The following is a 118,028-nucleotide window of genomic DNA, read 5'->3' on the forward strand; positions in this document are numbered from 1 at the left end:
TCCTCTTGCTCAGTTGTGCATTGGGGCCTCCCCACTCCTCTTTCTACTCTGGTTAGAGCCAGTTTGCGCTGTTCTGTGAAGGGAGTAGTACACAGCGCTGTATGAGATCTTCAGTTTCTTGCCAATTTCTTGCATGGAATAGCCTTCATTTCTCAGAACAAGAACAGACTGACGAGTTTCAGAAGAAAGGACTTTGTTTCTGCCCATTTTGAGCCTGTAATCGAACCCACAAATGCTAATGCTCCGGATACTCAACTAGTCTAAAGGCCAGTTTAATTGCTTCTTTAATCAGCACAACAGTTTTCAGCTGTGCTAACATAATTGCAAAAGGGTTTTCTAATGATCAATTAGCCTTTTAAAATTATAAACTTGGATTAGCTAACACAACATGCCATTGGAACACAAGAGTGATGTTTGCTGATAATGGGCCTCTGTACGCCTACATAGATATTCCATTAAAAATCAGCCGTTTCCAGCTACAATAGTCATTTACAACATTAACAATGTCTACACTGTATTCTGATCAATTTGATGTTACTTCAATGGATAAAACATGTGCTTTTCTTTCAAAAACAAGGACATTTCTAAGTGACCCCAAAGTTTTGTATATTTTCTTACTTCCATTCATTTACTTAGACTTGTGTGTATTGTGTATATGTTGTGAAATTGTTAGATATTACTTGTTAGATATTACTGCACTGTTAGAGCTAGAAACACAAGCATTCCGCTACACTTGCAATAACATCTGCTAAACACGTATGTGACCAATAAAATATTATTTGATTTGGTGAAGTCTCAAACTCCCCTATGGCAGATAGACAAGGATGTACATGTAAACAAATGAATAGCTGAGGGGAGCCTTTCTGAAATAAACAGGCCACATCTGATTTACAAAGTAACTAATATTTCAAGCAACAATATTACACTAACCTCTATCACGATAAGTGCTGGGTTGAGGTTCCACTCCCCTCATCAACAGTGATTGGTTGATCATCTCTCCATGTATTGTGTCCCACTGGCTTTACAAAGCTCCTGTGGCCTCCAGTGAGATGTCCTTCACCTGAGAGAGTTATTGGGCGAAAAGCGGTGGTTAGGTTAACTACTGTCAATGCTCAACGGTATGTTGTACACTATTGACACTGTCTGTAATTGGCAAGGATGTAAGGTAACACTTCTCATAACTTCTTGGTATACTATTTATTGATTGATGTATTGTGTTCCATGTATCACATTGTTTTCAATGAGTAAATAATAGGAAATGCAGTAAATCAAGAATCTGGTTAGAATATGATATTGTGTCTTTGCGCAAGATAACGAAGTAATCAGGTGAATTATTGCATACTATCCAAAAACTGTCCAAGACCCATATGTGGTTAACACATGTAAGTTAACATGCACAGATGGGAACGGGGCAAAATGCACCTCTTGCCATTCCTGTCTTCTGCTAAATGCACCTCTTGCCATTCCTGTCTTCTGCTAAATGTACCTCTTACCATTCCTCTGTATCGGTCGAGGGTCTTAGAATAAAAAACATGAGCTGGCACACACCCAGAAAAATTATTTTGTGTGGAAGTGCTAACTAACGGCGAATAAACTATCAAAATAAAGAGTCGCACACTCCATATATAAACTCTCAGTAATTTATTGGGTAAATCACCAACGTTTCGGCATCACTGTGCCTTCTTCAGGGTCTGACACTCTTTATTTTGATAGTTTATCGGTGGACGATCTTGACAGTATTTGGACAACTGGCGAGGACACGCTATCATGCCCCCTTCAGTTCCAGTACCTGTAGTTTCCGCCGCAATGCCCTGTTTTCATTCTAGCTTTGAGTTACAGTGCCTTCCGAAAGTATTCAGACCCCTTGACTTTTTCCACATTTTGTTACATTACAGCCTTATTCTAAATAAAAAAAAAAATAATGTTATCCCTTCATCAATCTACACACAATACCCGATAATAACAAAGCAAAAACAGGTTTTTAGAAATTATTGCTAATTTATTACAAATATAAAACTGAAATATCACATTTACACAAGTATTCAGACCCTTTACTCAGTACTTTGTTAAAGCACCTTTGGCAGCGATTTCAGCCCTGAGTCTTCTTGGGTATAATGCTACAAGCTTGGCACACTTGTATTTGGGAAATTTCTCCCATTCCTCTCTGCAGATCCTCTCAAGCTCTGTCGGGTTGGATGGGGAGCGTAGCTGCACAGTTATTTTCAGGTCTCTCCAGAAATGGTTGATCGGTTTCAAGTCCAGGCTCTGGCTGGGTCACTCAAGGACATTCAGAGACTTGTCCTGAAGCCACTCCTGCATTGTCTTGGCTGTGTGCTTAGGGTCGTTGTCCTGTTGGAAGATGAATCTTCACCCCAGCTTGAGGTCCTGAGTGCTCTGGAGCAGGTTTTCATCAAGGATCTCTGTACTTTGCTCCATTATCTTTGCCTCGATCCTCACTAGTCTCACAGTCCCTGGCGCTGAAAGACATCCCCACAGCATGATGCTGCTACCGTCATGCTTCACCGTAGGGATGGTGCCAGGTTTCCTCCAGACGCGCTGCTTAGCATTCAGGCCAAAGAGTTCAATCTTGGTTTCATCAGACCAGAGAATATTGAACTATACTTGTTCTAGCCTACGTTTACTATCTCTCTAAAAAACAGTTATTAACACAAGCCTGTTAAGTAATTCAAAGTTAAAGGGGTTAATAAGGGGTATGCGGTTAATTACCCTCTTATCCCAAGACACTAAACATTATAACTATAATGTGTCAGATAAAGAATGATTCCCAGATATCCCCTGTGTACATCTCAAGACACACTGCTACGATTTCTCCCCATTGTGGACACTCCTATGTCTGATAAGGCTACTCAGGAAGGAGAAGCTCTTGTGACACAATTTGCAATTGAAGCTGTCCTTGGTGTGAACAGTCTGGTGCTGCTTCACATACCTTGCCTCAGCAAAGCACTTCCCACACGTGGGGCAGGCATACGGCTTGTCGGCGTCCGTCCTAATGCTCGGCCTCCCACATTGTGAGCCAATGACACCGGAGGCAGTAGAAGCAGGAGCCACCACCCTCAGGTGGTTAGTCTTTGAGCTCCCTCCTTGACCTCTAGCCATTGTTTGGGTGTTGTTGGGATTGTGTGTTGTGTTATAGGCTAGGTACCTCTTATGGTGAACACCCATCCTGACCCTGTCTGTATTGGTGGGGTAAACCTGAGGTAAGTGAGGAAGGCTAGACCCAGGCCTTCTATGAACCAAGTCACCAGGCATTGGACGAGGCCCTGAAGGAGAAGACAGACTTGCTGATAGACTACCACCAGGGGGGGCTACCATCACTCTCTGTGAAGACTGAAGCCCAGGGTGACCTGCTCTGTTCATCATGGATACTGTGGTGTTTGTATAATAGGAACAGGAGGGTCCATCTCTATCAGCCCTAGACTGCAGACTGGATCCCTGACTGGAGCCTTTGTCTCTCTGATGACCACCAGGACTGAGGTGGTTCAGTCCTCCTGTCCACTGGTTGTGTTCTGTGTAGTGGTTGTGGTGGTGTCTCTGTCCCTCACGGTTGGGTCCTAGTTCCGACTCGGGAAGGAAGAGTGATGGCTCCAGATCCAGGGTTATGATCCGGGGCCAGGGTTTGTGACCAGCCGCCTCAGATGTCCAGTCTCTTCCGTCAGCAACACCAGACATCAGCAGGTCCTCATGGACTGCAGACTGTAAACAGAAAAGCATAAAGGTTTATATAAGAAACTCTTTGCTGTACACACAGAAGCATGACATGATATTATAAAATGTTAACCACAGTCAAGTACCTAACAATATGAGCCATTGGAGTTTACTATGAAACAAGGTCCATATGTGTTGATTCAAGAATGAAATATGTTTTGGTTCGACTGAGATGAGGGAAACTCAGTCTCTGTAATAATACAAAAATAACCAAGTCAGTCAGCACAGCTACCTGTTCTCTCCCCCCGCATACAGACACCTCCCTGTCCCCACAGACCAAATCTACACCTCACCCTGATCTCAGCCAGTCTGTTGTCATGGAGACTAAGTTTGGTTGTTGTTTTGTGTTCGACTGTCTTTTTCTGGTTAACACTGTTGTTCCCCAGCCCAGAGTTGAGGATGCTGTCCCATCCACTGACCTCCACTATGTCACCTCTGGTCCTGGCCTCCTCGGTAATGTCGTCCCCTGGGCCCTTGGCTGCACCCGTCTGGGTCTGGGAATCCAAGACGGCCGACCAGTCTCCTCTGTTAGCCTCCAGCCAACCACCTGCAGGAAGAGGTTACAAAATAGACTTTACAAACATGGCAGTGTCATGACGTTGGCCTCTTTGAGTACAGGGAGGACAGTTGACCCCCTCCCCCTTGCACCATCCCCCAACCTACCTTCCCCCACCCAGGCCCTGTGTGAAAGGGTTGTAAAAACTCTAAGAGGAGAATCTCTTGCCACATGGCCCATAGAGAGACACAGGAAATTCTTCCAACTCACAGAATTGGGGAGCCAAGCGACCTTTGTGTTCTGGAGAAGGTATGGAAGATTGGTGAAGAATCCAGCTACGAACTGGTCCGCTTGGTACAATTTTGTGATACTCAGAAGAGACAATATAGCCATATTACCATAAAACGGTTTATATAATAGCCTCAGCCTTGAGACTTGCATCCACATGGTTGTATAAAATGTATTAATAAGGATAAAGCTATTTGTAATACATTGAGATGCTATGGACTGATGTTAATGTGATAGAATTGTATTTCTGTACCAAGCTTAACTCAGTCATCGGCACGCCCCCAGGGACACAGACAGGACCAGGCGTCATGTGACATGTTCACTATAAAACTATACCCTGATCTACTTCCTTCAGACCCGGCCTCCACTCCATTGCGAGTTGGCCAATAGGTTTGACTATCCAAGTACTCTACTGAAAGTGAACTATACCACGTGGTTAACTTTTAGACTATTGATACCGACAGAATAAGAACAAGTCTTTGATATTAATTATTAGTCTGCAGCTAAGTAAATTATATCATTGAACGCGAAGACCAACGAAACATCCATTCTATGACGACATTAATGAATGTCGCTTTGAAAGATCCATTCTAACCGAGAGAGAGAGAGAGAGAGAGAGAGAGAGAGAGAGAGAGAGAGAGAGAGAGAGAGGGAGAACTCTCCAACAGAACGACGCTCCAACAAGGATCCCGACGACACACTGAGCGTAAATATATATTGATTGCAATTGTTCTCAAATGAGTGAGCGTTCATGTGCAAAGGATTAGCATGTCAATTGTTAATATTAATGAACTCTTTGTACCTCCTCAGCTGAACATTTTATGACCCATTGTTCTACAAGACACCAGCCATGCCTGTTAGCCACTAGGGCACATTACTCTACCAATTCTTTGTGATGATAATTACTGTTTGTATACTTTATGTGAATTACTTAGTTTAGTAAATAAATGATTTTAAGACAATTGATGTATGGATGACTCTTAGTAAAGACTGGGTTCATGCAGATACAACAATTTACGACGTTTGGAATGAGACTGGACGCGAGGTAAAATACACCATTTAAACCAGAAGATAATCGGCCTATACTATAATAGAATATAATATATGTTATAATATAGGAAAGTTATATTAGGAAAATTATAACTTTGTAATCTGAATCATTTCCTTGGTGCCCCGATCTCCTAGTTAATTACAATTAAACGATGAACCAGTTTGATCGCGTGATAATAATTACAGGGAGTTAATTGATAAACATGTCTTCAGTTTAATGGTACCCCCAAAGACACGACAGCAGAGAACTCTACATATGGAGTTTTTCTTTATCAATTACCTGGTCAAGTTAAGATGTGTGTTTTTGTATGCAAACATAAGTTGCTCTATGCTATAATTATTTCTCCCTTACCTTGCTCCCCCATCTTTAGTCCACTCAGCAGATCAATGCTCTCTGGTTCATCTTCTATTGTCTCCTCTTTGACCAGCAACAGATCAGGCTTCCCATCCTCCATGTCTACTGACTGTAAGAGATACAGAGTGAGAGGATGTTGGATCAAGAAATCTGATATGAGCACCCTGCTATGGAGCATCTTCTGATTGGGCAAAGAGGGATTGCTTTGAGTACTATGCAAACATGTTAGTTGATTTGATTACTTGACACTCTTTCATGGTTTGATAATTCAAACATAAGGTCCCACACTTAAGACAACATTCATCTAGACCTGGGCCCGTACCTAGAAAGAGTCTCAAAGTAGAAGTGCTGATCAAGGATCAGGTCCTTATCTATCTACATAGTCTAATTCATTAGGATCTAAAAGGCAAAACCATTCAGACAGTAGTTCACAGTGGGCTCACCTCAGTGAGACTGTGTGTGGTCCTGTGCTGCTCAGCTGGTTCCTCTGTGGGTTCAGGAGGAGGTGTAGTCTGGTTGTCCTCCGTCACCATGGTCTCCTCAGGGTTCCCCAGACCCTCCTCACAACCATCCTCCTTCACCAGCAGCACCTCTGGACCCTCATCCTCCTGGAAGAGACAGGTGATGCAGATTACACAGACATACACTCCCTCAGGTACGTACACACAGATAATAAACACACTTTCAACATGGAGTGTTTATCCATCCCCACTACATGAGTCCTATACTGTAGTTATAGAATGACTTCACTGTTGTTAAACCCATCATGGTGGACATAAATATGATGGGTGGGTAAATATGAGTCAGCTATGATAAGTAAAAAGTAATCATCAGACAAACTTGACTAAACTATATAGAATTGTACAGTAAGTGTTATTGTGTAAGTATATTTAAGTGTATATTGGTTATAAAGCACTGTCAGGTGTATGCAGAATAGGGTGAGATCAGATGTGATGTATACTGACAAATCAATGAAAGTCTTGGAATTAAAAGTCCCATTTTGTGTTTATTAAACATAAACAAGTTTTAAATACACTATATATGAATACCACATATACACATATCAACAAAAAATGTATAACTTGCATACATTTTCTCATGAAAAATGTATTGGAAAAACATTTTGTAGTTTAATAGAAGTAATGAAATAGACATTTGTGAACATCATATAGCCTACACAGTACAAACACAATATGTATCAGACTTTAGGATTATATATCACACAATGTCTGGATGCAATATTCTACCCAGGAATATTCAACAATGAAATCTGTTAATCCAAATGTATCTGTGGACCTTTTCTGCTGACAACCGTGAAAATGTAAATTTGTCTTTAATGCAGTGTTTGATGTAAATGTCAGAAGCTATAGAGTGGAATGGTTTTTCTGCTGGTGTATCCTGAGGTAGCTCCTCTCTGAGAACCTCTTCCTGCAGTGAGTACAGGCAAACGGCCTCTCTCGCGTGTGGACCATATGGTGCCTCTTCAGCTGGTCCTGGCGGGAGAACCGCTTCTCACACTGGGGGCAGCTGTAGGGTTTCTCCCCTGAGTGGACCCTCTGGTGCCTCTTCAGGTCACCAGCCTGGGCAAAGCACATGTGACACTGGGTACAGCTGAAGGGTTTCTCCCCAGTGTGGACCCTCTTGTGGATCTCCACCTTCTGGGGGCAGCTGAAGCCTTTGTTACAGAACATGCAGAGGAACCGTTTCTCTTTACTATTGCCTGATGTGGCTCCCCCTCCCTGAGCTCTAGACCTGTCGTTTGAGTTCAATACCTGATCGAAAAGGATGTGGCTGTGTGAATCAGAAGGCCCCATCGACGTGGACACTGGGTCGCGATCCCTGAACGCGTGTAAAAGGGAGTGGGTGGCGACATTTTGATTTGTCTCTAAGCTTTCCCTGTAGTCTAAGAAATCTCTGCCCTGCGAGTGTCCGTCTCCTAAGTGACCATTCCATGTGGGAGGTACATTGCCCTCCAATTTTACAGTCACCTCATCTACGACTAAACCCTCACTTTTCTTATCTAGACACCCTTCAGAGTATACACTACTACTGTACCGGTTCCATTCCCCTCTAGACAGATCAGTCTGTGTCTCTAAACCCAAGGGCATGTTACCAGGGTCCATCTCTGTAGCGTAAGAACAAGACAGATCATCAACGCCAGTGTCTAATGCGTCACCATCTCCATCTCCACGGGAATGATCCATCCTCTGGCTCTGGTGAAATACCGGTAGGTACTCTGAGCCGGAAGCAGGAGGACAGCCCAGTCTCCCAAGTCTCTCTGGGTCTGATCTGTGGTCAGATCCTGTGTGTAAGAGCCTGTGTGTTACAGTTAAAGTCTCGGTGTCTGTCTTTGACTTGAGGACGGCGTTCGGCGTTCCACTGACCTCCAAGATGCTGCGTCTGGTCCTGGCCTGGGGCACGGCAGCGGTGTGTAGGTCCTCCGTGGCTACAGGGGGCATCACCCCAGCCGCTGTTTCAGTCTGGATGTCTCTGCTGTGCCGTGGGTCCTTCTCTCCTTCAGTCCTCTCCTGCTTGACCCCAGGACCTGCAGCCTCTGCAGACTGACAAGAAGAGAGGAGGTTATTATCGGTACATGAGTTGAATTGGATAACAATGTGGTAGTGAAGTCTCAAAGTCTCCTATGGCAAATAGATGAATAGCTGACTAAAAACGGGCCACATTTGATGTACTGTCACTGTTAATGTTACATTATGACACTAACCTCTATCACGATAACATGCTGGGTTGAGGTTCCACTCCCCTCATCAACAGTGATTGGTTGGTCATCTCTCCATGTATTGTGTCCTGCTGGCTTCACAAAGCTCCTGTGGCCTCCAGTGAGATGTCCTTCACCTGAGAGAGTGATTGGGGGAAACGGGTGGTTAAGTTAGGTACTGTCAATGCTATATTGTGCACTTGACACTGTCTACAAGTGTCCCTTCTCATAAATTCTTGACATACTATTTATTGATTGATTGATTATGTTCCATGCATTACATATTTTAATTGAGTATGACAATAGGAAATTCAGTAAATCAAGAATCTGGTTAGAATATGATAATATGAATTGAGTTAGAATATAATATTGTGTCTCTGTGTTAGAATAATTCATTCTTAATTGACCTGCCTGGTAAATACATTTTTTTGCAAGATAGCTAAGTAATCAGGGGAAGTACTACATCAGTTCCGGCCCCAGGCACAAGTGACATAAGCGGTCACTTAGGGGCCCCATCCACTAGTGCCCCCCCCAAAAAGTATATATGGAGTGCCTTGAGAAAGTATTGACACCCCTTGACTTTTTCCACATTTTGTTGTGTTACAGCCTGAATTTAAAATTAACTAAACTTGGATTTTTTGGGGGGGTCACTGGTCTACAAACAATACCCCATAATGTCAAAGTGGAATTATGTTTTGGGGATTTTTTTAAAACAAATTAAATTAAGAGAGTAAAGTAATAAGTATTCAAGCATAAATAAGTTCAGGATAAACATTTTCTTAACAGGTCACATAATAAGTTGTATGGACTCACTTTGTGTGCAATAATAGTGTTTAACATTCTTTTTTTTAATGAATAACTCATCTCTGTACCCCACACATAGAATTATCTGTAAGGTCTCAGTCGAAGAAGTGAATTGAAAACACAGATTCAACCACAAAGACCAGGGAGGTTTTCGAAATACCTTGCAAAGAAGGGCACTTATTGGTAGATGGATAAAAAAAAACTAAACATGCATTGAATATCCCTTTGAACATGGTGAAGTTATGAATTACACTTTGAATGGTGTATCAATACACCCAGTCACTACAAAGATACAGGTGCCCTTACTAACTCAGTTGCCAAAGAGGAAGAAAACCGCTTATGGTTTAATGACTGTGATAGGAAAAACTGAGGATGGATCAACAACATCAGTCTGCTTTCCAACAGACACAGGGAGATTAATTTACCTTTCAGCAGGACAATAACCTTAAACACAAGGACAAATCTACACTGGAGTTGCTTACCAAGAAGACAGTGAATGTTCCTGAGTGGCTGTGTTTAATTTTCTTAAATCTATGGCAAGAAGAACTGAAAACTACAACAACTTATTTGAACAACAACCTATTTGACAGAGCTTGAACCATTTTTAATAATTAGCAAATGTTGCACAATCCAGGTGTGGAATGCTTTTAGAGACTTACCCAGAAAGACTCACAGCTGTCATCGCTGCCAAAGGTAAGTCTACAAAGTATTGACTCAGGGGTGTGAATACTTGTGTAAATTAGATATTTCTGTATTTCATTTTCAATACATTTGCTAAGATTTTCAAAAACATGTTTTCAGTTTGTTATTATGGTGTAGTGTGTAGATTGGTGAGAAGCAATTATAATTAAATCCATTTTGAATTCATGCTGTAACACAACAAAATGTGGAATAAGCCAAGTGGTATGAATACTTGAACGGCCAGTTTATTAGGTATAGCGCCTCATTCACGAAAATGTGACAACGGAAGGCAGGCTTCATAAGTGCCGCACACACCACTTGGAGGCAGTATGCATTTTGAAAACATTTTCTGTACCCCATGGCAACACGTGTAGAATTGCAGGAAATTAACTCTAAAACATTCTCTGCCCTCCAACTTTTGCGTATGGCCCCCAAAAGGTTAGGGCCAGCCCCAGTGCTGCCAGAAAACGTGTGGCGAGACAGTATTTGTCCCAGTACTTTTCAATTTCAAAGCAGCAGCAGCAACAAATGCGTTTACCAGACATATTCATTAGTTAATGTCATAGAAAAAATGTTTTGCAACGGAAAAGAAAGCAGACGTTTCTTTTTGGACAAGTTTTCATAGTACCTCCCCCAATTTCAGCCTGTTTTCCTCCGTTTTGTCTAGTGACGCGGTAGCCCCATGCTTGTTGTGACAGGTGGATTCACAGTGGTCTCCTAGCTACAGCCTCCAAAGCCTCATCAACCACTCCTCTCAACAACTAGTTTGGTTGCACCAGCACCTCGTCAAAGACGGTACAGTATGAAGATAGGCAGAAACGGCTTATCCAATAGAAATCCCTGATCACGCATGTAGGCGACGTCATTGCAACGTTGGCTAGCTTTACTCATGCGCAGAAATATGTAGTCGAGGTAATATGTACATGTAGGTAGAGTTAAAGTGACTATGCATAGATAATAAACAGAGTAGCAGCAGCATAACAGAGAGGAGGGGGGAAGGGGGGGACAATGGAAATAGTCTGGGTAGCCATTTGATTAGCTGTTCAGGAGTCTTATGGCTTAGGGGTAGAAGCTGTTAAGAAAACTTTTGGACCTAGACTTGGTGCTCCGGTACCACTTGCTGTGCGGTAGCAGAGAGAACAGTCGATGACTAGGGTGACCATTTTTAGGGCCTTCCTCTGACACCGCCTGGCATAGTGGTCCTGGAAGGCAGGAAGCTTGGCCCCAGTGATGTACTGGGCCGTTAGCACTACCCTCTGTAGTGCCTTGCGGTCGGAGGCCGAGCAGTTGCCATAGCAGGCAGTGATGCAACCAGTCAGGATGCTCTCGATGGTGCAGCTGTAGAACTTTTTGAGGATCCATGCCAAATCTTTTCAGTCTCCTTAGGGGGAATAGGCTTTGTTCCAGAAACAGCCTACCCGACCACTCGGAGGCGTCCGCATGGTCCTAAAGCACACCGTTGCCTCGTTTTGTATCACATTCCAATGATAAAACTGGGGGGGACAAAAATGCAATTTCAGAATGTGGAGGGGACGTGTGTCCCCAGTGATAGTTGCATCCCCTGATTTAGACTCAGAGAATAAATGTGTTTGGCACAGGATAAAGATTAAACGATCTGCTGCTGCTACCCAAGATCAAGGGATACTGAAGTTCCTGAAAAGGTTAGTCAGCCAGTTTATTAGTCCAGTAATGTTTGTTTGCATAATATTTTATTTCCACTGCTGGTGATTATTCAAATGTTTCTGGAGCAAATTTCCCTGCCTTAAAAGTAAAAAACCTACAAATTCCACCACAGCGCAGTCTACACAGACAATGTGAACACATTTGTCCAACCATAACAGATGCATAGCTAATGCAGAAAGAGAGAATTGCTGGATTCTAGCACCACCATAACCTTCGCAAATACAGAGATAGGCAGCCATCAGGGCGTCAGTCTTGATTACCAAAGTAATTTTCCAATTGTTTCGTTCTGAACAGAACCATCCTTTTTTTGGTTCCGTTCCACTGTTCCGACCAGCAAAATACATTTGTGAACCGGTTCGGACCAAAGAAAAATACCGGATTATATACTTCCTTTTTAAACCTATGAAATATAATTTTGTTATTTTCCGGTTTTCTGTTCTGTTCCCTGAACTGGTAATGCAGGTTTGGTTAGAAGAGTGCAATAGAATGAGTGATATTCAATAAAATATACTGAAAAGGGGGATATTATTTTCAATTAAACTTTAGAAAGTAGTTGATTTAATGATTGAATATATGGATTTTACAGGCAATCAGTTCCTACAGTGAGCACCAGGAAACCAATCTCTGGTGGGACAGATTGAGCCCAGGACAACAACACAAGGTTAGTGGTTTTATGACTTACACATAAAAAACTGTTACAAAGTATACTGTGAGTGTTAAATGTAACCCTGCCTTACATAAAGATTACAGAATGAATAATTGCAGAAGAGCACTGTAATTAGATGAACAAATAGGTTTCGTGACATTAAATTAAGACTTTCAAACCTGTCTGCTTAACATTGTGTATAGAGTGAAATGAATATTTAAAGACATTGTAACCATTCTTTGCATAACGCTCAGCCCTGCTATAGTAGTTCACTAAACTACAGAGCATGGTGTCCATTAAAGTTGTCTTCTCTGGCTCTTTTGATATCTGATTTAGAATGAATAACAACAAGGTTTGCGGTAGTTTGAAAGGGTTTGATCCACCTTAGGCCAGGAGTGTTTCCAATTCACATGACCCCAAAAAGTCCAAGCCCTATAGTCATAACACAGATGAAAAGGGAAGCTATCTATAACAATATTTTGTCATAGCCTAGGAATAGGACCCAGAGTTTTACCTGACCAGGAAAAACTCAAAACAATCAACCCGTCTATTGCATACTATCCAAAAACGGACCAAGTCACAATTCTGGGTAACATCTGAACACATGCGCAGAGGGGAGCTGGACAATTTATGCAAAATGTACCTCTTGCCATTCCTCTGTATCGGTCGAGGATCTTGACACTACTGGGACGACTGGTAAGGACGCGCTCCCGTGCCACCTTCAGTTCCAATATCTGTAGTTTCCGCCGCAATCCCCTGTTTTCTTTCTGGCTTTGAGACATTTCCAAACGAAACACTGCATAGTCGTCGTCTACGAGTTTACAGATCTCTGCCACGGCTGCATTCGCTAGCACCTCTATGATGGAGGCTATTTGAGTGTGAAAACCCATACAATTAACGTTAGCCATTGTTGTTAGCGGCTACCTAGCTAAATAACATCTATCAACCAAGTCCTGTCTCCAACGCGAATTAATAACTACCTGAGGTAAGTATGTAATGCTGTGCATTTAAATTAGTCATATTTTGAGTTCCATTGTGTTAATAAACTTCTAAATAACAATAAAACCGCTAACGTGGAAATGGTTATTGGTCACTGTTTACTTCTGTTTACTACTACTACTACTTCTTCTTTGATGAAGTTTAACGGCAGTTGGCATCCAATAAATGTTGCCTTACCGCCACCTACTAGACTGGAGTATAACTCCCTTATACTTTGCTTTAAACAATTGTTTAATAAGAATAATACAACAAATACCCTACCATCTAACACTACACTCACACAAAAATTAAATAATAATAATAAAAACATACTCCACTATTTAAAATCTATTTAGTCCTACTCCAGGCCAACAGCCTGAAAGGATGGGACACCACCACTTAACACACCCTGTAACTCTTCTGATGTCAAGTCTCACACACCCAAATACCTCTCTGCAGCTGCCACCACAAAAATCCAATATTACTGAAACATATCACTTGTTGGTTTATCCCTCTGTACTGGTACAGAGCTACAACTCACACCACTCCTCTCAGGATCACCCCCCTTGACCCATCTTCCTCTACTTTCTTCACTGCCTTAGCATAAAACAACTCTGACCCTGGAAACCTCAACCTGCCTCTCTCACACTGGACATTTCTGATCCCCAGCCCCATGGGCACCCCTACAATTAACACATAGCACTACTTTTCCCAATGCTACACATTCCTTTGTCTCATGCCCTTCCGCACACTTCTCACACCTAGGAACCTCCCTACACACTGCTGTCACATGCCCATTAGCTTGACACCTGTATTAACATAATGTATTCAGCACAAAAGCTCATACAGGATAACTTATATCCTAACATCACTTTGTTGGGCAAAGACTCAACATCAAAACTCAGAAGAACAGAAAATGACTTCTGTTTCTTCACTCATGCCACCCTGTCTGCGTCCCACCAAGCAACGAGCATCACAAACACCGGAATTTTTATTTTTTTATTTAACCAGGTAACCAGGTTGAGAACAAGTTCTCATTTACAACTGCGACCTGGCCAAGATAAAACAAAGCAGTGCGACAAAAACAACAACACAGAGTTATACATGGGATAAACAAATGTGCAGTCAATAACACAACAGAAGAAGAAAAAAATAGAAAAATCTATGTACAACGTGTGCAAATATAGAAGAGTAGGGTGGTAGGTAATAAATACGCCATAGAGGCAAAATAATTACAATTTAGCATTAACATTGGAGTGATTCATGTGCATATGATGATGTGCAAGTAGAGATACTGGGGTGCAAGATGGTAAGTAATAATATGGGGATGAGGTAGTTGGGTTTGCTATTTACAGATTGGCTGTGTACAGGTACAGTGATCGGTAAGCTGCTCTAGCAGCTGATGCTTAAAGTTAGAGAGGGAGATAAGACTCCAGCTTCAGTGATTTTTGCAATTCATTACAGTCATTGGCAGCAGAGAACTGGAAGGAAAGGCGGCCAAAGGAAGTGTTGGCTTTGGGGATGACCGGTGAAATATACCTGCTGGAGCGCGTGCTACGGGTGGGTGTTTCTATGGTGACCAGTGAGCTGAGATAAGGCGAGGCATCCTCGATTCCTCGATTCGCAGACCGTGCCACCCAGTATTGCGCTCTCACTTTGACCCACATTCAAGTGTCTAATTCAGTTTACACTGAACATAAATGACCTTATTTGTTGGCGTCAAAGCTCAAGGGGTGTGGTTAAATTAAAAAGGCAGGCGCGCTGTTGTTCGAATTACGGTAGTGCTATTACGGGTGTGTTCGTAAATTCACTCTAGCTATCTACTCCGATTTCAGAGAACTATCGTCTGAGTGTGCCAGAGCGCAGAATAACTGATGAATTTACTAACGCGCAACACCTGTTGAATATGACCAATGTCATTAAACATCGGCAAAAAAAGTAATTCAATTGTTGCCAGCAGCACAGTTACAGTCGCCAACGCTCTAGATCAGGGGCGGAAATCCCGGGGGGGACGGGGGTGACACGACCCCCCCATCCTGGGAAAAATATGATTTGTCCCCCCCAATATATCACTGAAACATAACTATGTAATTTAAATAATATTAATAATATGCAATGAAAGCAATTGTGCTGATTATAGACACTTAATAGCGCGTTTTTAAGTTTCAAAAGATTGCGACGCCCCCCCACCCTTTGCCTCACAATGGTTTGATCCACTGCCAGTTCCTTATTTGGCAAGGTAACAGAGGGGTGGTATCCACTGTCTGAAAGGCACTCAATGAACGTAACTGACGTGAGGTTAATCCAGTCAATCGCGCACACACACTAGCTGAATATGCAGAGCTAGCGAGCAAATATGAACTATTAAGCTAGCTAGTACCTATTCCATTTATGTGGCCTCGTCAAAGATGGAATCTTTGCTATCGTCAATTTATTCCAAGATCAGCATGCAGATGATGTAAGTTAGTGCTTCAAAGTCCCTGTGATAAGGTTAGCGATAAACTGAAGTCCAAACTGAACAGAACTACACTCTCTTCTACCATTGTCTTAAATATATTTAATGGTCTCGTTGCAAAAGCTAAATTGTCGCAAGGGAACTTTTATTTATTTATTTATTTTATTTCACCTTTATTTAACCCGGGTAGCAAAGATTATAGCAAACACCACTGAAACGGAATTGGTGCTCGCTAGCTTTGCAAATTCAGCTATTGTTGGAAGCCAGCCAATATGAAACAAACTATTAAAATTCCTAAAGGTTGCAGCATATGTTGTGTAAATGGTGAACTCATACAGCTGTCAACTCTTGTCATTTTAATCCGTTTCACATTTGTTAGCTACCTTTTAGATCGAATCCCAAATAGAATGATAAAAGATATGATAGAAGCCCATCTCCTACTGTAAATAACCTACATACTGTGTGTGTGTGTAGCCAGCCAGCCAGGTAGAAAAATGGCAGAAAAATAAAAGACGGACATCAGAGTATTTTTCAGTACACCAAAACGCAAAGTAAGAACTCTAGTAGCCTAATATCTCAAAGACTAGTTGATAAAATGTTCATAAGAAAGAAATGAAATTCTAATGGAAATGTTTCGCAATGATGTCATTAGGCAGAGCAGGCAACAGATGGCACACAGACAGCAGAGTTGGGGACAGATATGCAGGGACAGACTGGCAGAGACAGGGAGTATCAGGTAAGTTTGTTGAGTCTTTGTTTGGCAACATTATGAAAGGTTCTCAATTTTTTTGACTTGTAAAATAGGAACATAATTGGAAAATGCCATGGATACCCCCACTCTCAACTTAAACTGGTGACTGAACTAAGATTTGTTAAAGGCAATGGTATTGCTGTTGTGATTAGTTGTGTAGTTTTGGGTACAGGTAGTTAGGAGTACGGCAAACACCTTATTTCTTTGGTTCCTCAATATACATTTACCATATTACAATGTAGGCTATGTGTTACAGCACTACTTTTGGTGTCCCCCTCAGGAATTGCTCTTGAGAAAATTTCATGTAATTGTCCCCTCCAAAGTTGATATCAGATTTTCGCCCCTGCTCTAGATAACATGAAAACAGCCTAACTAGCTTGGGTGAGAAAATGGTCAGAGTGAGGTGTTCTCTCATTTATGTCTGGAAGTAGCTAGCTAACTTTATTTAGCCAGTTAGCTTGGGTGCGGTTGTGAGGTCAGAACGCTTGGTTCAATTCTACTCCTCGGCCAGAGCGTCCAGTGTACGGACTAAGGTTCTATTTGCATTTTTCGTCAAAATTAAGTTATTGACATAGCCTTGTTCTGTTCAGTGTTCTCTACCTAAGATAGTACTCTAAATACCCAAATAAATTTTATTAAGTTCAAAAGAATACAATATAAAAATTGCTGGCACCATTCAAAACAATGAGGATTCGGGAACTTTAAAGACAATTATCTCAGAATCATCGTTTTGCAGATAGAACCTTATACTCCTAAGTTCTTACATCAAATCTCTACCTTTCAATGCCAGAGCAAACTGGTTTAGAAAGAACAGTGTGTTGGCAAGAATAGTGCAGAAAATTATATTATTTTATTCCATCTACTCAGTAAGGTAAATATTAAAGTGTCCTTGTTCTAGCCTAGGTTTACTGTCTCTAAACACAAATATTTACACAAGCCTGTTTCAAATGACAAGTTAACAGAGGGTTAATAAGGGGTATGTGGTTAATTACCCTCCTAAACAGAAGTTAAAGGCCCATTGCAGTCAAAAACGTGATTTACCTGTGTTTTATATACATTTCCACACTGAAGTTGTAATAATACTGTGTAGTTACATACAGACTTGAAATCATTGGCCACTCTAACAAATGGATCACTAGTCACTTTATTAATGCCACTTTAATAATGATGTTTACATATCTTGCATTACTCATCTCAAATGTATATACTGTATTTTGTACCATCTATTGCATCTTACCTATGCCACTCGGCCATTGATCATCCATATATTTATATGTACATATTCTTATTCCATCCCTTTACTTAGATTTGTGTGTATTAGGTAGTTGTTGTGGAATTGTTAGATTACTTGTTGACATTGCTGCACTGTCGGAACTAGAAGCACAAGCATTTCGCTACACTCGCAATAACATTTGCTAACCATGGGCGTGTGACCAATAAAATTTGATTTGATAATTGTGAAAATTATGATAATGCCCTTTGTGTAAGAGCTGTTTGAAAATACATTTCTGTCTGTTTTGGTGGGATGGAGTTTTGGCCTTCCATGGTGACATCACCATGCTGTAAATTAGTTAATAGATCATTTTCAATTAAACGTCACAATACGGGGCCTCCCGAGTGGCACAGCGGTCTAAGGCTGCATCGCAGTGCTAGAGGTGTTACTACAGACCCGGGTTCATTCCCGGGCTAGCTAAGCAAACACAATTTATCTTGCTTCATCAGAGATTAGGCTTTTGGAAAGGGCTTGACATCAGCACTATAGATGGCATGCAAATCAAACAATATTTGGATATAGCCATCTAGTTTATCCCCTGGAAGTTAGCTTGTTAACCAGCCATATTGACGTGATCTCTTATTAGCTTGCTAGCCAATTTGATGTGGTCCATCATACAATGTAGCCTATATCATGTCTGTCAGCAGCAATCGTGATTAAACACTCTTATAAACAATGTTGAAAAGGGGATCATGTTAGCTAACTTCCCTAGGTAGGCCTACATTGCTTGGGTCTACTTACCACTCACTATATGTTTAGCCAACTGTACAAAGTTTTACATGGAATAATCAGAAATGTGTAGGTCTGACGATTCTCTTCAAGAGGTGATGCAATAATGACAATAGTTAACATTTATTTAACAAGCCATTAAACGGCACGCAGTTGTCAATGGTTTTAGCGGAGCTGTGGGTCTCCTTGCCCCCCAGCAGGCAAATTTGAAAGCTCTACACCTTAAAAAAATTATTAAAACAACCTATAGACCAAGAAAGAGAGTTCCAAACCTCTCTGCCAATAACAGCTCATTTTCTGTTTTCCTCTACCCACTCAGACCACACTAACAGTCCTTGCAAATTTCTTGAGAAATTGTTCTTTGCTAAGAAGTTGTTTATTTTTGACAGTTTTAATGTAAAACAATCACAGTAAGGTACCTAATTATTACCCAGAAATGATTTGATATTGAGATAAAAATGGCAGCATTGGATCTTTAAAAGAATGTACACTCCCCAGTTTGTAGAGACAAGTCAGTCTAGCATATCAAGTACAGGTGCAAATGTGTTCATGTTTAATATTTCAAACAGCTTGTGGTCAAGGACTAGATAAGCTTGTGAGCTCTGTTTTTTTAAATAAACAATTAAGAGGGACTTGACTTGAGCATGTTTTGGTCGTTGTTGCAGGTAGCCTAGCGGTTAAGAGCATTGGACCAGTAACCGAAAGGAATCCCAGAGCAGACTAGTTGAAAATAATATGTTGATGTGCCCTTGAGCAAGGCACTTAACCTTAATTGCTTCAGTAAGTCGCTCTTGATAAGAGCGCCTGCTAAATCAGTGGTTCCCAAACTACGGGGTTCACTCAGTCCGGCTTTCAACTTACATTTGAAAGTTGTAATAGTAGAATGCACAAGGTGAAATTTCGAAATTGGGTAGTGCATCATCAGTATTCCTCTTGTCATGTTAGTCATTGCATACCTTAGGGAGCTATTTAGAACTTGTCAGAAATGTCCAGATCAACTAGGTCATGTCAGCTAACATTTTTTAGTCCATAGATTTTGTAGTAATGTTCGAGTCACTCAAATATCACATAAATACACATTAGACATGGCAAAATGTATAGAATTGCTTTAAAATTTGCTTTGAAATGTCAAAATGTTCTCGTACCCATAGAAATAGGCCGCAGGATGATCCCCAATGCTGGAAGGGGTGGGGGGGGGGGGGGGGGGTGGTCTGGGAACACAAAGCGCTTCCCACACGTGGGGCAGGTTTACGTCATAACGCTTTTTTAAATGTTTTTTTTATTTTTATTAACAAATATCAACAAACAAAAGAGGAATAGTCACATGCAAACAAGCATACATACAAACTATTTACATTGCCAGGAATCCTAAACAAACAAATCATATTCATTAATAATACAACAAGTTTTAATTGCCTTTTTGTTTTTCATTTTAGTTAAAGTAGTACCATATTGTTAAAATTCATTTATAAAGTGAAAAAAGTTTGGTTTTGAATTAGACCATTTGCATTTGTGAATATGAAATGTACCTAGTATTATTAGCAGTTGAATTAAATATACTACATCTTTATCTATGTGAGAATTTCTGAAATAAATAATTATATCAAAACATTAAATAGTTCAACCTGTCCTATATTTTTGTAACAAAATTCTGTATGTCAATCCCAAAGATTATAATATAAATACAGGCAAAAAACAAATGCAAAATGGTCTCCTCCATTCCACAGAAATCACAGTTAGTCAATAGTCAATAGTCAATATTTAGCTTGAATCTTTCCAAAACATGTTTCACAGGATAAATTCTATGTAACATTTTAAATGAAACTTCCTTTACTTTGTTACTGATACAATATTTGTTAGCAATTTTCCATGCTTTCCCCCACTGTATATCACCATAGATATTTGACCAAAAGAATCTTGCTGAGGAAATTGTAGTATCACAAACAATATCCCTAATCTGTTTATTACTACATTTATCTTTGATGTTAATATTGCCAACGAATATATTTTCATGTAAATCTATGTTACCTACATCAACCACAGAGGAATTTAAAAGAGATACAACCCCCCTTGGAATCGCATCAAAAACAATTGCATATTCTTTTGGGGTTATTGGAATTTTAAACTTATCAAGAAATTCCCCATATGAGAGTAGATATCCATCCTCATTCAGTAACTGACCAACCAAAATAACTTTATTCTCAAACCAGTTGCGAAAAAAAAGAGACTTATTTTTAAATTGTATATCTTTGTTGTTCCATATAAAGTATATGTGAGGGGAAAACGTGTTTATACGCTAACATCCAAGCTAAAATTGCCTGCTTATGGAATTTGGCCAACTTTACTGGGATTTTATCAACATCAAAATTACATCGAAGCAAAAATTCTAAACCACCAACAGAGTCAAATAAATACTCAGGGAAGACATTCCAAATACTGTTCTGGTTGTTAACATACTTCAGAATTCAATTTATTTTAAAAGTATTATTTAGAGTATTGAAATCTAAAACCTCAAGACCTTGTTCTTGGGTATTAGTGAGAATATCTTTTCGTAGATAGTGAGGCTTGTTCCTCTAAATAAAATTATAAAGAATCTTATCTAAGTCCTTTACAATTTTAGGGGGTAAGTCAAGTGATAACGAGATATAAACCGATGTGGATAACCCTTCAGCTTTGGACAGTAAAACCCGACCGTATAATGAAATATCTCTCACCAACCAGAGGTTCAGTTTCTTCTTTGTTTTCTCAATAATGGGGTTAAAGTTTAATTCACTCCTTTGTTTTTCATCCTTACATATAACAATTCCAAGATAAGTAACCTGATCTTTAACTGGGATACCATATACTTGAGTGGAAATAAGACTGACTTATTGATATTTATTTTGAAACCCGAAACTAAGGAAAATTCTTCAATACAGGAAACTGCTTTAGAAACCTCATTCCTGTCTCTCAAAAATATGGTGGTATCATCAGCCAGTTGACATAGTTTAAATTCATTGCCAAGTGCTGATACACCTTGAAAATTCCCTTTCTTGATATGAAGAGCCATAATTTGAGTAACCAATAAAAATAAAAATGGACTAATTGGGCAGCCCTGCCTAATGCCACGGCCAATATCAAATCTGTGGGATGTCCCGTGAGCTAATTTTACAGAGCTAGTACAACCACTATATAAAGTTTGGACTGCTTTCAAAAAAAAGTCACCAAACCCCAAAAAACATATTCCTTTGAAAATAAACTCATGTTCTACAGTGTCAAAAGCTTTATAAAATCAACAAACATAAGAAAACTATCATCAAGGATGAGGTCATTATAGTCAATCATATCTAAGGTCAACCTGATGTTATTACTAATGTGTCGACCATGCATAAAACCAGATTGTTCTTCATCAATTATATGATGCAAGCCTTGTTTCAACCTCTTAGCAAATACAAGGGCAAATAATTTCCCATCATTATTCAACAGGCTAATGGGTCTCCAGTTGTCTATATAAAGAGTATCCTTATTAGGTTTGGGAATCAAAGTAATTAAACCTTGCTTTAAGGAAGCCGGTAACTCCCCTTTTTCTATTGATTCTTGAAACATAGCAAGAATGAAAGGAATCAATTTATCATTGAATGCTTTATAAAACTCGCTTATTAAACCATCATTTCCAGGGGACCTATTGTCCTTAAGGCTTTTAATACAGTCTTTTATCTCAATTTCAGATAACTCATCATCACAAAAATCCCTGAAATCATTATCTATCTATCTTAGCAATGTTTGCAACATTGTCTAAGAAAAGATCTATATTGGAAGTTGACTGGGCTGATGTATACAGATTCTGATAAAACTGGGCAACATGCTGAGAGATTTCTTTTGAATTTTCATTGGGAGTATTATTAATCATTAATTTACATATGGAAGTCTTTTCTCCTGCCCTTTTTTCTAAATGAAAGAAATATTTTGTATTTCTCTCTCCCTCTTCCATCCATTTTCGTCTTGATCTTACAAACGCTCCCCGGGCCTTTTCCTCATAGATACAGTCTAACTGCATTTGCAATGATGATAGCTCCAGTAATTCCTGATTAGTTAGTTCAGTTTTTTAGTATAATCCATTATTCCCTTTATGATGTCATATTCTTTCTCTCTCTTGGCACGAGCAATTTCTTTCCCCATTGAAATAGCCAAAAGCCTTATATCAAATTTCATTAGCTCCCAGTAACTTCCAAACGTATTCATAACACAGGCACAATTCCAGTATTTATCAATAATTCCTGCTACTTCCTTCTTAAATACTTAATTCTCTAGTAGTCTTGTTCATTTTCCAGTAACCTTTACCAACTTTTTTTGTTGACAAACCATGCATATTTATCTTTATCTTTATACTGTTAAAATCGCTGGTTCAATTGAGACTGTATCAACCTTGTCAGTCATATCTTCAGATATCAGCCAGAAATCAATACGGGATTGTATAGATAAATCTTTGGTACTCCATGTAAACATAATCTTATCTGGGTTCTTATGTCTCTAAATATCTAGAACACCTAACCTTAGACATATATTCCTTATCTCCCAAACAGAATGGCTATCCTTAGAAGGCCGTCTATCTAGATTATCATGTAATACTGTATTAAAATCTCCACCCTATATTACTTTGGCCAATGGAAATTTAGACATAATTTTACTTATTTTCCTCTCAATGTCTCTAAATAAAATACAGTTACTTGACTTGTTATTGGAAGCATAAGTATTTACAACAATGAATTGAACGTGGTTGACATCTACCAATAGTATAATCAATCTCCCTGTATTATCTGCTTCATGACTCAATATATGACCCTTAAAGTCGCATTTTAAAATAGCGGCACCTGCTGACCGATTAGTACCAAATGAAAACCAAATATCATTCCCCCATTGACACTTCCAAAATGCAGTATCTGTGGAACAGGCATGAGTTTCTTGAATTAAATAAAAGTCGACACTCTTACAATACAAAAATAAAGATTTCCCTTTCAAAATATTACGGATTCCCCTGGCATTAATAGAAAAAACAGAAATTGACATTTACTATCACAGTGACTATATGAAGAATATTAAACTTGTATACGTTCACATGAATCGGGTTCTCACAAAAAAGAAAAGTTCTTATTAGTTGCAAATAAGAAGTCCTTTGCACCACGCAAGTGGTTGACCTAATTTATATATATATACATTGAGGTGTACTTCATAACGCTCAGCCTCCCACGTTGTGACCCAATGACACTAGACGAGGTAGAAGTAGGAACCACCATCCTAGTCTTTGAGCTCCCTCCTCAAGCCATTGTTTGGGTGTTGTTGGGATTATGTTATTTTATAGGCCAGGTTCTCCTGGTGAATATCAACCCTGACCCTGTCTGTATTTGTGGGATTACCTCTCGTGGACAGATTCACGTGTAAACGGCTAGAATCTGTCAATGCTTGTGTCGAATTATATGATTACGAGCAGCAGTAGTTCCTGGTTTGGGGTATTCATAGACTGTTTTTTTTAATTCAACATTAGAAATTTTAGAAAAATTGATGCTGCTGTAACCATACGGTTTTGAACCTAGAAGATGACGAGAGACGGGAGTGGCAAGAAGAATGTCATGTTGTCCTGAAAAGTATGGTAAACTAAAGTTACTGAGTGAGTGTCAAGCTAGCTAAAATACAGACAGTAACTAGCTAACTAGTTGCGTTTTACAGCTGTCGGTTTTACATGTAGCTAGATAGATAATGAACTAAACTGCAATTATCTAGCTACCTACGGTAGCTACACTACCGTTCAAAAGTTTGGGGTCACTTAGAAATGTCCTTGTTTTTGAAAGAAAAGCACATTTTGTCCATTGAAATACAGTGTAGACATTTAATGTTGCGAATTACTATTGTAGCTGGAAACGGCTGATTTAAAAAAAAATAAATAAATGGAATATCTACATAGGCGTACAGAGGCCCATTATCAGCAACCATCACTCCTGTGTTCCAATGGCACGTTGTGTTAGCTAATCCTAGACAAAAAATGTGCTTTTCTTTAAAAAATAAGGACATTTCTAAGTGACCCCAACCTTTTGAACGATAGTGTAAATCTGTCAGATGTAAAGCAAGGAGGACGGTGGCATGTGTCAGAAGCAATACATGTTGACCTCACGTTAGCTAGATCCCATTAGGTAGCTAGCTATAGGTAGCTAGCTATAGCCTACAGATGCAACTCTGAGGTGTAGCCTACTTAATTAAAAGTTGAGCTAACAGCCGTTTTGCACTGTTTCGCTATGGCTTTAGTCATCAATCTAGCAAGAGGGCAATATTTTATTAATGTAGGGTTTCCCCCTCCTAGAAAGCTTTGGCTTTCCCCTGGAATTGTTTATTTATGTCTGAGAAAAAAAAAACACTAACTCACGTGATCTAGTACACAATAAGTATAATAAAACGTATACAAATATGATTTGAAAAAATAATAAATTGTGAATGAATAAGCCTTTTCATACTTTATAATATGTCCATATATAGTTATAATCTGTTTAAGGAACATCTACCCAAAATATTTCACCTTTATTACTTTACCAAACTATCATGAGTGATAGTCAAAATCTGTTAAATTTGAACTTCTAAATCAATATTTGGGCCTTTAAACTGCTTGCGTTCCTCCTATAGACAGGGGCCTATGTAAAAGGATCAATTTTGTCATTCTGTGGATATGCAATGTTTCTATCTCCGACATAAAACAAATGTTTGACTTCCACACAATTACTTATTTACTTATTTTAGGTTTAAAGAAGTGTGTAGGTCGCATTCTTTATTGTAGAGCTATGAAAGTTTGTTTTAGATCTGCCTGCTCTAGACAAATTCAGTGATTGCTTTGCCATGTCTGTGCAGTGAATCAGGGACCACCATTTTGATTTAACGTTGCAGTAAAGTGATATAAATGTATGTAATGATGCAGCCGACCACCAGAGGGAGGCAAATACAAGTTTATTCGACAGAGGACCTTTACATAGTCCTAGGAAGGTCTGGATGGCTGTCTTCTGACTTATTAAACCGCAGGAAATCAATAAAATAAGTAATGTAAACATACATATTTATTTTTAAGTAATTCTAGTGCCCAATTTCGGGGACTGTCAGCTTAAGAGATTTGCAATAGAGTCAATACTTCTAGAATTAATAGGGTTTTCGCTTAGCTAGCTACCCAGGCAAATTGTTTCTGACATCACCATCTGTGAGGCAGTTTGGCTGCAAAATTAGGTCTCAACAATCACAGGCATCGAAGTTAAAGATGCACTGTACAGAAATCGCTCAGCGATTTCCTTGTTGCTAAAATTCTAATAGTTTGCCTAATTTCAGTTTATGTAACAAAACAAACAAGCAAGTCTAGTGTACATAATCATTGTACCATCTAAACCGCTGTAACATCTCTTTTCAAGAACCACAAATATTGTATTTTCAGCTGTTTGAAGCTGGTGTACAAAATCGAAAGTAAAAGGCCCAAAAACTTAAGAATGGGAAGCATAGAAATAGCACACAAGGAACAGATCTACCACTTCATAGACTTGCTTTCAATGAGAGTGACAGATCTATGTCACACATTTCTTTGTGAATTTGGTCAGGTCGCCCAAAAAGTTACATATTGCAGCTTTAACAGCTAGGTAACTACAGTAAAATAGGGAGGAGCATGATGTTATGATGGAAAAGTCAAGGTAGAATATGTTAGTGAGATCAGACGTGGTGCCATAATATATACTGTTAGGTTCTAAATTAACCAAGTAAAAACTCAGACGATTATTAAAGCTCAAACCAAGTTTATTCACCCAATGGGTTTGACAGCTGAACCAGCAAAGAAATGTTCCCACCAGCACAAATATATATAGCCCAATTTAGGTGACGTCTCCTCCTTCCCTCTAGACATAACTTCCTGCCTAATAATACATATGTAATGTGATGTGGGTAATAAACTGTTCCTTCTCCCTTAATGTGACCTGACCTCGGCCCCCCATTCCTCACTAATCCACAGCTCTCCACCCTTATCAGTGACCGCAACCATGTGATTGCCTTTCTCTTACCCAATAACATTCCAAGCCCTGGCTCATATCCAACCTTAATTGACTCCACCATATACATTCCTCCTACAGAAAACCATTAACTTCTACTGTAACAACCAGACTGTGGCCATTTTCCTTTGAATAGGATACCTGATGATTAACAATATTTCAAGTTTAGAAGTCAGAACCCATCAATACTGAACAAAAATATAAAACGCATCATTCAACAATTTCAAAGATTTTACTGAGTTACAGTTCATATAAGGGAATCAGTCAATTGAAATAAATTGATTAGGCCCTAATCTATGGATTTCACATGACTGGGAATACAGATATGCATCTGTTGGTCACAGATACCTTAAAAAAAGGTAAGGGCATGTATCAGAAAAGCAGTCAGTATCTGGTGTGACCACCATTTGCCCCATGCAGCTCAACATCTCCTTCGCATAGAGTTGATCAGGCTGTTGATTGTGGCCTGTGGAATGTTGTCCCACTCCTCGTCAATGGCTGTGCGAAGTTGCTGGATCTTGGTGGGAACTGGAACACTCTGTCGTACACGTCGATCCAGAGCATCCCAAACATGCTCAATGGGTGACATGTAGAGTGAGTATGCAGGCCATGGAATAACTTGGACATTTTCAGCTTCCAGACATTGTGTCCAGATCCTTGCGATGAATGGCACGGCAATGGGCCTCAGGATCTCGTCACGGTATCTCTGTGCATTCAAATTGCCATTGATAAAATGCAATTGTATTCGTTGTCTGTAGCTTACGCCTGCCTATACCATAACCCCACCGCCACCATGTGGCACTCTGTTCACAACGTTGACATCAGCAAACCGATCACCCGCACACGCCATCTGCCTGGTTGAAACCGGGATTCCTCCGTGAAGACCACACATCTCCAGCATGCCAGTGGCCATTGAAGGTGAGCATTTGCACGCTGAAGTCAGTTACTATGCCGAACTGCAGTCAGGTCAAGACCCTGGTGAGGATGACAAGCACGCAGATGAGCTTCCCTGAGATGGTTTCTGACAGTTTGTGTAGAATAAATTCTTCAGTTGTGTAAACCCACAGTTTCATCAGCTGGTGCTCTTTTTATCTGTAATTTATTTTCATATGACAATGATTGAAAAGGATTTGCCAGTAGATTGTCAAAGTGATTCATGATGATGACTGCTAAGATTTTGAAAGTATGATGATGTTGACATGATCAGTCCAATCAAAGCCACAGGAGATAGTGATTTGATTTTATCTGTGGCCAATGACCTTGAGCCTTCTTGGACAGGCACTTCTACTCTAAATCTATCTAAATCACCCCAGGGGTGCTAACATAGATTTGTGTCCCCATGAGTGACAACCCTGAGCCAATCACGGCGGAACCAGAGAAGATTAAAAACACCTACGCTCTCTGCTTTTGCAGGCTGCCCCACCACCACCACATAAAGCACTGAGCTAGGCTTAAACGGCTGCCTTTTATCTACTTTTTATTTAACCTTTATTTAACTAGGCAAGTCAGTTAAGAACAAATTCTTATTTACAATGACGGCCTACCAAAAGGCCTCCTGCAGAGACCGGGGCCTGGGATTAAAAATACAAAATAAATACAGGCCAAAACACATATCACAACAAGAGAGACAACACTACATAAAAAGAGACCTAAGACGACAACATAGCAAGGCAGCAACACATGACAACACAGCATGGTAGCAACACAACATGGTAGCTGCACAAAACATGGTACAAACATTATTGGGCACAGACAACAGCGCAAAGGGCAAGAAGGTAGAGACAACAATACATCACACAAAGCAGCCACAACTGTCAGTAAGAGTGTCCAGTATTGAGTCTTTGAATGAAGAGATTGAGATAAAACTGTCCAGTTTGAGTGTTTGTTGCAGCTCGTTTTCAGTCGCTAGCTGCAGCGAACTGAAAGGAGGAGCGACCCAGGGATGTGTGTGCTTTGGGGACCTTTAACAGAATGTGACTGGCAGAACGGGTGTTGTATGTGGAGAATGAGGGCTGCAGTAGATATCTCAGATAGGGGGGAGTGAGGCCTAAGAGGGTTTTATAAATAATCATCAACCAGTGGGTCTTGCGACAGGTATACAGAGATGACCAGTTTAGAGGAGTATAGAGTGTAGCGATACGTCCTATAAGGAGCATTGGTGGCAAATCTGACGGCCGAATGGTAAAGAACATCTAGCCGCTCGAGAGCACCCTTATCTGCCAATCTATAAATTATGTCTCCGTAATCTAGCATGGGTAGGATGGTCATCTGAATCAGGGTTAGTTTGGCAGCTGGGGTGAAAGAGGAAACCAAGTCGAGATGTAACTTTAGCCTGCAGCTTTGATATGTGCTGAGAGAAGGATAGTGCACCATCTAGCTATACTCCCAAGTACTTGTATGAGGTGACTACCTCAAGCTCTAAACCCTCAGAGGTAGTAATAACTTTGTTTTGGAGGTGTTCAGAACAAGGTTAAGGGTAGAGAAAGCTTGTTGGACACTAAGAAAGCTTTGTTGTAGAGCATTTAACACAAAATCCGGGGAGGGGCCAGCTGAGCATAAGACTATCTGTATATAAATGGATGAGTGTTTCCTACTGCCTGAGCTATGTTGTTAATGTAAATTGAGAAGAACGTGGGGCCTAGGATCAAGCCTTGGGGTACTCCCTTGGTGACAGGCAGTGGCTGAGGCAGCAGATGTTCTGACTTTATACACTGCACTCTTTGAGGTAGTTAGCAAACCAGGCCAAAGACCCCTCAGAGACACCAATATTCCTTAGCCGGCCCACAAGAATGGAATGGTCTACCGTATCAAAAGCTTTGGCCAAGTCAATAAAAATAGCAGCACAATATTGCTTAGAATCAAGGGCAATGGTGACATCATTGAGAACCTTTAAGGCTGCAGTGACACATCCATAACCTGAGCGGAAACCAGATTGCACACCCGAGAGAATACTATAGACATCAAGAAAGCCAGTCAGTTGCTAAGTTTTTCCAACACTTCTGATAAACAGGGCAAAACAGAAATAGGCCTATAATAGTTTGGATCAGCTTGATCTCCCCCTTTAACTTCTTATGGCTGGGTGGCAGTATTGAGCAGCTTGGATGGATAAGGTGCCCAGAGTAAACTGCCTGCAAATCAGGCCCAGAAGCTAAGATATGCATATTATTAGTAGATGTGGATAGAAAACACTCTGAAGTTTCTAAAACTGTTTGAATGATGTCTGTGAGTATAACAGAACTCATATGTCAGGCAAAAACCTGAGAATATATCCAACCAGGAAGTGGGAAATCTGAGGTTTGTAGTTTTTCAAGTCTTGGCCTATCCAATATACAGTGTCTGTGGGGTCATATTGCACTTCCTAAGGCTTCCACTAGATGTCAACAGTCTTCAGAACCTTGTTTGAGGCTTCTACTGTGAAGTGGAGGAGAATAAGAGCTGATTGTATCAGGTGTCTGCTAGAAGGGCATGAGCTTCAGTCATGAGCGCACCCGTGAGAGGTTGCTGAGTTCCATTGCATTTCTGAAGACAAAGGAATTCTCCGGTTGAAACATTATTAAAGATTTATGATAAAAACATCCTAAAGATTGATTCTATACATCGTTTGACATGTTTCTACGAACTGTATTGGAATTTTTTGAGTTTGTCTGGCCTGCGCGTCGTGAATTTGGATTTGTGAACTGAAGGCGTGAACAAAAAGGAGGTATTTGGACATAAAGGATGGACTTTATCGAACAAAACAAACATTTATTGTGGACCTGAGATTCCTGGGAGTGCATTCTAATTAAGATCATCAAAGGTAAGTGAATATTCATAATGCTATTTCTGACTTCTGTTGACTCCAACATGGCGGATATATGTATGGCTTGTTTTTGTGTCTGAGCGCCGTACTCAGATTATTGCATGGTGTGCTTTTTCGGTAAAGCTTTTTTGAAATCTGAAACAGCGGTTGCATTAAGTTTATCTAAAGTTCCATGCATAACACTTGTATTTTCATCAACATTTATGATGAGTATTTCTGTAAATTGATGTGGCTCTCTGTAAAATCACCAGATGTTTTGGAAGCAAAACATTACTTAATGTAACGCCCCAATGTAAACAGATTTTTAGATATAAATATGAACTTTATCGAACAAAACATACATGTATTGTTTAACATGAAGTCCTATGAATGTCATCTGATGATCATCAAAGATTAGTGATTCATTTTATCTCCATTTCTGCTTTTTGTGACTCCTCTTTGGCTGGAAAAATGGCTGTGTTTTTCTGACTAGTTGCTGACCTAACAATCGTTTGGTGTGCTTTCGTAGTAAAGCCGTTTTGAAATCGGACATTGTGGTGGGATTAACAACAAGTTTATCTTTAAAATGGTGTAAAATACTTGTATGTTTGAGGAATTTTAATTATGAGATTTCTGTTGTTTGAATTTGGCGCTCTGCACTTTCACTGGCTGTTGTCATATCGATCCCGTTAATGGGATTCCAGCCATAAGAAGTTAACCTCTCTTGGGTAGGGGGCAGTATTTTCACGTCCGGATGAAAAGCGTGCCCAAAGTAAACTGCCTGTTACTCAGGCCCAGAAGCTAGGATATGCATATAATTAGTAGATTTGGATAGAAAACACTCTGAAGTTTCTAAAACTGTTAGAATAATGCAGGCGAAACCTCGAGCACAATCCATCCAGGGAAATTGAGGTCATTGTGTTTTCCAATGCTTTTCTATGGGAATCCTGATTTATTAGGGCCCAGATTGCAGTTCCTATGGCTTCTACTAGATGTCAAGTCTTTAGAAATTGGTCGATGTTTTTCTTTTGAGAAATGAAGAACTAGTGCTGTTCTTTGTACGTGTCACTCTGAAGGTGTTATTTTTCTTCTGTATTGGAAACTGTTTATCCCGTCTTAAATTGTAATCGATTATTTACATTTTAGGATATCTGAGGTTGGATTAGGAACGTTGTTTGAAATGTTTGGACCAAGTTTACAGGTAACTTATTAGATACTTTGTAGTCATGTTGGAACCGGTGTATTTCTGAATCAAATGCGCCAAATAAATTGACATTTAAGGGATATAAAGAAGGATTTTATCTAACAAAACGACCATTCATTGTGTCACAGACATTTGGGATTGCAAAAAGAAGCTCTTCAAAGGTAAGGCATTTATAATGTTATTTCTGATTTTTGTTGTTTGCCTGGTTGAAAAATGATTTTCATGTGTTTGTATGCGGGGCTCTGTCCTCAGATAATTGCATGGTGTGCTTTCGCCGTAAAGCCATTTTGAAATCTGACACAACGGCTGGATTAACAAGAAGTTAATCTTTATTTTGATGTATTACACTTGTGATTTTATGAAAGTTGAATATTGATATTTCTGTAATTTGAATTTCGAGCTATGAAATTTCACCGGATGTTGGCCAGGTGGGACGCTACCGTCCCACCTGCCCATGAGAAGTTAAATAAAGGACAAACTGTGGCTGCCTTCCAAGCAATGGGAACCTCCCCAGAAAGGAGAGAGGCTTGGCGATGATAGGGGCAGCAACCTTAAAGAAGAAAGTGTCTAAACCATCTGACCCAGATGTCCTTTAGCACCTCGGACTCCGTGACTGCCTGCAGGGAGAAACTTTGTAGCGGGCAGGGGAAAAAGAGGGAGAAGCATGAGGAAATGTTGGACGGACACCTTTTGGAGTTACCTTACTCAAGAAAGATACCGAGTTTGTTGTATGCTGTGATATGAATGAATCCCAGAATTACATGCAAAACAGCCCCCCACCAAAAATACAGTAATGAGGTGGGGCTCAAAACAGCTCTGCCTCACCTGCCCTGAATGACAGGTCACCACTGTGTAGTTACTTTTTTTACATAATTTTTACATTATGCAAAGCTGCAAAAATGATTTTCGTATCATGCACATTACATTTTACTGTAGATGTATATTTCGTAGGCAAAAATCAACAACAAAAAAAGTCTTAATGTTGCTGCCGGGACGCTAATCTAAATACCAACAATAAAAACACTAATGTGAAAATTGTTCTTGGTCATGTTTACTTCCGTTTACAATAAAAAGAAAGGATCTTATTGGTTGAAGTCATAGCTCAAAGGGTGTGTAGCTGTTCTTTGAAACACGGTACTGCTTATTACATTACACATCAAATCTCCTATGATCAGTATCTTTCAAACAGAGCAGACTTGTTAATTGTCTGATTAATCAGACTGCAATACAACATTATTTGTATATACAGCCTGAAACTAATGTACCATGTTGTGCAAATGTTCCTTACAAGCAAGAATATTGAATCAAATTACATGTGAACTTACTCTACACTGGTGATCTGTGTGGTTTGTCCTTCAGTTGCTCGAAATTTGAGACAAATTAACGACAGGAAAGTATTGTTTAACCAACTTTTTAGAGCACTATTACTGCCGTTTTAAATTCATCACCTGGCACGTGCACAAAACCATTTAAACACCTGCAGACTTAAGATGCATGAATACTTTGCTTTTCCATGTACTATCGTCTTGTGCACAGGCCAAAAAATCTTGGATTGCCACACACAGAGATCTGAGTTTTGAAGTCGGGTTAATAACACTGTCCTGTTGATATTTTGTCTAACATGTCTACCAAGAGAAGGACGAACACCACGGACAGTCGGCAGAGTAAATTCAAATTAAGTTTATTAAACATTCTGACTTGTAAAGGGACGGTTTGCCATTATTGAATGTATATGTGCACAGTGTTTGCATAATTTGAAGGCCACGTTTCGTGACTAACTTGTAAGGAAAGAACAGTGTGTTCATAAGAATAGAGCAGAAGAGAAAATAATGATAATCAGCTTCTTGATATGCCACACTGGACAGGTGGATGGATTATCTTGGCTAAGTAGAAATGTTCACTAACGGATGTAAACAAATTTGTCCACAACATTTTAGAGAAATAAGCTTTTTGTGCATCTGGAACATTTCTGGGATCTTTTTCAGCTCAAACATGGGACCAACACTTTACATGTTGCGTTTATATTTTTGTTCAGTGTACATTACACATAAAATCTCCTGTGATTGCTATCTTTCGAGCTGAGCGCAGACTCGTTTAGAAAGAACATTGTGTTAGCAAGAATAGAGTAGAAGAGAAAATAATTAATTTATTCCATCTACATCACCTCAGTAAGGTAAAACAACGGTCCTTGTTCTAGCCTAGGTTTACTGTCTCTCCAAAAACAGATTTACACAAGCCTGTTTCAAATGACAAGTTAACAAAGGGTTAATGAGGGATATGTGGTTAACTACCCTCTTACCCAAAGACACTTCACACGATAACTATAATATGTCAGCTAAAGAATGGTTCCCAGACATCTCAAGCCACATGCTACGATTTCTCCCCATTGTGGACACTCCTATGTCTGATAAGGTTACTCAGGAAAGAGAAGCTCTTGTAACATAGTTTGCACTTGAAGGGCTTCTCCTTGGTGTGAACGGTCTGGTGCTTCTTCACATAGCTCGCCTCAGCGAAGCGCTTCCCACACGTGGGGCAGGCATATGGCTTGTCGGTGTCCGTTCTAATGCTCGGCCTCCCGTGTTGTGACCCAATGATACCAGAGGAGGTAGAAACAGAAGCCAACACCCTTAGGTGGTTAATCTTTGAGCTCCCTCCTTGACCTCTAGCCAATGGTTGGGTGTTGTTAGGATTGTGTGCTGTGTTATAGGCTAGGTACCTCTTGTGGTGAACACCCATCCTGGCCCCGTCTTTATTTGTGGGGTAACCATGAGGTAGCTGAGGAAGGCTGGACCCAGGCTTCCCATGAACCCATTCACCAGGCATTAGACAAGATCCTGAAGGAGAAGACAGACTTCCTAATAGACTACCGCCAGGGGGGTCTCCCACCACTCTTTGTGAAGGCTGAAGCCCAGGGTGACCTGCTCTGTTCATCATGGATACTGTGGTGTTTGTATCATAGGAACAGGAGGGTATATCTCTATCAGCTCCAGGCCCTGCTTCATCCCTGCACTGAGACTGTGAAGAGAAGGGTCTGGCCTGCAGACTGGATCCCTGACTGGAGCCTCGGTCTCTCGGATGACCACCAGGACTGAGGTTGTTCAGTCCACCTGTCCACTGGTTGTGTTCGGTGTGGTGGAGTCTCTGTCCCCCGTGGTTCAGTCCTAGTTCCGACTCGGGAAAGAAGAGCAACGGCTCCTGATCCATGGTCCTGATCCGGGGCCAGGGTTTGTGACCAGCTGCTTCAGAGGCCCAGTCTCTCCCATCAGCAACACTGGACATCAACAGGTCCTCATGGAGTGCAGACTGTAAACACAAAATTGTACAGAAGAGCATATAAAAGGTTTATATAAGAAACTCTTGCTGTACACACAGAAACATGAAACATTTATATACCACGCTCCCTTGTGCCTTATTGCTATTATGAACTGGTTACAAATGTAATGAGAACAGTAAAAATAAATGTTTTGTCATCCCCATGGTATACGGGTGTTAAGTATTCAGGGCTCAAACCACCCAGTTTATAATAAAATGTAAACCACAGTCAAGCCCATCTCTAACACTGTGATTCAAGTATCAATATGGAGCTACTGGAGGTTATTATTTTTAAATCTGCTGACCATGTGTACCTGCGCAAGCCCAGAACCTACACATCTGGCTTCTTCAGCTACGGGATCATCTGAGACCAGCCACCCGGACAGCTGATTAAACTGTGGTTTTGGACAACCAAAGAATTTCTGCACAAACTGTCAGAAACCGTCTGAGGGAAGCTCATCTGCGTGCTTGTTGACCTCACCAGGGTCTCGACCTGACTTCAGTGGGCAAATGCTCACCTTCAATGGCCACTGGCATACTGGAGAAGTATGCTCTTCACGGATGAATCCTGGTTTCAACTGTACCGGGCAGATGGCACACCAGATAGTGACTGGTTTTCTGATCCACGCCCCTACATTTAGTGACCAACAGATGCATATCTGTATTCTTAGTGTTGTAGTACTCGAGACCACATTTTGAGTGTCTCAGTCTTGTGTCGAATACATTTGTACTCAGTCTTGACTCTGTCTGACTAATTTCTTCCAGAGACCAGCGGAGTAAAAAAACTCATTATCAGCTTCCATTCAGTAAGTGCATAAAACCGCTTTGTATGATATGTTAGATTAAAGCATTGTACAAGTCCTTACATATGGGGAACAGCCCAGCTAGTCGATTACCTATCAACTAGACTCTGTAACATTATCGTTTCAATAGAAAGTGCAAACATAACAGCACAACCATTAAGTTCTTAACTTCACTAGGGTAGGGGGCAGCATTCGGAATTTTGGATGAAAAGTGTGCCCAAATTAAACTGCCTGCTACTCAGGCCCAGAAGCTAGATAGCCTAGTTTCAGCAGAATATCATCTACAGGCATTAAGCGCGCACAGCTCTGGTTTTGGCATGGAGCAGCTCTCGGAAGAATGACATCGGTAGCCAGTAGGGTAGGTAGGAAAGACGTTTCAACTTATGATATCTACAAGTAAATGGGTATGCAAACCAGGTATTGAAAAAGTTTGGGCCAAAGTCTTTGTTAGTAGGCTATTTGTGATGCACAATTCAGTTATCATGCCCTGTTTTCATCAGGGGTGCAGGCATGGCCAGGCCCACCCTATCAGATTGAGCAAAAACAAAAAAAGAATACTCCACACCTCCCCAAATAGTTTTCTGATTTTCCCCAGACCTCCAAAATGGTCTTGGGATGTGGTTTAACCTGTTGGGGCTAGGGGGCAGTATTTTCACGGCCGGATAAAAAACGTACCCGATTTAAACTGGTTACTACTCTTGCCCAGAAACGAGAATATGCATATAATTAGTAGATTTGGATAGAAAACACTAAAGTTTCTAAAACTGTTTGAATGGTGTCTGTGAGTATAACAGAACTCATATGGCAGGCCAAAACCTGAGAAGATTCCATGCAGGAAGTGCCCTGTCTGACAATTTGTTGTCCTTCTGTTGCATCTCTATCGATATTACAGCATCTGTGCTGTTACGTGACACTTTTTAAGGCTTCCATTGGCTCTCTAAAGCGTTCAGAAAGCGGAATGACGCGTCTCCTGTCTCTGGGCAAGTACAGCAGCAGAGTTTGTAAGTGGCCTGCCTGGGGACAGTGAGACTGAGATGCGCGTTCACGAGACTTCTCAATTTTTTTCTTTCCGTCTTTGAATGAATACAACATTGTCCGGTTGGAATATTATCGCTATTTTACGAGAAATACCCTTCGGATAGTGACCTGAACGCACGAACAAAACGGAGGTATTTGGATATAACTATGGATTATTTGGAACCAAAACAACATTTGTTGTTGAAGTAGAAGTCCTGGGAGTGCATTCTGACGAAGAACAGCAAAGGTAATCCAATTTTTCTAATAGTAATTCTGAGTTTAGGTTGCCCCAAACTTGGTGGGTGTCAAATTAGCTAGCCTGTGATGGCCGAGCTATGTACTCAGGATATGCTTTCGCCGAAAAGCTATTTTAAAATCTGACATAGCGTTTGCATAAAGGAGTTCTGTATCTATAATTCTTATAATTTATGTATTTTGTCAACGTTTATCATTAGTAATTTTGTAAATTCGCCGGACGTTTTCGGTGGGTATGCTAGTTCTGAACATCACATGCTAATGTAAAAAGCTGGTTTTTGATATAAATATGAACTTGATTGAACAAAACATGCATGTATTGTATAACATAATGTCCTAGGAGTGTCATCTGATGAAGATCATCAAAGGTTAGTGCTGCATTTAGCTGTGGTTTTGGTGACACATATGCTTGCTTTGAAAATGGCTGTGTGATTATTTTTGGCAGGGTACTCTCCTGACATAATCTAATGTTTTGCTTTCGCTGTAAAGCTTTTTTGAAATCGGACAATGTGGTTAGATTAACGAGAGTCTTGTCTTTTAAAATGGTGTAAAATAGTCATATGTTTGAGAAATTGAAGTTATAGCATTTTTGAGGTATTTGTATTTCGCGACACGCGACACTGGCTGTTGAATAGAGTGGGACGCTAACGTCCCACTGGCCCAGAGAGGTTAAGCATTGTTGTGGACTTAAAAAAAAATAGAACATCACATTTTTGTTGTTTTTCTAAGTGATTTTGAGTGTGCAAATCTGAAAAAGATATAGGAATACTAATAAAAAAAACATTAGGAAAACACAGGGTACCTTGTATTTGTATTTATTATGCCAAAGCAGCAGATAATTTTGCTGGACCCCAGGAAGAGTAAGGCAGTTTATACAATTTTAAAAACAATACATTCACAGATTTCACAGCACAATGTGTGCCCTCAGGCCCCTACACCACTACCACATATCTACAGTACTAAATCCATGTGTATGTATAGTGTGCATGTTATCGTGTGTGTGTATGCATGCGTCTGTGCCATTGTTTGTGTTGCTTCACAGTCCCCGCTGTTCCATAAGGTGTTTAACTGTTTTTTAAATCTAATTTTACTGCTTGCGTCAGTTATTTGATGTCGAATAGAGTTCCATGTAGTACTGTGTGTCTGTTCTGGACTTGGGGACTGTGAGGAGACCTCTTGTGGCATGTGTTGTGGGGTATGCATGGGTGTTCGAGCTGTGTGCCAGTAGTTCAGACAGACAGCTCGGTGCATTCAACATACCTCTCATAAATAAAAGTAGTGATGAAGTCAATCTCTTCTCCACTTTCAGCCATGTGAGATTGACATGCATATTATTAATATTAACTCTCTGTACATCCAAGGGCCAGCTGTGCTGCCCTGTTCTGAGCCAATTGCAATTTTCCTAAGTCCTTTTTTGTGACGACTGAATAGTAGTCAAGGTGCGACAAAACTAGGGCCTGCCTTGTTGATAGTGTTGTTAAGAAGGCAGAGCATCACTTTTGTGTAGACAGACTTCTCACCATCTTAGCTACTACTGCATCAATGTTTTAACCATGACAGTTAACAATCTAGGGTTACTCCAAGCAGTTTAGTCATCTTAACTTGGTAAATTTCCACATTATTTATTACCAGATTTAGTTGAGGTTTAGGGTTTAGTGACTGTTTTTTTCCGAATACAATGCTTAGAGTTTGAGAAATATTTAAGGCTAATTTATTCCTTGCCACCCACTCTGAAACTAACTGCAACTCTTTGAGCGTTTCAGTCGCTGTAGTAGCTGACGTGTATAGTGTTGAGTCATCCGCATACATAGACACTCTGGCTATACTCAGTCAGTGGCATGTCGTTAATAAAAATTGAAAAAAGCAAGGGGCCTAAACAGCTACCCTGGGGAATTCCTGATTCTAACTGAATTATATTTGAGAGGCTTCCATTAAAGAACACCCTCTGTGTTCTGTTAGACAAGTAACTCTTTATCCACATTATAGCAGGGGGTGTAAAGCCATAACGCATACGTTTTTTTTTCAGCAGAAACTATGATCGATAATGTCAAAAGCTGCAATGAAGTCTAACAAGACAGCCCCCACAATAATTTTATCATCAATGTCTCTCAGCCAACCATCAGTCATTTGTGTAAGTGCTGCGCTTGTTGAGTGTCCTTCCCTATAAGCATGCTGAAATTCTGTTGTCAATTTGTTTACTGTAAAATAGCATTGTATCTGGTCAAACACAATTTTTTCCAGAAGTTTACTAAGGGTTGGTAACAGACTGATTGGTCGGCTATTTGAGCCAGTAAAGGGGGCTTTACTATTCTTGGGTAGCCAAATTACTTTACCTTCCCTCCAGGACCGAGGACACACACACTCTAGTAGGCTTATAATTGAAGATGTGGCAAATAGGAGTGGCAATATCGTCTGCTATTATCCTCAGTAATTTTCCATCCAGATTGTCAGACCCCGGTGGCTTGTCATTGTTGATAGACAATACATTTTTCACACTGACTTTATGGAATTCAAAAGTACAATTCGTCTTTAATAATTTGGTCCGATATACTTGGATGTGTAGTGTCAGTGTTTTGTTGCTGGCATGTCATACCTTAAGTTTGCTTATCTTGCCAATGAAAAGTTATTAAAGTAGTTTGCAAAATCAGTGGGCTTTGATGAATGAGGCATCTGATTCAATGAATGAAGGAGCCAAGATGGCTTTTTTTCCAAAAAAATTCATTTAAGATGCCCCAAAGCTTTTTACCATAATTCGTTATAATTTCTCTTTATTTAGTTTAGTCACATGATTTCTTAATTTGCAGTATGTTTGCCAATCAGCTGGGCTGCTAGACTTAATTGCTTCCGCTGGGCAGGTTGTTTTGGGACCGATGGAAAGACTGCAGCATGATGTTAAAGGATAAGCAGTCCATTCACACAGAGATTATAAGCCAATAGGTCCCAATCATAAGAAAACAAAAACACAACCATTAGGCAAAGCATTTCCTAATCGAAATGTAGAACTATTACTTGCCACTGCAAAAAACATTTAACATTTAGCACAAAGGGGCCTCCCGGGTGGCACAGTGGTCTAAGGCACTGCAGTGCTAGCTGTGCCACCAGAGACTCTGGGTTCGAGCCCAGGCTCTGTCGCAGCCGGCCATGACCGGGAGGCCCATGGGGCGGTGCACAATTAGCCTAGCGTCGTCCGGGTTAGGGAGGGTTTGGCTGGCAGGGATATCCTTGTCTCATCGCGCACTAGTGACTCCTGTTGCGGGCCGTGCGCAGTGCACGCTGACAAGGTGTACATTGTTTCCTCTGACACATTGGTGCGGCTGGCTTCCGGGTTGGATGCGCGCTGTGTTAGCAGTGCGGCTTGGTTGGGTTGTGTTTCGGAGGACACATGGCTCTCGACCTTAGCCTCTCCCGAGTCCGTACGGGAGTTGCAGCGATGAGACAAGACAGTAACTACTAACAATTGGATACCACGAAATTGGGGAGAAAAAAGGGGGTAAAAAATATATATAACACATCATTTAAAAAAAAAAAAAACATTCAGCACAAAGTAACCGGTAACCTAAAGTTTAAATGCAACACAAGTTATTTTCAAATAGATGGCTAAGAAAAGCAAGTGAGGTCCAATAAAACAGTTCAACTCACCAGATGATGATCATTTGAAACTTAACTTCTTGTTTGAAGTTAATCTTGAAAAGGGAGAAGCTAACAAATTAGCAACATCATCATCTTCAATAACTGCTGCAGCCACTGCAAACTAGCCTACAATGAAAGATGGCTAGCTAGGCCGTGAGATAACTACTGCTCGCTGTTGGCCTTTGAGAAGGAAGACGTTTCCATATGTTTTTTGTAAAAACGGTTCAACCCATTCATTACAAGTCAAAATGTGATTGGTTGTCATGCCAAAATTTGGCCCTTATACAGTTGAGTGGCAGATCACTTCTGGTGGCCTAGCCAATGGCTTACTTGGCAAGCTAGATTTATCTACCCAGAGACCACCAAAGAGAAATCCTGATTGGATCTTTTTTTCTCTTGAGTGTTAACCCTTTCCAACAAAAATGCAATAGATTAAATCAGAACATAATTGAAAATAGTAATGGAAATAGCATAATTATTTTATAAATCCTTAGCCCTTCTCTGAAGCTGTAGAAGGCCCTCATTGTTCCCCACTGTTTGGGTTAGTAATCATTTGTAGAGTGGCTCTATTTTCCCTTGGCATGCATTTTTTCCCTCACCATTCTTAAAGAAATACTGGACATGTTTAACTCTTACAATGGTGGTGATTGGACAAATACCAATCGTCTTGAATTGGACTCAAATCTTTCTGGTCTCGCCCCCCCTTCCGGTCTTGATTTGGTCTCGCTTTAGGTGGTCTTGAACACAACACTGATTCCAAGTCATGTGAAATCCATAGATTAGGGACTAATTAATTCATTTTTATTAACTGATTCCCTTTTATAAACTAACTCAGTAACATTTTTGAAATTCTTACATGATGCGTTTATTTTTGTTCATTGCAGAATAACTTCTCTGTAAATCTAGTACCCTTGCTTTGATAAAATACATTTTAAAGTACTTTGGAAAAGGTTAAACCTTACACATCTTCACTACTTTATTTAAAGTAAACATGAATTAAGGCACCATCATTTCCTTATTATAAAACACCAGTATCAACCTAAAGGGACATAGTTGTCACTCTTCATCAGTGAAGCATTTTTACAGACACCATCACACCAAGCATCACCATATCATCTACTCTGCCTCATCATACTCATTATTTCCTCAGTTCAACTCATCCAGTTCCCTATACATCCAAAACCAACATAATTAATTGCAAACAAACGAATTAGTACTATATATCACTATACTCTATACATGGGCTGTGTGCATTTTCTGCTGGTGTATCCTGAGAGAGCTCCTCTCTGAGAACCTCTTCCCGCAGTGGGTACAGGCGAACGGCCTCTCTCCCGTGTGGACCTTCAGGTGCATCTTCAGATGGTGCTGGTGGGAAAACCTTTTCTCACACTGGTGGCAGCCGTAGGGTTTCTCCCCTGTGTGGACCCTCTGGTGCAGCTTCAGCTGATGCTGGTGGGAGAACCTTTTCTCACACTGGGGGCAGCTGTAGGGTTTCTCCCCTGTGTGGACTCTCTGGTGCCTCTTCAGGTGGCCAGCCTGGGCAAAGCGCATGTGACACTGGCTACAGCCGAACGGTTTCTCCCCCGTGTGTATCCTCTGGTGGATCTCCACGTGTTTGGGGAAACTGAAGGCTTTCCCACAGAACGAACACGGGAAGCGCTTCTCCTTGGCACTGCCACCTTTACTGATTCCATCTATACTACTGTCATTGGTCAATGGGCTTGTGTAGCCATTTAGTGTTGAGGCACTGGCATTGTCTGAGGTCTGGTTTAACATAAGAAGAGTGTGAGGAGCATGAAGGCCAGGGAGTGTCTGTGTTGTCGCAGGGTCCATGTTCCAGTTGATAGATCCTATAGAAGGCAGGCTGAAGCTAGCACCTGTTAGGGGGTTAACCTGAGGCCCCATCAGTCTCTCTGAATCACAACTATAGGAGCAGGATGGAGCATCACTAGCCGAGTCTGTGTCTGTTCTCTCCCTCCACATACGGACACCTCCCCGTCCCCACAGACCAAATCTACACCTCGCCCTGGTCTCAGCCAGTCTGTTGGCATGGAGACTAAATTCAGTTGTTTTGTGTTCGACTGTCTGTTTCTGGTTAACAGTGTTGTTCCCCAGCCCAGAGTTGAGGACGCTGTCCCATCCACTGACCTCGCCTCTGGTCCTGGCTTGCTCTGTGATGATGTCCCCTGGGCCCTTGGCTGCACCTGTCTGGGTCTGGTAATCAGAGATGGCCACCCAGTCTCCTCTTTTAGCCTCCATCCAATCACCTGCAGGAAGAGGGTAGAAAATAAACTTTACAAACATGAAAGAGAACGCTACATATGGATATTATTTTGGTCAATTATCTGGTCAAGTTCATACATTAATATTTTCTATATAAACAGAAGTTATATTGATTTAATTTTATGAATGAAGAAAAGGAAGATATAAATTGTCAGGAAGATTTATTACTGTATGTAGGTTATATGTATGTCTCCCTTACCTTGCTCCCCCATCTCTGGTCCGTCTTCTATTGTCTCCTCTTTGACTAACAGCAGATCAGGCTTCCCATCCTCCATGTCTACTGACTAAGAGAGAGTGAGAGGATGTTGGATTAAGAAATGTGGGTAACACTTTACTTGACACCTAGCATCATAACACTGTCATAACTGTGTCATAATATCTCATAACATCGCTTCATGACAGTGTATTTTCTATATGATGTTATTTAAAATATGATGAAATCAAAAATACCACTAAAGAATTCATTACAACAACAACAAAGGATGTAAGAAACTTTCAAAACTAAAAGAAACTTCTTGGCAGGGAAAAAACACAGTTGAATAAATGTGGGTTTTGACACTTATGTAGGTGCCATACAATAATGTCACATGTGTAAATATGTGCTATGACCATATGACAAGTTATGTCAGCTGTTATGACATATTATTACATGGATATGACCGTGTCAAAATGTGTTATGATGCTAGGTGTCATGTAAAGTGTTACTGAAATCGGATATTTGCACCCTGTTATGGAGCATCTTCTGATTGGGCAACGAGGGATTGCTATGAAAACATGTTAATTGATTTGATTACTTGACACTCTTTGATGGTTTGATAATTCAAAAGGCATGGTTCCACACTTAAAACAAATTAATCAAGACCTGGGCCCATATCCTTTGAGTTGAAGTGCTGATCGAGTATCAGGTCCTCACCTGTCTATATAGTCTTATTCATTATTATCTAAAATACAAAACGGATCCTAGATCAGCACTCCTACTCAGAGAGGCTTTGTGGATATGGACCCTGACCTAATACCATACAGACAGTAGTTGACAGTGGGCTCACCTCAGTGAGACTATGTGTGGTCCTGTGCTGCTCAGCTGGTTCCTCTGTGGGTTCAGGAGGTGGTGTAGTCTGGTTGTCCTCCATGACCATGGTTCCCTCAGGGTTCCCCAGACCCTCCTCCTTTACCAGCTGCACCTCTGGATCTTCTTCCTCCTCCTGGAAGAGACAGGTGATACAGATCACACAGACATGCACAAACATGGAGTGTTTACCCATCTCCACTACATGAGACCTGTCATTATTTTATTGTTGTGAAACCCATCATGGTGGACATAAATATGTTGTGGGTAAAAATAAGTCAGCTATGATAAGTCAAGTCATCAGACAAATCTGACTAAACTATTTTGACATGTACAGTAGGTGTTTGTTAGTGTGTAGGTATATTTAGTAAGTCTATAATGGTTATAAAGCGCTGTCTGGTGTATGCCAAATAGGGTGAGATCAGATATGTATACTAAAGATGTGGACACCAAGGAACTTGAAACTCTCAACTTGCTCCACTGCTGCCCCGTCAATGAGCACGTGCTCGTCCCTCCTTTTCCTGTAGTCCACAATCATCTCCTTTGTCTTGATCACGTTGAGGGAGATGTTATCTTGGCACCACACTGTCAGGTCTCTGACCTCCTCCCTATATGCTGTCTCATCGTTGTTGGTGATCAGGCTTACCACTGTTGTGTCGTTGGCAAACTTAATGATGGTGTTGGAGTCATGCTTGGCCATGCAGTCATGGGTGAACACGGAGTATAGGAGGGGACTGAGCACGCACCTCTGAGGGGGCCCATGTTGCGGATCAGCGTGGCAGTTGTGTTACCTACCCTTATCACCTGGGGGCGGCCGTCAGGAAGTCCAGGATCTAGTTGCAGAGGGAGGTGTTTAGTCCCAGGGTCCTTAGCTTAGTGATGAGCTTTGAGGGCACTATGGTGTTGAATGCTAAGCTGTAGTCAATGAATAGCATTCTCACGTAGGTGTTCATTTTGTCCAGGTGGGAAATGGCAGTGTGGAGTGCAATACAAATTGCGTCATCTGTGTATTTTTTGGGGCGGTATGCAAATTGGACTGGGTCTAGGGTTTCTGGGATAATGGCATTGATGTGAGCCATGATCAGCCTTCCAAAGCACTTCATGGCTACAGACATGAGTGCTACAGGTCAGTACTCATTTAGGCAGGTTACCATGGTGTTCTTGGGCACAGGGACTATGGTGATATGCTTGAAACATGTTGGTATTACAGACTTGGTCAGGGACAGGTTGAAAATGTCAGTGAAGACACAGTTGGTCAGCGCATGCTCGGAGTACATGTCCTGGTATTCCATCTGGCCATGCGGCCTTGTGAATGTTGACCAGTTTTTAAAAGGTCTTACTCAAATCGGCTACGGGGAGCGTGATCACACAGTCGTCCGGAACAGCTGGTGCTCTTACGCTTGCCTCGAAGCGTGCATAGAAGTTTTTAAAATTGTATTTTACCTTTATTTAACTAGGCAAGTCGGTTAAGAACAAATTCTTTTTTTTCAATGACGGCCTAGGAACAGTGGGTTAACTGCCTTGTTCAGGGGCAGAACGACATTTTTACCTTGTCAGCTCGGGGATTTAATCTTGCAACCTTTCGGTTTCTAGTCCAACGCGCTAACCACTAGGCTACCTGCCGCCCATAATTTCGCTCATCTGGTGAGCTCGTCACTGGGCAGCTCGTGGCTGTGCTTCCCTTTGTAGTTCATAATAGTTTGCTTGCTCCGATGAGCGTCGGAGCCGGTATAGTGGGATTCAATCTTAGTCCTGTATTGACACTTTGCCTGTTTGATGGTTTGTCGGAGGGCAAAGCAGGATTTCTTATAAGCGTCTGGGTTAAAGTCCCAATCCTTGAAAGTGGCAGCTCTACCCTTTAGCTCAGTGTGGATGTTGCCTGTAATCCATGGCTTCTGGTTGGGGTACGTACGGTCACTGTGGTGACGACGTCATCGATGCACTTATTGATGCACGGAAAACCCAGCTGTACGTTATCCATGTTGTCGTTCAGCCACGACTCTGTGAAACATATGATATTACAGTTATTAATGTCCCGTTGGTAGGATAGTCTTGATCAGAGCTCATCTAGTTTATTATCCAATGATAATAGGACTGATGGTAGAGGCGGATTAACTACTCGCCGTCGGATTCTTACAAGGCACTCCGACCTACGTCCCCTATATCTCCGTCTCTTCTTCATGCGAATGACAGGGATTTGGGCCTTGTCTGATGTCTGAAGTAAATCCTTCGCGTCCGACTCGTTAAAGAAAACATCTTTGTCCAGTACGAGGTGAGTAAATACTGTTCTGATATCCAGAAGCTCCTTTCGGTCATAAGAGACGGTGGCAGAAATATGTTACAAATAACACAAACAAAATTGCACAATTGGTTAGGAGCCCGTAAAACTGCAGCCATCTCCCCCGGCCCAATTTGTGTGCTGAGGATTATTTTCTTTTTTGTGGAAAAAGTCTGAATACTTTCCGAAGGTACTGTATATTCCTTATATCACACGTCTGGATGCAATATTCTACCCAGGAATATTCAACACTGTAATACATCTGAAATACATCTATTCCAAATACATCTGTGGATCTTTTCTGTTAACAATAAAACATTAATCTTTGTCTTTAATGTATGGTTTGATCTAAACCAGGGCTGCCCAACCCTCTTCCTGGAGATCTTCCGTCTTGTGGATTTTCAGTCCAACCCTAATTTGACACACCTGATTCTACTAATTATCTGCTCAACAAGACCTTAACTAGCTGAATCAGATAGGCTAAATTAGGATTGGACTGAACCTCCAGAAACAGGGTTGGGCAGCCCTGGTCTAAACTATGCTGTAGTGTGGAATAACTCCTCTTTGAGAACCTCTTCCCGCAGTGTGTACAGGCAAACATCCTCTCTCCCGTGAGGACCTTCTGGTGCATCTTCAGCTAGTGCATGTGGGAGAACCTCTTCTCACACTAGTGGCAGACAAACAATTTCTCGCCTGTGTGAACCATCTGGTGCCTGTTCAGGTCACCAGCATGGGTGAAGCGCATATGACACTGGGTACAGCTGTAGGGTTTCTCCCCTTTGTGGAACCTCTTGTGGATCGCCACCTTCTGGGAGCTGCTGAAGCCTTTGTAACAGAACATGCATAGGACCCTTTCCTCTTTTCTATTGCCTGATGTGGCTCCCCCTCCCTGAGGCTGGGCTTTAGCTCTGTTTTGAGTTCAATACCTGATCGAAAAGGACATTTGAATTGGAAGGCATAGACACTGGGTCGCAATGCCTGAGCGAGTTTAAGTGTGGTTCGCAACTTCTGGATTTGTCTCTAAGCTTTCCCTCTAATCTATGAAATCTCTGCCCTTTATTTGTGGTGCAACACAAAATCTTTATTATAATAAATGCGCTTTCTCCCGCGTTGGATAGCGGTCGGTGTCCGTGGTCCTGAAACACATCAGTGCTCTGAATTGGCTCCTTTTCCTAGACCATGTTGCTATGTGCATAATAGCAAAGTTAACCAGCATATTGGTGTTGAGAACAATGCGGCGGAGGCAGCAGCAGAGTTAGGAGATGAGAAATAAAGGCTTAAAAAAAAAAAATTACAACAGATTCTCTGGTAACCTTATCTATTTAGTATTTACATAGTTCCAAAATGGTCAGAAAAATTATATTGTAATATGTAATCTGTTTGGCACGCAGCGCATACTCCATACCTTATTTTTCTTCAGCTACAGTATTTTCCACAACTAGTCAAATGTATTCATCTGACTTCCCTTTTACCTCCTGCGCAGCCAGTAAACATTCCCCGTTTTGAGTTTGTCACGTCCTCTGCATCCATTTTGCTGTCACATGAGTTACGGCATTCAGTTTGTTAGAACCTATTTATTGATGTGATTATGATATGCTATAGGTCACGTGCATGTGTCACATAAAGACAGCAAGGGTTGAGGGAATAGGGAATGTTTTTCCTAAACAAATTAGATTTTGGTGACATAACTTTTCAGTCAGAAATGGCTGTAATTAGGCTATGTTGCGACTTCAGCACAGACAGTGCTATACACACTGATGGTCACTGCAGCAGGGAGGAGAGGGAGAGACAACGGGGGCTAGTCACACAGTCACTGTCTTTTTTTTTTTTAAACAAAGTGCAGCAAGTCTGAGCCAGGCGGCACAATCAAATCAATTGCGGTCGAACTCCCTCTAGTCATTTGTGTCTTAATTATTTCATCAAACAGTTTGCTTAAAGCATCAGACAAGCTCAGTGCATATATTGATATGATTGATCGACCTAGAGTTGTCTTTTCTTTCGACTAAGATTTATTTTTTTCGGTGACAGCCTTAGTGTGTAAGAGCCTTTGTTACAGTTAAAGTCTCTGTGTCGGTCTATGACTTGAGGATGGCGTTACACTGACCACAGTGATGCTTCGTCGGGTCCTGGGCTGGGGTGCTGCTGAAGGGAGTTCCACTCCAGCCGTTGCTCCAGTCTGGATGTCTGTGCTGTCTCGTGGGTCCTCTCCTTCAGTCCTCTCCTGCTTGACCAGAGAGAATCCTCCAGGACCCGAGGCCTCTGCATGTGCCGACTGACACAAGAAAAGGAGGTTATTAACTGTTAGGGGTGTGAACATTTAAATTAAAATTGGGATCGTTAACGTTTAGAAAAATTCTCTAAATATTTTTTATATATACACTGGATTATTTTTTAGCACAGTGCATTTATCACAAAACTACCACTAACAGGTCCCGATCATCATCGTAATGGAATTACGCTTTTACTCAGATTTCACTTTAAAATGTATGCCAAACTAAAATAATTGATTTCAAAGTTTAACAAACCATACAACTCTATGCACAAGGACTACTTTGAATAATTTATACAGTAAATTTCACAACACTTACGGAAGAACTGTACAAATGCACATTTTGGTAACAGAATTATGGTAAAATCTCCCTCTGTTTTTTTTATGCAACCATTTTTTCCAAAAACTTAAATATCTGCTCTGACTTAAGATTCAAAGATGTCTGCAGAAATAATGGGGTGTCAGCTATGACATGACACGCTGAGATTGAAGAAATGCCTTTTGGTTATTGAATTACAGTATCTGAAGTTAACAGAATTACATCATGGGTCCCTGATCTGTACTACGCAGAAATGCATAATTATGGATATGAATATCATTCTCTTCATTATATCCTGAATAGGTACCCTAAGGTGGAGAAATATGTGTATTCTACACACTGGCTATTATTCTAATGAGCTCCGCCCCCAAACAAGACCACCTTTGGTTGATCAGGACGACGAAATTTGAAACCTTCATAGATGTCTGTTTCACAAGTTTGGACAGTACAGTGTGTTCTACTGTAGTTTTCCCACGGCAGTCATTTAGCGGCGCGCCACGGCAAAAAAATATGCCACATGAAAAAGGCGCACATTGAAGACGCTAGAACAGTTCACATTTAATTTCCTCTGCAAACAAAACGAGTAACGACGAACAAAACCAGGCATTCCCATACTAGAATAGCTTATCTATTTACTAGTTGGCTTGTTGTGCGTACTATTTGAGATAAATATTCTATTATGTAGGATTGGGCGATATTTGGGGAGACCTCTTCTACGATATGCTACTCCAAATATCACAATATAAAATTTAATTATATCGTCCCAACCCTACTCTCAAGGCACATTCAAGTTGCGACTTGCGAGTGCCATCGAGAGGGAAACATGCACTGACAAGCAGTCAATGCCCAACCATTCATAATGCACTCGCGGGGGAAATGGTTTTAATGGCCTTTGTTAAAAAGAGGGGGTTCCTAGATTTCCATTCCTACTTTATTTATTTCTCAACTCCTAAATATGCGCGAACTGCACCATTTTGAAACCGAGTTTTTAGCAGTGGTAAGTTACTGCTTCACAATGAGTCCATAGCGGAGAGTGGGGCTGAATGAACACGGATCAATTGTAGGGTAACTTTGGGTAAAAACTCACCCTACCTCAAAATCATTTTTGTTGAGTGGCTTAAATTGTGATGAGACAGATGTTTTTGTTGAGAAAGAGTAGTGGCATCCAGGGAAAGTGTTGGGAGAAGAAATTGTAACATGAAGTGGTTTCTGTGAAAAGTACAGGCAGGGGAGCGATTACCCCTGCTGGCGTTTTACCCCAACAGGTAGGCCTGCAAATATAGAAAATGCGCTGTACAGTTCACTTTTTTCTCTCTTGAAAATTTACTGAATAATTGTTTTTCTTCAACATTTAGGCTATTCATTTATTTTTGAATATTTAGGCCTTTTGAACAGTATGTGATGATTTGCTCTCTCGTCGCGTCAAACCACCGTTCTCCAGATCCTAGAAAATGTCCATATACACTAAAAGCTTATTTCTCTCAAATTTTGTGCACAAATTTGTTTACATCCCTGTTAGTGAGCATTTCTCCTTTGCCAAGATATGCTACACCTGGCAGGTGGATAGATTATCAAGAAGCTGATTAAGCAGCATGATCATTAAAGGTGCACTTTGGCCACTCCAATATGTGCAATTTCGTCACAACACTAACACAGATGTCTCACGTTTCAAAGGAGAGTGCAATTGGCATGCTGACTGCAGGAATGTCCACCAGAGCTGTTGCTCAAGAATTGAATGTTAATTTCTCTACAATAAGCTGCCTCCATCGTTTTAGAGAATTTGTTAGTATGTCCAAACACAGACCACGTGTAACGACGCCAGCCCAGGACCTACACATCCAGCTTATTCACCTGCGGGATTGTCTGAGACCAGCCTCCCCGACAGCTGATGAAGCTGTGGGTTTGCACAACTGAAGAACTTCTGCACAAACTGTCAGAAACCATCTCAAGGAAGCTCATCTGCGTGCTCATCTTCCTCACCAGGGTCTTAACCTGACTGCAGTTCGGCGTCGTAAACGACTTCAGTGGGCAAATGCTCATCTTTGATGGCCACTGGCTGGAGAAGTGTGCTCTTCACGGATGAATCCTGGTTTCAACTGTACCGGGCAGACGGCGTATATGGCGTTGTTTGGGCAAGCGGTTTGCTAATGTCAACATTATGATGAGTGCCCCATGGTGGCGGTGGGGTCATGGTATGGGCAGGCGTAAGCTACAGACAATGAACACAATTGCATTTTATCAATGGCAATTTGAATGCACAGAGATACCATGACAATGTCCCAGTTCTTCCATGCCCTGCATACTCACCAGACATATCACCCATTGAGTATGTTTGGGATGCTCTGGATCGACGTGTACAACAGCGTTTAAGTTCCTGCCAATATCCAGAAACTTTGCACAGCCATTGAAGAGTGGGACAACATTCCACAGGCCACAATCAACAGCCTGATCAACTCTATGCGAAGGAGATGTGTCACGATGCATGAGGCAAATGGTGGTCACACTGGATACTGACTGGTTTTCTGATCCACGCCCCTGCCTTTAAAAAAAAAAGGTATCTGTGACCAACAGATGCATGTCTGTATTCCCAGTCATGTGAAATTAGGATCTAATGGATTTAGTTCAATTGACTGATTTCCTTATATGAACTGTAACTCAGTAAAATCTTTGTTCAGTGTATAAACTGCATTACACTTATGAGTGCACCACTCTTTTGTGCTATTAGAAGTATCAAACTAAAGCACTAGTTCCTTTGTTTAGTAGAAAGAATGTGCTTTATTTTACAAGTTTAATTCATTGTAATAGGCTACCTGTTGGTTTGGCATGGGCCCTCAGATCCTCAAAGGGTTCTACAGCTGCACCATTGAGAGCATCTTGACTGGCTGCATCACTGCTTGGTATGGCAACTGCTTGGCATCCGACTGCAAGGCGCTACAGAGGGTAGTGTATACGGCCCAGTACATCACTGGGGCCGAGCTCCCTGCCATCCGTTGGTGTCGGGCAAGCAGTTTTGCTAGCGCACGCACTTCACACCTCATGTAATCGGTCATTGCATTGGTTAGTCCCGTTTTGGAGTCATGCTATATTCGGAAAATGATCCATTGTATTGCTTAACCAATAACTGTAGCAATTATGATTTAAGTTTGTCTATCAGATTTCCTTTTAGTGTCTATAACAATGATCTAGCCATGTAGCCGCTTAGTGTGCATTGGTATGGTTTCTCTCCAATTGGGTGTGCTGGGGTATTCTGGGTATATAAGCCCGTTCTTTACCGTTATCAGTAGAACTGCTGTGAAGATGGAGAACTTAACGTGTTGCTAAACAAAATCTCAGTTGAGTGAGTTTTTTTTGGCCTGTTATAGGCTTTATGCGTTTTGCCTTTCGTAGCCATTTAGTTGCTATTGCATGATATTGTTCTTTATTTTGACCTCTTGCCCTTTTTGTCATTTGTCGACTGCAAAAGGCTACCAGGATGTAATTGTTGGATACATTCTGAGCCATTTTTGTAAATATTCACCTTGTAAAGTGCACTTGTAAATAAAACCTTACATTTTGGACCATATTTTTTTCTATGGTTCTCTTGTGCTCAAACTCTCCTGTTAGACTGCCGGATCCCGTGATATCGTAACACAGTAGTTGAAACAAAAAACAATTGTGTAGCCTATTTGGCGCGTGTACAGTTAGGCCCTAAAGCTTGGCTTATGTATATAATAAAACAAAGAAGCCAATAGATATGAATTGCTGCATTGTTTTCTCTAAATTCAACCCGCCCACACAATATTTCATGACACTAAATCCACCCGCCCGCCGGATATAACCACGAGCAATGCGGTTATGAGTCAACCCGCACATCACTAGCCTACATTATATTCACTGTGTTTATGCAAGTTTTTGGGGCCATAAAATTCATCAATATGAGGCTAGGATCCTGTTGCTGAAGCAGCAGCTACTCTTCCTGGGGACCACACAAAACACAGTACATTCGGAAAGTATTCAGACCCCCTTCGCCTTTTCCACATTCTGAAATGGATTAAATCGTTTTTTCCCCCCTCATCAATCTACACACAATACCCTATAATGACAAAGCAAAAACAGGTTTTTAGAAATGTTGGTAAATGTATTAAATAAAAACTGAAATGTAACATTGGCATAAGTATTCAGACCCTTTACTCAGTACTTTGTTGAAGCACTTTTGACAGCGATTACAGCCTCGAGTCTTCTTGGGTATGACGCTACAAGCCTGGCACACCGTACTTGGGGAGTTTCTCCCATTCTTGTCTGCAGATCCTCTGTCAGGTTGGAAATGGAGCGTCGCTGCACAGCTATTTTCAGGTCTCTCCACCGATGTTTGGTCGGGTTCAAGTCCGGGGTCTGGCTGGGCCACTCAGACTTGTCCCGAAGCCACTCCTGCGTTGTCTTGGCTGTGTGCTTAGGGTCGTTGTCCTGTTGGAAGGTGAACCTTCGCCCCAGTTTGAGGTCCTGAGCGCTCTGGAACACGATTTCATCAAGGATCTCTATGTACTTTGCTCCGTTCATCTTTTCCTCAAACATGACTAGTCTCCCAGTCCCTGCCACTGAAAAACATCCCCACAGCATGATGCTGCCACCACCATGCTTCACCGTAGGGTTGGTGCCAGGTTTCCTCCAGATGTGATGCTTGGCATTCAGGCCAAAGAGTTCAACCTTGGTTTCATCAGGCCAGAGAATCTTGTTTCTCATGGTCTGAGAGTCCTTTAGGTGCCCTTTGGCAAACACCAAGCGGGCTGTCATGTGCCTTTTTCTAAGGAGTGGCTTCTGTCTGGCCACTCTACCATAAAAGGCCTGATTGAACTACTGCAGATATTGTTGTCCTTCTGGAAGCTTCTCCCATCTCCACAAAGGAACTCTGAAGCTCTGACAGTGACCATCGGGTTCTTGGTCACCTCCCTGACCAAGGCCCTTCTCCCCTGATTGCTCAGTTTGGCCTGGCAGCCAATTCTAGAAAGAGTCTTGGTGGTTCCAAACTTCTTCCATTTAAAAATAGAGGCCACTCTGTTATTGGGGATCTTCAATGCTGCAGAAATATTTTGGTACCCTTACCCAGATCTGTGCCTCAACACAATCCTGTCTTAGAGCTCTACGGACAATTCCTTGGACATCACGGCTTAGTTTTTGCTCTGACATGCACTGTTAACTGTGGGACCTTGTTTAGACAGGTGTGTGCCTTTCCAAATAATGTCAAATCAATTGAATTTAACACAGGTGGACTCCGATCAAGTTTTAGAAACATCTCAAGGATGATAATTGTGAACAGGATGCGCTTGAGCTTAATTTTGAGTCTCAGAGCAAAGGGTCTGAATACTTAAGTAAATAAAGTATATTTTTTATTTTTAATACATTTGCAAAAATATCTTAACTTGTTTTCGCTTTGTAATTATGGGGTATTTTGTGTAAATTGATTAGGGGGAAAAATGTATTTAATTTTAGAATAAGGCTGTAATGTAACAATGGGAAAAAAGGGAAGGGGTCTGAATACTTTTCGAATGCACTGTACATGTAAGCAAGTGAATAGCTGAGGAAAGAATTGCTGAAATAACAGGCCACATTTGATTTACAAAGTAACACATTTTTTATACAACACTATTACACTAACCTCTATCACAATAACGTGCTGTGGTGAAGTTCCACTCCCCTCATCAACAGTGATTGGTTGGTCATCTCTCCATGTATTGTGTTCAGCTGGCTTCACAACCCTCCTGTGGCCTCCAGTGAGATGTCCTTCACCTGAGAGAGTGATTGGGGGAAAAGAGGTGGTTAGGTTAGCTATGGTCATTGCACAACAGTACACTAATGACACTGTCTAGAATTGGCCAGGATGTAAGGTAACACTTCTCATAACTTCTTGGTATACTATTTATTGAACGAAATGCAGTAAATAAAGAAACTAGTTAGAATGTGATATTGTTGTGCAAGATGGCTTAGTAATCAGGGAGATTATTGCATACTATCTAAAAAACTGACCAAGGCCCAATTCCGGTTAACCATATCTGTGATAAACATCTGTGGTAAACACAAGTCACACATGCGCATAGGGGAAAGGGCCTACCTCTTGCCATTCCTCTGTATCTGTCGACGATCTTGACACTTCTGGGACGACTGGCGAGGACGCGCTCCCGTGCCACCTTCAGTTCCAGTAGCTGTAGTTTCCTCCGCAATGTCCTGTTTTCTTTCTGGCTTTGTGTTATTTCCAAACGAAACACTGCATAGTCGTCGTCTACGAGTTTACAGATCTCGGCCACGGCTGCATTCGCCAGCACCTCCATGATGGAGGCTATTTGAGTGTGAAAAACCATACATTTATCCATTGTTCGCTAGCCAACGTTAGCAGTTACCGAGAACAATTATCAACCAAGTCCCGTCTCCAACGTGAATTAAACACTACCTGGTGTAAGTATGTTATGCTGTTAAATGAGTCATATTTTTAATTACAATGTGTTAATGCACAGCTAAAGAACGACAAACGCTAATGTGGAAATTATTCTTGGCCACTATTCACTTCCGTTTACACTGAGAGAAAGGATCTTATTGGTTGGCATTGTAGCTGAAAGGGTGTGGTTAAATTAAGTTATGCGCGCTGTTCTTTGAATTACCGTACTGCTTATTACGTTACAAATCAAATGTACTATGATCATTATATTTCAAGCTCAGCGCAGACTTGTTTAGAAAAAACTGTTAGCAAGAATAGTGTAGAAAATAAATTACTTTATTCGAGCTACATCACCTCAGTAAGGTAAATATTAAACTGTCCTTGTCCTAGCCTTGGTTTACTGTTGCTCTAAAAACAGGTATTTACACAAACCTGTTTCAAATAATTAGTTAATAAGGGGTGTGTGGTTAATTACCCTCATACCCCAAGACACTTCACATGATAACTATAATATCAGCTAAAGAATGGTTCCCAGATATCCCCTGCGTAAAACTCAAGCCACACCACTACGATTTCTCTCCATTGTGGACACTCCTATGTCTGTTAACATTAGTCAGGAAGGAGGTCTTGTATGATAGTTTACACTTGTAGGGCCTCTCCTTGGTGGGAACGGTCTGGTGCTCCTTCACATACTGTAGTTTGCATTAGCAAATCACTTCCCACACGTGCGGCAGGCATACGGCTTGTCAGTGTCCATCCTATTGCTTAGCCTCCCACGCTGTGATCCAATGACACCAGAGGTAGAAGCAGGAGCCACCACCCTCAGGTGGTTAGTCTTTGAGCTCCCTCCTTAACCTCTAGCCATTGTTTGGGTGTTGTTGGGATTGTGTGCTGTGTTGTAGGCTACGTGCTTCTTCTGGTGAACGCTCAACCTGACCCTGTCTTTATTGGTGGGGTAACCATGAGGCAACTGAGGAAGGCTAGACCCAGGTCCAGGCTTTCTTTGAACCCATTCACCAGGCATTAGACAAGATCCTGAAGGAGAAGAAATGCTTCCTGTTAGACTCCCACCTGGGGGAAACTCCCACCACTCTGTGAAGGCTAGAGCCAAAGATGACCTGCTCAGTTCATCATCGATACTGTGGTATTTGTATCATAGGAACAGGAGGGTCTCTCTCTATCAGCCTCAGGCCCTGCTTCATCACTGCACTGAGACTGTGAAGAGAAGGGTCTGGGCTGCAGACTGGATCCCTGACTGGAGCCTCTGTCTCTCTGATGACTACAAGGTCTGAGGTTGTTCAGTCCACCTGTCCACTGGTTGTGTTCTATGTGGTGGTGGAGTCTCTGTCCCTCGCGGTTCAGACACGGAAACGAAAAGGGACGGCTCCTGATCCGGGGCCAGTGTTTATGATCAGCCGCTTCAGAGGTCCAGTCTCTCCCGCCATCAACACTGGATATCAGTAGGTCCTCATTGACTGCAGACTGTAAACACAAATTTAACAGAAAAGCATAAAAGTTTATATAAGAAACTCTTTGCTGTACACACAGAAACATGATATTAGGAAATGTTAACTACTGTCAAGCCCCATCTTGAACACTGTGATTTAAGTACCTAACAATATTGAGCCATTGGAGTTTATTATGGGGGAAAAAAAGTCAATGTGTTGATTAAAGAATTAAGTATAACGTTTTGGTTCGACTGAGATAAGGGAAACTCAGTCCCTGCAATGATACAAAAATAACCAAGTCATTCAGCACAGTCAATTTTGTATTTAATTTCAACAAAATGGTCATACTCACATAACGTTAAGTATAGTACTTTTATTGCACAAAACGATACGTGACAAGTAGAATAACTTCTCACTATGGTAACAGTAAACATTTTCTATAAATCTGGTACCTGACTTGCCTTGTTAAATAAAAAAATGAACCCTAATTGCTCCAGGGTCGCCATCAATAATGGCTGATCCCTGGCCGTGACCCCAGGCCCCAAGGGTGTCTCAGGGGGAGTTGGGATAGACACAAAACATAACCCCCCCAGCATCAAACAACAGGACAAGGTTGTCACTTTTCATTAGTGAATCATTTTTAGACACCATCACATCAACCATCACCATATCATCTACTCTGCCTCATCATACTCATTCTTTTCTCAGTTCACCTCATCCAGTTCCCTACTACATCCTAAACTAACAGAATTAACTACAAACTAACTAGTACTACATTACATCACTATACTACTGTTGTGTGCATTTTCTGCTGGTGTATCCTGAATCTACTCTCCGTGTACCTCTTTCCACAGTGCGTGCAGGTGAATGGCCTCTATCCCGTGTGGACCTTCAGGTGCATCTTCAGCTGGTGCAGGTGGAAGAACACCCTTTCACACCGGGGGCAGCTGTAGGATTTCTCCCGTGTGAACCCTCTGGTGTCTCTTCAGATTGAACGAGTGGGAGAAACTAGCCTGGCACAGGTGGCAGCCAAACTGTTACTCCCCCATGTGCATCCTCTGGTTGATCTCCATGTGTTTGGGAAAACTGAAAGCTTTTCCACAGAATGAACACGAGAGTCGCTTCTCTTGTGTGTGTTGTAGGGTCCATGTTCCAGTTGATAGATTCTATAGAAGGCAGGCTGAAGGCAGCACCTGTTAGGGGGTTAACCTGAGGCCCCATCAGTCTCTCTGAATCACAACTATAGGAGCAGGACGGAGCACCACTAGCAGAGAGGCGACTACAGGATGCTGGCCCTCTAGGCAGAGTTGCAAAGAAAAAGCCATATCTTAGACTGGCCAATAAAAAGAAAAGATTAAGATGGGCAAAAGAACACAGACACTGGACAGAGGAACTCTGCCTAGAAGGCCAACATCCTGGAGTCGCCTCTTTACTGTTGACGTTGTTTTGTGGGTACTATTTAATGAAGCTGCCAGTTGAGGACTTGTGAGGCGTCTGTTTCTTAAACTAGACACTAATATACTTGCTCAGTTGTGCAGCGGGGCCTCCCACCCCTCTTTCTATTCTGGTTAGAGCCAGTTTGCGCTGTTCTGAGAAGGGAGTAGTACACAGCGCTGTACAAGATCTTCAGTTTCTTGGCAATTTCTCGCAAGGAATAGCCTTCATTTCTCACAACAAGAATAGACTCACGGGTTTCAGAAGAAAGTCTTTCTGGCCATTTTGAGCCTGTAATCAAACCCACAAATGCTAATGCTCCGCATACTCAACTCGTCTAAAGTCCAGTTTTATTGCTTCTTTAATCAGAACAACAGTTTTCATCTGTGCTAACATAATTGCAAAAAGGGTTTTCTAATGATCAATTAGCCTTTTAAATGATAAACTTGGATTAGCAAACACAACGTGCCATTGGAACACAGGAGTGATTGTTGCTGATAATGGGCCTCTGTACACCTATATAGATATTCCATTAAAAATCAGCCGTTTCCAGCTAAAATAGTCATTTACAACATTAAATGTCTACACTGTATTTCTGATCAATTATGATATTTTAATGGACAAAAAAAGTTCTTTATTTTCAAAAACAAGGACATTTCTAAGTGACCCAAAACTTTTTAACAGTAGTGTATGCTGAGCACTTGTTGGCTGATTTTCCTTCACTCTGCGGTCCAACTCATCCCAAATCATCTCAATTGGGTTGAGGTTGGCTGATTGTGAAAAACAAATTATAGTCCCACTAAGCGCAAACCAGATGGGATGGCGTATCGGTGCAGAATGCTGTGGTAGCCATGCTGGTTAAGTGTGCCTTGAATTGTAAATAAATCACAGACAGTGTCACCAGCAAAGCACCATCACACCTCCTCCATGCTTCACGGTGGGAACCACACATGTGCAGATCATCCGTTTACCTACTCTGCGTCTCAAAGACACAAAAGTTGGAACCAAAAAGCTGAAATTTGGACTTCTCGGAACAAAGGACGGATTCACAGGTCTAATGTCCATTGCTCGTGTTTCTTGGCCCAAGCAAGTCTTTTCTTCTTATTGGTGTCCTTTAGTAGTGGTTTCTTTGCAGCAATTCGACCGTGACGGCCTGATTCACGCAGTCTCCTCTGAACAGTTGATGTTGAGATGTGTCTGTTATTTGAACTCTGAAGCATTTATTTTGGCTGCAATCCGAGGTGCAGTTAACTCTAATTAACTTATCCTCTGTAACTCCTTCCTTTCCTGTGGCGGTCTTCATGAGAGCCAGTTTCGTAATAGCGCTTGAAGAAACTTTCAAAGTTATTTAAATTTTCTGGATTGACTGACCATGTCTTAAAGTAATGATGGACTGTCATTTCTCTTTACTTATTTGAGCTGTTCTTGCCATAATATGGACTTGGTCTTTTACCAAATAGGGCAATTGTCTGTATACCACCCCTACCTTGTCACAACACAACTGATTGGCTTAAACTCATTAAGAAGGAAAGAAATTGCACAAATTAACAAGACACACCTGTTAATTGAAATGCATTCCAGGTGACTACCTAATGAAGCTGGTTGAGATAATGCCAAGAGTGTGCAAAGCTGTCAAGGCAAAGGGTGGCTACTTTGAATAATCTAAAATACAAAATCTATTTAGATCTGTTTAACACTTTTTTGGTTACTACATGATTCCATATGTGTTCACTTTTATTCTACAATGTAGAAAATAGTAAAAATAAAGAAACTCCTGAATGAGTAGGTGTCTCAACTTTTGACTGGTACTGTATGTGTACCGTAAATTCCGGACTATAAGCCGCAACTTTTTTCCCACGCTTTGAACCCGCGGCTTAAACAATGACTCGGCTAATATGGATTTTTCCCGCTTTCATTTATTTATTTTTTTTAAAACACACTCTGTGACGTGCTCAGTTTTTTGGCGGCATGAAGCTTTCATTAGACCAATGAAATTGCCGAACGGGTTAAGGTCAAACAACTTTTTTGTTTACTGTTTAGATTAAATCGAGCGCTCTCAAACTTCCCATCATTCTGATTACGGTAGTCATTTTGTCACCCTCATCATGGCAAAGACACGGAGAAATGCATGTGATGCAGCTTTCAAGTTGAAGGCGATTGATCTGGCTGTTGGAAAAGGAAATAGAGCTGCTGCACGGGAGCTTGGTCTTAATGAGTCGATGACAAGACGTTGGAAACAGCAGCGTGAGGAATTGACTCAGTGCAAAAAGACAACTAAAGCTTACTGCACTTTTTTTTTTTGTTACAAGCCGTGTTTCGTTAAAGCCTATTTATTTTTGTTACAAGCCGTGTTTCGTTAAAGCCTGTGTGAAGTTCATTTGTTTCAATGTACGGGTAGGCACCTGCGGCTTATAGACATGTGCGGCTTATTTATGTTCAAAATAATATATATTTTTAAATTCAGTGGGTGCGGCTTATATTCAGGTGCGCTTAATAGTCCGGAAATTACGGTAGTTATATTTAGAAAATGTGTATGCAGAATAGGGTGAGATCAGATGTTACGTATATTAACGGGGGTCTCAAACAAATTCTTAAACAATTGTAATTTTCATTCTATTTAACATTAAGTTTTAAATACACCATATGAAAACCACACATCTCAACAAAAAATCTGCATACATTTTCTCATTAAGTGTTTTGGGGAAAAAATTAAGTAGTTCAAAATTGATGGAATGTATTGTTTTTCTACACACAATACACCATAATGACAAAGTGAAAACATGTTTGGACATTTTAGCAAATTTATTGAAAATGAAATAGATATCTCATTTACATAAGTATTCACACCCCTTTGCTATGACACTGAGCTGAGGTCTACAGACGATGCAATCGCCATAACACTGCGCACTGCCCTATCCCATCTGGACAAACGGAATACCTATGTAAGAATGCTGTTCATTGACTACAGCTCAGCATTCAACACCATAGTACCATCCAAGCTCATCATTAGGCTCAGATTGTTAAGCAGCCATCACAAACACAGATAGGCAGCAGCCTCTGTACAGACTTGAAATCATTGGCCACTTTAATAAATGGATCACTCGTCACTTTAAAACCTACAGGATCGGTGGGTCCCCCGCTGGACAGTTGAGCTAACGTAGGCTAATGCATTTAGCATGAGGTTGTAAGTAACAAGAACATTTTACAGGACATAGACATTTCTGATATTGTCAGAAAGCTTAAATTCTTGTTAATCTAACTGCACCATCCAATTTACAATAGCTATTATAGTGAAATAATACCATGCTATTGTTTGAGGAGAGTGCACAGTTATGAACTTAAAGTTATTACTAAACCAATTAGGCACATTTGGGCAGTCTTGATACAACATTTTGAACAGAAATGCAATGGTTTTTTGGATCAGTGTAAAACGTTGCACATTCACTGCTGCCATCTAGTGGCCAAAATCTAAATTGTGCCTGGGCTGGAATAATACATTATGGCCTTTCTCTTGCATTTCAAAGATGGTACAACAAAAAATACAAAAAAACGCATGTTTTTTTCTTTGTATTATCTTTTACCAGATCTAATGACTTATATTCTCCTACATTCATTTCACATTTCCAAACTTCAAAGTGTTTCCTTTCAAACCGGTATCAAGAATATGCATATCCTTGCTTCAGATCCTGAGCTACAGGAAGTTAGATTTGGGTATGTCATTTTAGGCGAAAATTGTAAAAGGGCTTAAGATGTTTTAATAATGCCACTTTAATAATGTTCACATATCTTGCATTACTCATCTCATATGTACAGTTGACGTCAGACGTTTACATACACCTTAGTCAAATACATTTAAACTCAGTTCACAATTCCTGACATTTAATCCTAGTAAAAATTCCTTTTTTTAGGTCAGTTAGGATCACCACTTCATTTTAAGAATGTGAAATGTCAGAATAATAGTAGAGTGATTTATTTCAGATGTTATTTCTTTCATCACATTCCCAGTGGGTCAGAAGTTTACATACACTAATTAGTATTTGGTAGCATTGCCTTTAAATTGTTTAACTTGGGTCAAATGTTTCGGGTAATCTTCCACAAGCTTCCCACAGTAAGTTGGGTGAATTTTGGCTCATTCCTCCTGACAGAGCTGGTGTAACTGAGTCAGGTTTGTAGGCCTCCTTGCTCGCACACGCTTTTTCAGTTCTGCCCACAAATTTTCACTATAGGATTGAGGTCAGGGCCTTGATGGCCACTCCAATACCTTGACTTTGTTGTCCTTAAGCCATTTTGCCACAACTTTGGAAGTATGCTTGGAGTCATTGTCCATTTGGAAGACCCATTTGCGACCAAGCTTTAACTTCCTGACTGATGTCTTGAGATGTTGCTTCAATATAGCCACACAATTTTCCTTCCACATGATGCCATATATTTCGTGAAGTGCACCAGTCCCTCCTGCAGAAAAGCACCCCCACAACATGATGCTGCCACCCCCGTGCTTCACTGTTGGGATGGTGTTCTTCGGCTTGCAAGTCTCCCCCTTTTTCCTCCAAACATAACGATGGTCATTATGGCCAAACAGTTCTATTTTTGTTTCATCAGACCAGAGGACATTTCTCTAAAAAGTACGATCTTTGTCCCCATGTGCAGTTTCAAACCGTAGTCTGCCTTTTTTATGGTGGTTTTGGAGCAGTGGCTTCTTCCTTGCTGAGTGGCCTTTCAGGTTATGTCGATATAGGACTTGTTTTACTGTGGATATAGATACTTTTGTACCTGTTTCCTCCAGCATCTTCACAAGTCCTTTGCTTTTATTCTGGGATTGATTTGCACTTTTCGCACCAAAGTATGTTCATCTCTAGGAGACAGAACTCATCTCCTTCCTGAGCAATATGACGGCTGTGTGGTCCCATGGTGTTTATACACTGCTCAAAAAAATAAAGGGAACACTAAAATAACACATCCTAGATCTGAATGAATGAAATAATCTTATTAAACACTTTTTTCTTTACATAGTTGAATGTGCTGACAACAAAATCACACAAAAATAATCAATGGAAATCCAATTTATCAACCTTGGATTTGGAGTCACACTCAAAATTAAAGTGGAAAACCACACTACAGGCTGATCCAACTTTGATGTAATGTCCTTAAAACAAGTCAAAATGAGGCTCAGTAGTGTGTGTGGCCTCCACGTGCCTGTATGACCTCCCTATAACGCCTGGGCATGCTCCTGATGAGGTGGCGTATAGTCCCCTGAGGGATCTCCTCCCAGACCTGGACTAAAGCATCCGCCAACTCCTGGACAGTCTGTGGTGCAACGTGGCGTTGGTGGATGGAGCGAGACATGATGTCCCAGATGTGCTCAATTGGATTCAGGTCTGGGGAACGGGCGGGCCAGTCCATAGCATCAATGCCTTCCTCTTGCAGGAACTGCTGACACACTCCAGCCACATGAGGTCTAGCATTGTCTTGCATTAGGAGGAACCCAGGGCCAACCGCACCAGCATATGGTCTCACAAGGGGTCTGAGGATCTCATCTCGGTACCTAATGGCAGTCAGGCTACCTCTGGCGAGCACATGGAGGGCTGTGCGGCCCCCCAAGGAAATGCCACCCCACACCATGATTGACCAACCGCAAAACCGGTCATGCTGGAGGATGTTGAAGGCAGCAGAACATTCTCCACGGCGTCTCCAGACTCTGTCACGTCTGTCACGTGCTCAGTGTGAACCTGCTTTCATCTGTGAAGAGCACAGGGCGCCAGTGGCGAATTTGCCGATCCTGGTCTTCTCTGGCAAATGCCAAACGTCCTGCACGGTGTTGGGCTGTAAGCACAACCCCCACCTGTGGACGTCGGGCCCTCATATCACCCTCATGGAGTCTGTTTCTGACCGTTTGAGCAGACACATGCACATTTGTGGCCTGCTGGAGGTCATTTTGCAGGGCTCTGGCAGTGCTCCTCCTGCTCCTCCTTGCACAAAGGCGGAGGTAGCGGTCCTGCTGCTGGGTTGTTGCCCCCCTACGGCCTCCTCCACGTCTCCTGATGTACTGGCCTGTCTCCTGGTAGCGCCTCCATGCTCCGGACACTACGCTGACAGACACAGCAAACCTTCTTGCCACAGCATTGATGTGCCATCCTGGATGAACTGCACTACATGAGCCACTTGTGTGGGTTGTAGACTCTGTCTCATGCTACCACTAGAGTGAAAGCACCGCCAGCATTCAAAAGTGACCAAAACATCAGCCAGGAAGCATAGGAATTGAGAAGTGGTCTGTGGTCACCACCTGCAGAACCACTCCTTTATTGGGGGTGTCTTGCTAATTGCCTATAATTTCCACCTGTTGTCTATTCCATTTGCACAACAGCATGTGAAATTTAAGTGGACAGTTTGATTTCACAGAAGTGTGATTGACTTGGAGTTACATTGTGTTGTTTAAGTGTTCCCTTTATTTTTTGGAGCAGTGTACTTGCGTACTATTGTTTGTACAGATGAACGTGGTACCTTCAGGCATTTGGAAATTGCTCCCAAGGATGAACCAGGCTTGTGGAGGTCTACAATTTTTTGAGGTCTTGGCTGATTTCTTTTGATTTTTCCATGATGTCAAGCAAAGAGGCACTGAGTTTGAAGGTAGGCCTTGAAATACATCCACCTCCAACTGACTCAAATTATGTCAATTAGCCTATCAGAAGCTTCTAAAGCCATGACATCATTTTCTGGAATTTTCCACGCTGTTTAAAGGCACAGTCAACTTAGTGTGTGTAAACTTCTGACCAACTGGAATTGTGATCAGTGAATTATAAGTGAAATAATCTATCTGTAAACAATTGTTGGAAAAATTACTTGTGTCATGCACAAAGTAGATGTCCTAACAGACTTGCCAAAACGATAGTTTGTTAACAAGAAATTTGTGGAGCGGTTGAAAAATGAGTTTTAATGACTCCAACCTAAGTGTATGTAAACATCTGACTTCAACTGTAGATAGGGAGAGATTATGTGAGAAGGTTAGAGGCGCTGGTTGGGGTTTGGGTGGTGTAGTGGGGGGAGGAATGTGGTGTCTTGGGCTTTATTTCACTTTCTTGGAGGAACAGGACTAATGAGAATTTAATGCAGGTAGGCCGTGATTGGCCTCACACTCCAGTACAGTAGGTGACAGTGTATGCACCTAAATGTTGGATGTGATCTGCCAATCCAATCTCAAAGAAGTGTCTGTCAGAGCAGAAACTATACCAGGAAGTCCAACAAATTGTCCATAGATCTGTGAGATATATCTATGGAAGGTTATAAAACAATTTCTAGAGTGTTGAAAGTTTCCAAGAGCATAGTGGTCTCCGTCATTGGGACATTGGAAAAAAATATGGAACAACCGAGACTCTGCCAACAGCTGGCTGTCTGACCAAACTAGAAAGAAGAACCTTGGTCAGGGAGGTGACCAAGAACCCAATGACCACTTTGACAGAACTACAGAGTTCCTTGGCTGAGATGGGAGCACCTGCCAGAAGGACAACAATCTCTACAGCACTTAACCAATATGGGCTTTATGGGAGAGTGGCCAGACGGAAGCCACTCCTGAGAAAAAGGCACGACAGACAGCACGCCTGGAGTTTGCAAAAAGGCACGTGAAAGACTCAGAGCATAAGGCAAAAGATTCTGTGGTCTGATGAGAAACATTTTACTCTTTTGCCTGAATTTTAAACTTATACACTGTATAAGTATACAAAACATTAAGAACATCTGCTATTTCCATGACAGACTGACCAGGTGAAAGCTAGGATCCCTTATTGATGTCACTTTTTAAATCCACTTCAATCAGTGTAGATAAAGGAGAGGAGACGAGTTAAATAAGTATTTTTAGGCCTTTAGACAATTGAGACATGGATTGTGTACAGTACCAGTGAAAAGTTGACACACCTACTCATTCAAGGGTTTTTCTTAATTCTTACTATTTTCGACATTGTAGAATAATAGTGAACACATGGAATCATGTAGTAATCAAAAAAGTGTTAAACAGATTCTTCAAAGTAGCCACCCTTTGCCTTGATGACAGCTTTGCATTCTCTCAACCAGCTTCATGAGGTAGTCACCTGGAATGCATTTCAATTAACAGATGTGTCTTGTTAAGAAGGAAAGAAATTCCCCAAATTAATGCCTTTGAGCCAAATCAGTTGTGTTGTGACAAGATAGGCGTGGTATACAGAAGATAGCCCTATTTGGTAAATGACCAAGTCCATATTATGGCAAGAACAGCTCATAAGCAAAAGAGAAACAAAATGTCTATCATTACTTTAAGACATGAAGTTTAGTCAATCCAGAAGATGTCAAGAACTTTAAAAAAAAGTTTCTTCAAGTGAAGTCGCAAAAACCATCAAGTGCTATGATGAAACTGTTTCTCATGAGGACCGCCACAGGAAAGGAATACCCAGAGTTACCTCTGCTGCAGAGGATAAGTTCATTGGAGTTACCAGCCTTAGAAATTGCAGCCCAAATAAAAGCTTCACAGAGTTCAAGTAACTCAACTGTTCAGAGGAGACTGCGTGAATCAGGCCATGGTCGAATTGCTGCAAAGAAACCACTACTAAAAGGACACCAATAAGAAGAAGAGACTTGCTTAGGCCAAGAAACACGAGCAATGGACATTAGACCGGTGGAAATCTGTCCTTTGGTCTGATGAGTCCTAATTTGAGAAACAAAAATCTAACAGCCGTGTCTTTGTGAATCGCAGAGTAGGGGAACTGATGATCTGCGCATGTGTGGATCCCACCGTGAAGCATGTAGGAGGTGTGATGGTGCTTTGCTGGTGACACTGTCTGCGATTTATTTAAAATTCAAGCACACTTAACCAGCATGGCTACAGCAGCATTCTGAAGGGAAATGCCATCCCATCTGGTTTGTACTTAGTGGGACTATAATTAGTTTTTCAACAGGACAATGACCCAACACACCTCCAGGCTGTGTAAGGGCTATTTGACCAAAAAGGAGAGTGATGGAGTGCTGCATCAGATGACCTGGCCTCCACAATCACCCAACCTCAACCCAAATGAGATGGTTTGGGATGAGTTGTACTGCAGAGTGAGGGAAAAGCAGCCAACAAGTGCTCAGCATATGTGGGAACTCCTTCAAGACTGTTGAAAAAGCATTCCAGGTGAAGCTGGTTGAGAGAATGCCAAGAGTGTGCAAAGCTGTCATCAAGGCAAAGAGTGGCTACTTTGAAGAATCTAAAATATTTTGATTTGTTTAATGCTTTTTTGCTTACGACATGATTCCATACGTATTATTTCATAGTTTTGATGTCTTCACTATTATTCCACAATGTAGAAAATAGTAAAAATTAAGAAAGACCCTTGAATGAGTAGGTGTGTCCAAACTTTTGACTGGTACTATATGTGTGCCATTCAGATGGTTAATGGGCAAAACAGACAATTTAAGTGTCTTTGAATGTGGTATGGTAGTAGGTGCCAGGCGCACCGGTTTGTGTCAAGAACTGCAACGCTGCTAGGTTTTTCACGCTCAACAGTTCTGTGTGTATCAAGAGTGATCCACCACCCAAAAGACAGCCAACCAACCAATGCTTCCCACACAATTGTGGGAAGTATTGGAGTCAACATGAGTCAGCATCCATGTGGAATGCTTTCGAAACCTTGTAGAGTCCATGCCCCGACGAATTGAGGCTGTTCTGAGGGCAAAAGGGGGGGGTGCAACTCAATATTAGGAAGGTGTTCGGTATGCTCAATGTATATCACACAATGTCTGGATGCAATATTCTACCCAGGGGTATTCAACTCTGAAATCTATTATTCCAAATGCATCTTTGGATATTTTCTGCTAATAATGCAGGGTTTGATCTAAACGTCAAACTATCGAGTGAAATGGTTGCTTTCTATAACCTTTTTCATGTGCAGTGCCAATTTATCTTACCATTTCTACCGGTCTGCGTGCAAGTTATGACTTTCATATGCACATTTTCGTGGAACAGTTTAATTTAAAATATAATAACATTCAAATCATTGTCATGTGGTTAATCTAAATTCTAATCTAAATCAAAATGATCTAAAAGTTCAAATGAATCTAATGCAAGAGCGCCTGCCTCTGCAAAATGGACACATTGTATGATACACCTTGAGCCATTGGCAGCTAAAGAACTTAATGCAGAGATAGGCCTATATACCAAATGCAAGGCACTACAAGTCCATACACCATGGCAACCCTGCAAGCTATGGGTATTGATCATGTTCCGGCCTCAATTAGAAAAGGGGACCGTCTTAAACAGCTAAACCAAAGGGAAGGTTTTTGGATTTACAAACTACAGGCCACTAAGTACCCAGGTTTAAATGAAAAATATGGATTTCTCACCTTTCCTGTAGGGTCGTGATAGGTCCATTTGCTGTCATCTAGTGGACATTTTGCTCTATTGCCCTCAGCTATGTCTAGATTGTTGTTGTCTATGTTTGCTGTGTTCTAGTGCGCTATGGAATAGATCGCTTTCCTATTCTTGGCACTTTGCCCAGTCATATTTAAGGTTAGAACTACCTTTCTAGGCATTCTGTTGCTTCTAGCTTGGAGTTTAAGTTTTTGATAAAATATACTATAGTATTTCACTTTTTAATGTGTATAGTATTTCTTACTAGGTGTTGTCCAATCAATTTTGTAACCACTCCCTCTTCAAATTAGGGCTGTTTGGAAAAAACTGTTCAAGAGAACATTGTATTATCATTTCTTTGTACTCCCTGATGAAGGCCATGCAGCTGAAATGCGTCAGATTAAAAAAAAAAAACATTGTTTCCATACAAATAAAGGCATTTTCATTAATTATATGAAGTGTGCCTTGGTCCTCCTTTCTTTTTGATAACCAATGCAAGTAACTTCTAGTTAAAAATAGCCTACATAAAAATAGCCTACATAAAGCCAACAAATAAAAATATTTCAGATAGAAAATATCCTGATAAAAATAAGTCTCCTATCCAATCACATTGGCTACGCATAGCAGTTTGTTCATGTTCTTTCAATCGCATTTCTCTCTCTACTCCGCCTGTCTGCAAAGAACTTGAAACATTGTATCAACTGGGTCCGGTCTGAATCTCCCACTTGCAAACTTGCAGCATTGTATCAACCATTCTGGGCCCTCAGAGTTTCTCGTGCCAGTGAGTTCCGTACAGAGCCAGCTCTATTTGCGCAAAGGATAACAATTAATCAGGTATTTTATGATGTCATGCTCTGATCCAGTGAAAACAATTTTCCCTTTCACGCCTAGGCTCCGTGGTTATCGGAAGGGAGAGAGCTGGAAAGATTTTTCAAATACATTAGCTAGGTTTCCATCCAATTGGCGACAGATTTTCATGTGAATATTCTAAAATCTGCATAAAAACAATATGCACATTTTACAACCAGAGGGGTGTTTCCTGTTTAAATGTCACATGCACAAGTACAGTAAAGGCCTTTCTTGTTGCAGATAACAGGTAGTATGTGATGAGGTAGTGCACATAAAAATTACTTTTGTGGTTAAATTCCCATGTGCCGATAAATTGGTTTCGATCCTATTCTCAATTTTACTGATGGCACGTGCGCTCTAGCCAACAACACGCAGATAAAGTGTGGGTATATAGTCTACGTGATAAGATTATTATGGACAAAATAGCTTATTTTGATCTGTTAAACAGCACCCAAGCATCAATCATTATGTCACCAGAGTAAGACCCTCAATATTTATTGGAAAGGAGCATCAAGCTCATCACTTGAACCACCCTGTGAAGTTCATCATCATTTATTTCATCTGTAGTCTAATAAACTACATGCTTTCCCGAGTCGTAGTGGGAGAACCACACAACATATCCTTGTGTGACTCCAAGTTTATTTCGATATGATTATTATATCAATATTTGCGCATAAAAGCGTTTCTACCACCATTTCTCGCATTATAAATTTTACTGACAAAGATCCCACCTTGTTTAACGTATTTTGTTTTGTCGACATCTGGAAAGTTTACCGACAAACTTGCTGTTTCCATCAGGCCTGTTGTGAATATTTTTATCCGACATGTAATTTACTTACATAAAAGGGTTCGATGGAAACCTGGTTATTGTGGAACTACTGTCATTCTTAATAATGTAAAAACAGACTTTGTTTAAGCTACTTGCTGTTTGAGGAGAAGAAAAAAATTACTTTGAGAAGCTCCCTAGCTCATTAGTGGCAGTGAGTTAAGACAATCAGAAATAGTATCAGACATCCCCAAATGAGCACATTTATACATTTGCGCACAGGCCAGGTAGCCTAGACCTACTTCTATGTGTAATCAGGTGAGTGTCCATACACAACATTGACAGGAGCGGCTCCAAACAAAACAACGAATAAATAGCCATTTAGGGAAAACCAACGCAATTTAGAAACTAATGCAAGTTCACCGATTTCCTCCATTTTATCAAATTGCTTGTCGCGCCTTATGTTAACAATATCTGGTCTATGTTATAGAGTGGAATGTTTTTTCTGCTGGTGTATCCTGAGGAAGTTCCTCTCTGAGAACCTCTTGCGTATAGACAAAATGCTTTTCTCCCATATGGACCTTCAGGTGCATCTTCAGCTGGTGCTGGTGGGAAAACCTCTTCTTACACTGGGGGCAGCTGTAGGATTTCTCACCTGTGTGGACCGTCTGGTGCCTCTTCAGGCTTGATGAGTGGGAGAAGTGCATGTGACACTGGCTACAGCTGAAGGGTTTCATCCCTGTGTGGACCCTCTGGTGCCTCTTCAGGTTGCAAGCCTGGGCGAAGCGCATGTGACACTGGGAACAGCTGAAGGGTTTCACCCCTGTGTGGACCCTCTGGTGGATCTCCACCTTCTGGGGGCAGCTGAAGCCTTTGTTACAGAACATGCAGAGGAACCGTTTCTCTTTACTATTGCCTGATGTGGCTCCCCCTCTCTGAGCCTGGGCTCTAGCCCTGTCATTTGAGTTCAATACCTGATTGAAAAGGACGCGGCCGTGTGAATCAGAAGGCCCCATCGACGTGGACACTGGCTCACAATCCCTGAGTGCGTGGAAAGGGGAGTGGGTCGCAATATTTGTATTTGTCTCCAAGCTTTCCCTGTAATTTAAGAAATCTCTGCCTTGTGAGTGATCTTCTCCTAAGTGAGTCTCGTCTACATTCCATGTGGGAGGAGCGTCGCCCTCCACTTTCACAGTTACCTCATCTACAACTATAACCTCCACTTTCTTAGCTAGGCACCCTTCAGGGTATACACTACTACTGTACTGGTTCCAGTCCCCTCTAGACAGATCAGTCTGTGTCTCTAAACCCAAGGGCATGTTGTCAGGGTCCATCTCTGTAGTGTAAGAACAAGACGGATCATTACCAGATTCTAACACATCACCTGAGTCCCGATGGGAATGAACCATCCTCGGGCTTGGGTTACCGTAAAGTAAATACTCTGAGCCAGGAGCAGAAGGACAGCCCAGTGGCCCCAGCTCCAGTCTCTCTGGATCTGGTCCGTGGTCAGATCCTGTGTGTAAGAGCCTTTGTGTTTCTGTGACTGTCTCTGACTTGAGGATGGCGTCTGGTGTTCCACTGGCCTCTGTAATGCTGCATCGGGTCTTGGACTGGAGCGTGGAAGCAGTTGAGAGTTCTTCCATGGCTACAGAGTTCGACACTCCAGCCGCTGCTTCAGTCTGGATGTTTCTGCTGTGTAGTGGGTCCTCCTCTCCGTCAGACCTCTCATGCTTGACCCCAGGACCTGCACCCTCTGCATCTGCAGACTGACACAAGAAGAGGGGACGTTATTACCGGAACATGAGTTGAATCGGTTAACAATGTTGTAGGGAAGTCTCACAATCTCCCTTATGGCAGATAATGTAAGCAGATGAATAGCTGAGGAGTCTTTCTGAAATAAGAGCTACATTTGATATGTAATTTTAATGTAACACTATTACACTGACCTCTATCACGATAATGTGCTGGGTTGAGGTTCCACTCCCCTCATCAACAGTGATTGGTTGGTCATCTCTCCATGTATTGTGTCCTGCTGGCTTCACAAAGCTCCTGTGGCCTCCAGTGAGATGTCCTTCACCTGAGAGAGTGATTGGGGGGAAAGACGTGGTTAGGTTATTAGGTACCGTCAATGCTCAACTGTATAATGTACACTAGTGACAGTTTTGACACTGTCTAGAAGGATGTAAATTAACACTTTGCATAACTTCTTGTTATACTATTTGTAGATCGATTGATGATGTTCCATGCATCACATTGTTTTCGATGATTAAATACCAGGAAATGCAGTAAATCAATCTGGTTAAATCAAAGTGCGTCTTTGTGCAAGATCTCTAAGTAATCAGGGGAATAGGATACTATCCAAAATTATGGGTAATACATCTGAACACATGCGCGGGGGACGGAAATGCACCTCTTTCCATTCCTCTGTATCGGTCGACGATCTTGACACTACTGGGACGACTGGCGCAGACGCGCTCCCGTGCCACCTTCAGTTCCAGAAGCTGTAGTTTCCTCCGCAATGCCCTGTTTTCTTTCTGGCTTTGAGTTATTTCCAAACGAAACACTGCATAGTCGTCGTCTACGAGTTTACAGATATCTGCAACAGCTGCATTCGCTAGCACCTCCATGATGGAGGCTATTTGAGTGTGAAAAACCATACAATTAGCCATTCTTAGCTTTACCTAAATAACATCTATCAACCAAGTCCTGTCTCCAACGCGAATTAAAAACGAACTGTTCATGTGGTAAGTATGTGATGCCGGACAGTTAAATTAGTCATATTTTGAGTTCCATGGTGTTAATTAACGTCTAAATAAAAAAGCTAATGTGAAAATTGTTCTGTCATTGTTTACTTCCGTTTACACTGAAGAGAAAGGTTGCTATTGGTAGGCGCCATTGTTCAAAGGGTGTGGCTAAATGAAAAGGGAATGCGCGCTGTTTTCATGTATCTGATTTATTGGCGTTCAAGCAAGCAGAAATCCGGCATTAAGACGTAGAACCGTGATAAGTCTCTCACCTCGTGGACAGGTGTCTTTTATACAGGTAACGAGTTCAAACAGGTGCAGTTAATACAGGTAATGAGTGGAGAACAGGAGGGCTCCTTAAAGAAAAACTAACAGGTCTGTGAGAGCCGGAATTCTTACTGGTTGGTAGGTGATCAAATACTTATGTCATGCAATAAAATGCAAATTATTTACTTAAAAATCATACAATGTGATTTTCTGGATTTTTGTTTTTAGATTCCATCTCTCACAGTTGAAGTGTACCTATGATAAATTACAGACCTCTACATGCTTTGTAAGTAGGAAACACTGCTGATTATGCAGGTTATCAAATACTTGTTCTCCCCACTTACATTCGAATAAAGAACACTATCACGTTGTGTTTCACCATTTATTAAGTATGAAGACAAATAGCAAAAGGTGTCTCAGGCAGTATTTTAAGTATCTAAATATAGTGTAACCTACCAGTGTATACAAAGAGAAGTGCCATGGGAGGCACAATCTTACAATGTTGCAGACCAGAAATGAGAGCTTCACCATCTATGTCAAAATCCAGAGCTTCTGATGGAGATTGTAGAACTGTAGTCAATACATGCGTCAGTGTTCCCCTCTAACAAAATGATCCCACCCTGGTCACCAATGTAGCCAACTGATTTAGAGCGAGTGAAGTGCCTTAGCGGAATGCAATTTAAGATTTCTCGTCGCTGGACCACACAGCTTGGGCTCCTGACAGGGGCAATAGAATTCTTATCACTGCATGTTACAATTGTAAAACAATCTGTTTGTCACCTCGTCAAACTGATTCTATATTGAATTTAGTCTTCGAGATGCTTTTCTTTTGGAATATTTTATTTTTGCATTTTCCAATTAAGAACATTCAAAACAAAAGTGAAAAGATTGACAAAGTGACTAACAGACGAGCGTAACAAAAAAATACAAATAATAATTATATATACAAACACAATAAGTCATAATAAAGAGTAAAATAAAAAATGAGACTTTGGTTCATATGGTCACCTGCCGTAAGCTACATATTATACATTACGTGTGAAACATTATATAAGGATTTTATAGAGATTCAATCAATGTGATGTGGGGGGAGATTCTCCATATAGTCAAAAGGTTGCCAAATTCTGTAGAATGACTAACTTATTCCTCAAGCAGTAAGTGATTTTCTCCAGTGGGATACAACTATTAACTTCCGATAGCCACATTGCAACTGGCAGGGGGGAATCCGATTTCCATTTCAAGGCAATACATTTCTTGGCAATCGCTAGCAATATTTCTGTTAGCTTTATAGTATGGCTTTGCCTAAGATTGGTGTTAGTAAAGTTACCCAGTAGACAGACCTCCGGGTCTAAAGGGAATGCAACCCCGTGAATTGAGGATATGGTATCGCATACCCCCTGCCAGAAACCGTGTAGTTTTGAACACTGCCAAGTGGAATGGAGGAATGTTCTTTCATCTGAGCCACATCTAAAACACAGGGAGGAGATATCAGGGTTGAACTTGTGTAGTCTAGATGGGGTGATAGAGCTGATGGAGGAAATTAAACTGGATCAGTCTGTATCTGGAGTTCAATGTGGATGTAACACCATCCCTGCCTAGGTCACTCCATAGGCCCTCATCAAGATCAATACCCAGATCTTTTTCCCATCTAAAGTCAGGGTTTATCTAGCTCAGGCAGTGTTAGTCTTGACATAAGAGCATCGTAAACACTGGAAATGGTCTTGAATAGTGGTTGGTCTGCATGGCAGAGTTGTTCAATAGGTGACATCTTAGGTAGGTTCCATTGTCCCTTGAGTCACCCTAATAAAGTTTCGTAGTTGTATGTAGCTAAAGAAGTCCCTGTTAGACAAGTGGTATTTCTGTTTCAGCTGATCGAAAGACATAAGAACTCCCTCTTCATAAATGTTACAGAAGAGTGATACCCCTATCAGACCATGGTCGAAAGTTACTATTCTGGAAAAACATAGGAATCAATCTATTGTTCCATAGAGGGGTTTTAGGGGAAAGAAATCCCTCTCGTCTGAACAGCTCATGCCGTTTGCACCATGCCAGGACAGAATGTATGATTAAAGGGTTGTCTGTGATGGTTGTTATAGATTCTGTCCCATTTGTAAAACAATTCTGCCCCAGTGTCATCATTTACCTCAAGCTTTTCAATATTCAACCATGAGGGAGAGGGACCATTGTCAAACCTCTGAGCCAGAAATCTAGACTGTGCAGCCCGGTAGTACATTCTAAAATTGGGGAGGTTTAAGCCCCGTTTATCCGGGCCAACCCTAGGAGTTTTGCCGTGCCAGATAGACCGTCTGGTCAGCTTGTCGAGAGAGGAAAATAATGCTGCGGGCACAGGAATAGGGAGAGATTGAAACAAATTTAGAAATCTGGGCAGGACATTCATTTTAATTACATTAATTCTACCCAGTAGTGAGGCAAATCCATCCATTTACACAGGTCACCCTCCACCTTTTGCAACAAACTGGCCAGATTGAGTTTATAGAGGTTGTTCAGGTTACCATCCACTATTATGCCCAAATATGTGAAGCCCATAGGCGACCATCTAAAAGGAAACTTGTGCTTGATGGTATGATGGTCAAAGACAGACAACGGTAAGATTTAGCTTTTATCAAAATTGACCTTATATCCAGAGAAAGAACTATAACACTGTAGTAGGATCTGCAAGTGAGAGGAGGAGTGTTCTGGGTTTGTTAGAAATAAGATAAGGTCGTCCGCAAAGAGTGATAACTTATGGGTATGGGGGCCCACCTCAAAGCCATGCATGTCAGGGCACGTTCTAATGGCCTCAGCCAACGGTTCGATGGCGAAGAGGTGGGGGCTAATTGGGCAACCTTGTCTGTTCCCCCTATAGAGAGGGAAAGAGGAGGAAGTAATCCCATTGGTAGCAATCCTAGTTTTAGGAGATTTGTAGAGTGATTTTATAAAATGTACAAACACGGTGCCTAAACCAAACCTTTCCAACAGGGGGAGACACGACTCCCGTCTCTTAGACAGCATCTTGGTGACCAGTTTACAATCTGTGTTAAGGAGAGAGATTGGTCTATAGGAGGCGCACTTTAGCAGGTTTTCCCCTTTCTTGTAAGTACCTCCATAAAGGTAGGGGACCAACAGCTCCCTACATTCTTTATAGAACTCTGGAGGGAAGCCATCCTCCCCAGGAGATTTATTAGAAGGTAAGGATTTAATGGCCTCCAACAATTCAGGAACTGAGAAGTGTTCACTCAGGCGCTCTCTGTCTTCCTCTGACAGGCATGGGAGGTTGAGAGAGGAGTCGATCTCTGATAGATCATCGCTTGATTGGGAAGTGTAGAGGTCTTCATAGTATTTCTTAAAAGTATTATTCATTTCAGTAGGGTCGAAATATCTCATTAGTAAGAGTTTCTATAGCATTACTTATCCTCTTACTTTCCTCTTCTGTCAGTTGCCATGCCAATACTTTGAACTTTCTCTCCAAGCTCGTAATAACGCTGTTTGGATTTAGTGATGGCCCTCAACTTGATACGTGTTCAGAATATTATATTTGTTTTTTATTTACCAAAAGCCTGTATAGATCTTTAGTCGGTTCTCTCTAGCTCAGAGATTTCAGATTCAAGGACATTCAGTTCAGCACCATGTTTTCTCTTCAACCCTTTAGTATAGGAAATGATCTGTCCTCTCAGATAGGCTTTCAATGTGTCCCAAAGAATGAAACTGTCAGGAGCGGAGGGTTTGATTGTCAAAGTAAAAATATTGATCTGCTCTTTGATGAATGCACAAAATTCAGGTTACTTTAGGAGTGTAGAATTTAGTCTCCATCTATATGCTCCATTTACCTTGGTAGGAATGGAGATTGATAATACCAGAGGAGAATGGTCACTAAGCAACCTGGGGAGATACTCGATATCTAACACTATGAAACAGTTGGGTCGATAGTAAAAAGATATCTATGCGTGTGTGTGAATAAAAAGAGTAGTCCCTATCCTGTGGGTGCAACTGTCTCCAGATGTCTAGTAAATTGAGATCTTTCATGAATGACATGGTGAGCTTGCCGGCTTTGGTAAGAAGTGAGGGTTTATCAGAGGATCTATCAAGAACTGTATCTAAACAAAAATTAAAATCTCCTCCAACCAGTAGCCATCTTGGTGGTGCTTGAGCGACCTGAAGGAAGACATTCTGTATAAACATATGGTCATCTAAGTTAGGAGCATAAATACTCAATAGGGTCCAAGACTCTGAATACATATGGCCCTGCACCAAAACAAACCTGCCCGAGGGATCAGAGATGGTGTTGTTGACACAGAAGGGATGTGTCTACTTATCAAAATTGCAGTTCCTCTTGCTTTGGAGTTAAGAGGACGCAAAAACTTGTCCTACCCATTCCCTCTTCAATTTGTTGTGTTCACTGGCTGTAAGATATGTTTCTTGTAAAAACACAATGTCAGCCTTTAATTTCTTAAAGGTACTTATAGACTTTTCCTTTTAAATCAGGCTGTTAAGACCTTTTACGTTGAATGTGACATATTTTAGTGGATTAAGCATAGGTTGGGTTTCAAATATGTAACCGAATGGAAATCTCTCATATGTAAATAGTCAGGAAATGTTTCAACTTTGGTTTTAACACAGAAGTGACCTGTGTCTCTCTTTAGGAAGGAAACAACAATAAACATGTAACCCCCCCCCCACAGATTGTCAGACTAAAACAACAATCAAACATGAAACCACTTGTAGAGATACGTTGCTGCTCGCTTTCCATCTTGTTCTTACTAGCTAAACCTTGGCGTAAACTAAAACCTGCGAGCTCTCTAAGTTGAAAACTAACGTTGTGAATAGACATTTATGGCTGAATATTTACTGCCCACGGTAAGGGCTGCTTGAGTCTCTTTTCGGGAGAGAAACATAAATGGGGGGGGGGGGGAGCAGTGGCCCTAAGCCCACTTATTTGCGTCGCCCAGTGGATATTGACTAAACCAAAATATACTCCCCTGTAAATGTAATAGAACTCACCATGGGGGGGGGGGGGACGGTTAGTTGAAAATGTACAAGTCAATTATAGCGACCGGATAGCGGGGTAAACGGATCCAAATTTCAAGAAGATATCAGCAGTTCAGTCCGGATAAGAGAAAAACTAACTGCATCTTATCCCCCAGAGAGACCGTCCTGGTTCAGACGCGGTTCAGTTCTTTGAGAAAAGTGAACACTTCTCCAGGTGTGTTGAAGAGATGGTTTCGGCCTTTGTACTGAACTTTCATCCGCGCAGGGTAGATGAGGTAGCCAGTGATGTTCTTCTCCTTCAGTGCTTTGGCGGCAGGTTTGAACTGCTTGCGATGTCTGTGGCGAGATCCGCGCTCATATCGGGGAAAAGGCTGACCCTCTTGCCATCGATGGCGATGTCCCCTTTGGCTCTTGCGAGTTGCAGTATCGTCTCTCTGTCTTGGAAACGGAGGAACCTGATCAGGACGGCCCGTGGGGGCTCATCTGGCCGGGGTTTCGGCGCTGATGTTCTGTGGGCGCGTTCAATTTCCAGCGGCTTGGTGAAGTTGATTATGCCTAGGACATCCGGGATCCATTGAGTGAAGAACACGGATATTACTACGTCTGCTCTGGTTCTCCATCTGGTCTACCTTGATTTTGAGGTAGGCGTTGTCCTTCTGCAGTTGTATCAGAACCTGGTCATGTCGAGCGATGGTATCTTCAACTGTGCTAATGCGCAACTCAGCCGTTCTCAAAAGGAGATCATTCATAGAGGATTTCAGGTCGTCAATGGAAGAATGGTGTTCAGCCGATTTCTTGTCAATTTTCATAGAAAGACCTTTGTTACCATCCTGAATTTCCCGGAGGAGAGTAGCCAGCATGTCGGCAGGCTCGCAAGAGGCTACCAAGAGCAACAGTCTGGAACTGTCGTCTGAGTTATGAGGGCTAATGCTAATCTTGCTAGCTGTAGCGTTATCTTGGGAATCAACAACGTTTTGGTCGTCCTTCTTGCCTCTTGGTCGGAGGTCCATGGCTCTTTGGGAAGGTAAGTGCTTGACAATTTATCAGCCGAAGTTAGAATATTGTTTTAACGTTGTTATTTAGGTAATAATAGAATAACTTTGAAGAGCTCGGTTTGTCAACGTCTGCTCAGCTCCACGGCATCACGTGCTCGTCTTCGAGATGCTTTAACAAGCATGTGTATGTATAGTTGTATGTATAGTTGCTGATTTGGTGCTCTTCAACTCTACAATGCAAACTGTGAAAGACAAAACTCACAAAGAAAAGACAGACCACATATGCATTTGCCTCAATGTCTATTAGTGATGGCAGGGCTAGTTCAAACTGCAATAGGATGGTTCTCCTCACAGGTGAGTGAATCAGCCGAGCCTATGCTTGGTGAATTGCACTTGGTTGATTTTCTGGGAGCGGGACACAGGGAAGGAGAGCTGAATAGATCATGAGACAAAACTGAGAAGAATGAATCAAAGAAATCACCGCAAAGGATTGTAGTTTGGCCTAGAAATGAAAATCCTGACAATTACAACAACTAGGCTAAGGATAGAGGTTCTGCATTCTACTCCAATTTAGCTATGTCACATTATCTGGTGTACAAAGATTTTTGGTATCCATGACTGGACGTTACAGGTTTGTCTATGCAAAACGCAGCCATAGATTTATCAACTAACATGGTGTTGCCGATAGTCTCTTCGTTCTCAATTATGGAAAACAGTGATCTTAGAAAATGTCTGTGTCCAGTTGCAGGTGGTTCTACAAATACCAGAAAAAAAAATCTAAAATAGTAAATCCATGTTTTGTACCACACAAGGTTCCTCGCCATTATAGCTGCCGCACATCTAGAATTTCCCAGCAGCTTTGCTGGAACTAGTTGTTTCTATGAGACGCAGCAACTTGCAGAAGTAGATGACAGTACATCACAGTGCTACCAAAACAAAGATGTAGACACATTCAAGAGGCATATCTCACTCAAATTGTTTATATGTTTTATAAGTTAACTTTTCCAGAATCAAGAACAAAGAGTGTCGCAGATACCAGGTTAGTTGAAGAATCTATGGTGGCGTTTTGCAACCGACGGAAAATGTGAACATGTGTGTGCAGATCCTGTTCTGACGGGACATGAGCAAATGTCTGCAGACTTGAACTACACAAACAATTGCGAAGTGCTTAGGGAATTTTGTCCGGGTCAGAAATGTAAAAAAAATGTCCGCAAAAGTAAAAAAGACTACTGTTAAAGTTGCATCAATTCGATTCTGGTAACAAACAAAATAGTCAGCACATAGTAACTTCTGATTTATTTGTACTTTAATTAATGCAAACACGTGTATGGTAAATGAGTTGTTCGTATATATACGGTCTCTCTGTGACACCTCGCAGGGCAGACAGAGAAGAGAACGTCACATCCTATTGTTCTCTCTTATATACTCTGACAGAGATAGTTCCCGCTCAATGCTGGCCTGTCAGAGGGGGGAGGAGCGTGGTTTAGACTTGCTCCTCCTATCGTCGGCGTGCAGGCTGGTCCCAGCCTCGTGACGCACTTCCTGTCGCCTGTTGTAGTTCTTGTCTTCAGCAGTTGACTTAGCCGTAGTTCATATACTTAATATTGTAGCATAGCTTCCCCAGTATATTATATAGGTTATGCAAACAAATAGCCAGTTCAACCCTAACACTACTTTTATGTGAATGAATGAGACGGAACACACCTCAATTCAAACTGTTCTTAAAAAAAAAAACTTGTTCGAAAATAATTTGAAATTGTTGAAAAAAGCCTAAGTAAAAACAGTGCCTTGGTTTGACGGCAGCGCTGATTAAATGTACTGTTGCGTAACAATCACATTCTGGAAGGGAGAGAACATTCTAACATCACGTGCATAAAAATAAAAAAATCCTGCTGGAGCGACGTGAGATATTTGGAACTCCCGCATGTAAAGGTTTAAGAGAATAACACATTTTTCAAATTGGCATATACTTCACACTTCTATCCTACCATTACACTGTCAACTTCATCATAGAGCCACAGGATCAGGAAGTTAGACCACATCCCAACAATCCAGAAGACCTAATCTGGTGAGATGTGTGTCAGAACAGAACAAACAACACTCCTTCACATATCACTCAATACACTCCCACATATCAAGGTGTGTAAATTTCTATCCAAAACCTCAGGACTGTTACCTCCCCCATTTTGACACGACTCAAATGTGAGTAATGTGTAAAAATAAAAAAAAACACTACTACTGGTCAAAAAAATATTACAAATTATTTCAAATAACAAAAGAATCATTACCCTTAACTCCATAAAGAAAAATAATTGTATCCATACGGTCATAGTAAAATAGACTTAAGGCAGCCTACCCTTAGTTAAAAGCAACACCCTCTCCTTCCCATTGGTCCAAATCACAAATATAAGAACTATACACATAATTATCAATGTTACAAATGATGGTAAATTCATTATCCAAATGGCTTTCCGGGGGGGGGGGGGGGGTGATCAAACCACAATGGAAAGTCAGGACAGAGGTCATGCAAACCCTTCAGTGTTTCTTACTATATTAAACTAATTCATAAAAAACACTCAAACATTTTGTATCCCAGGTTTCCAGTAAATGTCTTGTCAAAAGAATTCACGTGTTCAATTAAAACTCAGAAAATAACCTCCGAAAATTCCATGTGTGTGTTCCCCTTTAAGATACCTTGGCAAGAAGACAAAATGGAAAACTCACTAAACCCAAATGAAATAGAACACTCACAATAAATCAAACATAGCATTTTAAAAACACTAACAAATAGTTATAACAAGTGTTGTGTGTGGGTATTTGCAAACCTTAAGGTAAAAACGGCCAGGCCTTATTTAATTTGGTAGTTTATGGCCTCAATCGCACTCACTGTTCTCCCCAAGAACAGACTCGGGAAACATTTCAAAGAGAGACAATGAAACCCCCATTCTCCCGGAAAAAAAACAAAACCACGTTAGCATTCACTAAACTAATATCATAATCAGCAACCCAAAGTTTTGATAAATCCACTATACTCACGTAAATCATTAATAGTTTGTTTTAATGTATCCCAATGTTTATGTTCATCTGCACTTAATTTTGCATGCGCTACCCTCAGACACTGCATTTACATTTTAGTCATTTAGCAGACGCTCTTATCTAGAGCGACTTACAGTAGTGAATGCATACATTTTTTTATTTTTATACTGGCCCCCGTGGGAAACGAACCCACAACCCTGGCGTTGCAAACACCATGCTCTACCAACTGAGCCACAGGGAAGGACACTGCAACATGTATCTCGCCACCGGGTCTAACGATTCACTCCCATATTATATGACCGGTCTCTTTTTCCATAACCATGTAAAATTATCCTGGTATCTTTACTAGACCCATGTCTAACAACATATGGAATAGCTGTTTCGCCTTAGATTTTTCCTCCTAACCTCTCTAAATGTAACTTTTTTCTGTCGCAAATGTAGTCAATGTCTCAGCTAAGGAATCAGTGATCCTTTCCGGTAATCTAATCATTTCAACCTGTTGCATTAATTTAGGAAAAATATAAACCTGTTGTTTAACAAATCTAGATCCTTCAAAAAGTTGGTGCTGTCTCATCAGCGTAATAGTCAAAACTTACCTGCAATCCACTAATGACTGGACACTGTTCCATGTAATGGAAACCGATAATAATGTTAGAATACATTAACTTCCTGCTCAAATTCACTAGTATTACCTAAACCAATTCAACTATACAGACCTACTGCAAAATGTCCCATTGCATCCCTTACAGCCAGATATAGCCCAGTGAGCATGACTAACTCTTCTATTCTTACTAGTAGGAAAAAAATATAACCCACCCTCAAACAACGTTCTGCGCTTAACTCTATCGTAAGGTTAAAATATATATATATATATATATATATATATAAACTTGACAACATTCTCTTCTCTTTCGGCTTCACACTTATGAAATGTCATACTTTACAATTAACACGTAATGTGGCAAATTTATAAAATCAGTCAATTTCTCAAAGAAAACACATTTCAGTGGGCACAATACTACAGCCATTTACTACCCACAACTCAACTTCAGTTCATTGTAGTTGTATCCTGCAATAAGTAATACACAGGTTTAGATACCACCTGGAAATCTGGTTTCAAGAGCAGGGCGCAGCAGGTGTTTATTGAAAAGGACCACAGGAGGAGGCAGGTAGCTGGGTCCCGGGGCAGGCAGAAGATCATAGACAGGAGGTCCAAAAGTGCAACAGTACAGACAGGGAAAAGGCTAGTATAGGCGTCATTCGTGAGGCAAGCAAAAACTATCATACACAAGAGGAGTAAATCACAGGAAACCCAGCGCTCCGAAAGACGTGTGTTACAAAACAAACAATACCTCACAGTGATGAGTTGCAACGAACTGAACTAAATAGTGTGTGATAAGGACATACAGGTGTGTGAACAGGTGATTAGAATTCAAGTGATTGGGATCTGGAGAGTGAGCTGCGTTCAGGGGATCTACGTGTTCGAGGGTGTGAGTTGCAAGCAGACGTTACAAATCTGTTATTCCAGCAGACCATTTAGGCAACAGACAATATATTACATCGAAATCGACTCGCTATTTATGTTGAATACATTTGCCTTTCAATTTGAACTAAGAAAGCTGTTAACGTTCAGTTTATATCTTAAACAAACACTGGCGGCAGTTTCTGTCCAGGCAAAACATACCAATACTTGAATTACAATCAGAAACCCAGATTTTAGTCACTATCATAGACCTAATGCTATTGAAATGACGAAGAAATCCCGCAAATAACCCACTTAGGACGGTTTGTAGTCTTAACATCTGGCACATAACGACACAATACCATGAAAATAGCCCTACAGGTCCAAGCGTTTCTCCGCCGAGATTCTCACATGCGCAAAATGAATAGATTAGCAGTCCACGAGAGATCGTCATTCATTGACTAGGAAACAGATCTTGCGTTTTTTAATAAAAGCAGTTTGTTTGCTCATGCAACATATTTCAATTACTTTACTACATCACATTAATCCCACAATGATAGTTAGTTTGATGGATACCCTAGTCTTTGTACGACGTTATGATGTTGAGATTCCATCTTAATTCGCTATAGCTTTATGGAAAAGGTTAATTCAATAAATATAGCAACTCCTCTCATACTGGGAAGAAAAAAACAAATGTTCAGGTCTTAATTAAAGGCCGTTTATTTCAAATGTAGTACATGGACGGAGAAAATCCAATAAGCGTTTTATAGTTACATCGTTAGGTTAAGTTAACCAAAAGTGGACACACTCCACTCAGTTTCTGAGACAATTGGCCAGACTTTGTAGACAGTTTAATAATGCTTAAACCTCATCTTTGTAAAATGATCCATTACAGGGACCAGCCCAAAACCTAAGTACGTCTACGTATGGGTTGTTTAAATTGCATTTCATTGTATTACTTTATCAAATCTCTAGTAATCGATTATACACATACAATTCATCATATTTTCATATCTTCACAGAATCCATATAAAACATTTGAAATTCTTAGGTACTCGCATCAACCGTTCCATTTGCGTTTTCAACGACTCTCCAAACATACTCCCAGCGGAACCACCCACCAAAAAACATTAGTTTCCCGGACAATGGCCCCGCCCATGATATTCTATGATGGCCTGTGAAGGAACGGAACCCCAAGATAACTTATATCAAAGGTTATTATTCAAATCTCAATCATTTTATTATACATATTTCTATATGTTACTATGCAAACTTCAGGTTAAGACTAATTTCCACATTCACACAACTCTCCTATCACATATCATTAGCTACGTAACAAATGTTGAGTGGGCAAGAAAATCTTTCTCCTAACTACCCATTCTGACATCAACAAATGTTCAATTAATGTCTAATTAGTGCTATTAATTCTGTGCACTTTCAAGTTTAATTATTTAAAGAAATCAGTCTCACCCTTAATCTAATTCTGTTCGAAATGATGTATCCATTCAGCTGACGCTCCCAGCCAGGAGGAGATCCGATCTGCTCCGAATAGTGGAGATTGCTAATGCAACTCCCAGTGCATGGTTACCCTGGGCTTCACTGTGAACGACCAGAAAAACAAAGTTTATCATTCCCTCCTCGTCGCCAAAATTTCCTGGAATTATTGTCATCAAAAGGAGAGACTTTTAGATTTCTTCAAAACAATCAAAAGTTATTATTTAATTACTGCAGTAACGGAGCTGGTCGGTAACCACCCCTGGGGGTGATCACTGAGAACTCAACGAGCGGATTTGAGCCACAGCATTTTATAGCAAAGTCCATCCTCCATAATCTTGTAATTTCTCCACCATACCAGTTAAGTCCACAAAGCATATTGCATGTACAGTAACAGACAGTTACATGACCTACAGCATGGTCAAGCAAGTTAATGTTTCCCGAAATGTTCGGACCACTAGAAATCAGGAGCTGCCTCCACTATTCCAGCATCATTTAAACTTCAACATCATCAAATCACCTCTGCTTCGTCTAATACAGTGACAACTAAAAGATACCAAAAACAATTTAATCCAATCAACATAAGGTAAATATGATGTGGCTGTCCATGGTTCTGATTTCTGTGTGTGGGCATTGGTGCAAGTAGAAAAACATGTTCACTCACCCTACTTGTAGAGAAACACCAATGCCATCCTCCTCTCTTTCATGTTGACAAAACGCTCTATCACTCTATCATACAGTACACACTTATTGTTTGTTGTACTAGGTTATCTGGCTAAAATGCTTTCTTGCTAGCCTAACTTCTATTCATAGGCAACGTTAGCTAGTTAACATCAGCCTTCGACATTTAGCTACATACTGAACTTTCATCTTCTCAGGCCAGGGACACAACAATGTATGAATTAATGGTTGGTTCAAAATCACCATTATAATCATTGGCCAGTACAGAGAATTAAGTAAAACCACAAGTCCAAATCCCTATCTCCATCCATGGTTAATTTAGGAAAGTGACAAGTTTAGCTAGCTAGCTACCGTAGGACAACAACACAACGAGATGCAACGATTCAAGTTTTTCTGTCAATGACATATGCTCTCGATTTGATAGGAGAGACGCCTAAATCCAAGCTGGCTTCCCTTGACACTTTTATTTGGTGTGCCAGGACCATTCACAGTTGAGCTCGGCCTGTTTAGCACCAAGGCTGATTGGCAAATTTGTGTACTTTTAAAAATGTTATCAAGGGAGGCCAAATGCTCGCTGGCTTCCCTTGCCTTCAATGCTACCGGTGGCAACAATGTCATACTCGTTTGGACCAGACAGCATCAGATGGATGTGTAGACAGAGGGGCGCTGTTTCACTCGCTCAGATGCTTTCTCCTCTGAGATACATTCAGCCTCTAGTGAATTGAAAGAAAATTATGAAACAGAAAGATAAAAAATTAACTATTTGGTAAAAAAACAAAAAAATCTTGGTTAATTTTTTGGGGAAGCCTGGCTTCCCATGGCATCCATGGATACATGACACTGTTTGTCAGTATGAATGAAATGAGTGAGTCCTGTCTTGATGACTATTCGCTTTACAATACTTGTCCTGTCCCGGAATGACATGCTAGTGATAAAGCTATCTGCTCAGGTCTTCTTCTTGGAGCTAGCTAGATATATTTCTAAGGTTGCTGTGCTTTAAGTAAAGTTCATAGTTATTTTACAGCTTACATTGATGGTATCATGTTTTTATAACTAGCTAGCTAAATAGATTCCAAATATCGTTTTTTTTTTTAATACTTCTATTACATTGACCACTCTTACAGTGGAAATGCATGTCCTCAATGAGTGAAGGCAAGTGAGGTCAGGTGGGACCATTCTAGCCAATGAGAGGGCAGATACGTGTGAATAGGCACAACTAAGATGTTTTTCTTAAAGTTTCCAGAATGCCACGTGCATTCACTTATTTCATTACATTTGTTACAGCCTACACATTAGGAAACTAAGCCTCACGTAATCGACATGTTCTCATAGTAGACCTCCATACAAAAAGGGCTCGTCTCACATTGACAGATTTTGGACGGAGTAAATCCTCTGGCTTCGCCTCTTCCTCTCTGACTTTACCCATAGCAGTTTGTCGGACGGGGATCTTTCGAGCGGTCACCAGCTGTGTTTACTACCTTCCATACAGAGAATAAGATTGGCAGACTTGATCAGCAGAGATGGCACTTGGATGGTACACCAGTTTTGACTGGTTTGCTGTTTAGTGCTTGTCAGCGTTTGTCTGTCCTGCAAGAGAACATAAAAGTATATTGAAAAAATTTGCACAAGTTGACATTGCCAATAAACGGAAATGTGTTCAGAATAAATAAATATACACAATATGTAAAAACCGATCATCCCAAAAACGAAAGCAGAAATGATGCTTCAGCCCACTCCCTAGGTTTGAAGGAAGGAAAGAAACTAAGGAAGCAAGGAAACTAAGGCCAATTTTAATTAAAAACAATAAACAAGCAAATAAAAGGGCAACACATCAAAAGGACAACATGATTTCTCATTAATTAACAGATTTGATCACCTATTTTTAGTACATAAAGGAACAGGTACCACCTGATTATGCCAAATAATGTTGGGAGGGACATTATATTTGTTATCAATAGAACATAGGTAAAACCAAATTTAGAGGAGAAATATAGTGTTACTCTTGTTAGCAGTTGATGTTATTCTTTAATAACACAGACCCCAAAGTAAATCAGGGGGAGGAAAATAGGTTTATTCAGATAGGACAAATCATGCTTGGAAGTAGATGGTCATTCTCCCCTGTCCTCAGTGATGCTCTCCTGAGTGATTCTCTCCAGTGAACAAAGGGACAGGATGTAGTTTATAACCCAGCCCTAACCTGTGGTTGACCAATTAGAATTCCTTGCAATAAAACTGGGCCAATGGCCAAATAACAAGTATCCTATTTCAGGTTGGACCAATGAGAACGTGCCACACGTAAGTTCAGGACTGACATTCCTGACAGATGTTGAACTGAAAACCAACTATTTCCATTGATAATTCCCTATTGACCGTTAGTACTCTATTGACTTTTAGTACTTTTGACCTCTCGTCCTCTGTGTTGTGTATTTATCTTCTAAAAATTCTTACACTCTTCAATAACATGACAGTGTTTTGGCTATTCTAGCACACCAAACAACAAGTCTGTATCATCTGAGAATGTGAGCATATCTAGATACTCAACTGAGGGAATTAGTGATCCCAAAAACACCCAGTCTTACCCCAGGACACTTTACATGATAACTATAATATTTCAGATAAAGAATAGTTCCCAGATATCCCCTGTGTACATCTCAAGCCACACTGCTATGATTTCTTCCCATTGTGGACACTTCTATGTCTGGTAAGGTTCATCAGGAAGGAAAAACTCTTGTAACATAAGCACCTGGTTCTAACTTGCGTCCTTTGTCCTGATCTTGTCCACATTCTGATTGTGCCCACATTTTTAGACAGGTGTAGACAATCAAAAGACACACTGTGATCTGATTGTGATCAGATCATCCTGCTCACCTCCGGAGCTAGTCAAGACACGTATTGTCTGGACAGAGAAACCATTTATATCATCATTATTCCAACTTCTAATATCAGTGACAGGTGGCACTATTAACATCTATATGTGATATCTTATAGTTCATTCTCCCAACTGCACAAATGAATGAAACTCATGTCTGTTGGTGGCCCTTGATTATGTCCCAATGTCATGGGGATTATCTGATTTGTCCAACCAGACGATCTCTCACCTGAGCCGCCACAACCATCCTTTACTGTCCACGCTTTGTCCATTTGATCTGTGCAGCAGCAGCATGAGAGAAGTTTAGATGTGATCTCTCCATGATCACTCTACGTGCTTGGTCTCAGGACAACTCATGCAGCCCTCGGTTGACACAGGTTGCATGCTCAGACTCAGGTCTCGGGTAATAGTTGTTAGGGACAGGGCCGTCGTGGGTGCCATAACTTCAGCCTGTTAGAGGGGGTGGGGTTCATTTCACACTGATCTGGTCAAATTCCTTTCATGCATTGAGCTACTGTCCTATCACCATGACCTCGATAGAAGACAGACCAGAACAACAGTTTAGGAAACGTCTGATTCAGAACTTCAAGACAAATTATTCCCTGTGGCTTATTACATTTTCCAACATTCTTAATACAAATGTCTAAAACAAATGTTGAGGAAAATAACAGAACAATTTTGAAACCATTTGGCAAGTTGACTTATACTTCCCTTTTATATTTGCCGATTTCACTGCAGAGTTACAGGGTCAGGGAGTTAAAGGGCCAACCCTCGGGTTGAAATCTCGACAATACAGCAGACCCAATCTGGTGAGTTTGTATTGAAGCAAAGACAGAACCAGACAACACAACAAAGGAAATACTTGAGCAGAAAATTGAGCATTCCATTTTATATTCAAACTTCACCCAATGTCTCTGGCCTTTCTAGTGAGGGTAATCAGGCCTCACCAGAAAGTCAGAACAGAGGTCAACAACATTAAGTGAGTCTGTTCTTTCTCTTTTCTTTGCCTGTACTTCAGACTCATTATTTTAAAACATTATCTGTACGAGGTTTACATTGTTTTTCAGTACATTTCTCATTTATTGTCCGTAACCAAAATTCGGACAATAAATACTTATTTGCGTGTCCTTTAAGGTGCATCCTTTCTCACCCATGAAGAATCAGATAAAAAGACCACACACAATAAATCAGACGTATTATTAACACCACTAACAAGTACTTGTAAGTATAGACGGGTGGGTTGTGTGTGTGTGTGTGGGGGGGGGACGGGGGGTGGGGGGGCAAAAGTAGGGGTGAATGAAACCAAATGACCAGGCCTTTTTACATTTCAGAGCTCCGTTAATGGTTTTGGGTACCTTCACACTTTAAGAATTTCACTAACTGCTCTCCAAAGACAGCAGGCCTCAGGAAGCATTGCAAAGGGAGAGATACAGAATCATTGTTAAACTCATCTGAATACTTGGTACTGGACATTCAATCAATCCTGAAAGATAAAAAAATATATAGTTTTCACTATGCTACATTTGAATCCAGTCAACAACAACAAAAAATACAAATTCTCAATCATTCCTAAAAGTGATAAATTCTCAATCTTAATCAGTCCTAAAAATGCAACATTCAGTACTACAAGGCCTACGTATCGCCCTCCTTTTTTCCCAATTGAGCTTACTGCATTTTGTCAGGAAGCCTCGATAAAACCATGTGTTCATATTATCATACTGGAGACATCAGATGATACAGGGTCCCATTAAGCGAAATAGGCAGCTACTAAAGTAAACAATCCCAGAGCTCCTTTCACTTGTACTCTTATGGTCTAGACCTGTTGCATTGACATAAGGCTTGCTTCTGTACTTTCTGTCCCTGGGCCATCAACTAGTCAAAATATGAAACCTGTTGTTTAACATCTGCTAGAGCCGACAAAAAAATTGGTGCCGGTTTATCAGCACTTTTTCCCCCCCAAAGCCCTTGTACTAAAAACATTTATTATAATTTACTTACTTCAATTTTGGACAGTGTTCCACAGAATGGAAATGATTATTTTTTATATGAAATTACCTTTTTACTTAAATCACTGATGTTATTGGGGCGGCAGGTAGCCTAGTGGGCCAGAACCCGAAAGGTTGGATCGAATCCCCAAAGCTGACAAGGTAAAAATCTGTCGTTCTGCCCATAAACGAGGCAGTTAACCCACTGTTCTCCCGGTAGGCCGTCATTGTAAATAAGAATTTGTTTTTAACTGACTTGCCTAGTTAAATAACATTAAAATGTAAATAAGTATTCAAACTATCGAATTGAGAAAGAATAATTGGAAATCGTCACGTCAGATTGACAAAAACGTATCCTACTCAATTCCATTATATCTTATTCAGCATTGCGCCTTGTCAGAAAACTTCCACATGGCTGTTTTCCCTACCCAAAACTCAAATAATTTGCTTGGCTGGCCGTTCACGTCCCACCACTCTTTCTACATTTTGTCATGTGTTTGAGAATATTTGGAAAAAAAGTAACTTTGTTCCACCGTACCAAAAGAAGAATAGAACATCAAAAATTGGTGAGAATCTTTGAACTATAACAACTTTACTTTGTATAAATCAGCATAAATCTTCATAGGCTTAATGCCATAGGAACGTAAGGATGTACAGTTTGCTACTATTCTTTTTCCACAAGGTACCGTTAAGTAACCTATATATTTCTTAAGAGTAGCTTTTATTTCATCGTATTTAAGTGTATTGCGTTCACACTACAAAGCCATTAATATTACTTCATTTTTGCCTTTGCATTGATTTATTCAGCCCTGACCACCAGATACCACTGGTCTGGGCCATTACGTTCTACCCATCAAATTCATCCTTGCTCAGGTCTTCAGAGACCACTTATTGTCGCATTTATTTGAGCTTTTATGCATGTAATTTGTTCCTGTTTTCCGCATTCTTAAGATTAGGGGGCAGTATTCGGAAGTTCGGATGACTGACGTGCCCAAAGTTAACTGCCTGTTACTCAGGCCCAGAAGCTAGGATATACATATAATTGGTAGCATTGGATAGAAAACACTCTGAAGTTACTAAAACTGTTAAAATAATGCCTGTGAGTATAACAGAACTGATATGGCAGGCGAAACCTGAGGAGAATCCACCCAGATTTTGTTTTTTAGGTCACAGGCCATTCAAATGCTTATCTATGGGATATTCAAAGGAATTCCTCCCAGATTACAGTTCCTATGGCTTCCACTAGATGTCAACAGTCTTTAGAAAGGGTTTCAGGCTTGTTTTTTGAAAAATTAGTTAGTAGTGGTGGATTACTGAATCAATTGCGCCAACTAAACTGACTTTTTTGGGATATAAAGAAGGACTTTATCGAACAAAACGACTATTTGTTGTGTCGCTGGGTTGAGATTGCAAACAGAGGAAGATCTTCAAAGGTAAGTGATTTATTTTATCACTATTTCTGATTTTTGTGATGCCTCTGCTGGTTTGGAAATGTTTTTAATGCTGGTGTATGCGGGGCACTGTCCTCAGATAATCGCATGGTATGCTTTCGACGTAAAGCCTTTTTGAAATCTGACAAAGCGGTTGGATTAACAAGAAGTTAAGCTTTTAAACGATGAAAGACACTTGTATTTTCATGAATGTTTAATATTACGATTTTTGTATTTTGAATTTCGCGCTCTGCAATTTCACCGGATGTTGTCGAGGTGGGGCGCTAGCGTCCCACCTAGCCCAAAGAGGATATTATTAATAAGGTATTCATTTTCTCTTACATTTCGTGGAACAAACATGCCGTACTTATGACTGGAAGCCATTGTTACTCAGTAGTCTTGAGAATTGATCCAAATACAACAATAAAGAGCCCTTATTCTAAAGCGCGTATTCTTGCGCTTGAAATCTCTCTTTATATCAATATAATCATAATCCCACAAAGAGATATTAACGTACTTCCCATGTAAACAATTATAAGGTCTAATACCGGGAACATAAATCAGTCTGATGAACGCAAAGAAAAGTGTTGCGAATTGATAAATCCAACGCATCAAAGGAATATTGTCCATAAATCAAAACCAACATTTAGGGAGCTTTATGAAACGAAATGTACATATTAAAGCCACTAAATACAGGCTATTAAGTAACAACAAGCCTGACTTGAAATATCGACATGAAAATTAAAATACCCTGGAATTAAACTGCTGACTACAAATGCAAACTGTCAGATCAATCCTAAACATAATGCATTGAAATAAATGGCATGCAATCAAAGGAATTACTTAGAATCATCAAAGACATATACATGTTTATTTAGTTCTCTCAGGGTGACAGGTTTAGCCGAACAGAAATCTAGATTTTGCTGTTTTGAAGCAAGCACGGTCATCCTCAGCATCAACGGCAATCGGCTGGCGTGGGTCTTTCTCCGCCAGTCTTGTGGAGCTGTGCTTGGCCTGAAGGTGCTTCTTGATATTTGAAGTTGGCACAATTTTTATTATGTTTTTTCTCCTTTAATTCTACCAATTCAAAATAATGTGAATACTTCCACGATGTAAAGGCTGTTGTCTCTGCCATCTTGCTGGCTTCCCGCCACAACGTTCTTGAAGAAACAAAAAGTGTGTGAACTTAGGGAAAGGATTTGTTTTTGGGGGGCCCAAAAAACAAAACAAAAAAGTAACAATTTGCTTATTTGAAAACATAACTAAGTAACGGATTACTTCAGTTGAAAAACTAAGGCGTTAAGTTACTCTTTACTACAAAAAAATAATTTGAGTACTCTACACCCAACACTGCTGAGGAATCACTTTAACATTAGGCTGCAGCACCCAGCTGTCGCAACATGCACTGCTGCCTTCACCATAAATAATATGCACACAGTCAATCACACATTGCCATCACATGCATACCCATTTTTATCCTGCTTATATAAAAGAATCAGGACAGTGCATCATCATATGCAGTTTTACCAACAGGTCCTTTTCTCCTGCTCAGTTCATAAAAAGGAAAAGTGCCATATCTGTAATTCGGAGTTTCATCCTGTTGAGACTTTAATTTAATCCTTCACTTCAGCCGTATCTGTCAGATGGAGCTTCAATTTAATACTTCACTCTAGCTACCATGATTGTATTGCAATACACTACACCCCAAAAGGTGTCAAAAGAGCTCTCTTGTGACATAAACATACAGACAACAGACTCATGCAGCGCTCGCAACCCAGAAAAATATGAAGGAGACACACTTACCAATGCTTTCCACACCAAACAATTATCCGATTCACTAGAGTTCTTTGCCAGATTGGTGGGGTCACACACAGATACAAATGTGGTCAGTACCTTTAACATTAACTTTACAGGTGAGGTGGTGCAACTAAATCAAATTCATCTAATTCTAAATTAAAATGAAAGAGCACTCACCTCTTTTGTCACGTGTCCTCCGGTGATAAACGCACCCTTCTCGCAGCGCCAATGTTAGGAATTGAAAACTGTTCAAACTTTGGAGAAATGCCAGATGGAAAATATAAGGTGAACAACTTCTATATTTTACAGGTCTAATAGACAGACACTTTCCTCTAAGAGGTTATCAAAAAATCTCCCCCCTCCAGTGGGGAGGAATGACCTAAATATTCTTGTCTTATCTGTTCGCTGTTTCACCCTTCTGTGCCCGGTGCCAAAGCATTAAATCAAGGCAGAGCCCTTGGGGTTGAATAGACTATACATTTGAAACATCTTAATCGCTTAAGGACACCCATGGACGATTTTATGGCTCAGGGGCCAAGATACCAGTTACTGAGACCTGCTTCACGGTGTGATATCTGGCCTTACAGAGGGTACCTAGGCCACATTCCACTATGGAATAATCATCATAAAATAGCATTCTAACACACAGAAATATGATATTATAAAATGTTAACCACAGTCAAGCCCATCTCTAACTGGTGAATTTTTCCTAGCCACCATGCTTCTACATCTGCATTGCTTGCTGTTTGGATTTAGGCTGGGTTTCTGTATAGCACTTTGTGACATCTGCTGATATAAAAAGGGCTTTTTATTTTTTTAAATGTATTGATTCAAGTACCTAAGAATATGGAGCCATTGGAGTTTATTAAATGTGTTGATTCAAGAATTAAGTTTAATGTTTTGGTTCCACTGAGTTAGGGGAAACTCGCGTCCCTGCAATGATACTAAAATAACCTAGTCAGTCAGCACAGAGTCAATTTTGTATTTAATTTAAACAAAATGGTCATACATACATAAAAGAAGTACAATTAAGGCACTATAATTTCCTCATTATAAATAAACAACAACATCAAAGAACAGGACAAAATTGTCACTTCATCAGTGAAGCACTTGTACAGACACCATCACACCAACCATCACCATATAATCTACTCTGCCTCATCATACTAATTATTTCCTCATGTCACCTCATCCAGTTCCCTACTACATCCAAAATCAACAGAATTAACTACAAACAAACTAACTAGTACTACATTACATGTCACTATACATGGGCCGTGTGCATTTTCTGCTGGTGTATCCTGAGGTAGCCCCTCTCTGAGAACCTCTTCCCGCAGTGCGTACAGGCGAACGGCTTCTCTCCAGTGTGGATCTTCAGGTGCCTCTTCAGATGGGGCTGGTGGGAGAACCTCTTCTCACACTGGGGGCAGCTGTAGGGTTTCTCCCCTGTGTGGACCCTCTGATGCCTCTTCAGGTTGGACGAGTCTGAGAAACTGGCACGGCACAGGTGGCAGCCGAACGGTTTCTCCCCCGTGTGCATCCTCTGGTGGATCGCCACCTGTTTGGGGAAACTGAAGACTTTCCCACAGAACGAACAAGGGAAGTGCTTTTCTTTGGTGCCGCCACCTTTACTGATTCCATCTCTACTATTGTCATTTGTCAATGGGCTTGTGTAGCCACTCAGTGTTGATGCAATGGCATTGTCTGAGGTCTGGTTTAACATTAGGGGAGTGTGAGGAGGATGAAGGCCAGGGCGTGTCTGTGTTGTCGCAGGGTCCATGTTCCAGTTGATAGATCCTATAGAAGGCAGGCTGAAGGAAGCACCTGTTAAGGGGTTAACCTGAGGCTCCATCAGTCTCTCTGAATCACAACTATAGGAGCAGGACGGAGCATCGCTAGCCGAGTCTGTATCTGTTCTCTCCAGCTGCATACGGACACCTCCCCTTCCACCCGGACCAAATCTATGTCTCATCCTGGTCTCAGCCAGTCTGTTGTCATGGAGACTAAGTTTGGTTGTTGTTTTGTGTTCGATTGTCTTTTTCTGGTTGTGGTTAACAGTGTTGTTCCCCAGCCTAGAGTTGAGGACGCTGTCCAATCCACTGACCTCCACTATGTCGCCTCTGGTCCTGGCCTGCTCAGTGATGTCATCCCCCTGGCTCTTGGCTGCACCCATCTGGGTCTGGGAATCCAAGATGGCCGCCCAGTCTCCTCTGTAATCCTCCAACCAACCACCTGCAGGAAGAGGTTAGAAAATATACTTTATAAACATGGCATAGAACTCTACATATGGAGGTTTTTTTCTCAATTACCTGGTAAAGTTAATACATTGTGTGTTTTTTTTTAAATGTAAACATAAGTTGTATTGATTTAATTTTATAAATTAAGAAAAAATAATAGCCAGGTGCATCACTATTCCCATTGAAGATCTATTACTGTATGTAGGCTATATGTATTTCTCCCTTACCTTGCTCCCCCATCTTTACTCCACTCAGCAGATCAATGCTCTCTGGTTGGTCTTCTATTGTCTCCTCTTTGACTATCAGCAGATCAGGCTTCCCATCCTCCATGTCTACTGACTGTAGGAGATACAGAGCATGGTTTCCGTTAGGAAAGTGTGGCGCCGGACATTTGAGAAATGTACCGGACCCATAAGCATTGGATGCATAACCTGAATAGGGCGTCCACCCACCACAGAATGGCGCAAATGGAATGGCATCAAATATAAAATACATGGTTTCTAACATTCCACCGATTCCGCTCCAGCCATTACCACGAGCCCGTTCTCCCCAATTAAGGAGCCACCAACCATGGTGCTCAGAATGAAATAAATCACATTTAGAATATGGGTAGTTCATATTAACAGAACAAGTCTAGGATGCGACAATGCAATGATGTGTGGTCCTTCTTACTGAATTCTGAAGTGCACTTTTTAAAAATGTATTTTTATTGAACCTTTATTTAACTTGGCAAGTCAGTTAAGAACAAATTCTTATTTACAATGACGGTCTACACCGGCCAAACCCGGACGTTACTGGGCCAATTGTGTGCCGCCCTATGGGACTCCCAATCATGGCCGGTTGTGATACAGCCTGGAGTCGAACCAGGGCGTCTGTAGTGACGCCTCTAGCACTGAGATGCAGTGCCTTAGACCGCTGCGCCACTCGGGAGTCCAAGACTGTGAATATGTTAGAATAACTGTCCACGTGTACTTTTCCTCAGACAACAAGATGAGTAACGAACAGCAAAATCGCTAGCCTATGTCAATCTACTAAAGTAGAAAAGTTTAGATTACCTATTCTATTGGTCACTTTGTAGAGAAAGAAGTAGCCTATTCCAAACAGACTCTGGGACAGTTGTGGGACAATAGATCCCAAATTCATACAACCAGTAGGCCAAGGCCACATAAGAAAAACATTCAAAAGCAATGAGTCTGAAGCAACACACACGCCAATTTAACTACACTAAATTATGCAAATTAGCCTATAGACTGATAAGTATGACCAGTCAAATGTATTTCCACTGGTATTTCCATAAATGAATAGGCAAAAAAGCATTATTTCGCAATTTGATTTTTTCTTCTTCTCCCGGACTATTGGCTGGCACCAATTTTATTTATCTGCTTTAAAAAAAAAAGGCGGAAAAAAGCTGGCTATTACTGGCTAACAGAAAGCCTGATACAAAGTGAGAGGATGTTTGATCAAGAAATCTGATATTAGCACCCTGCTATGGAGCATGTTATGATTGAGCAATAAGGGATTGCTATGAGTACAATGCAAACATGTTAGTTGATTTGATACTATGCAAATGTGGTAGTACATTTGATTACTAGACACTCTAATGGTTTGATAATGCAAAGGCATGGTCAAACACTTTCATCACAACCTGGGCCATATCCACAAAGCGTCTCAGAGTAGAAGTGCTGATTGAGGATCAGGTCCCCACCCGTCTACATACTGTAGTCTTATTCATTATGATATAAAAGACAAAACTGATCCTAGATCAGCAGTCCTACTCTGACACATTTTGTGGATACGGGCCCTGATCTAATACCATGCAGACAGTAGTTCACAGTGGGTTTACCTCAGTGAGACTGTGTGTGGTCCTGTGCTGCTCATCTGGGTCCTCTGTGGGATCAGGAGAAGGTGTAGTTTGGTTGTCCTCCATGACCATGGTCCCCTCAGGCTTCCCCAATCCCTCCTCACAGCCCTCCTCCTTCACCAGCAGCACCTCTGGACCCTCCTCCTCCTGGAAGAGACAGGTGATACAGATCACACAGACATACACTCCCTCAGGTACGTACACACACAAAGATAAACACACTTTAAACATTGCTTGGCCATACTGCAAACATAAGCAACTATTTACATTAAAATAGTTTCTCCAGCTCAATATGAGTATCAGCCAATTAAAAACTTTGAAAACCTAGTAGTCAAACTGTGAAATGGTTCCAATTGTTTTTCCACCATAGGGGATTTTAGAAAAACTTAAAATAAGGGCTGGGTTTCGTGTAGACTTACCCTGGCGTGACATTTTGATAACCATGTAAATGTCTCTCGGACAAGGTGACTTATCAATATATTCTGCACTATTTACTCTCAGATTTGAAAATGCTAATTAGCATCAAAGTAGACATCATGCAAGACTACAAATCCCTGCAAACTCCTGCACGTCATCTCTAGCGGACACCTTTGCTAACAGGTTTTGTGTCACTTTACTTAACCAAGACAGTTTACAATTGTCCATTTAAAGAAATGTAGCCAGTGTATTCATTACTAAACATAGCTAACATTAATGCTGAGAATCTTACCTTTGCCTCTATTTGGTAGTCTCATCCAGATCATCATGGCATTTGTAGTTCTTTACGATAGCCACATTAGCAGCTAATTAGCATTTCATTTTTGGCGGTAACTACAGGCAAATTTAATTGCTAAAAGTCATCATGTCCTAGAGAGATTTACACAGTTATCAAAGCGTCACGCCACGGTAAGCTTATACAAAATACATCCCTTATTTTAAGTGTTTCTAAAATCCCCTTTGGGAAAAATGAATGGTGAAAAACGATTGGAACCATTTCCTTGTTTGACCGCTAGGTTTTATGGGTATTATGACTCATACTGTGGTCTACAGGGGGCACAGTCAGGAGGATTCAGAAGACTCAAGAGGTATGCTTAGATGTTAGGGCTGGGATGATACCAGTATCGCAATATTTTTTTTCATGCCAAAAATTTTAACACAAAGCAGACAACTCTTTGGTCCTTTAAAAACCTGCTGTATGTAACATATTGTGTGTTAAGGAAAATAAATAAATGTGAGTCTGGATGAAAACACAATGATGTTTGTTTTCAACATTAGGGCCGTTTTCCTAAAAAAGTTAAATCCACTTCGTGTTTTGTTTCCTTGCCACGACACTAACGAATATTGTGATACTGGTATAGTCCCGGTACTATTAGATATACAGAAAAATAGACATATGGTTGTTAAACCCATCATGGTGGACATAAATATGTTGTGGGTAAAAAATAAGTCTGCAATGATAAGTAAACATCAGACAAACCTGACAACTATTTTGAGGTGTACAGTACCGTAAATTCCGGACTATAAGCCGCAACTTTTTTCCTAGGCTTTGAACCTCGCGGCTTAAACAATGACGCGGCTAATATATGGATTTTTCCCTCTTTCAATTTTTTTTTCTCCAAAAAAACACATTCTGTGACGTGCTCAGTTTTTTGGCGGCATGAAGCTTTCATTAGACCAATGAAATTGCCAAACGGGTTAAGGTCAAACAACTTTTTTGTTTACTGTTTAGATTAAATCGAGCGCTCTCAAACTTCCCATCATTCTGATTACGGTAGTCATTTTGTCACCCTCATCATGGCAAAGACACGGAGAAATGCATATGATGCAGCTTTCAAGTTGAAGGCGATTGATCTGGCTGTTGGAAAAGGAAATAGAGCTGCTGCACGGGAGCTTGGTCTTAATGAGTCGATGATAAGACGTTGGAAACAGCAGCGTGAGGAATTGACTCAGTGCAAAAAGACAACTAAAGCTTACCGCACATTTTTTGTTACAAGCCGTGTTTCATTAAAGCCTGTGTAAAGTTCATTTGTTTCAATGTACCGGTAGGCACCTGCGGCTTATAGACATGTGCGGCTTATTTATGTTAAATTCAGTGGGTGCGGCTTATATTCAGGTGCGCTTAATAGTCCGGAAATTACGGTAGGTGTTTGTTAGTGTGTGGTAATTTGTAGGTATATTTAGTAAGTGTATATTGGTTATAAAGCCCTATCAGGGTATGCAGAATAGGGTGAGATCAGATGTGATGTATAATAGAGTCTCAATGAAAGTCTTGGAATGAAAAGTCCCATTTTGTATTTATGAAACACAAACAAGTTTTAAATACACCATCTAAAAACCACACATACACGTCTCAAATAAAAATCTGCATGAACTTGATGAACTGCATTCATTTTCTCATTAAAGGTATCATGGGGAAAATTAAGTAGTTGAATGGAAGTAATGAAACAGGCATTTGTGAACATCATATAGGCTACACAGTACAAACACAACATGTAACAAACTTTAGGCTTATACTGTACACTGAGTATACAAAACATTAAGAACACCTGCTCTTTCCATGACAGACTGATCAGGTGAAAGCTATGATCCCTTATTGATGCCACTTGATGAATCCACTTAAAAAATCCTCCTTCATCTACACAGATTTTAAGTCTTGAGACAATTGAGACAGGGATTGTGTATGTGTGTCATTCAGAGGGTTAATGGGCAAGAGAAAATATTTTAGTGCCTTTTAACGGGGGATGGTAGTAGGTGCACTGGTTTATGTCAAGAACTGCAACACTGCTGGGTTTTTCACGCTCAACAGTTTCCTGTGTGTATCAATGGTCCACTATTCAAAAGGACTTTCACCGACTTGTAGAGTCCATGCACCAATGAATTGAGGCTGTTCTGAGGGCAAAAGGGGGGGGGGGTCTGACACGCAATATTAAGGTGTTTCTAATGTTTGGTATACTCATGCCTTATACAGTGCTTTCAGAAAGTTTTCATAGCCCTTGACTTATTCCATATTTGGATGACAAGCACACCCATAACATGATGCAGCCACCACCATTCTTGAAAAAAATATGAAGAGTGCTACTCAGTGATGTTGTTTTGGATTTGCCCCAAACATAACACTTTGTATTCAGGACAAAAAGTTAATTTCTTTGCCACATTGTTTGCAGTTTTACTTAAGTGCCTTATTGCAAACAGGATGCATGTTTTGGAATATTTTTATTCTGTACAGGCTTCCTTCTTTTCGCTGTCATTTAGGTTAGTATTGTGGCGTAATTACAATGGTGTTCCATCCTTAGTTTTCTCCTATCACAGCCATTAATCTCTGTAACTGTTTTAAAGTTACCATTGAACTCATGGTGAAATCCCTGAGCGGGGTTTCCTTCGTCTCCGGCAATTGAGTTAGGAAGGACGCAGTTACTGGGTGTATTGAAACACCATCCAAAGTGTAATTTATAACTTCACCATGCTCAAAAGGATATTCAATGCCTGTTTTTACCAATAGGTGCCCTTCGTTGTGAGGCATTGGAAAACCTCCCTGATCTTGTATGTATGTATGTATGTATGTATGTATGTATGTATGTATGTATGTATACACACACACACACACACACACACACACACACACACACACACACACACACAGTGCATTCAGAAAGTATTCAGACCACTTGACCTTTTCCTCATTTTATTACGTTACAGCCTTATTCTAAAATTGATTAAATTGTTTTCTCCCCTCAATACCCCATAATGACAAAGCAGGTAAAGACATTTTTCAAGTGTATTAAAAAACAGAAATATCACATTTACATAAGTATTCAAACCCTGTACTCAGTACTTTGTTGAAGCACCTTTACAGCCTTGTCTTCTTGGGTATGACACTACAAGCTTGGCACACCTGTATTTGGGGAGTTTCTCCCATTCTTCTCTGCAGATCCTCTCAAGCTCAATCAGGTTGGATGGGGAGCGTCGCTGCGCAGCTATTTTCTGGTCTCCCCAGAGACGTTCGATCGGGTTCAAGTCCGGGCTCTGGCTGAGCCACTCAAGACATTTAGGGACTTGTCCCGATGCCACTCCTTATGTTGACTTGGCTGTGTACTTGGGGTCGTTGTCCTGTTGGAAGGTGAAGCTTTGCCCCAGTCTGAGGTCTTGAACACTCTGGAGCAGGATTTCATCAAGAATCTCTCTGTACTTTTCCCTCAATCCTGACTAGTCTCAAAGTCCCTGCCGCTGAAAACCATCCCCACAGCATGATGCTGCCACCACCATGCTTCACCGTAACGATGGTGCCAGCTTTCCTCCAGAAGTGACGCTTGGCATTCATGCTAAAGCGTTCAATCTTGGTTTCATTAGACCAGAGAATCTTGTTTCTCATGGTTGGAGAGTCCTTTAGGTGCCTTTTGGCAAACTCCAAGCGGGCTGTCATGTGCCTTTTACTGAAGTGGCTTCTGTCTGGCAACTCTACCATAAAGGCCTGATTGGTGGAGTGCTGCAGAGATGTCTGTCCTTCTGGAAGGTTCTCCCATCTCCACAGAAGAACTCTGGAGCTCTGTCAGTGACCATTGGGTTCTTGGTCACCTCCCTAAAGAAGGCCCTTCTCCCCTGGCGGCCAGCTCTAAGAAGAGTCTTGGTGGTTCCAAACTTCTTCCATTTTAGAATGATCAGGGCCACTGTGTTCTTGGGGCCCTTTAATGCTGCAGACATTTTTTGGTACCCTATCCCAGATCTGTGCCTCAACACAATCCTGTCTCGGAGCTCTACGGACAATTCCTTGGAGCTCACGGCTTGGTTTTTGCTCTGACATGCACTGTCAACTGTGGGGCCTTATATAGACAGGTGTGTGCCTTTCCAAATCATGTCCAATCAATTTAATTTAACACAGGTGGACTCAAGTTGTAGAAACATCTCAAGGATGATCATTTTCGAGTCTCGTAGCAAAGGGTCGGAATACTTATGTAAATAAGGTATTTGTTTTTTATTTTTAAATAAATGTACTAAAATTTCAAAAAGCCTGTTTTCGCTGAATACTTTCCGAATGCAGTGTGTGTGTGTGTGTGTGTATGTATATGTGACCTGTTTCAGGAAACTAGATATATGTTGCAAGTCACGACTTCACAGGAGAGCCATTTTAAAGTTTTTTTTTTTTATCAAAATGTGTTTTTTGGTAGAAATGCCTTCTGGAACATGTGAAATTTCATAACATGTGCCTTAATAACAAACTTGTATGCCATCTGTAAATACGAATACAATTGTTAAATTACGAGCCTTGTTGGTTCAGCCACAGAAAAAGACAGAAACCTTTCCACTAGCCAAGATTGGCTGAGATAATGAGTGGGCTGGACATGCTGAGAGAAGAGTTCAGATTGGTCTGCCATATAGAGGGCTTATGTCTATTTGAGATGGTCAGTCTGTGTGTTAGGAATCCTGTCGAACGTGGCTTTAAAAAAAAAAGTTATTGTGTTGTGGAGCTGCATAAGTGTTGCTATCCACTTTCTGGAGGATCAAGTTATATATATATATATATATATATATATATATATATATATATATATATATATATATAAAATTAGATTTTTTTCTTCTTCTTTAAAGCAACAATAGAATACAGACAACACAAATGGCCACTCCCAGAGGGTGAGCTCGTACCCACCGGCCCGAGGTGCCGGCAAGGAAAAACCTACAGTAATCCCATCCCCACCCCTGAATGCAGGACCTCAAACATTTACACTGTACATTTGTGTATATACTTATTCCAACAACACTTGAATCTGTTTTTTAAATTCACTGCTCGACTGAGAGACCTTACAGATAATTGTATGTGTGGGGTACAGAGATGAGGTAGTCGTTAAAAGATCATGTTAAACACTATTATTGCACACAGAGTGACTCCATGCAACTTATGTGATTAGTTAAGCAGATTTTTACTCCTGAACTTATTTAGGCTTGCCATAACAAAGGGGTTGAATACTTATTGACTCAAGAACTTTCAGCTTTTCATTTTTTATTCATTTGTAAAAAGAAATTAAACATAATTCCACTTTGACATTATGGTGTATTGTGTGTAGGCCAGTGACACAAAATCTCAATTTAATCCATTTTAAAATTCAGGCTGTAACACAACAAAATGTGGAAAAAGTCAAAGGGTGTGAATACTTTCTAAAGGAGCTGTATCCCTCAATGTCTGGGCCTTGCACTACAACGCTCTTAGTTGTTGTAGAAATTGACCCACTCCTGCGGTTTACTTTGTGCATTTATGTAATCTCGTTGAGTCTACCTTTAATGCAGGGTTTGATCTAAATGTCAGAAGCTATCGAGTGGAATGGTGACTTTATGTTATAGAGTGGAATGTTTTTTCTGCTGGTGTATCCTGAGGTAGCTCCTCTCTGAGAACCTCTTCTCGCAGTGCATACAGGCAAATGGCCTCTCTCCTGTGTGGACCCTCTGATGCCGCTTCAGGTCACCAGCCTGAGCGAAGTGCATGTGACACTGGGTACAGCTGAAGGATTTCACCCCTGTGTGGACCCTCTGGTGAATCTCCACCTTCTGGGTGCAGCTGAAGCCTTTGTTACAGAACATGCAGAGGAACCGTTTCTCTTTACTATTGCCTGATGTGGCTCCCCCTCCCTGAGCCTGGGCTCTAGTCCTGTCGTTTGAGTTCAATACCTGATTGAAAAGGACGCGGCCGTGTGAATCGGAAGGCCCCATCGACGTGGACACTGGGTCGCAATCCTTGAACGTGTGTAAAGGTGAGTGGGTCGGGAATTTAGATTTGTCTCTAAGTTTTCCCTGTAGTCTAAGAAGTCACTGGTGTTGTCCTGCGAGTGTCCTTTTCCTAAGTGAGTCTCATCTGCATTCCATGTCAGAGGAGAGTCACCCTCCACTTTCAGAGTCACCTCATCTACGACCAGACCCTCCCCTTTCTCGTCTAGGCACACTTCAGAGTATACACTACTACTGTACTGGTTCCAGTCCCCTCTAGGCAGATCGATCTGTGTCTCTAAACCCAAGGATATGTTGCCAGGGTCCATCTCTGTAGCGTAAGAACAAGACGGATCATCACCGCCAGAGTGTAACGCGTCACCATCCCCACGGGAATAAACCATCCTCTGGCTCTGGTGAAATACTGGTAAATACTCTGAGCCAGGAGCATGAGGACAGCCCAGTTTCCCCAGCCTCAGTCTCTCTGGGTCTGATCTTTGATCAAATCCTGTGTGTAAGAGGCTGTGTGTTACAATTAAAGTCTCAGTGTCTGTCTCTGACTCGAGGACGGCGTTTGGCATTCCACTGACCTCCGTGATGCTGCGTTGGATCCTGGACTGGGGCGCGGCGGCGAGGTCCTCCATGGCTTCAAGGGAAGCTCCAGCTGCTGCAGTCTGGATGTCTCTGCTGTGCTGTGGGTCCTCCTCTCCTTCAGACCTCTCAAGCTTGACCCCAGGACCTGCAGCCTCTGCATCCTGACACAAGAAGAGAGGAGGTTGTTATTTGTATCCAGTTCAATTGGATAACAATGTCATAGGGAAGTCTCAAACTCCCCTATGGCAGATACATTAGGATGTACATGTAAGCAAGTGAATAGCTGAGGGGAGTCTTTCTGAAATAAACTGATCACATTTGATATACTGTAATTTTAATGTAACACTATGACACTAACCTCTATCACAATAACGTGCTGGGTTGAGGTTCCACTCCCCTCATCAACAGTGATTGGTTGGTCATCGCTCCATGTAATGTGTCCAGCTGGCTTCACAAAGCTCCTGTGGCCTCCAGTGAGATCTCCTTCACCTGAGAGTGTGATTGGGGGAAAAGAGGTGGTTAAGTTAGGTACTGTCAATGCTCAAAGCTATTGTACACTATTGACACTGTCTAGAATTGGCAAGGATGTAAGGTAACACATCTCATAACTTATTGATACTATTTATTTTTGATCAATGTATTATGTTCCATGTATCACACTGTTTTCATTGAGTAAATAATAGGAAATGCAGTAAATAAAGAATCTGGTTAAATTATATTTTGTCTTTGCCCAAGATAACTAAGTAATCAGATGAACTATTGCATACTAACTCTCCAAAAACTGACCAAGACTCAATTCTGATTAACACATCTAAAATTACACATGCGCAGAGGGGAACCGGCGACATGCCCCGCATCCTTGACCTTCTTCAAAATGTACCTCTTGCCATTCCTCTGTATCGGTCGAGGATCTTGACACTTCTGGGACGACTGGCGAGGACGCGATCTCGCATTGTCCTCTCTGCGCGCTCCCGTGACAATTTCAGTTCAAGTAGCTGTAGTTTCCTCCGCAATGCACTATTTTCTTTCTGGCTTTGAGTTATTTCCAAACGAAAGACTGCATAGTCGTCGTCTACGAGTTTACAGACATCTGCCACGGCGGCATTCGCTAACACCTCCATAATGGAGGCTATTTGAGTGTGAAAAACCATACAGTTAGCAGCCATTGTTAACTAACTTAGCAGCTAGGTAGCGTTACCTAGATAGCTAACCTATATTAACCAAGTCCTGTTTCCAACGCGGATTAAAGACTACATGGGGTAAGTATGTGATGCTGTGCAGTTAAATGAGCCATAGTTTGAGTTCCAGGGTGTTAATAAACGTCTAAATAACAACAAAAAACGCTAACGTGGAAATTGTTCTTAGTTACTGTTTACTTCCGTTTATACCGACGTGAAAGGATGTTGTAGCTCAAAGGGTGTGGCTAAATGAAAAGCGTATGCGCGCTGTTCTTTGAAATACGGTACTGCTTATCTCCTATTCAAGATCAGTCTTTCGAGCTTAGATCACTTGTTTAAAGAAGTGTGTTAGCAATAATAGAGTAGAATACAATTACTTTACTCCATCACCTCAGTACGGTAAACATTCAACTGTCCTTTTATCTAGCCTAGATTTACTGTCTCTCTAAAAACAGGCATTTACAAGCCTGTTTCAAATGACAAGTTTAATGAGGGGTATGTGTTTAAAAACCGAAGGGTCGTTCCATTTGATTTCAATCACTTTTTGACCACAACCCTTTTTGATTTGTATGAAATTTACCATACATATTTTCCCATGGTAGAAGTGGTCAGAAAGTGACTTTTTGGAACTTAAATGCCAAAACAGGCACTCAAGGTTTAACCATTTTGCATAGCATGGGGAAAAAAACATGTTTTCGTTAATTATTTAAACACGTGTAAACCGTTTTTTCTGCATATGTTGTAGTTTAGACACAGTTTTGCATAATGAGGTGTTTGTGTTGTGTCCGTCATCGGTTGAGACACAGCATGCTCGTGAATACAGGGTGGGTGTCATGTTTTGGCTGATAAATGTACTAAAATGTGAATAACTGACATTTCAACTTTCAAATGGTACCACAAAGATGATTGGAGGTCATCTTTGGGCACTTCCATCTCAATGTTTTAGCCCCAATTATTTTTGAAAAAGTAGATACTTTTTTCACATGGTTGGGGTTGAGAGAATTTTCAGGTATCAAAATGAGGTCGCGGACCAACAAAAAGTTTGGGTACCCCTGCTGTATCATGTGATCATACCCAGATGTTCAACTGAGGGACTTAGTAACCCCCCACACAAAAAAACAACTCTTACCACAAGACACTTCATCATAACTATATTTCAGATAAATAGTTCCCAGATATCCCGTGTATATCTCTAGCCACACTGCTGCGATTTCTCTCACTGGACACTCCTATGTCTGATAAGGTTACTTAGGAAGGAGAAAACCTCTGTCATTGAGCTTCCTCCTGGACCTCTAGCCATTGTTTGGGTGTTGCTGGGATTGTGTGCTCTGTTGTAGGCTAGGTGCCTCTCATGGTGAATGCCCATCCTGACTGTCTGTATTGGTGGGGTAACCCTGAGGTAACTGAGCAAGGCAACATCCAGGCCCAGTTCTTCTATGAATCCATTCACCAGGCATTAGACATGATGCCAAAGGAGAAGACAGACTTGCTGCTAGACTACATCCAGGGGGGTCTCCCACCACTCTCTGTGAAGGCTGAAGCCCAGGGTGACCTGATCTTTCATTCATGGATACTGTAGTGTTTATCATAGAGACCATCCTGTTCCTATCAGCCCCAGGCCCTGCTCCATCCCTGCGCTGAGACTGAAGAGAAGGGTCTGGGCTGCAGACTGGATCCCTGACTGAAGCCTCCGTCTCTCTGATGACCACCAGGACTGAGATTGTTCAGTCCACCTGTCGTGTTGTGAAGTCTCGGTCCTTCGCGGTTGGGTCCTGGTCCCGACTCTGGAAGGAAGAGCGGCGGCTCCTGATCCGGGTCCAGGGTTTGTGACCAGCATCCTCAGAGGTCCACTCTCTCCCACCAGTAACACTGGATATCAGCAGGTCTTCAGGGACAGCAGACTGTAAACAAAGTTTATACAGTAAAGCATAAAGGGTTAAAATACATTCTTTGCTGTACATACAGAAGCATGACATGTTATAACACAGCCAAGCCCATGTCTAAAACTGTGATTCAAGTACCTAACAATATAGAGCCATTGGAGTTAATTATATAAAAAATGTCCATATGTGTTGATTCAAGAATGAAGTATAATGTTTTGATTAGATTGAGATAAGGGAAATTCAGTCCCTGTAATGATACAAAAATATACAAGTCAGTCAGCAGTGTCAATTTTGTATTTAATTTGAACAAAATGGTCATACACTAACAACTGAAGTACAGTACTTTTATTGCACAAAATAATGTCAAGTAGAATAACTTCTCACTATGTTAACTCTAGAAATCTGTTACCCTCGACCAGTATCTAAAGGGACAAAGTTGCCACTCTTCATCAGTGAAGCATTTTTAGACACCATCACCTTATCTACTCTACTCATACTCATTCTTTCCTCAGTTCTCTACTACATCCTAAACCAACAGAATTAACTACAAACTAACTAGTACTACATCACTATACTCTATACATGGGCGGTGTGCATTTTCTGCTGGTGTATCCTGAGGTAGCTCTTCTCTGAGAACCTCTTCCCACAGTGCGTACAGACGAACAGCCTTTCTCCCGTGTGGACCTTCAGGTACATCTTCAGCTGGTGCTGGTGGGAGAACCTCTTCTCACACAAGGGGCAGCAAAACTGTTTCTCCCCCGTGTGGATCCTTTGGTGGATCTCTTCCTGTTTACAAAAACTGAAGGCTTTCCCACAGATTGAACACGGGAAGCGCCATCAGTCTCCCTTCTCCTCCTGGAAGAGATAAGTGATACAGATTACACAGACATACACTCCCTCAGGTATGTACACACAGAAAATGGAAACACTTTCAACATGGTGTTTACCCATCCCCACTATGTTTGAGTCCTATACTGTAGTTACAGAATTACTTAATTGTTGTTAAATCCATCATGGTGGACATAAATATGTTGTGGGTAAATATAAGTCAGCTATGATGTCAGACAAATCTGACTAAACTATTTGACATGTACAGTAGGTGTTTGTTAGTGTGTGGGTATGTGTAGGTATATTTAGTAAGTCCAAAATGGTTATAAAGTGCTGTCAGGTGTATGCAGAATAGGGTGAGATCAGATGTGATGTATACTAAAGAGTCTTACAATGAAAAGTCCCATTTTGTGTTTATGAAACATAAGTTAAATACACATTATGAAAACCACAAATACACATGTCAACAAAAAGCATGAACTGCATTTATTAACTCATTAAAAATGGAAAAAAATTAAGTAGTTAAATGGAAGTAATGAAATAGGCATTTGTGAACATCATATAGCCTACACGGTACAAACACAATATGTAACAGACTTCTTAGGCTTAAATATCACAATGTCTGGATGCAATATTCTACTCAGGAATATTCAACACTGAAATCTGTTACTCTCATTATTCCAAATGCATCTGTGGTTCTTTTCTGCTGACAACCATTAAATGTATATTTGTCTTTAATGCAGGGTTTGATCTAAACATTAGAAGCTATAGAGTGGAATGGTTTTTCTGCTGGTGTATCTTGAGGTAGCTCCTCTCTGAGAACCTTTTCCCACAGAGCGTACAGGCGAATGGCCTTTCTCCCGTGTGGACCTTGAGGTGCGTCTTCAGATGGTGCTGGTGGGAGAACTTCTTCTCACACTGGGGGCAGCTGTAGGGTTTCTCACCTGTGTGGACTCTCTGGTGCCTCTTTAGGCTGCCAGACTGCGCAAAGCGCATGTGACACTGGGTACAGCTGTAGGGTTTCTCCCCTGTGTGGATCCTCTGGTGCACCTCCACCGTCTGGGGGCAGCTGAAGGCTTTGTTACAGAACATGCAGAGGAACCGTTTCTCTTTAACATTGCCTGATGTGGCTCCCCCTCCCTGAGCCTGGGCACTAGCCCTGTCGTTTGAGTTCAATACCTGATCGAAAAGGATTTGGCCGTACGAATCAGAAGGACCCATCGACATGGACACTGGGTCACGATCCCTGAACGTGTGTAGAGGGGAGTTAGTTGCCACATTTTGAGTTGTTTCTAAGCTTTCTCTGTAATCTAAGAAATCTCTACCCTGTGAGTGTCCGTCTCCAAGTTGACTATCGGCATTCCATGTTTGAGGAACGTCGCCCTCCACTTTTACAGTCACTTCATCTGTGACCAGACCCTCCCCTTTCTTATCTAGGCACCCTTCAGAGTATACACTACTACTGTACTGGTTCCAGTCCCCTTTAGACAGATCAGTCTGTGTCTTTAAACCCAAGGGCATGTTGCCAGGTTCCATCTCTGTAGCATAAGAACAAGACGGATCATCAACGTCCGTGTATAACGCATCCCCATCTCCACGGGAATGAACCGTTCTCTGGCTCTGGTGAAATACTGGTAAATACTCTGAGCCAGGAGCAAGAGGACAGCCCAGTGGCCCCACCACCAGTCTCTCAGGGTCTGATCTATGATCAGAGCCTGTGTGTAAGAGCCGGTGTGTTAAAGTCTTGGTGTCGGTCTCTGACTTGAGGACAGCGTTTGGCCTTCCACTGACCTCCGTGATGCTGCATTGGGTCCTGGGCTGCGCTGTGATAGGGTCCTCTGTGGCTACAGCGGGCGCTTCAAGTACTCCAGTCTGGATGTCTCTGCTGTGCTGTGGGTCCTCCTCTCCTTCAGTCCATTCGTGCTTGACTTTAGGACTTCCAGCCTGACACAACAAGAGAGGAGGTTAGGGCTGTGGCGGTCATGAAATTTTGTCAGCCAGTGATTGTCAAGCAAGTAACTGCCAGTCTCACGGTAATTGGCCGTTAATCAACAAACACATTAAGCATCTCCTAGCTTCCACGCATCGCCTACAAGCCACTGATGCAGACCTAATAAATCCATGTAATATAGCCTACACCACAATAAATCCATAATTTATTTTTAGACAGGTCTAAAGAAACATGATTTGAAGAAAATGTAGTCTATTTCAGAAGAATAGAATAGCATACTCTGATTTGTCCTTATGTTAGGTCCTGATCTGGCTATGCCAAATGGCTATGGGCTGCACCAGTACATTTAGCAGACAAGATTTGCTTAGAATTCTGTGGCATTATTTTATAGTATGAAGAAAACAATTGAAAAAAAGCTGAATAAAATAGAAAGGCTCATTTGAGGGAGTGCGCACATGCGGCTATTCTGTGTTGAGGTTAACAAAGAAACAGGTCCTCCTATATGCTTAATTTTAGAGTTATTTATGCAACTTTAGTTGTGATAAACGTTGGGCTATATGTTTAGATTTTTAAAACATTGCTGCATGACGCAACTAATGATGATTTGAAAAGTTGCATGTAAGGCATGAGCTCTGCTCTGTTTCTTGTGCAGGCTGCACACACTTCATCAGTCTCTCATTCACAATTTGCCAAGCACTTGATAATGCCTCTAATTTCCCGGTGGCATCCCCTTTGTGTGGCCGTAACGCCCCCTAAAAAAATCCACCCCTTTTGCGGCCAAAGTGGCCGTTGTGCCCTTGGGCTGAATATAATAATCATAATTCCCTTCTCCCGGCTGCCAAACGCCGTGCTCTGAAGCAACTCTGACTCACATGGATCTCTCAGATATCACAATTCTTATTAGCCAATGCCTGTCATCTGATTGGGTCCTTCTAAAAAGACATCTCAGCTCCGAAGTAGGCTACAAGTGGAGACCGACACATCGGGAACGCAACTGTGCGTGTCCTTCTTATCAAATTCCGAGGCACAAATTGAAGATGTTAGAAGAACAGTCAGCCAACAAGATGAGTAGAACTAACGGACAGCAAAAGCACTAGCCTACGTCAATCTACTATCCCCCATTGTACAAAAGTTGACCTATTCAATTGGTCAACTTGTCCTTCTGTGCGAGAAAGAAATATTCCAAATATACTCTGGGGACAGTTGTGGGATGCAATTGATCCCAAATTAATACAACCACTCGCACCAAAAAAAAAAAAACATTTTAAAAGCGATGAGGCTGATGCCAACAGATCAGAACGTTTAGCTTAAAATGTTGATAAACTATTAGGCTATTTTGTCACATTTTAAGCACAGCAATGCGCAAACGGCAGTAGGCTATAAGCGCAGATGTTCCAAAATGCAATCAATTAGTCTCCCTATGGCTCAGTTGGTAGAGCATGGTGTTTGCAATGCCAGGGTTGTGGGTTCGATTCCCACGGGGGGCCAGTACAAAAAATAAATAAATAAATAAAATGCATGAAATTAAATGTATGCAAGTCGCTCTGGATAAGAGCGTCTGCTAAATGACTAAAATCTAAATGTAGTGGGAAAGCACCATTCTCAAATGTGACCGCAAATGCGATTTATGCATGTAATGCTTTATTATAAAGGTGCATTTTTTTAATGGGGAAAATTATCTTCCCCAAACTAGAAACTCACGCACCACCTATGTATGCCAGTTAGGGTCTACACCGGTTGTAAAAAAAAAAGATGAATGTGCTTAATTTTAGGAAGTTATTTAGCCACTTTAGTTGTGATACAAACTTTATCAACGTATAGGTATATGGCTAGGCTACATGAGGTGTGTGACTGATTTGAAAAAGTCGCAAAAAAAGGCATACTCTGTTTCTTGTGGTAATACATAATATTACAAGTGAAAGACTAATATTGTCATCCATCAGACTATTGTTAATTTAATCATGTATATAATATACAGTGCATTTGGAAAGTATTCAGACCCCTTCACTTTTTCTTCACTATTTTCAGGTCTCTCCAGAGATGTTCGATCGGGTTCAAGTCCGGGCTTTACCTGGGCCACTCAAGGACATTCAAAAACTTGGCGCGAAGCCACTCCTACGTTGTCTTGGTTGTATGCTTCGGGTCGTTGTCCAGTTGAAAGTTGAACCTTCGCCCTAGTCAGGTTCTGAGCACTCTGGGGCAGGTTTTCATCAAGGATCTCTCTGTACTTTGCTCCATTCATCTTTCCCTCGATCCTGACTAGTCCCCCAGTCCCTGCCGCTGAAAAACATCCCCACAGCATGATGCTGCCACCATGCTTCACCGTAGGGATGTTATTGCCCAGGTAATGAGCAGTGCCTGGTTTCCTCCAGATGTGACACTTGGCATTCAGGCCAAAGAGTTCAATCTTGGTTTCATCAGACGAGAGAATCTTGTTTCTCATGGCCTGAGTGTCCATTAGGTGCCTTTTGGCAAACTCCAAGCAGGCTGTCATGTGCCTTTTACTGAGGAGTGGCTTCCGTCTGGCCACTCTACCATAAAGGCCTGATTTGGTGGAGTGCTGCAAAGATGGTCGTCTTTCTGGAAGGTTCTCCCATCTCCACAGAGGAACTCTGGAGCTCTGTCATAGTGACCATCGGGTTCTTGGTCACCTCCTTGACCAAGGCCCTTCTCCCCCGATTGCTCAGTTTGGCCAGGCGGCCAGCTCCAGGAAGAGACTTGGCGGTTCCAAACTTCTTCCATTTAAGAATGATAGAGGCCACTGTGTTCTTGGCGACCTTCAATACTGTAAACTTTTTTGGTACCCTTCCCCAGATCTGTGCCTCGACACAATCCTGTCTCTGAGCTCTTATGGCTTGGTTTTTGCTCTGACATGCTCTGTCAACTGTGGGACCTTATATAGACAGGCAAGTGCCTTTCCAAATCATGTCCAATCAATTGAATTTACCACAGGTAGACTCCTTGTAGAGACATCTCAAGGATGATCAATGGAAACAGGATGTACCTGAGCTCAATTTTTTGAGTCTCATAGCAAAGGGTCTAAATACTTTTGCAAATAAGTTATCTGTTTTGTATTTTTTTTATAAATGAGCAAAAATGTCTAAACCTATCTTCATGTTGTCATTATGGGGTACTGTGTGTAGATTGATGTGGGGAAAAAAAATATTGAATCCATTTTAGGTTAAGGCTGTAACGTAACAATGTGGAAAAAGTGAAGGGGTCTGAATACCTTCTGAATGCACTGTATGTGTGAAATTAGTTTTGATTTATAATGGACCATTATCATGCACCGGTCTTAGGAACAGGGGCAGGGGGGAAAATATACATGTCATCTATGCACTTAAATAGCAAATGGAGGACTCTTTTCCTGTGGTTCATTTTCATCTCAGCCAGGTAGGCTATACTCCTGTTGTAAAGCGAAGCAATGTGCTTAATATTAGGAAAGTTGAGAAACAAATATAGTAGGCCTAGCCTATAGAAAGCTGATGGGTTCCTCTTTTTAATAGAGGACATCAAATCTCTGTTTTCTCAAGCAATTGCATAGCCTATAGAAATGCTGCGCAACATGAGCTCATGGGCACTCTTGAAGTATTTGATTTTCGATTACATTTGCATTGATGTTAGAGGGACAATAGAGGGCTGCGTAGCAGACAGTTAGCAAGTTTGGTAAGCTACTAATTACCATCAGCAGCATCAGAGCTAGGAGAAGCCTAGTTTCCGTGACTAAACGGTGTTGTGGATTTTGGCTGCGGTCATGACTCAAGACTGCCAGTGTGGCGGTAATTTGGTCACCGTAACAGCCCCACAGATTATTGTCGGTACATCAATTGTATTGGATAACAATGTCGTAAAGAAGTCTTAAAAGCTTCCCAATGGCAGATGTACATGTAAGCAAGTGAATAGCTGAGGGGAGCCTTTCTGAAATGAACGGGCCACATTTGATTTACAAAGTAACTGTATATTTTTATGTAACACTATTAAACTAACCTCTATCATGATAACATGCTGGGTTGAGGTTCCACTCCCCTCATCAACAGTGATTGGTTGGTCACCTCTCCATGTATTGTGTCCCACTGGCTTCACAAAGCTTCTGTGGCCTCCAGTGAGATGTCCTTCACCTGAGAAAGTGATTTGGGAAAAAGAGGTGGTTAGGTTAGCTACTGTCAATGCTCAACACTATATTGTACACTATAATTGGCAAGGGTGTAAGATAACACACCATGTAACCTCTTGATATACTATTCATAGATTTGATTATAATGATGTTGCATGCATCATATGGTTTTCAATGAGTAAATAATGGGAAAAGTAGTAAATCAAGTGTCTTTGTGCTAAGTAATCAGGGGTAGTATTGCATACTATCCACCTGACCTAGACCCAATTCTGGTTAACCGTATATGTGGTTGACACATCTAGTCACACATTAGAGGGGATCAGGGCGACAGGTCTCACAGCCTCGGCCTTTTGCAAAATGTACCGCTTGCCATTCCTTTGTATTGGTCGAGAATCTTGACACTACTGGGACGACTGGCGAGGACGCGCTCCCGTGCCACCTTCAGTTCCAGTAGCTGTAGTTTCCTCCGCAATGCCCTGTTTTCTTTCTGGCTTTGAGTTATTTCCAAACGAAACACTGCATAGTCGTCGTCTACGAGTTTACAGATGTCTGCCACGGCTGCATTTGCTAGTACCTCCATAATGGAGGCTATTTGAGTGTGAAAAACCATACAGTTAGCCATTGTTAGCAGCTAGCTAGCGTTATCTTGATAACATTTATCAACCAAGTCCTGTCTTCAACGCGAATTAAACGCTGCCTAGTGTAAGTATATGATGTAGTGCAGTTAAATGAGTCATATTTCGAGTTCCATGGTGTTAATAAACGTCTAAATTACAACAATAACCGTCTAAATTACAACAATAACGCTAACGTGGAGATTGTTCTTGGTCAGTTCACTTCCGTTTACACTGAAGAGAAAGGATCTTATTGGTTGGCATCATAGCTCAAAGGGTGTGGCTAAATGAATAGGGTATGCGCGCTGTTTTTGAATGACGCTACTGCTTATACATTATGCATCAAATCTCATGACTTGTTTTAGACTTGTTCAGAATGAACAGTGTTAGAAAGAAAATAATGAATTACTTTATTACAGCTACATAACTGTTCACACTATGCTAACACTTGACCATTTCTGTAAATCTGGTACCCCCACTGAATACTTTGGAAAATGTTAAACATTACATACATCTAGACTACTTTCTGTCAAGTTTTTTTTTACTCTTTATAAAATACCAGCATCTGATCACTTTATCAGTGAAGTATTTTTACAGATACCATTACACCAACCTTCACCATATAATCTTCTCATTCCTTCCTCCGTTCACCTCGTCCAGCTCCCTACTACATCCAAAATCAACAGAATGAACTACAAACGTACTAATATTACATATCATTATACATGGGCATATAGTGCATTTTCGAAGGTAGCTCCCCTCTGAGATGTTCTTACAGGCGAACATCCTCTCTCCCGTGTGAACCTTCAGGTGCCTCTTTAGCTGGTGCTGTTAAGAGAACCTCTTCTCACACTGGGGGCAGCTGTAGGATTTTTCCAGTGTGGACCCTCTGGGGCCGCTTCAGGTTGGACAGGTGGGAGAAACTGGCCCAGCAGAGGTGGCAGCCGAACGGTTTTACCCCCGTGTGCATCCTCTAATGGATCTTTGAATGAACTGGCGCACTCACATTTTGGGATATATTTTGTATATGCACGGTTTATAAATGAGCCCCCTGGCCAACAGCCTGGAAGGATAGTCCCCTTTTCTTTAAACCCCCTGTAGATCTTCTAAAATCTCTTACACCCCAAAATATATCTGCTGCTGCCACATCTACAGGTAACTGCTGCCACATCTACAGGTAACTGCTGCCACATCTACAGGTAACTGCTGCCACATCTACAGGTAACTGCTGCCACATCTACAGGTAACTGCTGCCACATCTACAGGTAGCTGCTGCCCCATCTACAAGGTTGCTGCTGCCCCATCTACAAGGTTGCTGCTGCCCCATCTACAAGGTTGCTGCTGCCCCATCTACAAGGTTGCTGCTGCCCCATCTACAAGGTTGCTGCTGCCCCATCTACAAGGTTGCTGCTGCCCCATCTACAAGGTTGCTGCTGCCCCATCTACAAGGTTGCTGCTGCCCCATCTACAAGGTTGCTGCTGCCCCATCTACAAGGTTGCTGCTGCCCCATCTACAAGGTTGCTGCTGCCCCATCTACAAGGTTGCTGCTGCCCCATCTACAAGGTTGCTGCTGCCCCATCTACAAGGTTGCTGCTGCCCCATCTACAAGGTTGCTGCTGCCCCACCTACAGGTTGCTTCTGCCCCACCTACAGGTTGCTTCTGCCCCATCTACAGGTTGCTTCTGCCCCATCTACAGGTTGCTTCTGCCCCATCTACAGGTTGCTTCTGCCCCATCTACAGGTTGCTGCTGCCCCACCTACAGGTAGCTGCTGCCACATCTACAGGTAACTGCTAAAATAAAGGAAACACTAGCATAAATGTCTTAATAGGGCGTTGGGCCACCACGAGCCAGAACAGCTTTAATGCGCCTTGGCATAGATTCTACAAATGTCTGGAAATCTATTGGAGGGATGCGACATCTATTCATCCACAAGACAGTCCATAACTTGGTGTTTTGTTGATAGTGGTGGAAAAGTCTCAGGCGCCGCTAAAGAATCTCCCATAAGTGTTCAAGTTGGTTGATATCTGGTTACTGAGATGGCCATGGCATATGGTTTACACAATTTTCATGCTCATCAAACCATTCAGTGACCACTCGTGCCCTGTGGATGTGGACAATGTCATCCTATGGGGGCATAGCCACGGTAGCCAAAATAATGGCCTACCCAGTATTTTTATACATGACCCAAAGCATGATGGGATGTTAATTG

General features: G+C 41.3%; 6 protein-coding genes and 2 long non-coding RNA genes across 9 annotated transcripts; 1 reads left to right on the forward strand and 7 right to left on the reverse strand.

Annotated features, from left to right (window-relative positions):
• Window positions 1-1,646: 1,646 nt before the first annotated feature.
• LOC106610099 (uncharacterized) lies at window positions 1,647-13,562 on the reverse strand. The gene is made up of 7 exons (XM_014209266.3): window positions 13,089-13,562; window positions 8,638-8,768; window positions 8,300-8,476; window positions 6,359-6,523; window positions 5,913-6,024; window positions 4,146-4,273; window positions 1,647-3,714 (listed from the first exon to the last, which is right to left on the reverse strand). Exons 1-7 carry the CDS (start codon window positions 13,351-13,353, stop codon window positions 2,821-2,823), a joined length of 1,872 nt encoding a protein of 623 aa, XP_014064741.3. The 5' UTR covers window positions 13,354-13,562; the 3' UTR covers window positions 1,647-2,820.
• A 19,755-nt stretch (window positions 13,563-33,317) lies between these two features.
• LOC106610124 (uncharacterized) lies at window positions 33,318-55,249 on the reverse strand. Of its 2 annotated transcripts, XM_014209294.3 has the most exons (7): window positions 54,970-55,249; window positions 54,517-54,647; window positions 48,401-48,568; window positions 43,999-44,154; window positions 43,152-43,236; window positions 42,818-42,936; window positions 33,318-34,955 (listed from the first exon to the last, which is right to left on the reverse strand). In XM_014209294.3, the coding sequence occupies exons 1-7, from the start codon at window positions 55,226-55,228 to the stop codon at window positions 34,023-34,025; spliced, it is 1,851 nt and encodes a 616-aa protein (XP_014064769.3). In that variant the 5' UTR covers window positions 55,229-55,249; the 3' UTR covers window positions 33,318-34,022. The 2 variants fall into 2 exon arrangements, with proteins under 2 accessions (XP_014064769.3, XP_014064770.3); XM_014209295.3 differs by lacking the exon at window positions 33,318-34,955 and having other exon boundaries at window positions 37,839-42,936.
• LOC106610157 (uncharacterized) lies at window positions 55,087-59,955 on the forward strand. Its single transcript, XR_001329859.3, has 3 exons — window positions 55,087-55,310; window positions 56,450-56,750; window positions 57,593-59,955. It is a non-coding gene; the product is annotated as an uncharacterized LOC106610157 (long non-coding RNA).
• An 8,168-nt stretch (window positions 59,956-68,123) lies between these two features.
• Window positions 68,124-73,065, reverse strand: LOC106610115 (uncharacterized). The gene is made up of 3 exons (XM_014209285.3): window positions 72,549-73,065; window positions 72,085-72,215; window positions 68,124-71,904 (listed from the first exon to the last, which is right to left on the reverse strand). Exons 1-3 carry the CDS (start codon window positions 72,805-72,807, stop codon window positions 70,618-70,620), a joined length of 1,677 nt encoding a protein of 558 aa, XP_014064760.3. The 5' UTR covers window positions 72,808-73,065; the 3' UTR covers window positions 68,124-70,617.
• A 19,874-nt stretch (window positions 73,066-92,939) lies between these two features.
• Window positions 92,940-94,051, reverse strand: LOC123744284 (uncharacterized). Its single transcript, XR_006770867.2, has 2 exons — window positions 93,891-94,051; window positions 92,940-93,247 (listed from the first exon to the last, which is right to left on the reverse strand). It is a non-coding gene; the product is annotated as an uncharacterized LOC123744284 (long non-coding RNA).
• Window positions 94,052-94,852: 801 nt separating this feature from the next.
• LOC106610131 (uncharacterized) lies at window positions 94,853-106,652 on the reverse strand. Its single transcript, XM_045723161.2, has 6 exons — window positions 106,129-106,652; window positions 105,607-105,737; window positions 105,245-105,409; window positions 97,965-98,129; window positions 96,349-96,460; window positions 94,853-96,116 (listed from the first exon to the last, which is right to left on the reverse strand). The coding sequence occupies exons 1-6, from the start codon at window positions 106,412-106,414 to the stop codon at window positions 95,149-95,151; spliced, it is 1,827 nt and encodes a 608-aa protein (XP_045579117.2). The 5' UTR covers window positions 106,415-106,652; the 3' UTR covers window positions 94,853-95,148.
• On the reverse strand, window positions 103,940-106,629 carry xfin (Zinc finger protein Xfin). Its single transcript, NM_001173720.1, is given in 3 exon segments — window positions 103,940-105,409; window positions 105,607-105,737; window positions 106,129-106,629. A coding segment is annotated over 1 exon segment (372 nt). The 5' UTR covers window positions 104,661-105,409; window positions 105,607-105,737; window positions 106,129-106,629; the 3' UTR covers window positions 103,940-104,288.
• A 2,948-nt stretch (window positions 106,653-109,600) lies between the features above and the next one.
• On the reverse strand, window positions 109,601-116,065 carry LOC106610101 (uncharacterized). The gene is made up of 3 exons (XM_014209269.3): window positions 115,566-116,065; window positions 115,076-115,206; window positions 109,601-111,081 (listed from the first exon to the last, which is right to left on the reverse strand). The coding sequence occupies exons 1-3, from the start codon at window positions 115,822-115,824 to the stop codon at window positions 109,903-109,905; spliced, it is 1,569 nt and encodes a 522-aa protein (XP_014064744.3). The 5' UTR covers window positions 115,825-116,065; the 3' UTR covers window positions 109,601-109,902.
• Between the last annotated feature and the right edge of the window lie 1,963 nt (window positions 116,066-118,028).

This window comes from Salmo salar, chromosome 08 (genome assembly GCF_965601325.2).
Source record: "Salmo salar chromosome 08, fSalSal1, whole genome shotgun sequence".
NCBI classification, from domain to species: domain Eukaryota; kingdom Metazoa; phylum Chordata; class Actinopteri; order Salmoniformes; family Salmonidae; genus Salmo; species Salmo salar.

Excerpts from the sequence above, each read along its gene's own strand:
- LOC106610099 (XM_014209266.3), bottom strand. The coding sequence starts at position 13,353 with ATGGCTAACGTTAATTGTATGGGTTTTCACACTCAAATAGCCTCCATC. Across the intron at positions 8,769-13,088 it reads ATACAGAGGAATGGCAAGAG|GTGAAGGACATCTCACTGGA; the intron begins GTACATTTTGCA and ends TCACTCTCTCAG. Across the intron at positions 8,477-8,637 it reads AGCATGTTATCGTGATAGAG|TCTGCAGAGGCTGCAGGTCC; the intron begins GTTAGTGTCATA and ends TCTTCTTGTCAG.
- LOC106610131 (XM_045723161.2), bottom strand. The coding sequence starts at position 106,414 with ATGGCTGCTAACTGTATGGTTTTTCACACTCAAATAGCCTCCATTATG. Across the intron at positions 105,410-105,606 it reads AGCACGTTATTGTGATAGAG|GATGCAGAGGCTGCAGGTCC; the intron begins GTTAGTGTCATA and ends TTCTTGTGTCAG. Across the intron at positions 96,117-96,348 it reads AGTAAAGATGGGGGAGCAAG|GTGGTTGGTTGGAGGATTAC; the intron begins GTAAGGGAGAAA and ends CTCTTCCTGCAG.
- LOC106610124 (XM_014209294.3), bottom strand. The coding sequence starts at position 55,228 with ATGGATAAATGTATGGTTTTTCACACTCAAATAGCCTCCATCATGGAG. Across the intron at positions 43,237-43,998 it reads CCACACATAGTCTCACTGAG|TCAGTAGACATGGAGGATGG; the intron begins GTGAGCCCACTG and ends ACTCTCTCTTAG. Across the intron at positions 34,956-42,817 it reads AAGCCAGGACCAGAGGCGAG|TCTGCACTCCATGAGGACCT; the intron begins GTCAGTGGATGG and ends TTGTGTTTACAG.
- LOC106610115 (XM_014209285.3), bottom strand. The coding sequence starts at position 72,807 with ATGGCTAATTGTATGGTTTTTCACACTCAAATAGCCTCCATCATGGAG. Across the intron at positions 72,216-72,548 it reads ATACAGAGGAATGGAAAGAG|GTGAAGGACATCTCACTGGA; the intron begins GTGCATTTCCGT and ends TCACTCTCTCAG. Across the intron at positions 71,905-72,084 it reads AGCACATTATCGTGATAGAG|TCTGCAGATGCAGAGGGTGC; the intron begins GTCAGTGTAATA and ends TTCTTGTGTCAG.
- LOC106610101 (XM_014209269.3), bottom strand. The coding sequence starts at position 115,824 with ATGGCTAACTGTATGGTTTTTCACACTCAAATAGCCTCCATTATGGAG. Across the intron at positions 115,207-115,565 it reads ATACAAAGGAATGGCAAGCG|GTGAAGGACATCTCACTGGA; the intron begins GTACATTTTGCA and ends TCACTTTCTCAG. Across the intron at positions 111,082-115,075 it reads AGCATGTTATCATGATAGAG|GCTGGAAGTCCTAAAGTCAA; the intron begins GTTAGTTTAATA and ends TTGTTGTGTCAG.